The sequence below is a fragment of the Leuciscus leuciscus genome (assembly GCF_965113295.1).
Source record: "Leuciscus leuciscus genome assembly, chromosome: 10".
Taxonomy (NCBI): Eukaryota; Metazoa; Chordata; class Actinopteri; order Cypriniformes; family Leuciscidae; genus Leuciscus; species Leuciscus leuciscus.
In genome coordinates this window covers 11,987,168-12,109,110 of record NC_138734.1, presented here as the reverse complement: position 1 = coordinate 12,109,110, position 121,943 = coordinate 11,987,168, and the positions used below count along the sequence as shown (strand labels likewise).

General features: G+C 37.8%; 4 protein-coding genes across 5 annotated transcripts; 2 read left to right on the top strand and 2 right to left on the bottom strand.

Moving 5' to 3' along the window:
- The first annotated feature begins 13,924 nt into the window (after window positions 1-13,924).
- Window positions 13,925-21,175, top strand: lysmd2 (LysM, putative peptidoglycan-binding, domain containing 2). The gene is made up of 3 exons (XM_082182035.1): window positions 13,925-14,494; window positions 16,500-16,834; window positions 20,062-21,175. The coding sequence occupies exons 1-3, from the start codon at window positions 14,240-14,242 to the stop codon at window positions 20,108-20,110; spliced, it is 639 nt and encodes a 212-aa protein (XP_082038161.1). The 5' UTR covers window positions 13,925-14,239; the 3' UTR covers window positions 20,111-21,175.
- A 2,338-nt stretch (window positions 21,176-23,513) lies between these two features.
- Window positions 23,514-45,210, bottom strand: scg3 (secretogranin III). 2 transcript variants are annotated; one of them, XM_082183019.1, is made up of 12 exons: window positions 44,807-45,210; window positions 43,252-43,304; window positions 43,011-43,041; window positions 42,715-42,933; window positions 40,542-40,684; window positions 40,173-40,325; window positions 39,425-39,671; window positions 38,175-38,291; window positions 33,064-33,147; window positions 32,813-32,923; window positions 31,861-31,950; window positions 23,514-24,335 (listed from the first exon to the last, which is right to left on the bottom strand). In XM_082183019.1, exons 1-12 carry the CDS (start codon window positions 44,883-44,885, stop codon window positions 24,217-24,219), a joined length of 1,446 nt encoding a protein of 481 aa, XP_082039145.1. In that variant the 5' UTR covers window positions 44,886-45,210; the 3' UTR covers window positions 23,514-24,216. The 2 variants fall into 2 exon arrangements, with proteins under 2 accessions (XP_082039145.1, XP_082039146.1); XM_082183020.1 differs by having other exon boundaries at window positions 40,179-40,325; window positions 44,807-45,207.
- A 12,207-nt stretch (window positions 45,211-57,417) lies between these two features.
- Window positions 57,418-72,145, top strand: acadl (acyl-CoA dehydrogenase long chain). The gene is made up of 11 exons (XM_082183034.1): window positions 57,418-57,583; window positions 58,423-58,599; window positions 58,718-58,855; window positions 60,060-60,224; window positions 60,387-60,453; window positions 62,985-63,149; window positions 63,290-63,391; window positions 63,813-63,926; window positions 65,884-66,011; window positions 69,038-69,124; window positions 71,658-72,145. The coding sequence occupies exons 1-11, from the start codon at window positions 57,492-57,494 to the stop codon at window positions 71,749-71,751; spliced, it is 1,329 nt and encodes a 442-aa protein (XP_082039160.1). The 5' UTR covers window positions 57,418-57,491; the 3' UTR covers window positions 71,752-72,145.
- A 4,483-nt stretch (window positions 72,146-76,628) lies between these two features.
- On the bottom strand, window positions 76,629-119,821 carry tnfaip8l3 (tumor necrosis factor, alpha-induced protein 8-like 3). Its single transcript, XM_082183119.1, has 2 exons — window positions 119,517-119,821; window positions 76,629-78,454 (listed from the first exon to the last, which is right to left on the bottom strand). Exons 1-2 carry the CDS (start codon window positions 119,560-119,562, stop codon window positions 77,892-77,894), a joined length of 609 nt encoding a protein of 202 aa, XP_082039245.1. The 5' UTR covers window positions 119,563-119,821; the 3' UTR covers window positions 76,629-77,891.
- Window positions 119,822-121,943: the final 2,122 nt, after the last annotated feature.

Sequence of the window (121,943 nt, the reverse complement as noted above, 5' to 3'; positions counted from 1 at the left end):
TGTTTGGATGCATGCACAAGTGTGGGAAATTCTAAATTCTACTTCCACTCGTAATCTCATCTGTTGGCCTTGCCGATGTCAGGAGGTGTTATTGATGACTTTTGTATGTTGAGTGTACACTGCACAGGAACCAGTTCACAACTGCTGTCCAGAGATCCAGTCACCTCCCCGCCATTCTGGTTTACCCGAAGAGGATTTGCTGTGTGTTTGCTTACCACTGCTGTCCAGAGATCCAGTCACCTCCCCGCCATTCTGGTTTATCCGAAGAGGATTTGCTGTGTGTTCACTTACCACTGCAGACCAGAGATCCAGTCACCTCCCCACCATTCTGGTTTATCCGAAGAGGATTTGCTGTGTGTTTGCTTACCACTGCTGTCCAGAGATCCAGTCACCTCCCTGCCATTCTGGTTTACCCAAAGAGGATTTGCTGTGTGTTCGCTTACCACTGCTGTCCAGATATTCAGTCACCTCCCTGCTATTCTGGTTTATCCGAAGAGGATTTGCTGTGTGAATACTTACTACTGCCTACCTCGAAGAGGAGTTACTGTGTGACGATCTACTCCAATCCGTTTCGAGGAAGAGTCCTGGTGCAGAGAGTCCTTTGCTGCTGGCCTAGAGAGAAAAGAAGAAAGTACGTTAGTGACTCCCGGAGGCTTGGCTCTGAGATTTAATTGCTTTTAATGTTCAATAAAACAAACTTGTTTGTTTTTATCTTGTTGTCCTGACTCGTGGTGTCCTCTGGTGTAGCTCCTTGAGGTGGTACTTTTATTAAAGGTGGTCTGGTGCATACCCCTGTGACCTAACTTGGCGTAGTCGGCAGGATTCCACCTTGAGTTGAGCAGCCAGGGGCTCGCGATGGCGGACGAAGATCAGCCGATAGGCCGGCCTCCAGTTACACCTGTCTTTATGGGTGCTCCTTGGGCCCAGAAGTATGGGGACCCAGATTGAAGTTGTGAGCTGTTACTGACACTCTGATGTTCAGAGCTGGAGGAACCATCGAGCTGGTGAGCGAATGTGAAGTTGTGAGCTGTTACTGACCCTCTGTTATTCAGAGCTGGAGGAACTATTGAGCCGGTGAGCGAATGTGAAGCTATGAGCTGTTACTGACCCTCTGTTATTCAGAGCTGGAGGAACCATTGAGCAGGTGAGCGAATGTGAAGTTGTGAGCTGTTACTGACCCTCTGATGTTCAGAGCTGGAGGAACCATTGAGCCGGTGAGCGAATGTGAAGCTATGAGCTGTTACTGACCCTCTGATGTTCAGAGCTGGAGGAACCATGGAGCCAGTGAGCGAATGTGAAGTTATGAGCTGTTACTGACCCTCTGTTATTCAGAGCTGGAGGAACCATTGAGCCGGTTACTGACCCTCTGTTATTCAGAGCTGGATGAACCATTGAGCCGGTGAGCGACTGTGAACCTATGAGCTTTTACTGACCCTCTGTCATTTAGAGCTGGAGGAACCATTGAGCCGGTGAGCGAATGTGTAAGCTATGAGCTGTTACGGACCCCCTGAAAGATACGGCGAATGGTCCGAAGCTCACCGGTCCTAGGGACTAGAACCGAATGGTGGGGGGGGGATGTCACAGGGTGACTAATGAGAAATGAGCAGCAGGTGTTGAAGGGGAGGAGTTAGAGCAATGATTGAAAGCATGCTCCCCAAACTGGATTATAAAAGGACATTCTCTGGAGAGGAAAGAGGCAGAGAGCGGGAGGGAGGCGAAGAAGCAAGATGGAGCTCTAACTGAGTGTTGATGGGGAGAAGTGCTTTTGTCATAGAGGAGAATGTGAACTAGAAGAATGGTGTCTGTGGTATGCTTATTTCCCACACAGTTTGGAGATCTCAAAGTCAACTGTACGAAGGATCCCAGAGAAGATACGAGTGGAGGCTTAACTCACTGTGAGGTATTGTGGATTGCAATGTCTAGTGTGGAAATGAGCACGTGTGGAATGTTGAAGTGTTTGGATGCATGCACAAGTGTGGGAAATTCTAAATTCTACTTCCACTCGTAATCTCATCTGTTGGCCTTGCCGATGTCAGGAGGTGTTATTGATGACTTTTGTGTGTTGAGTGTACACTGCACAGGGACCAGTGATGCGCGGGTCAATGTATAAACAACCCGCACCCGACCGACGTTTTCAACTAACCCGCCCGCAACTCGGACCGCAAAAAAAAAAAGAAGAAAATATTGTACCCGACCCGCTTCCTGACCCGCATTTTTTTAAAGTAGTAAATGCATAGCAAGAAGTAGGCTACACATGACAAAGCCAGCACTTTGGTCATCATCTTTCATTATTTCGGCAAATGTCTCCCACATTTTGCTCTTTCTGTTTTTTGTATTTGCGGAGCTTCCACTCCCCAGTCTTCACCTTTTCTCTTGCCGCCTCCATCTCTACCTGCAGACTGAGCTCGTGCCTTCGCGCCAGTTATTCAGCCAATAAAGTGTAGGCCTATGTATTTCATAGAAAATTGCATGTGAGCGGAGTGTGGAGCGGGAGCGAGCGGGCGGATCTTGGACAGAGCGCAGAGCGGCATTTTTAAAAGGATGGAGCGTCGCCCTATTTCCCGCTCCAATTTCGCTCCGCGCACACCACGATTCTGAAGCATGCTCAGCCTGACTCAGTTGATGACTGCAAGATGGATTCTATTTTCAGTCAAAACTCGGCTCAATAATGGAGTTCAAAAAGTAGGCTACTTCAAAAAGGAAAATAAGAAGTCATACAGGTAGGCTACACTATAATATAAAACTAACTATAATGTGGTAGAAGAAAACGAATGTGGAGACATCGTTTCAGTCAGTAAAGATTCATTTTGGAATCTAAAAAGACACATCTCTCGAAAACATGCAGTGTGCTATCTGAACACGCTGGGAAGAAAGCAAAAGGTTAGCAAATTGAATGGCCTACGGTAACTTGTAACAAAGTGTAAATTAAATATAATGTAATATTCAAACAATTGATACAAGCCCATTTCAATTTTAATCCTGCGCGCTGCGCAAAAGTTCAGTTATAAGAATGTTGGCCTAATAGAATTTAGCCAACTTTTAAAACGTTTATGTATATTTTTTTATATTTTTGTTTATATAAATTTTATTTATATTATTAGGCCCATTTATTCGTTTTATTTTACAGCAGTTTATGTGTACAATGGATATAAGCCCATTTAAATTTTAATCGTGCGCGTTGCGCAAAAGTTAACTTATCAAAATTCTGGCCTAATAGTAAATTTATTTAAAAGAAATGTATGTAGGCTATATTTTTGTTTATATAATTGTTATTTATATTATTAGGCCCATTTATTCGTTAAATTTTACAGGACTTTGTGTAGGCTATATTCCTTATAGCCTATAGGCCTAATTTGAAATAAAACATTTCTATTTGAAAAATTTTGTTGTTGCTCATTAGTTGTTTAGGAGGTAAGGCTGTGGTCTAAGCTAACAGTGATATACATGTAGATTTTTTTTTCCTTTTTTGGAGCGAGCGAGGGGCGATTTTGGTGGAGCGCGGAGCAAACTGCGTTGAGCGCTGAGCGATAAGCGGAGCGGCCTGATGTTTGAGCGGGGGAGCGGAGGGGTGGACAGTTCCGTGAGCGATGAGCGGAGATTCTCACCGCTCCACTCCGCTCATATGCTCTCTAGTACTATATAAATTACAAAGGTTTAATTGGCATCTTTATTTCAAACGACCCGACCGACCGCGACCCGAATATCATTAAAAATATTTTTGGATGACTCGTAACCGCGGGTGATCATTTCGGATCAACCCGCGCATCACTGACAGGGACCAGTTCACAACTGCTGTCCAGAGATCCAGTCACCTCCCCGCCATTCTGGTTTACCCGAAGAAAATTTGCTGTGTGTTCGCTTACCACTGCTGTCCAGAGATCCAGTCACCTCCCCGCCATTCTGGTTTATCCGAAGAGGATTTGCTGTGTGTTCACTTACCACTGCTGTCCAGAGATCCAGTCCCCTCCCCGCCATTCTGGTTTATCCGAAGAGGATTTGCTGTATGTTAGCTTACCACTGCTGTCCAGAGATCCAGTAACCTCCCTGCTATTCTGGTTTATCCGAAGAGTAGCCTATTTGCTGTGTGAATACTTACTACTGCCTACCTCGAAGAGGAGTTACTGTGTGACGATCTACTCCAATCCGTTTCGAGGAAGAGTCCCGGTGAAGAGAGTCCTTTGCTGCTGGCCTAGAGAGAAAAGAAGAGAGTACGTTATAGTGACTCCCGGAGGCTTGGCTCTGAGTTTTAATTGCTTTTAATGTTCAATAAAACAAACTTGTTTGTTTTTATCTTGTTGTCCTGACTCGTGGTGTCCTCTGGTGTAGCTTTTGAGGTGGTACTTTTATTAAAGGTGGTCTGGTGCATACCCCTACCTGTGACATATACACTAGATGTCGCCTTGGGGTTCTAAGCATACGTCAAAACCACTGCCATCTTGGAACAGGGAACAGGGAACACGGGTCTTGTCATAGGAAGTAGCTAGGTAACGCTGCTATCTTTGCCTACATTGACGCTGATGCATTAAAGAGGAGGGGCTCCCCTGTTCCAAGATGGCGGCTCTATTGACGCATTCGTTCCAATGAATTGCCGTAGCCAAGGCGACATCTAGTGTATAAATCTATGATGTTTTGTCATCGCCTGCCTACATCTCTCATTTGTTGTCACGGACACTAATCACGTTCAGCTGTGCACTCATCAGTCACCATCATTAACACCTGTATGTTCAGTTCAGTTTCAGTTCATTGTCCGGTGTTGTCTATTCAGTGTGTGTTGCTATCCGTTTGCCTTCCTGTTCGATCTTTAGAGAATAAACCTTTTGAATTGAATCGTACACATCTTCCTCATCTGTCTGCCAGCAACCACCTGTGACAAAGTGTTTATATTCGGACTATTTTACACCGTTCGTGTCGTCATCACTGCGGAGTAACTGCGTGACTCGTCATAGACATAAACCGAGAGAAGTAGCTCCGGCTACAGGAGTAAGGGGAGGCTGCAGACCTGGAGCCGGTAGATCTACGCCCCAAGCAGTTTTACGCCCCTGGCAGTTTTACGCCCCTGCTGTTCCTGATGCGTCCAGTAGGGGGAGGCTGTACATTGACACGAATTGATTGAGTTATAATAAATAATCCGCTAAAGTTATTGTTGTTTAGCAATGATGCAACATTTATTATTTATAAACGAATAGCTTGATAGAGCTATAGGTAGATATCAATTCATTTATTTATATCAATGGATAGGTCTATCATTTATTTCGAGAGACAAAAAGTTCTGGACGGTCAGGTTGATGTTCTGTCTGGCTTAAATTTAAGTTATAGCTTACCACGTGTAAGTTTAGCTGCCCCTAGTCTTCTCTACTCACTTTCAAAATTAATTTTCTTTTGAATGTTCTTTTGTTGCCCGTCTTTATCTTGCCTCTTCTGGTAAGACTCCTTTACTCCTTTCTGGTTTGAGTTGTTTCTTATAAAATGAGATCTAACTATCTCATTTATATCTAAATATAAATTTTTCTTAAAATAGCGTACTGATCTGGATTAAAATGTAGGCTGTGTGCACTTAAAGTGGGATTTTTCTTTGCCAAGTAACTTGCATGATGCATCCCAGTGTGTTTGCTTTAGCTATGGAAATCTCTCTCTCTCTCTCTCTCTCTCTCTCTCTCTCTCTCTCTCTCTCTCTCGAAACTTTTATAAACTATAAACACCCATCTCTTTTTTAACTGCATTCCAAACCAATAGCTTGTCTAGTAAATAAATGACTTACAGAGACATACAAGGACATGTTTTTAATGTCATTTTTTTTATTTTCTCTGCACAGTCCATCATCAGTGGCCAAAAGAAATCAAAGTGTCTTGACACTTTTTCCAAAAGTGTTCCACCAACAAGTACCTGTGCCATTGTACTTTGAAGATCAGGAGCAAATTGATGCAATCCACACTCATCTGACATAAATTCTGGGCAACACACACACACACACTGTGACTAGATCAAATTCACCATGGATGTCCTTTTTATATTTTTTTAAAGTTTAGCTTTTTTTAATGAAATACACACATGAAATGCAAATTAAAAAGGCAGTTTGTGTTCTCGTAACACTTTCTTTTATGTGGTCTGTGACTCATGGAGTCAGTGATTCTGCAGGGTCTCCAATAAGTATTATAGTTTATCTCAGTTGCTTTGGTGCATTTCTCAGATCACACCTGAAATCACATCATCTTTCACTTGTGCACATCATAAAAGCAATTTCTCATTTTATACAAATTGCAAATGCTTTGGTACATTCATGCAATTCATAATGTACAACTGTCTGCTGTTTCCTACATTATCAACTCTTTATGTCTTGTTGATCAAAATATAGGCCTATTATACTATTTCTCTGTTGAATTGTCATACTCCTCAAAACATCTAGGCATTAGTTCCTTGCATAAGTCATTAAATGCAAAATGGCTGACTAGTTGTCATAAACTGTTAAGCATGTTTTCAATACATTTCTATTACACTTTATTTTGTAAATGTGTCCTGAATTGATGAATTGCGGAGGTGTATTTAGAATTTCACTAATGAAGGAAAAAATGAATTGATATAATGAATAATGATGTACAAAAGCAACTGTGATAAAAAATTAAGGATTCAGGAATTTTATACAAAATTTAACAGTGAGTCCTGCTGCTTTTGAATTTGACAAAATAAAATTCACCATGGATGTCCTTTTTACATTTGTTTGTTTAATTTTATTTAAATTTTTTATCAGTGAGCAGAAGCACTTTGACAGGAGGATAGAAAAACAGTTAAAGCAGAGTGGCAAGCCATAGGGGAGTCATCATAATTCATAAATGGTGTTGATAAATAATGTTTTTGTGAACAAAAATATTGTCTCTTTCTTATAAATGGCCCTTGGAATTTTAGAAAAGGGATAAATTGTGTTTGTCTTCATAAAATGCTATGAAGGACACTGTTTTGTAGCTGTATGATGACTAAGTGAATAGTACAGCAGATATTTAATCCAGGATCCATATGATTACACGGTGCTGTATGTCTAATGGGCTAAATATGTTTAATATCTAATTGTAACTTTATATAAATTCACAACAACATATTTCACTCAGTCTCCTGTATAAAAACATACAGTGAATATTCTATTATTATTAATTAGTATTATTATTATTACTATTTATTCAATATTAATGTATTCAATATTCAATTAACTATTCTATAGTAGGTCATATATCATTACTTGTCATCTGATCCAACCAGGGCCGGCCCGAGGCATAAGCGAACTAAGCGGCTGCTTGGGGCCCCCTCGCCACCAGGGGGCCCCCAATCGAATAATTTTTTTTTTTACATATTAATTAATTTAAACAAGTGACATAAACGAATGAAAGGATTAATAATTCAAGACAAGAAAATTCTGATTTCATGATCAATATACCTGCCTACAACTGCTGCTGTGTCTGCCAGTGTTTGAGTCATACGCATAACCTCGCGTGCATAGACAATTTGTGCGCAAAGTCACGGTAATGTTAAGCCATGTCACAAAAATTTGATTTGATCAATGATTTATCCTTTAAATGTAATGATATTCAGAACAGAACAAGAATAAAAAAATAACTATAAACAAGCCAAAACGAAATAATTTAAAGCGAGAGTGAAAGTAAGCGGCGTTGGGCTCACGTATCTCTCTCATTAGAATCAAAATGTTTCAACATTCGCGATGGATTTGGATGGTAAACTATTCTTTATCATAGGCTTTGTACTTCACTCACGTTCCAATATCGACGGAAAAAATCATCCTCTTCACGCGAGCAAAAATGTGCTTGGAAACATCACAGTGGAAGATTACAAAGCTGGAATATGTTGTGTGTGTGTGTGTGTGTGTGTGTGTGTGTGAGTCGCGGGCGCGATCGAACAGTGGAAACATAAAAACATACTCCGTCATGTTCATACAAGACATCATTCAAAATGCAAAGTGTTGCAAAACGTTGGAGGATATTTTGCAAATAATTTTTTTAATATGATTTGTGACAGTTTGTTTTCAGAAGTTTCCAAGAGTTAGTAAAAGAGTAAAGAAAAAGTTAAAACTTTTTTAAGTATCTATTTTTTATTAAGTATTTATTTTGTATTAATACATAACGTCATTGTATTAATTTATAATGTAACATTATAGCGTGACATTGTGTCAATAATCGTCAAGCACAGGTGACTCTGCGTGGTGGGAGGGGGCCCCCAAATCAAATTCTGCTTAGGGCCCCCAAAAGGCTCGGGCCGGCACTGGATCCAACTATGTGTGTTATTTTTTAATTCATGAAAACAAATAGTCTTCTGTATAGGCTGAGTGAAGCCCAACCTAATATCTAGAGATATTTTAATCCATAGTGCAGTGCAGATTTATACTAAAACGTTTAATATTTAAATTAACAAAAACCACAAATTCAGGCAAAATCTATGAACTGGACGGTTATTATTGTGTAAGTTTTGAGCATCGATTTAATGGTGTTATTTCGCAGCATATCCCCCTACTGGACGCATCAGGAACAGCAGGGGCGTAAAACTGCCAGGGGCGTAAAACTGCTAGGGGCGTAGATCTACCGGCTCCAGGTCTGCAGCCTCCCCATATAGGGCTACAGTGTTCTTCTGCAACATGCAGTTCTGTTTATTAACCGCTAGAGTGCCAAAAGTAGGCTACAGCTCTAAGCTTATAATAATTTAATTTTAAAGCACATGTTGCCACCAAAAAATCTGACTCTTTTACTTCGAGATCGTTCTGAGGTTAAATACAGATTTCTGGATGAAATGATTTTTAAATTTCCAGCTCTGAAACACATTATCACTCGTGAGTCAACTCTCAGTCAAGTTGTAGCCTAAAGCTTTCAGACAGACGTGGTGCTGCAAATTTAATCAAGAGAACCATTCAGAAGTATCAGAATAGCATCACTTTACAAATGGCCTTTAAATGGCAGGCATCATGCACATCAAAAACAGGCAAAGCAACAAATATTATTCAACATTTCCAGTTTTTACAGAAAATATTCAGATGAAACCTTTGTAATCGTTAACATTTTCATAAGTAGGCTAACTGTGATTTAATTACAAATTTTTTCTCAGTAACTGTAACGGATAAGTTACATTTATTTTGTAATTAAATTACGTAGCACTGTTACATAGGAAAATTACTCCCCAACATTGGTGATGAAGCAGTTAGTTTGCCCCTAAAATTCAAGTTATCAGGACAAAAATGCCCCTGTAAAAGATTTTGTCTCATATTTATTTCATATGATAGGCCTATAGTTAAGCAATTTCACATCACACGAGCAGAATATCGCATGAGTGCTGTTGTAGCTGAATACCACGAGTGCAAATGTGATATTGATTTTATAAAGCAGTTCAATATTGTTACAGCGGGGGAAATAAGTATTGAACACGTCATCGTTTTTCTCAGTAAATATATTTCCAAAGGTTCTATTGACATGAAATTTTCACCAGATGTTGGTAACAACCCAAGTAAGCCACACATACAAAGAAACAAACAAAAATGAGTTCAGAAATTAAGTTATGTGTAATAATGTGAAATGACACAGGGAAAAAGTATTGAACGCATGAAGAAAGGGAGGCGCAAAAAGGCATGGGAAGCCAAGACAACTGCTGAAAACTTACAGTAATTAAAAAGCAATCCAGCCCCCTGTTAGTGGAAATTAATAACAGCTGGTTCAGTCCCAAATGACGGCCTACAAAAAGGTCTCATTGCCAAGGTGTCACACAAGACACATCTCATGATGGGTAAAAGCAAAGAGCTGTCTCAAGACCTTTGCAACCTAATTGTTGCAAAACATAATGATGGCATGATTATTCTTTTCACTCCTCTATCAGAAATCTTGCGAGGAGCACTGGTCGAGGCAAATTTATGGTGAAATTATTGTCTTTCCACTTCCGTATTATGGCCCCAAAAGTGCTCACTGGACCATTCAGAAGCTTAGAATGGTGCCTATAACCAATGCCATCATTATGTTTTGCAACAATTAGGTTGCGAAGGTCTTGAGACAGCTCTTTGCTTTTACCCATCATGAGATGTGTCTTGTGTGACACCTTGGCAATGAGACCTTTTTGTAGGCCGTCATTTGGGACTGAACCAGCTGTTATTAATTTCCACTGACAGGGGGCTGGATTGCTTTTTAATTACTGTAAGTTTTCAGCAGTTGTCTTGGCTTTCCATGCCTTTTTGCGCCTCCCTTTCTTCATGCGTTCAACACTTTTTCCCTGTGTCATTTCACATTATTACACATAACTTAATTTCTGAACTCAGTTTTGTTTGTTTCTTTGTATGTATGGCTTACTTGGGTTGTTACCAACATCTGGTGAAAATTTCATGTCAATAGCACCTTTGGAAATATATTTACTGAGAAAAATGATGACGTGATCAATACTTATTTCCCCTGCTGTATATTTTAGACACAGTATTGTTTGTTTTTGCTCATTTTTGCCAACGAAAATATGGCCTATAAAGTCAGAGCAGAACTGATGTGCCGCTCACAGCAACACAAGCAACACACAGCAGCAGTGTTTCGATACTGAATGAATCCGTCACCGTGTCTTGAGCGAATCAATCGGGTGACCGTGAACCAATGATTCAATGACCAATTCATAAAGAGAGCCATTTAGGCTACTTCATTCCAGAATGAATCAGCTGTTTTAACGAACGAATCGAATGAATGACTCAAAGCCTGTGTCTGAAATCGCCCTCTATACCCTTAAATAGTGCACTATTTGAGCAGACAGACATTTGTAGTGGTGTCCAAAACCATTGACATTATCGAGTGCACTCGTTCAATCCCACAGTGCACCGCAATAACGAGTGTACAACCGAACCGATGTATGCTCAACGGCTAGTGGCAGCAACCTCATAGTAACACACTAAAATCTTCCGGAGCACCTTTGCAACCTTATAGCAACACACTAAAGACAAACTCTGCAATCAGAACACCATATCAACCAAGAACACCCTATCAACCTTATTGTGATATACAAAAAAACCCACCCCAGCCACCATCCAGACCACTATACCTCATAGCAACAAACAAAAAAAATAAAATAAAATAAAAACCAACCCTGAACACCATATCATTGATCCATCCAAAACAATCTAGCATCCACCCAGAGCACCCTATCAACCTCAACGCAACAAACCCAAGCATCTGCATTGCAATAGCATTGCAATATTTATTTGCCATTCAATGCAGAAGTCATTAAGAAGTCTTCCAGCATGATTAGAAGACGTGCTCCTGTAGAACATCTGTCTTTTCACCTGCACCAGGTGCATTGAATATCATGTGACGCCCTCAAGTCCTCTGTTAAAATATGCATGACCCCGTAACCCCTCTGCCACCATTCAGCTCTGTTCTATTAGAGAATATAAGTGCATGTGTGTATGAAGTTGTATACACTAATGACATTATGCAAACATTATTCAAGTGGTTCTAAATAAACAAAACATGACGCATTATTTCACTCCTTTCAGTAATGAGCTTTACTTAGGAATACTGAAGGACTTTTAGAGCTGCAGGTCTATTGTCTGCTGAGGGTGTAACACTTACAGCACCTGCTGTTCCTAATAAGGTCCGGAACCTCGGTTCTCACATTGACATTAAGTCATATAAATTATTATTATATGATTATTAAATCAGGCCGAACTACCAGAAACAAAAGCAAAATATATTACAGCAGTAAATGGATCTGGGATCTATCCATCCATCCATCCATCCATCCATCCATCCATCCATCCATCCATCCATTGTTAACCACTATTACAATTGAAAATAACTGCTTTACATTTTAATATATTTTAAATATTTTTTATGTATTTTTTTTTATGTGACAGCAAAGCTGAGCAGCCATTATTCCAGTGTTCAATGTCACATGACCCCTCAGAAATCTAAAATGCTGATGGTATTATAGATGTAACATTATCAGTTTAACATGAGGTACAGAGGTTCTATACTGTCAATTAAACTTTTTTCATGTACATACTTTTTTTCTCCCTCTCTTTAAAATAAATAAATAATCATGACGGGAAGGGTTATACCACTTGTACTTCTTTTGTAATCACAAAGATTGCACAAAACTGGCCAGTGTATTAGGCCTATTGTCAAATTTGTGAGAACTGACTAATACACACAAACATATCCTGAGTTATATTGTGAAAAATAACAATTGTTACAACAGCCTGAGTTCCCCTGTCTAAGTTTCAGTTCACAGGAACAATAGAAAATGGCTGGAAATCATAAAAACACAGAACTGTGTAAGAGAGCACTGCACTGTAAAATGTTTATTGTCAAATTAACTTACAATGATACAGTAGTTGCTGGATTTCATATATAACCATAAAAATAACTACAGTAGTATGAAGCATACTTTAAAATAAAGTACAGCATTATACTATTCTTTTAATTATTGCTTTTTTATTTGACTGTTATATATTCAATAACACAATTTATTGCTTCACATCAACAGCTTTATTCAGGTTTCATCTTTTACATTTCATAGCTGAACTTCAGGAGAATATACAGATTTTCCAGCATATGAACCATATTTCATCAATGAACAAAATACAATTATAGCCATACCAGTAAAATCACAGTAACACACTGTGCCAGTGGAAAATAAATGTTGGAAATACAAAAATAAAAGTTTGAAGAGTTAAAGTAGCCTACTTAATTAGTAGCAGTATACAACAATAATTTAAAACGTTTAAAACCACATGCTATAAAGAAGACCACTCTTCCCGCCTGTCTCACGATGGTCCAGCCGGTCTGCCAGAGCTGCTGCGGTCATTTTCTACTGTATTTAGATTTACAGTAGGCTAATATTTTCCCAGAATTTCCCAAAATCTACAGTAATGTACACAGCTTATATAGTATGAAACTGTTAAGAATACAGTAATAATGCTCTGAAAATGACAAAATCTGCAGTAAAAGCCTGTACTCTGATTCTACAGTATTGAGAGTACAGTAATATTACTGTGAAAACAACAGAAATCATTCAGTGTGTCAAAAGTAAAAAGATTTAGGCCATGGTCTTGCTCTGTCGATTGAATCTCTTTCCTCTCTGATTGTTTTCTTAGTGAACCTGTGCAACCACAATCCAGCAACATGTAGACACCTGCTTCCTCTTTCTCTCTTAAAACCAGGTCATGTGTGGTTTAAAAAAATCAAGAAACATCTCAGGGAGAGATATAACAGATTCAGGGAGCATAAGAAGAGTTTCTGTCATCAAGAGATAATGTTTTTTCTTGCAATAATCACATCCTCTGTATTTAAAAGCACACCAAGATATTGTATTATTAAATAGGCCTACTACAATTATACAAATCCATTAAGGTGTGTAATTTTAGAAGTAGGCTTTTCATTTGGGTTTTATTATAATATATATATGATAATCTACACAGACTAGTAAATTAATCGGGTTGGATTATATTTTGTGACCTTGCTGTCCATGTTTAAGTTTAGATATAGGCTATAGCCTAGAAGAAAGAAATTCATTCATTATTTCAGGCAATGCTGTCTGCATGTAGGCTACATCTACTTAAATCACTATCACGATAAGTTTAGTTCATCTTAACATCTGAAAGCATTTCAGTGTTGTGTCGTTTGTTTGGTGACATTAGAGTGTCACATTTCTCCAGTCTGTGCAAATGAACAGTCGCGTTTTCTAAGCAAATAACTTACAATTACATTCTAGAAAACAAAGCTTTCAAAACGGGGACAACGTGCTTTGAATGTGTAGCCCTGTTTTGAAGAAAGGTTATAGTTATAGTGAAATGTGTATTAAACAATAACCAAATAAAATATACCCCATTTCCTTTGTAAATGGATGTTTACAATTATAAACTCGTCGAATTAAAATAAAATAAAATTATATATTATTATTATTTTTAAGATGTAGAACAAGAGGTCCTCAGAGAGTCTGAACTGTAGCCTACACTGAACTCGACGCGACGCTTGAACAAATTGGTTGATTGGTCGACTGGCTGCTGACGTCACATTCTATTTGTAACCTTGAAAAACGCGACGCTCAGGCCTGCAGTAACGACAATGGCGACTGGAAAAATCACACACATCTACTGCTTCCTCTGAATATCACCGCTAAAAATGCGCTGCTCGAGGTGTGACGGTGGAAACATGAGTAGTAATATCTTGTGAGTTGGCTAATATTAGTCTTTGCGCGTCACGGCAGCTCTAACATTAAGGGATTGAAGATGGCGGAGTTTTCTCCGGTGCTGCCTCCGTTGCGGGATGATGGAGGAGGCGGACGGTACGGACAGCCGCTGTTCCCCAGATCCCTGTCCGGTTCGGAGTCGGACAGTGAATTGTCGCAGAGTTTGGCCCGCACAAAGACGCGCTCGTACGGCAGCACCGCGAGCGTCACGGCGCCGTTAGGAGAAACATACATAGAGCACCGGGTAACGGACGGGGACACACTGCAGGGTATAGCACTCAAATATGGTGTTACGGTGAGTCTCACATCAATAAAGTCACACACATTTGCAAGAAACCATTTCCTAGTCATCTCCATACATATTCAACGTTGTTGTGCATCCTTTTGGAGCATCATGTGCAACATGGAGTGTGTCCCAAAAACTAGTGTGCTGCCTATCTAGACAACATTTTTGGGACAGCAATTTTTGGGCCCATGCCGTGACATACATATTTCAAAACCTAGTTAGCTCCTTACTTAGGCAACGTTTTTGTACATCATAATAGCGTTTTTTATTTTGACCATCATAGACGCGATGGGGCACCTGAAAGTTTGAGCTCACCCAGCTAACAATAAAATCCAAGTAAATGAATGTGAGCGTCCACGTTCAAAACGTCCTGTTTTTAAAACGTTTATTTTTTTTTTTATTTTTTTTTCAGGTTAGGGTTATAATAACATTGTTGCGGTATTATTCCATCATGGGAACGTAACGTTACTTTTGAATGTTCTCTGAACCTTCTGCAACAAGTAGTAACATTTAAACAACATTAGATAAACGTCCAACTAAACTTTCCATGAACGATGTATAAATGTTTTTGTGCTTGTGTTTTCATACAAATTTAAAGACCAGATAACTTTAAAACAAATTTTCTACAGTATCCTTTGAAAAGCATTTGTTCATAACTTTGAGAGAACCTTTCCTCTTAGCTGGCATGCTGTTTTATAGACTGGCTGAATCTGAAATCGCCCCCTAAACCCTCATGCACTAGTCCCTTTGTTAGTTCACAGTTCACTTGAAGGAGTGAATGAAAACGAGTGAGTGAGTTTGGACAGCCGCTGAGTGTACATCGGCTGTACACTTATTGCGGTGCAATGTGGGATAGAATGAGTGCACTCCCTATGGTTTCGGACACCACTACAAATGCCTGTACCCCCAAATAATGCCCTATTTGAGGGTGTATGGGGGCGATTTCGGATTCAGACATGCCTTAAAACCTAGCAAACTCCCTTAAAGGGACAGTTCACCCAAAAATTAAAATTCTGTCATTTACTCACCCTCAAGTTGTTCCAAACCTGTATGAATTTCTTTCTTCTGCTGAACACAAAAGAAGATATTTTGAAGAATTTTGGTAACAAAACATTTGATGTACCCCATTGACTTCCATAGTATGGAAAAAAACAATGGGGCCCATCAACTGTTTGGTTACAGATATTCTTCAAAATATCTTCTTTTGTGTTCAGCAGAAGAAAGAAATTCATACAGGTTTGGAACAACTTGAGGGTGAGTATATGATGACAGAATTTTTTGTGAAAAGTAAACAGTGTTTTTGCTTTTAAAAAAAGGATGTTATCTACCTACAGCATTTAGGGCATCATAATTGTGAAGTTTGAGTATCATTAACTATGTCATATATTCAAAAAATGGTGTGATATTGCTGTGTGTTCAAAACTAATGAGCAGTCTAAGGGATTTTCTAATTTTAGGGAATTTTTAGTCATTTCAGAAAATAATTGGCTTGTTCTGCATGACGAGAATGTCCTATGATGCCAAAAAATGCTGTAAATCAAAATCCAGACAGCCTTTTTGAACAGTCTAGATTGGCTCAAAAACTATTAAGTTGTCTAAGTACATAGAACTTTATGTGATGTGCAAAACTCCTGCAAATGCTTATGATGCCCAGGTTAACTATACGTTTAAGTTATGATTGTGTACGATGGCCATGCAGACATAATGAAGCTCAAGATAATTGTGAGAAAATTAACTAGATCATAAACCACAAGTCCAGCCGTTACTGAGTGTGTTGAGAGAGATTTGGAGATGTGTAAACTGATTGAGTGAAAGCGGGAATTGTCAGGAGTCGCCTAAGGAAATCAAGCAAATCTCTAAGCAAATGTTTGCTCATGTAGTTTGATTTAAATACACAAGACACATGCTGGTAATGTGGAAGAAGCAAACACTAAATGGATAAGTTTGTTTATGACTGTTTCTTGAAAATAGAAGTTAATATGTGATATTTTCATGTTTGTTCTTGATTTCCACAGATGGAGCAAATTAAACGAGTCAATAAGCTGTTCAGCAATGACTGTATATTCCTGCGAAACACTCTCAATATTCCTGTGAAGTCCAAAAAACGCTCCCTCTTTAATGGACTGTCTCTGGAGTCACCTGACAGCGAGGGAAGCACACTGCAGGAGTCGCTGTGCTCGAGTCAGGACATGGATGTCCCGTCCCCCCCACCAGAACCGGCCGTCCCGGAGCCCAACACCCGACCCGTGCAGGCGGAAGAGCTGTCTGCTAAAGACTTCTTGCACCGACTGGACTTGCAGATCAAACAGTCCAAACAAGCCGCCCGCAAACTGAAAGAGGATGGTGAGAGGTAAAAGAACCTTTGACCTGCATGAGCGTCTCTCCGTCTTAATAAACCTACTGACCTCTTAATTAATGATGAACAGAAGCTCTGTTCCAAACCCTAGGAAGTTGCCTTGCTGTCTGTTGCCTATATAGGCAGTGGCCTTATGGTAGCATCCTAACTTAACACTCTCTATGGCCCTGTTTACTCCTGGAATTAAGATGTTTTTGTCGATCGGATCACAAGTAGGTGAGGGAGACGCATAGCCATTGACACCTGGTGTTTCTTTTATCCACTTTCAACCACTTCTGTCCTGATTTCTTTGAGGTGAGAGTCTATGGGCGGGTAAAAATGTTTTTTTAGGTCAGTAGGTGTCGGCCTTTTGTGGTTGTTCCAGTGCATTTGACCCCATGAGCGCCTACATTACGAAAGCAATCCGGTCAAATGTGTTTTCAACTACTGTACCTCCGGAAGTGGTTGTAAGTGGACCAGCTCAAAAAGTGTTAGACCCCGTTTACACCTGTATTTAGCGTCGTCTACTTGTGATCTGATCAAACAAAACACTTCTTAATACCAGTTTTTAACAGGGCCTGTGTGCCATTATGTCCATAAATTAATGTATTACTTGTTTGTCTTTGTAAGTATGCACTAGACAGTCATGTACACAGGACATGTTCTTCTTGTAAAAGCTAGATAGACTGATCATGTTAAACATTGATACTAAGCCATCACAGGAATAAATGACATTTTAAAATATGTTAAAATAGAAAAGCTGTTTTAAGTAATAATAATTTACAATATTACTGATTTTACTGTATTTTTGATCAAATAAATGCAGCATTGATGAGTCCTACCCTCCCCAAAACTTCAATGTAGCCATCAGAACTCTGAAGATTTCAATAGTTTGATGTTAGCATGTTGCTAAGCAAAACATACCATAATCTTATAATCATACGATGCAACATAGTCAAATTTACATAATGATATAAAGTATTGAATGAATTATATTTGTAGTCAACGTTACTCTCAACTTTGCCCAGCATCTTATTATTTTTTAAATTGCAATTCATTGTGGCATTACCTTATCTGTAAAGGTTACATGCAGAAATTGGCCAAAATAAGGAAGCATAATGTGTACATTTTGAAAGAAGCACACCTTTTGTTGCTGATCAGAGCACTCTTTTGGTCAGCAGCAGCAGCTGGCTGCTCACTGGAGCAGAGGATGACTGAACATTTGCTGACCTCTTGTAAGAAATAGAAATCTGTCCATCAGTTCCTTCAACGGTGCAGGTTTATTTGAGCTGAATCAGTCAGCCAGACTTGAGTCTGCATCTTTTAGTGGATAAGGCAGCAGTTGTTGTCTTCCCTCCATTTTAACCTGACATATTTCTTAGAGTGGAACTAGTCAAGTCAGTCCTGAAAGGACATATCACTGACGTATCTACAGGCGTGAGCTTGATCATGTTTATTCACTCAAGAAGTGCTGCAATTTGGCATGCTTTTTTTAAATTGCAGGTTGTAACCTGTTCGAGTGTTAAACTCTGATGATATCAGCGCTTAAACTGGAAGGATGAAAATGGTGAACTTCATGCCAAAATAATTCTCATAATTTATTCACCTTCATGTCATTGCAAATCTGAATGACTATATAGTTCTGTAGAACAGAAAAGGAGATGTTTTGATGTGAGCTTACAGCTTGATGACTATAGCCTGTCAAGGTCCAAAAATGATACAAAAGCACCATGCAAGTAGTCCATACGAGTCATGACCTGCACTCCAAGTCTTCTGAACCCATACAGTAGCTTTTCTAGAGGACTGTCTGAAATGTCAGGATTCCTCTTGAGTTTCCTTGGGCAGCTTGAACATTCTGGGCAGTCGAGTCAGTGTTCAGTGCTTCTCAATCTGCCATGAGACACACAGGCAGCGATTGTGTTTGTCGTCATTAATGTCAGAATACACGAGGGGTGGCAAATGATGACAGAATTTTGTTTATTGGGTGAACTATTCCTGTAATTAATCTCCTGAGTAATACATTCTCGGTCAATCATGTGATAACTGATGTATAAAAAACATTGAATTGAAAAGCGATTCATGTACACGTTCTCTCTGCCAGTGTAAGAGATATGAGTACAGTGGCAGAAAACTGCTCAATTAATCATGAAGCTCTGGAAAGGAAGTAACAAACCCTCAGTACACATGCGCTCAACCATGTCCTCTACATGTAACGATCAAACAGAAGTGACATTTTGATTGGATCAATGTTGCGACTGAGTCATGGAAATGATCAATGGCCAGCGCTGATCATCAGTCGCTTTCTCCACATATAGGAACAGTCAATCCAAAACCTCTAATCTGGAAATATTTATTGACTGGCAAACATGCTCGTTTCAATTAAAACAAATTTCCGCTGTTTAAACAGTCTGTTTGGGGAATACAGGACATCAAACAGGGCCAGATCAGAGTCTGATACAGTTGTTTCCACAGACGTCTCAATGAAATACTGGAGGAGGAAATGACTGAATCTTTGAGGGGGCCTTAAAGAGATAGTCCACCCTAAATTACATTTCTGCCGCTATTCACTCACCCTCATGTCGTTCCAAACCTGTATGACCTACTTTCTTTTACTGGAACATAGACAATATTTTGAAGCATGCTTGTAACTAAACAGTTTTGGTTCCCATTGACTTCAATTGTACGAGGGAAAAAAGACAATGGAAGTTGCTCATTCAATTGAAGTTGGGTGTCCATACAATCAGTGTTAGGTAAGTTACTCTGAAAAAGTAATTCATTAATAGCTACTATTTACATCACCAGCAGTGTAATTAGATTACATTACTACTTACTCTAAAAAGAATTGCATTACTTATTACAAATTACTTTCTAAATCCCATATCAACCTTGACCGTTGGAACAATTAAGGATAGACATAAAACTGCTCTTAATTATTTCAGATAATGTCCAATTATTCTTGAACTGACAAAAACTATTTAAAGGGAGAAAGTTACATTTAAAAACACACATTTTAACATTAGACATTACATTTTTTTTCTATGTATTTAATGCAATTATATCAGAATTAACTAATTAAATTGCAGAAAATTAAGTGTAATCCTTTACTTGACCTTTTCAAAGGAAAAGTGATTAAACTACAGTAATTAATTACTTAGTAACACATTACACCCAATACTGACTATATATTCTATTAGTGTAACAGCTGATTTTAAAAAATATTGTTTGCCTGTGTTTAATTTCAGAGAGGAAGATGACCCAACCAACTCAACATCATCATATCAGGAGATCTGATGGATTCTTCTTCATCTGTTTACCTGCAGTGCTGACAATGACCCATCATCATCATCTTCATCTTTCCATCCCTCTTTTGCCTACTTTTTTTTAACTCTACCTTTACCCAAACTGCAACACAGGACCACAGGTCCATCATTGCCTTCTTCAGCAGTATTATAGTGATTTTATTTCTGATTTTTATCATCACCTGTTCCATCTCGCATAACAGTAAAGATTCTACAGCCGAGTTTGTCTTCTTTAGGAAGAGCAATAGCCATCCATATGCAGATCACGAACTTATGATAACCACAGTCTATGCTCATATGAAACTGTATCTGCAGTCTATCCCATATATCGTATAACAGATAAAAGTATCCGGACTCTGTGTGGCTGCCTGCTGATTTTAATTTATTGTTTTGTTTACCTATAAAAGCTTTATGTGTGGGGTTGAAAGGGATAAATAATGCTGTTTTGGTGTGAATGTTGTGTTTATGTGTGTTGGGGTTTAATAAAAATGTTTTACTGTGCTGTTTGATTTGGGTTATGCAGAATAAATGCTTCTGTAAGCTGATCATAAGAGCTTCCTGTTTCATAGATCTGCAACAATGTGTTGGGGCTTTTATAGGACGCATCTCACCCTTCAGCATCGCCACATAAGCATCTATGAGTTATATTTGAGTAATTTTCAGGTCTGGACAAGTATGGATAAATATTTGCCCTATTCAGTTTTCTAAAATATAATATTAAGAATATCTAAAAAATAAATGTATACAAGCAGAGTGTTTTCATGGCAAAAGTTTAGTGATTGTCGAGCACAATTGAATTAATTCAAGGCGCACATTGTCATTACGTAAAGCTCTGTCTTTAGTCTCTTTTGAACAACTCTAATCGAATGGACGTGTGCCACTTAAAGAGCAAATTATTAACTAAATCATACTGTACTTTGCTATTTGTTAAACATTCAACATCAAACCATGATAACAGTTATTTATGCAGGTTATAAAGATTTTTAGTTGTCTTCTCATCATGTAAGTGCATGTTATCACTTTGAGAAAATCAAATAAAAAACCGGAGAAGAAAATATTTACAGTTGACCGTTCTATTAAATGCAATGCTGATAATAATGCTGTATGAACCATTTATGTTAAATATGGTCTGAAAAATCTACAGAGAGTTTTGGAGATTTGAGTGGTGAAGTATGTTATTTTGAAATGGAAAATGTGTAGGAACCCTGCCTCTAACAAACACGCAGGCAGTCGAGATTTTAACAGTCCCCTGAGAAGTAAATTCTTGGCAGTTTTTCTACTGAACAAAAGTTCAGTTAGTTGAAGTTAGTTGCAACATTTGTCTATTCACAGGCCTATTCAATTTTTGACAGAACATTTGATTGCACTTGTAATGCAACAAGGACGCTAAGTTAAAGCTACAATTGAATTACTATTTTTGATGCTCAGGGGTGCTGATCTCAAGGTGAATACATTAACAATGTCTGATGTATGGTTTCTCGGAAGTGTGAGCGATGGCAGTAAATGTTTGGTTCATGACAGGGGCCATTTGAGGGGAATGTGCTATTATGATGACACTACAATTGAGCAGTGGAATATAAATACAAATTTGTTATACATGTTCTTAAGTGGAGGGATGGAAAGTCCACTCATGTCAGCCCGCCAGATGCAAAGCTCACACTGTGGCCATGACAGGAATTTTTTGCTGATGTTCTTCATGTCTTTCTCCATGACCTGAAACAAAAACCTAAATTAGCGTTATTTGTTTGAATGCCCTACATTTAGAGCTAATTTGACTTGGCAACAGGTTTATGATGATATGACTATATCAAAACCAAAAACATAAAAATGGAAAAATCAGGCGACAGTGGCAAGGAACCCAATATTCATAGGACAGAATGAAGAAAAACACCTTGGGAGAAACCAGGTTCAGTCGAGGGGCCAGTTCTCCTCTGGTTGTGATTATGATTCACGCTACATCACAAGTCAGAATCCAGAGGTGGACAGTAACAACCCGACTGATGTTGGTTTCTGACGTCAACCCGATTTTCATTTTCAACCACAATACAACGTCTGTCCAACGTTGGAGATTAACGCCAACCTGATTTTCATTTTCAACGTTGGGGTTGGTCTTCTAAATGAAAATTTTGTCATTGTTTTGGAGCACACTAACTTATAGATAACAGTAAGGCTAACATATTCATACTAAAAGCAAAAACACTTTAAATAGGGCATTTGAGGGAACAGCCATTTGGGTGTCTGAAACCATTGTGCACTTTATTCAATCTCACATTCAATCCCACTACTGGAACTGTGTTCTAGAAATAAATGTGATATTGATATAAGGGTAGGTAGGCAGGCATAGATTCAGAGGCATACGGTACTGTAAGTATTACATACAACAATGCAACAATAATAAAACAATGCATTGACATTTACTTTTTACTTCTGATACTTAAGTACTTTTAAAAACGAGTACTTCTGTACTTTTACTTAAGTAAGGAAGTTGTGTACTTTGTCCACCTTGTGATCGGTAGCATTCAGATATTCATCCAGTTCCTTTTGCTTGAAGATCGAATTCAACATGCCGGTATGGAGATGAAGCTGGCCATATGGTCTTTGCTGAGGATCTGTGCCGATGGCTGTCAGTTAGGAACCTGGGGTGTGCTCTTTCATGCCAATCTTTCATTTGAAAGCCACATTTCTAGCATCTGTCAAGCCACATTTTTCCATCCCTCTGGTGCTCTTCGGTCATATTTGACTGGAAAATATTCTGTTTTGAATTTCTAAAAATCACATCTTCATCGGAATGGTACGAAACTTGGTGACTTTTACTTGTGACTTGTGAACATTCCAAATTGAACAACAACAAAATTGAGGGAATGATTCCAGCAGGCTAAGTGTTTGGCATTTGGAACTAGATGTTTGAAAGCAACATATTAAACACTGCTGGAAGAATCAATTTATGTATTTAGACATTTGACTGAGAACTCAGATATAGCCTTTATGTCAGTTAGTCCCAATCTCCAACAACACACACAGCAAGCTATTTATAATGGACTATACAGTATACACAGTGGCAGGGCCGTCCCATGTATGGGGTGGAGAGCCCAGTGTGAGGAAATGGAAACAGGGTTGCCACAAGTACGGGGCCTGGTGCGGTCGCACTGGTTGCACCGCCCTGAGGACGGCCCTGAACAGCGGACTATATGACCTCTGTTAACTGCACAAACAATATTATATGAACCATAAAACTAACATGTTGCCCTCTCCAGGACGCTGTGTTGATGCTGTCGATGCATCCTGATCAGCTAAAAGCAAAAGCAAAATCACCCATCAGAACTGTTATCTAATTTTTAGTCATTTGATTTATAGTCCAACAGGATCAAAACCTAAAGAAATGACAACCACATAAGTTACGTATTTAAAGAAAAGCAATGTTTAATAGAGTTTTGGAAAAAATCACAATATGTACATTTAAAAATACTCGATTTTTGTGAATCTATAGCATGTGGAATATACAGAGTCGAATAGTGGAGAAACAAAACCAAGAAAACCAAACTTAAGAGAGAGAAGGGAAATATACAGATATAAAGACCGCCCCCTATAGACTGGGAGAGAAAACATCAAAAGAGGAAAAGCAATGCACTGACAGCCAAAGCTGATTTTTTGGTTGATTGAGAAACAATAATACAGGTTGATTTCCTTCATCAAATCAGATCAAAAGAGGAAAGAATGCTATACACCATACATTTATGAATGTTATATGTTTATGATACTGTAAAAGTCTATTGCAAAAGAGGTGCAAAAGCTTCTATGCAAGTCATACAAAAAAGTCCACTAAATTTCATTCTTCTAGGTAGCCAATGCTGTTATTCTGTCCTAATGTGTAAAAACACTAACAACTCAAATGTGATTTGTGGCTTGTCTAGAACTAGATTGCGTCCTATTGCTGACTTCACTGAGAGAGGATATTGCCTTCAGGAGGAAATACTGTCTGAGCTGCAGACTAAATCTTATTTATTACGAGTTATAGCATTAGGATCTGTGTTAGTATGCCCGGTCGAAGTATTTAGTAGACTCGCTGTTACACCATTACATGTGAAGCTGGGCTGGCTCCTACAGGCTTCCGTAGATTCTCTTGATGACATCACCTTCCTCCTTCTCAAGAATGCCTTTATCGATGTATGTGTCCACCTGCTGGTCCATGAAGTCCCTCAGCTTAGAGAGGTCGTAATCTTAGAAACGCAAACAGAGAGAAGAACACAGAAACGCGTCAGTACAGACAAAATTATTTTCCTGTAAATAAGACAATGATTATTGTAGTGCTTTTTATGAGAAAATATTATTTTAGTCTTTCTACTTCAAAATGTAATGTATAAGTAAACTCAATTGGCCTCATTGAGCTCAAACATTCTAATTCGTTGGACTCAAAAAATCCTGGAATAATGTGGTGTGGTGCTTTAGTTATGTATACTCCAAAGAAAGTATTCATTTTATGAAAAAATTAAAATATGTATACATTTATTAAAGGTGCTCTAAGCAATGTCACACGTTACATTCAGCAAACATCTCCTCACTATCCGCTAGCTGCCTGTCCCCTGAACACACTGTAAAAAACGCAGTCTCTGTAGACAGACCAGGCTCCACAAACGGCAAGAAAAACAAACTGGCCCAGCCTGGACCACGAAACATAACAAACAGTGTTCCAGCCAATATCTGACAAGAATGATTTGGGGGTGGGGGGGTTAGTGCGTGTGCACATGAAGGGGGGTGTGTGGGGAGTGGAGGAGAGAGAAACATGAAGAGGGAAGTTGGCTAATGTTAGATTTATATTCTCTTGAATTTTGATATGGCCGACACACGACCAAAAAGACGACGTTCCGATGAACAAATAGCAAAGAATAGGGAAAAGGAGAAGGAACGGGGAGGGGACGGGATGAGGAGGAGGGTGGGTCGAGCTAGCCTCCGTTTTGTTTGACAATACTTTGAACGTCAACAAGAAGTGACGTCACCCAACATCGCTTAGAGCACCTTTAATACAAAGCACATAAACTAAATGATCAAATCCATTGTTTTGTTAAGATTTATACAAAATGTTTTATTAAGCTATAGTTTTTTTTACTCATTCAAAATTTTTAATCCATAATATGAATAATATGTAAGGATTATTCGATTCAATTTGATGGAATTTTTCCATCTTCCATCTTCCTTTTTTTTTCTTTTTTTTGTTTTTTTGTTACAGTAGTTTGTTAGTAATGTTTTAGTTAAGGCCGCATTTTTGGACTGAACTTCAGTTTTGTTAACATTTTAGATCTATTGAGGGTGGCAACATGTTTCAGAAGAGAATTATTATGGGTTATATCAATTTCTGAGTAGGTTGAAATAACGTAGTGTTCCATGCTGTTGCTGTAGGTATTTTGGAAGGCTAAGCCTTGAAAAAGACAAATACTTGAAATGTGTGATTGTATGTTTTCTGTAGAAATGTTGTTATTAACTCTGGATGTCAAAGGTCACAGTAATGCCTTGTTTTTGGCAGAGCATGTGTGTGCGAGTGTGTTTGAGTACATTGTGTGGGCTGAAAATGCTGGCTACCAGCAGAGCGTGTTTCTGCATGTTTGTGTGGGTGAGCTCTGGCAAAATTTGTAGACCAGTGGATTCTTCCTACACTGACCATTACAACTGAATAAGACTGGACAGAGTCCTCACAGAGCAGTGGAGTTTCCTCCAGACCTCACATGCTTCCTGACTACCGGTATGTCAGGGCCATCTCAGAAATTTTACACTTCGCAAATTCTTTTTTCTTTTTTCTCGACTCATCAATATTCATGAATTTTCATGCGATGAAAAACTATAAACTTGCAATTGCGAGTTATAAAGTCAATATTGCGAGATATTAAGTTGCAATTGTGTTATAAAGTCAGAATTGTGAGATATAAACTAAAATTAAAATGAAAAAGTTAGGGTTTTTTTTCTCAAAATTTGACTTCTCGCAATTATGAGTTTATGTCTCACAATTCTGACGTTTTTTCCTAGAAATTCAGACCTTTTTTATCTCACATATCTCCAGTTTATATCTTACGGAGCCCCGCACATGTTACTAATTAGTTCCCTTGACTTATAAATCGTGCGCACGATTTAGCCTATTTTTTTCTGCATGTAATGTGTGGGACTCAATGACATATCGCAATTCTGTATGGAATAAAGTATGGAAGCTTGTTTCCACAACGGAATAACATTTTTTTTAAAGATAATTGTGACTTTATAAGTGTAAATATTAAAAAAAAATCTGAAATGCGAGGAATAAGAGTCAGAAAAGACAAAAAATCGCAATTTTTTTAATTCCGTGGTGGAAACAAGCTTCCATACTTTATGGTCCGACAAATATGTGAATGGGCCATATTTGTTTTTCAAGCTGAGGACACTTTGTCACATCATCGCCCCCTTTTGTTACTTAATACTTTGTATTCATATTTCGTTCTTCAGTGCTCCGCTGGTGCCGACTCTGGTATGATAGTAGAAATGTTTTAATGTTGCATGAACATGGCTGGGTGATCTGCACTTGATCTATTTATTCATTTATTTTAAAAGAAATTAAAACTTATATTAAGCAAGAATGTATGATATTGATCAAAGGTGACAGTAAATACATTTACATTGTTACAAAAAAAATTATATTTCAAATAAATTATTTTCATTGAACTTTTCTATTCATCAAAGAATCCTGAAAAAAAGCATCACAGTTTCTAAAAAAATTTGAAGCGGCACAACTGTTATCAACATTGATAATAAGAAATGTTTTTTGACCAGCAAATTAGCATATTAGAATGATTTCTGAAGGATCATGTGACACTTAAGTAATTACACATTAAACTGAGTAATGGCTGCTGAAAATTCAGCTTTGCCATCAGAGTGTAATGGTCATGTTCTGTACTGTTTAGCAAGTGTTCTCTATCACTGTTTGTCTGAGTTCTCGTTCATTATTTGTTGCTATGGTTTCTGATTGAGTTTCGCACCTGTTTCTCGTTTCATTGATTACCTTCCCTCTGTATATAAGCCCTCAGTTTCTCTCAGTTCTATTTGGCGTCATCTAAGTTATCGCTGATGTTTAATGTAGAGTGGCTTTTTGATTTCTCTGTGTTTATTAAAGGGATACTCCACCGTTTTTTCATATTAAACTATGTTATTCCCTTAACTAAGACGAGTTGATACATACCTCTCTCATCTCAGTGCATGCACTTAATCGCTCTGGCGCGGGGTGACACTTTGATAGCAGTTAGCTTAGCCCAGTATATTCAATGGTATCTGACAGCAATGAATTTAGAAGTGACCAAACACATCAACGTTTTCCCTATTTAAAAACAGTTACACGAGTAGTTATACGATCAAGTATGGTGACACAAAATAAAACGTGGCGCTTTTCTAAGCGGGTTAAAAAGGATAACTATAATGTATGGCGGAATAGCACTTTCGGGAGTAATTCGACTCGGCTCAATAAAAAGTCACGCCTGATCCTCTTCCCACTATTGACAGAAGTGAGAGGAAGAGGATCAGGGCGTGACTTTTTACTGTGCCGAGTCGAATTACTCCCGAAAGTGCTATTCCGCCATACATTATAGTTATCATTATAGTTACATTATAGTAATCGTGCGTCAGAGCGATTAAGTGCACGCACTGAGATGAGAGAGGTATGTATCAACTTGTCTTAGTTAAGGGAATAACATAGTTTAATATGAAAAAACGGTGGAGTATCCCTTTAAAGTTTCTCATATCCCGCTCATTCTGCGTCTCACTCTTTTGTGGATTACACTATACAGTGCAGCGTGACACACAGGATGATACTTTTTAAAATATATTAAAAGAGAAAACAGTTCTTTTAAATTGCAATAATATTACGGTTTTACTGTATTTTTGATCAAATAAATACAGCCTTTTTGAGCATAAGAGACTTCTTACTGACCCCAAACATTTGGACAGTAGAGCAAAATAATCAGAACAAGCACCAAAAATGTATTTGTTCAACTAATAACTGAAAACGTTTTATGCGCTTTGGCCATTCATGCATCCATTTACACTACAACAGCGCCTGAAAATGCAAGCTTTTAAAATAGGGTTTCAAAGTGCACGTTTTTGAAAAAGAGACAACAAAAAACGTGAATTTGTGAAAACGGTGATGTCATGCGCATACGTATTACATGTTTAGTCTATTGGCGCTTAGTGTTTCTTTACAAAGTGACATCGCCAACTACTGGCCTGGCAGAATAATACAGTGTTTTGTCATCTGAACACGAAAAAAATCAGGAAACAAAAGTGAGGAAACAAAGGAAAAACTTTTCAGTTTTTAGTACATTGTTGTCATGTAAACATACCCTAATTAAGGATGATATTTTTACTTTAGTTGTAAAGTTTAATGTAAGATCTGTTTGTGTTCTGGGTTTAAAAGGGATTCATTAGACAACTTTACAACTCAAATAACTCAAAGAAAGTAGCAACCCACATCCTTTACAAGCAGAACATTCTTCCTCTATTTTTTTCCCTCTGTCTTTGTCACACATGCCTATCTTACAATCATTCTCCAGATTCCCATGCAATGCATGCCACTGTTAATTTAATTTCCCTTAGAATCAATGGACAAAGACTTGCACACACATTAGCAAAGCCTTTCAGACTGTCTGTTTGAGAGAGAGAGAGAGGGTAGTGAAGGTGTGCACCTGAAATCAGTGTGTATAGTGTTTGTATGAATATTGTCTGTAAAATGTGCATATTTGACAACTTTTGTACATTGCAGTGTCTTTTTTTACCCAGAATACAGTAGCACCAAAAGGATGCCATTGTATTACACTGGAATATATATATATATATATATATTATCTTGAATTAATCTAGTAGATGTTTTAGATGTTTAGATTTAGATGTTACCATTTAGGCTGCTATTTTTCAGTGACCAAACTAAGTCTCATCTCCAACAGAGAGAAAAAAAATGATGCAAAAGCTTTTCTCAGAACTAGCTCCACTTTTTCGAGCCTTTCTTTTTTAAAACATATTTTGTAAAATGTTTTTGCTAAATGTGCTTTTTCTATTCTATTTCTAGGTCTAAGTAAATCACACTTGGTTTAATATTTTGTTATTTAGAAAATTGACGTTCACTGTCATACATGTGTGACAAATGTCAAAATACAATATTTTGCGATGCTGCTTTAAACAAAAATTATATATATTTTTTTTGTTGTAAAAATCCATTCAAATGATTTTGAAACTGTTTTTCCTGTGTTTGGTCATTAATATCTATTATGCTATCCATTTCACCCCAAAATCAAATGAATGAAATAAAAATGAAATAGTGTGCTGAAAGAAAGTGAAGTCAATTTTAGGATTATTACATGTATTTGCATTAACATTAATTTCATAACAATTAAATAGGCCATATTAAGCTCTTTTACAAAGTCTTGATTTTGTGGTCTACTAGAATAGGTTCTCATTAATGCATTTAAATTAAGGTACATTTTTTATACATCATGGAATTATTGGTTTTATGTTCTTTAATTTATTCTGATCTAAATAAAAACATAAAAGAAATACAGCAATGTGAATGAGAGATCAAATTTAGCTTCGTTAGGCTTATGCAGAATAATATTCTTCTTTTTTTTTGTGTGTGTGTGATGAATATGACCTGGACATGATTCACCCGTATCGTAACAGGCTGCTTCTAATGAATCTATTTGGAAAATGAACAATAGAACAACAGTTCTCATCTCAAAACACACTCTCATTTTCTGAACAGATGATGCCTGAAGAACACAGATAGTCACTCAGTCTCATGCTGGCAGGTATAAAGAGAGGAATACACAGATCTTTTGTCCAAAAACACAGCAGACTTACAACGCCGTAACAGAGCCAAGCTCATCAAACCGACGCATATTCATGAGCGCTCTCACCCACGCTTATTTTAATTGCAAATTAAGGGGGAAAAAGAGTCTTTAATTTGACTGTTCTTCTCCATGTTTCTATGTAACCTTGGGTTAGGGGTCATAAAGCTCTAAGAAAATGTAATAATCAAACATAAAATAACATTGCATAATCTTTACGTATGAATTAAATATATATATATATATATATATATATATATATATATATATATATATATATATTAATCCTTGGTAAAGCTTCAAACGTTTTTTTCTTTCGTTCTTTCTTTAACATTAATGTCACAGAACAGAGGGCTATTTGCAGTCACTTTAAAACCATTTGCAATATAGGCGTATTGCATCCAACAGGCTATATGAACACACAATGGCTTTCTTTCTTAATTGTTTACATTCAGTTAAGACATAACCGACTGTGTTAACTATTATACTATTTTGCCTCAATTTTATGTGTATTTGTCTGTTCAAGCACACTAAAAAAATTATTCAGTGGCTTAGTAAATATCACAGAAATAATTAACTTTATTAACTTAATAAAATCTCTGAATATCATTTACTTGATGGTTTGAGTTGAACATACCAAAATAACTGACTAAAAATCCAACAGTTAATCTACAGTTATATTTAAGTTTTTTTCACTAAAAGCATTTAGTATTTGACTAACCAATTATTTATTTAAATTACACTTAATATATTTGTGAAATTTCTATCAAAATATTTGAGAATGGAGAATTAAACTGATCTGTTTCAAGAACCACAAATATTACTCAATTCAAATCAATATTATTAATATATGTAACACACTCTTAAGAAATTGAGTAAGTTTACTCAATTAAAACAATATAAACAGTATAAAATATCCTGTATTGATGTACTCATCGACAATAAAGGCCAATGTCATGGTTGTATGGGATATTTTACAAAGGTTTAGAGGAAATAAAAAAGTTTATATTACTCATAAATAACAACAGTTAATATTACTCATAAATATTGGTTTTTAAATGTTTTCCCCCAAATATTTCTGCTCAATTTTATTTGTTAATGTACCAAATGCAGTTACTCAGATCTACTTTTTTTTTTTTTACTTACATTTACTCAGTTCATACAGTGTATTTAATTGATTTCACTGCTTTAAAATTGTATCAATATTTTTAAGTGTAAAAATGTTTCACCAAAAAAATTGAGTGAATCATAGTAAATGTTTTTAGAATGAGTGCAAGACTCTGTATGCGCGCTATGGATGAAGCGCCATGTGCTTCACACCAGACAAGTCGCGTTCTTAAGTTCAAAACAGTGAATCTAATCACCATACAGACAAAAAGTTCACTTCAAGAATGAAAAAAAAAGGCTTCAATGTGTTTTGCACTATCTATAGTAGCCCATATCTCTTCATAAGCACAGACTTTATTAAACAGGTACACATAAATAAAAAAAATATAGAAAAATGTCTATACACACTCTTCCAGCCTAGGGTGAAGTCATCAAGTAGATACATTAACAACAATTTGAGACAAATTATGCCTATGTCATTTAAAGGAAAACTATGTGAGAGGCGCTCCGTGACACGGCAGGATTTTGAACAGCTCTGCGCTTGTTAGTTGCAAAACGTTTAAGAGTAAAGGGGGTCGCCCTTTATTCTTAATCGTCAGTGTTTTGCAAATAACATTAATATTCTCTTAATATTCAACGTTAATACATTAACAATGTGCAGCGCTACCGCACCTCAAAATAAATGCTTCTTTCAAGTGGAGGTGAAGCGGAAGTAGCTAATTCAATTTTAGGGTGGCACCCGCGGTGGCCAGATGAACATTTGATGTTCACATATTTGATGAACATTTACCTTCTTTGTTGCCTTCCTTGTTGTGCTTTTTCAGCCATTCAATGTTCTTCCTGATTGCATCCAGATAACTCTCAGACTTCCCAGGATGACCTGACAGACAGAAATGATTATTATACCCCTAAATCACCAGAAAAACTACCACAAAGAGATGATTCCTATCTTGCTCTGAGCCAGATTAGAGCTATTTGTTCAATTATCAGATGATTTTCTCATGTATGACATTATTTTATGACTAATCCTGTTTTCAAGGTTGGAATTTTGGCCAGTGACAGAAGAAAATGAAAACATTCTTCTTCTCCTTGTTCGTTTAACTCTTCAATAGTTTGCAAGAGAATACAGAGATGAATAAATGGTGGTTTTAGAATAGATGTATTTTTGCAATCATCAAGTACACATTTGTACACAGATCACTTTGGCGTTATGAGAGTTTCCATAGCAACAAATAATTTCCGTAAGTGCATAAATTCCGAACCCGTCATCTCATAATTGTGGTAATTCTGACATAAAAGCAGCAATAATGTATAATGGGTGTGCTCTAAATGGTTCTTGGGTAATAAACCATTGTGATTATCACAGCCTTTTAACAATAATGCACAGTACATTTCAAAGAATCAATAAAAGTTTCCCTTAACAGGGTCTCATAATTTCATTCATTAGTGTCAGTTCACTCCGAGTGTTACAGCGATGCTCTCAATCTGTTGGGCTGCTGCAGAGTCTCCCTATGGGACTGACTCTCTCTCTGTATCTCTATAACACACATACTGCAGTCTGGCTGTATGTTCCAGTTTCATTTTTAATGCAGGCTTATCAGTGTATCTGCCTCAGTGCTTCTGCTAGCATGCTAAACAGCTCAATTACACCAGCAGAACTTGAGAGGCTTTTAATATGACCCAAAACCATAAACATGCTGGTGAAAATGTGAATATGATACAGGATCCTTGCATATACTCACTGATCTCTGCAGCAGCCTGGATGTCTTTGGTTGAGTCTTTCAAGGACTCATACTCCTTCTGCATCTTGGCAGCTTCTGTTTTGGTGTTGTCATCATCATCTGCTGCTTTTCCTGGAACGAGGTGGGGAAACAGTAAAGTGATGCCAAAGTGTTCCTGAGCAGAATCTGCAGTGAATGACTTGCAGTTTGCAGTGTTGTGACCTGGGCTGGTTTGAGGTGTGGTGGTGGGTCGGATTTGGGCGATGATTTACCTGTAGGTGGCGTAATGCTGAGAGGAACCAGAGATTTGCCCAGCTTGTTCTTGGTCTGCAGGGCAATCATTGCATCCAGATTTTCTGTGGGAAAAACGGAATATTTATAAATACAGTGATGATTATTTAAGCAATTTGGAGACTGTGGGCCTTATCATACATCAGGTGCGACGCAAGTGTTTTTTTCTAGTTTCAGCCTGACACAGTTATCATTTTCATGTCCTGCGCCACGTTGTTTAAATAGCAAATGCATTTTTGCGCCCATCTGTTCGCCCATGGGCGTGCTGGTCTGAAAACGGTGTGTTCAGGCACATTGTTCGCGCCGTTGCTATTTTGAGGCAACTGAAACCTGGTCTAAAGTCAATGGCACAATATTTATTTTGTTTTTTAAAGAGTGTGTTAGTAATGTGCGCCTATAGGTGGGTCCACAACGCGCGTACACTTTGTCCTGAAGATGGTCTGCTTGTGTGCTTTAACCTCGCGCATGAGCAGATCTGTTTCCTCTTTGGAGAAGAATTCAGTTTTTCCGCTTGCAAATTCCATGTAAATAGCGCAACTGGCTTTTAAAGGGAATGGGAGATGAGACTCTGATTATTTTATTGCACATAAAGCCCAAAACACACCCATTACTCATTAAGAGAATAGGGACAATCCTTTTAGACCCTGCGCCGGGCGCACCGACCATTTTTCCCGTCGATAAACTAGCAAAAGTGGATTCGGATAAGGCCATTTAGACTTTACGCTTAGATCATTAAAATAGGGCCCTGTATATTTCTGGTAACACTCTACAATAAGGTCCCATTAGTTAACATTAACTAGTTCATGCATTAACTAACATTAACTAACAATGATCAATACATTTGCAACAGTATTAATTAATCTTTATTAATTATTTTTTTTAACAGATACAACTTGATTTCAGTAATGTATTAGTAAATGTTGAAATTAACATTAACTAAGATTTATAAATGCTTTAGAAGTATTTCTCATGTTTAGTTCATGTTAAGTAATGTATAACTAATGTTAACAAATTAAACCTTTTTGTAAAGAGTAACCAATTTTTCAAACTGTATAATATTAATGGTAACACTTTATTTTGATGTTCCACTTTCGACATTCTATTAACTATAAGTTACTTTATATCTTTTTTCATTAGAGTTTTCATAATTTGACATGTAGGGACCATTTACACGACACAGTTAACTAAAAACGGAAAACGTTTTATGCATTTTGGCCGTTCATTTTACACGGCAACAGCGTTTTGGGGGCCTGAAAACGCAAACTTTTGAAAACGGGATTCAAAGTACAAGTTTTTGAAAACTATACCATTATCGCCTCTGTGTAAACTACAAAAACGTGAATTTGTGAAAACGATGACGTCATGCGCATGCGTAAAGTGACATCACTTTACTACTGGCCTGGCATACATATATAAATACAAATACAAATACAGAGTTTTTTTATCTTTTTCATTGATCTGTGTGAATGGGGAAAAAAGCTAAAGTAATGTCTATTTGTTCTTTCTCAGAGGTAAAAGAGCGTATGTTTTTTAACTTATCAGAATTATATTTAACAACAGAGAGCTGCTTCCAACAGTCCAACATATGCAGATGTACCCTGCTCATTATGTGTTGTGTACACACTTTTGTGTCTTGGAGCTGTTTGCCATAGACAAACACACACGCAATTAGGGCACAATGATCATCTCATGTTTAAACCACAGCAGATCAATAACCAGCCGTATCCTGGCAACACACCCTGCCATTCCATTTGATCTTTACAGCGTGTGTCATCCTGTGGCGCAGGTTGCCAGAGTAACCCCATTATTACGCAATGGAGAATTCCAAATGGCTATCTGTGTTTTATCAGAACGACCGCGACCATCTCGTTAGAAAAACACACAGAATTAATTACACGGAATGAAAGAGAGAGAGAACAAAAGAGAGAAACAGGAAGCTGTTTGCTTGAACATATAAGGGCATGAGATGTTCTGCACATTGCTTATGTCTCCTCAAAACATTGATCAGTGATGATTAGTGACACAAAGTTAATGAAATGCAAATACAAATTCATTAAAATTACATTCTGTAATCCTGAATCCAGTTTAACCAGACACTAATCTGAATGATTTTTTTTTTTTTTACCTTTTGCTGTTGGAGTAAATAGAAAATGCAAAAATAATTATAAAAAAAAATAATGTGGTCTCTCATTTATCTTTATAGAACTTGACCTTGCTATATTTTTTTTCTGTTCGATTAGGACTTACTTACAAATCTCAGAAAATAATGTTGAAGGTAGCAGTATATTCTGTGATTTTCTGACTTTAGTCACAGATATGCATACAGACACATACTGACGTCAAACTATTAACATCAGCGTGTGAAATGTAATTCATCTGCAGTCATTATTGATGTGTGTGTCACATGACCCACAGGCAACACAACCGAATCAATCCATACATTAGCACAGAATCCAGTGCTAGTCAAACAAACGCATATGACTCATATTAATGACAGGGAACATTTTCCCATACAATTAGTTATTACAAATCTGCCATTAAAAACAGAATGTGCATTTGCTGTAGGTATACTTCAAATCTTGCAGATGATATAATTTTAAATAAATAAAAGGCCAATCAAGTGTACTTAAAGAGAGTTCACTTTTTATAACTACAGGGCTTAACCTCTGGTTATCGGCGTTCTAAACCTCACGTGGCTCATATTTGCTTTGGACGGTTAATGAAGCAATGCACGTTTCAGCGTTTGAGGGGACAAATTGTCCCCTTGGAATTATAAGGTTCTATCTGCGTTCTGAGCAGTTTTGAGATATTGAGCTTTAAAGTTTTTGCATTCTTTTCGACTGTGTAGAAAGAACCTTTTTATTTTCTAATTAAAAAGTTCCAAAATGTACACAACTTAAAAAACAACATCACATAATGTAAAGAAGTGGTCACAGAATAAGAATATGTGAATAACTACATTTTGACAAAAATGTCAGATAGAACCTTATAATTCCAAGGGGACGAAATGTTAAATGGTGATAGAATGCGTGACAATTAGGGTAAAGACGGGGTTTAAGTCCCTTCAGTATGAACTTGATAGTAGCGTCAGCAATATATAATACGTCGATGTGCAATGCAGGAGCTTTTATGTAAACAGGTTGCAAACTGCATTCGTCCAATCAATGACACTGACACTGCAAATATGCAAATAACAACGTTAACCCGCAGTTTATGAATACCCAGGATTAATTGTTAACCCCGGGTAAATTATAAACAATGTGAAAAGTGAAGCAAGATAAACCAGGATTCAGTTTACCTGGGGTTTAGAATGACCCTGGGTTAACTATAAAAAGCCCTTATGTTTCTCAACACACTTTTAGAAAGCACACGTTGTAATAATATCAACTTAAAAAGTTTTATTTTAAGGTGCATTTTAAATTTTAAGCGCATTATCTTTTAATAATCTTTTGTCATACTTTAAAGTAGTACACTTATTTTGATGTGCTGACTTACATACTAAAGCATGTAAAGTACTCGATTATATTATAAATGTGTTATTCAATATTACATTTTATAGTAATATATTTAAATGTGCTAAATTGCAACTTCATCATTACAAATGTGTAATTACAAATATAAATATAAATATAAATAATGTTTTAGTTTACCATAAATGCTTGTCAGAACATTCAGTAGTCTACTTTAACCATATTTCAAAGACAATAAAAGTATGAAATAACAAATGACTTAAGCGGGTACTAACTAACTGCATTCAGTATAAATTTAAACTATAATACATTTTTATTTAATTCCAATTTACAAGCAATTAAGTGTCCAAAACATTACATTCAGTTCATTCAGTATATTCTTTTAAAATGTTTTATTTACAGTACGTCATCAATACACTTTTTATAAGTATGCTAAAGTGTATTTACTTTTCACAAGGGTTGACATCATTTTCGAGTAGGAATCACTTTTAGCAATGCTTAAGATATTTGGTTAGTACCGGTAAGTATTACAATGAAGTGATCTAGTGCTAAACTCTACTTGTATACAGTCAATGTTTGTTGAGTGGTTATTGTGGTTGTCATCATGGAGGAAGCAAAAGAAGCAATATTCACGAGCTAAGCTTTCATCTTTTCATCACGTCATAAATGATCCACTTCGCCAAACACACTTCCGCCAAAACTGTCCCCACCATTTTTTTAAAGAAAGTGACATCCATGCTGTTGTATGATTGTAAACACAGCAATCACTGAAAGTGCATCTGCAAAAATCTGCTTCAACTATCTATTCTATACTTGATTTGATTGAGGATAAACTTTCCACATTACTGTAGAAGCGAGTCAAAATACAGCTGTTCTCTCCCTGTCTCTCTTTCAGGCTGGACAAAGCTTTATTTCAAGATGCAAATGCAGTCACATTAAGCTTATCTCAGGGATTCCTTACAGCCCACACACACATACATCATGCTCTAACTAGGCATGACTAACAAGTATTTACTGCTATCCTCACTGAAAGAGAAAAATACTGTGTAATATGCCACAATAACAGCCAGTCAGAACATATTTGTTGTTTAACACAGCTTGAGTGAAGCAGATAAAATATGCTATGGTTTCTATTGAAGAGACAGCTTATATGACTTTAGGACATGAGGGTACCTCACTTACAATAAATGAGAGAGAAATCGCAGCTCCCAGTATGGAGGCTTTGAAAAAGCCTTATTCTTGTGCACATACGCATTAGATCAACATGAAATGTTTTAGTCTGATTTGAACTTGTTATTGAAATATATAATAACATGAAGCTTTTTTCAGAGGGACTACCAAGATGGTCGCCAATTGGACTTCTTTATCGTATTTTTCAACGTGAAAGTAAGCTATTTCCTGTGAATGTGCGAGACTTCCGATTCATTAGCTGCTATTGGTAAATGACAAGAAGAATAACAAAGTGCAGTAAATGGTAAAACTATCTGCGCTACAAACCTGTGTGTTTATGATTACGATAGTAAATGAAAATAATATGATAACAAATACTAGTTTGCAATCTCAAGCTATACAATAATTGAAAATACATCATAAATAAGATGGAGAGAGTATTTTGGTCTTACCCAGATAAGACACTCCTTCTTCAGGTGTGATGGTTCCATATTTGACCATCATCTTCACAAAGTCAATCAAGGTCTTCATGATGGTGATCAGGGTTTCTCTCTCCTCTTTATCTTGCTCTGTAAAGTGAGAGGAGAAGGATGCGATAGATTAAGTGATGAAACTAGACTTTAATCTGGATTAATGTGGTGTTTGCTGAAGAAGGGGACAGCTGAGGCCACAGGGAATGTGTTTGGCCAGATGGTGATGTTTCTACAGACCCTTATAGCTGTTGAGTTGTGAGGTGTGTGTTTCAACATGGTCTGTGTCTTTTGTGTGTGTGCCGTGTTGTGCTATACTCTGGTGTGTTGTATTGATGAAGTTGCAATTTAGTACATTTAAAATTGAATAACACACTACAATTAAAATGATAATCAAATACTTTACATATTTTAGTATGTTAGTCAACATATCAGAATACGTAGGTGTACGTCTTTAAAGAATGACGAGAGATTATTAAAACATAATGATTTAAAATGTAACATTAAATTTGACATTTATTACAAAGTGCACTTTTTAAAAGTGTACTTAAGTGTGTTAAGAAATATAGTGATTCAATCATATTATATGATCTGCAACTAGCCTATATATATTTTTTTTTTAACTATATATATGTAAGATTTGAAGTACACCAAGTGCACATGATTCAACACAATTAAGCACACTTTTTTCACAAAGAGTGGTTTGTTTTGTACAGTAGCTTTCTGTGTGTGTTGTGTCATGCTATATTCTAAAATGTTGCGTGTTTTATTTTGGTTTGTTTTGTGTTTTTTTGTGTGTTTTGTTTGCGTATTGTGTTGTATTATTTGTTATGTATTTTATTTTGTCACAACGATATATATGTTCATACTGCCCAGCTCTCCTGCGGGGGCGACTGTGATGTCACCAAGTGCATCATGTTCCTGGATCAACATCTTTGTTGATCCTTGAACAACATTACAATCAAGCAATCAGATTTGAGGGACAAGTTTACAGTTTATGTCAAATTCAGGCTTAAAACCAGGCTTAGGTGCTTCTACAACAGTGTTATTCACCATCATTGATCATCAGGGATAAGTTATGGGTTGAGTTAGTTTCAGGGTTTTCGGACAGTAATGTTGTTCCTGGATCAACAAAATATGTCTTGGCAAAATCTCAGTGACCCTCTACTGTGGTGTGTTGACCTCCGTTTTATTATTTTATATTGTATGTTGTATTTTGTTGTGTTGTCTACCTGAGTCAAGGCTCTTTAGGAGTCTGTAGAAGTTGGGGAAGAACTGAAGGTCCTGCAGTCCGTCTTCAGGGTTCAGTTCATTTCTGTCATTCCCGTCGCTCACGGCGTCCCATGAATCATCTGCCCTCACTGTGTCATCTCTACTCTCCTCTTCCGGTTCTTCATCACCATTATCATCATCATTATCACCTTCATCCTCTTCCTCGTATCGCCGGCTGGGCCTGTCTTCCTCGTCCTTAAAATCGCCCTGTGGTGAAAATCAAGTTTTTAATGTTGTTTATATGCCTATGTGGTGTTTTAAAAATGGTTTAAGACAAACCATGTGCAAATTCACAAGTCAACACCATTGCTGAGTATTTTCTCCTTAAAACTGCAGTGAACTAAAGACAGGCTCAAAAATGTATTTCTGATGTCACAAACTACCTTGTAACCAATCACGTCAATGAGTGATCATCAACGAGTGGATCTCTGAGCTGGTGTGAGTGAGTGGAGGGGGGGGTAATTTGCATATTTATGGAACTGCATACCAAATGAGGCAAAGGGTGTAGTCACATTCAATGTTTCGCTTAAATATGTCATTTTGGTGATCAAAGATGAATTTTAAGGGATAAAATGATTGACTACAGGGGGACTTTAATGGAAGAATCCAAGCAAACAGCATTTATATATATATATATATATATATATATATATATATATATATAAATTCTCGATAAACACATAGTTGGTAGAAACACTAGTCACACACTTGTACCATATTGTTCTGTGTGTCTTTAGCTGCATTTACGGGGTAGTCCATACTGAGGTCTCCAATCATGTTCTCTTTGGCGTTTTTAGTGATCAGATCCTGCAGGGCTTCAGCAACTTCATACTCCAGCGTCTCTGCCTGACTGTCTGTGATCTGATGGACAAACAAAAGAACACAACATCTGCTAGAACAATCAATTCACAGAGGGATTATTGTATGACAATCTATTTTCCATGCAATTCAAGCTGGTTAAACTGAAATGTGTTCCCCCTAGAGCAATTAATACATAATATATGATGTCTATTGCATGGTTCATCAACATGGTAGTTATCAGAATCACTGCTCATGCCACAATTTCGAATTTCTTACTAGGCCCAGCTTGAGCAGTTTAGACACAATTCTGTCAAACACTCCTCTGTCATCCTCTTCGTAGATTTTGTTGGCGATTTTCTGGACGATGTCCTGAGCTGTTAGCGGAGTCCCGTCCAGCTGCCGAAAGCTTTCAGGATCATCTGAAACCGACCACATGAACATTTTTCACATCTCTCCATTTAAACAAAATGATCAAAACTGAATATGAAAAGCTGTTCACACTAATGAAAACTAAGGATTACTATGACAATAAAGTTTTAATAACAGTTCTAATCGTATGAAATTAGAGACCATAATTATGTCAACACAGAGGAACGATATTGTTAGAATCACTTTCAGAACAATTTTTTTTTCCAGTTTATGAAATTTATGCCTATCAGAATCCACCCGACTTGAAATAACTCAAGCATTTGAAGAATGAGACAACATAACAGCTCATGCTATAATAAATAGAATATTATCATTCTTGGTGTAGGAAATACCTCTAAGCAAACTTTTAGTCACAATGATTTCAACTTCATTTACATATAGTACTGATATTTTAACAATAAAACTTGGTTTGAAAATTACACTTTAAAGACCCCATGATAATGTTGGACAAAAAAAAAAAACACCCCCCACACACAACAAAAGGTGCATGGTCCATAGGTTTATTTTTCAGTGCGCTGTATTTGAAACTACATTTATTTCATCAAAAGCCTACAAGCTCAAAGCTCTTAAAAAGCAAGACTAAGTAGGAGGAGAATGTGTGAAACAGAGATCTGAATGTTGGAGCTGGAATCTGCCAGCAATTCTTGTCTGTCTGTTGTAATTCCTGTAACCCATTGAAATCACACAAAAACACCTCCCACTCTGTTATATCTGCCATTATCTACCACAGAGATCGACTTACACAGCCATATTCGCTTCCAGTAAACTCACCATCTGCCTGAAACGTGAAACTGATCAAAAGTCTGATGCTATAATTCTAAAAGAGAGTCAGCATAAAAGTCAGCATAAAGCACAGTTTGTCAAATCTTCTGCTGTGTGTAGCACCTACAACTCTGCAGACCCTTCCGAAGGATACCAATAATGGAAACGAGCAGCTGAAGTTTATTTTTAACGATATCCTCAATCATTTCAGTGTGATCTTAACAGTTTGAACAGTACAATTTAGTTTGGATTTTTTTTATGAATAACAAATCACAATGTTATAATCACAGTAAGTCGCAATATAATTGCGGCTTTGCAAAGAGATTGTTATTGAAGGATGAGTATAAAGTAAAAATCGATTTTGGTACAAGAAACTTTGAGTAACGTTATAGGGTAGGGGAAAATGTTAAAATGTATGACATGACCTCTTTGGGCTATTATGCTATTACTAGGTTAGAAGGCTTTTAATGTGTATGTGGTTTAGTCTGACTGCCCTGCTGTAGGAGACTGTGAGGTTTAATGCTATACAACATCCAGTACAGCAGCCTGTGAAAGGATAATCCCCTGCCTCTCTCTCTCTCTCTCTCTCTCTCTCTCTCTCTCTCTCTCTCTCTCTCTCACTCACTCACTACAAAATACCAACTGATTGACCTATGGTGTCTGCCACCTGTTCCTGTATTTAGGATCACATACAGTCACAGGGTTTATTAGGGTTGATTAGCATTTTCAAAGTGGGAGATAATTTGGCTTTCACAACAACAACAACAACAGCAACAAAAAAGTTAATAGATATTTAACTTTTTCTTGAGGTTGGCTATTTTACAATTTAGAATGCAAAAGTTCCTCTCACATAAAAGTTACGACTAGAAGACAAAAGGAATGCTCAAAATGGAATATTAACATAATAAACACTGCATACTGCCTATTGTTTTTGAAAAATGTTTGCCCACATATGATACTATATTATTATTACTATGTTATTCAACCCTATGTATAAATGTCTTGAATTTTGTTAATTTGATTAAATAATCAAAATGGGTATAAATAAAATTCTTGTGCATTCGTTACACTGGAAAGAGCAAGCACATTGCATTGTGGGATACATTGTTCCACACATAGTGTGCTCTTTGGCAAATATAGTAGATCATCCGTCTAACCCATGCATGTGTGTGCAATCAGCATATTGTGCACTGTAAACATACCACATATGCTTACTATGCTGAATAAACTTTGTTAGTATGGTAATTGTAGTTCTTACCTTGGTATTTGTAGTCATTTTTAGTAGAGTCATAGTCATCAGCTAGTCGTCGGTTCTTAGTAGAGTCGGCCTCATCAGAACCGTATCGCTCATCCTCAGAATCTGAGATGGGAGTCTCATTGTTTGACTCTTTGGACTTCTCGGCCAGAGACTTGAGGAAAGTGATGTCATCGTCCTCTGAGATTGAGTCTGCCTCAGCTGGTGGTGTTGGCTTGGGTTCTGCATGGATGAAAAGCAAGAGATTGTGAGCTATTGATCACTATGAAGCACTTTGTCCTCATAAGATTATATCTCACCTGTCTTCCTGATGCTGTCAGCTTCTGCAATCTGTTGAAAAAAATTAAAACAAAATATTGACTCATTGGCTCATTTTTATTTATTTTTATGTCTTTTTTATTTTGAACTTCAAGCATAAAATGTCTTCTATTGTCATGTTTTCTAGCAAACAGTAGTTTAGCCTGATGCTTAATGTAGGTACAAAGTATCTTCATCTGTGTCTCTCACATAACATGGTAATTAACAATAATGAAATCACACCTGCTGTTCTAATGGCTTCTCCTCAGTCAGCTCTCGGTTGTACATGCTCTTATCTGGATCAGGGAAGAAACACACGCATTCAAAAAAGGCAAAGATCAACGATCCCAGATCATTCTTTTCTCACCTTAAAGATATAAAACTGAAAACTGAAAATGCATTTTTGTGTTCCGCAGAAGAAAGAAAGTCATACAGGTTTGGAATGATATGAGAATGATTTTGGTAGCACTTTACTTATAGCCTTTATATATAAGGCATTCTAAAAGTATTTTAATCCATTAATTATGCCTTGTAATGCACCTTATAATGCATTATATGATCTCATCAATAATTGTAACCACAGTTATAATACGTTATACTTATCTGTAAAGGGTTACACCTTTAGAAAGTATAATGCATTAAAACACGGCAAACATCCAATTTCAAATGTAACAATCTGCGAATGCTATAATGCATTTGAACTTTGGTTACAATTTATTTATGATAAGATGTAATGCATTATAATGTACATTATGAATACCTTTATAATGCATTATACATAAAGTGTTAGCCTGATTGTTTCTTCATCTTTTCTTTTTTTTCTTGTTGGTGAACTATCCTTTCTAAACTGACCAGGAGGAACGATGAGAAGAGAAGATCTGCAGTATCAAGCTCAGATTACTGTTGATTGGTTATTATATTGTAACTACAATGTAAAGATATTTTAACAACATAATTTTAAAGAATCTGTGCACCTCTCACCTATGTGAATCGAGTATGATTTTGATGGAATCAAGACACTCTACATTATAGAAGATTGTTGACCCTAAAGTAAAGATATTATTAATTACGCTTTTTTATTTATTTATTTATTTTACTTTCTATGGTTGTTGAGATCTTTGATGCATTCAGTTGCAGTCCAAACTGTTCGAGAGAAGCTGCCACCAAATAATCGGATTACAGGACAAAAGATTAAAAGCCTTTGAAAACACCAGAGCCCAGAGCTTTATATACAATAAATGGTGAAAACATCAAAAACAAAATAAACAATCCAATTAATTCACCATCTTTCCACATTTATATGGAGTTAATAGGCTAGTCAACTAATATGAGTTTTTTACTGCTAATATCTAGAGTATAATTGTTAATAATAGTGTAATAGAGTATACACTATTTATACTCTATTATAAATGTATAATAGAGTATAAAGCCTATAATTGTTGGCTACCTGTATTTAAAATACAATTTAATACGAAATGTGACTATTGAAATTGAATGAATTTCTTTTACTCAAAATTCCCTTTGAAAACAGAGCATCTGCAAGTCCAGATAACTTAACTGGTCACGTGGATACTGTCCACTGGATACTATAAAATTGGCAAAATATTGACTGATTAACTGGCCGAGCCTATAAGCAACATTATTCTATATTTGGAGCATTTTATTAGGCTACACGTCATGTATGTTATGTTATGTTTCATTTAATCAGAGTAATCGTCTAAATCAAATATTCCCTATTTTATAATATATTGGACTGATGTATGTGACTATATGTTTTTTGGGAAATTCAGTAACTCACCGTCGGCAGGTGTGGGAAACGCGCTGATCTGCGATATCACAACAAGGACAACCACAAACCCTACGCGTGTTGACGCCATCCTGTAGCTGGTTTCCGAATTGTCGTATAGTTTTGATATGTTTTCTTCTGTGTTGTCCCTTGTTATGATGAACGGCACCGTTGGTTTGGTTTTGTGGCGCGCGCTGGTGTTGGCTGGATGCCGCGCGCTCTCAGCGCCTCTCCTCTATAAGCGTAAAGACTTGAGTTCTGCGGGAGCTGTTGAGTCCCTGCAGTGCTGAAACCAGGTCGCTGGCTATAATTAACAGCGGATAAGCTGATGGGAGCTCTTCGTGTATAACGGGCCCTGATTCCAGCAGCTCATGGATGGAGGAGGAGGAGGAGAACGGCACGGTCACATCCGCCCATGTGCGTCAGTCTGAGGCACCTGCGTCACGCGCATCTCGCAGTCATTCATGCTGCGGGGCAGTAAACGACCGATGAGCGCTATGAAGAGCAGATAAGAGATAACACAGCAGTCTGATGTCAAAAAAAGAGAGAGAGAGAGATTTATGACGATGCAGATTCAAATGCAAATTAGAGATTTGACCTGCTTTATTTAATCCACCATTATATCTCTGCTTTGAGATGTAGCCTAGCCTACACTGAAAAAAATGTTTAGTCAGTTCAGCTTAGAAAATGCACTTTGTGTAGTAACATCTACGATAACTGGTTTTGTAGAAATGAAATAAATGATTTAAGATTTCTGAGTATAACTAGATTCAACCAACCTGAAAAACAAGGTTTTGCTGAAGTTACTGTAGATATAACCTGATTTCTCCAATTACTTAATAGGTTTGATATAATCTGTAACACTTTACAATAAGGTTCATTAGTTAACATTATTTAATGTATTAACTAACATGAACTAACAATGATAAATACATTTGTTACTGTATTTGTTAATCTTTGTTAATGTTAGTTAATAAAAATACAGCTGTTCATTGTTTGTTCATGTTAGTTCACAGTGCATTAACTAATGTTAACAAGATTTTAATATTAGTAAATGTTGAAATTAACATGAACAAAGATTAACAAATGCTGTGTAAATCCAGTTAATTAACTAATGTAGTTAACTAATGAATCTTATTGTAAAGTGTTACCATATGTTTTGTTTCATATGGTGAAAGTCCTTTTCCACCTTGATATAAATAGGCTACACTCAAAACTAAGTCATATACCCTTAAACTAAATGAAGACATTTATACACACAGTTTAATTTAGTTTATTCAAATTAATTTAGTTTAATTGGGTCAACAGTGTTGTTCACCATAATGCACAATGTATATTATGAACCATTAAGTTAAGACAGGTGTTAATTCTGAGCAATGAACATTGAGTGCCAGCAGCCTGAGCACAAGCTCTACTCTTCAGCACAATGGTAACCACAAAATTCAAAAACAGAATCTCCTCTGAATGTCCAACATAACTGAATATTAAACATTAACATAAACTACCAACATCTTTTGCTAAATTTACTTGCATATCCCATGCTGGGAACTAAAGATCCACTGCCCAGGGCTGCGTTTCCCAAAATCATTGTGAGCTAAGTTGTTCGTAGAGCCTTTGCCACCAATGGTCTCTCCGATCAACTTAGCTCATGGTGCTTTTGGAAAACACACCCCTGGGCAGTGGATCTGTAGTTCCCAGCATGCTTTGCAAGGGACTGCATTAGGAGAGTAAATTTAGGGATTAAGTGTTATTTTATGTGTTTTACAGAAATTACAGTATTATTGGCAGCTACTTGCCAGTAACTTACTGTAGATTTAAATTGATGTCATTTACTGGCAACAGTTTGTTCAAAGTTAAATGAACATTAAACATTAACAAGTCTTTATCTTTACAGAATAAAACTAAAATAACAGCCTCATGCAAAGCATTCTGGGAACCAAAATCTGAAGGAAAATAACAGAACAAGGTTGATGAAGATTTCTGGTTCCCAGAATGCTTTGCATTAGGTTGTTATTTTATAGTTTTATTCTGTAAAGACAAAGACTTGTTAATGTTTAATGTTCATTTAACTTTGAGCAAACTGTTGCCAGTAAATAACATTGATTTAAATCTACAGTAAGTTACTGGCAAACAGCTGCAAAACTACAGCAAATTTTTTACAGTGCAGTAAAGGGAAAGATGTTGGTAGTTTATGTTAATGTTTAATGTTCAGTTATGTTGAACATTTAGGAGTTTCTGTTATTGAATGTTGTGGTTACCATTGTGGTGAAGAGTAAAGTGCTGTCAATTGCGATGTTCACTTTGATGCACTTTGAACTTATTGTATAAAATAAAGCCTATAATCACAATTTCTCATTGAAGCAAAATTTGCCAATCAGGAGGAGGTGCGCATGTGTCTGATGTGTCAATTTATGCTATATAAAACTGATTGAAGTAGGTTACAACAAGAAAATTAGAATTTGTAGGTAGAATCAGGTAGAAATACCTCCTTAAAGAAGCAACTGCACATGTTCACTTTTTACATTGTAAGCTATAATATATATAAATGAAACATTTGTAGGCAGACTTTCTACTTCACTGAATATCTCATATATTTTGAATGTTGATTTCTGTATTGATGCAAGCTTTAAAGTTACAGTTCAGAAAGAAAGATACACTTCATTGAACACACTGACCTTTCATGACACTAAATGCCAAATGATCTAAGATGTCACCATGGGAACCGGCTAAAAATAGCCTATGTTAGGCTTTTCAGCAAACATTAAATAATTAAGAAACACAAAATCATTCATGAAATACCAAGATTGTACAAAAATATTAAACTTAATAAGTTTAATAAGTTTGGAGTTTTAGAAAGAATTTGTAATTATTAATCTTTATAAAATAACAGGATTTAAATACATTATTATATAAAAAAAACAAAAACAAAAAAAAAACGTAACAGTATCCCCTAACCTCACATTTATGAGGGGAAAAGAAGCTTTGTCCTGAGAACACAGTTCATTAAACTCAGTTGTTTACCCAAAGCTACTGTATTATAAAAATGGGAGATTAGAATTTAAGTTGAAAGGACATAATTCACTTAAATGATTCTAAATTAAGATGGTAAACATATTATACCAATGCTAAACAAATCAAGCATTTGTTTGATTAGATCTTTGATTGAAAACCTTTTTGAAATATAGGCCTTGTGACAATTTCCCATTACAATGATATTGTTATAGGATTGAAATCATGCAAAGAGAAAAGATTAAACAAGTAGTTTCATTTTCCATTTCACTCAACTCATATTTCTTTTAAACAGATGACACGTATTATGCTTACAAACATTGGGTCTATATAATCATCAAACATATGATGCTCTGTTAAGCATTCTATATGATAATCTTTGTTACAGAAAGTGTTATTTGACATCAGTTACTGTAGATTAGTGAGGTTGTGAGATGCTCAAGGCAGCAGGAGTGTGTTAAACAGCTCATGATTCCCTCTGCAGGACACATGTGTGAGCTGCCTGTGTCAACACATACAGACTGTCAGGTGACATGTGACCTCAAACAGCTTCATCAAATGCACACTTAACCCTTTATGTGTCATGCTGAGAGCAATGAACATCCTATAATTAATAAATCATTGTCATTTTGTCAGATTCATGTGAGATTCATTATTGTTCCCAAATTATGTAAAACATCCTTGAACATAAATTGAAATATATTTTTTTACTTCATTATTTCATTTTTATTTCTTTGTTTTTTAGTAGATATTGTCACAAACTGTGTTTAATTTTAGCCTACTCTCCTGGACTTTTACTTTGTTATAGTTAGTTTCCTGTTTCCTTTGTTCTTAGTTTCCCCGCCAGTCATCAGTTCTCATTCAGTCGATCAACTCGGTACAACACATGAATATGAGATATCGTGCTCTTGCGCCATCTGCTGAAGACACCTTTATTCAGGCCTGAAAGGCCAATGACACATGATGACGTGGGAGGGGTCACCTGCCCACAGCATATAGCTGCAGTCGTATGCGTCATTCCCTTTGTTCTTCAGCTCTTCACCATGCTGCTAGAATGCCATCACGGCCTACTTGTTGTCCGAAAAAGATACTCACGGGCGCTGCCCAGTGTGTTTGGGGATTGTCCACACCAAGCTGGCTCTCTCTAACCCCGGAGCATACATTGCCGACAGCTTCGTTGCTCGACACTCGAGCAGTGTGTAGCGTTTGTTGAGCGGGTGCTCGATTGTGCAGTGGACAGGCACGGTACACTTCTGTCTTCAGGTGCTGTTCCGGATGTGGCTCTAGCCATTTTGAGGAAGCCTCAGGGATTTGGGGCGATCGTATGGAAGCCGAGGAGGTTGTGGGTGATTTCAACAATGTTCCTCTGATTTTGAGTGTTGGGAGAAATATTCGCTTGAGGCAGGTGAGGAATTCTCCAACGACAATTTTCAGGTGGGGCAGATCACGGCTTCCCCCTCACCCTCCGAGGCGACAGGTGGAAGTGAGATGATGGAGGATCCCTTCATTGAGCTATATCGGAGAGCGGCAGCAAAGTTGTCGGAGGAGTGGCCTGCCCCTTCCCCGATTCAGAAAAGCTTGTGCTTCAGCGGGTTCTATTTGTCTCCTCTATTTGGCTTGCACAGCTAGAGCTTTGAGCAATATGTCCTTGCTGTAGACTTATCAGGCCATTTGTTTGGGCAAGCTGAGCGAGGCCGTGTTGGGGGAAGATCGTGTGACGAGCTCATGGGGAAAGTACGATCCATGGCTAATTACATACTGTGTGCAACACATTGCGCGTTGGTATCTTTAGGTATCTTTACCTTCATGCAATGACAAGTACAGTGTTGGCTCAGCGCCATCTATGGTTGACTTTGGCAAACTTGCCTGAACGAGATTGGAACCGCACCGATCTCCCTGAATCTCTGAGGGGTTCAGTGCTGGCTGGCTGGCTGCAGCAACAGCACCGAGACCCAGCGCTGGGAGGCTGGGCGAGCGCACACACAGCCTATACAGCAGGCAGGGTCGGGAAAGAAGGGCCTTCCCCCGGTGAAGGGAACATTTTTCTCCGCATGAAAGAAGGGGCATTCAAATTCCTAGCTCGCAGATTAGGGAGGAACATCTGTCCAGAGCCAGCCGCTTTCTTCGGTGATGCCGGGGATCCTCACTGTCAGCCTCAAGCGGTGGCACGCATGCGCACCAACACTGTGGGTTCTTCGCACAATTCAGTGCGGCTATCGTCTGCAGTTCCTTTCGTGCCCTGTTTCGGCGGGGTAATTATGACATCAGTATCGGAAGACGTTTCCTCAGTTTTAAGAGAAGAAATTTGTTTTCTTCTCAGCAAAGGGGCAGGTGGTTCCACAAGGGAAGATGGAGGAAGGGTTTTACAGCCGTTACTTCCTACTCCCAAAGAAGCGGGGGCTTGTGCCCAATTCTGGATTTACGGCAGTTTAACAAGAAACTCCGATGTTAGAAGTGTGTGTTTGAGCTCTGGTTCCCTGGGGATCTCGGGTCTGTTGACAGAGGGAATTCCCCTAGCCAGAGTTACGTCATGTATAGTGGTGACGACAGATGCGTCACTACATGGACTCTGTGCTAGGGTAGATCTGTAAGGAGAGAATGGTGGACAGCACTGAAAGAGCATCATATAATGCGTCTGAACGCGATATGTACAACAAAAATCATGTCAGGGGTATAAAGTGCACTCTCATTCGAGCTGTCCGCTCTGTCAAACCTCATGATTGACTCGGGGGAAGACAGGAGACGCAGTTGGTTCGTCTGACCAACTTTTTGTGTGTTTACCCAACCCAGTTCGTGGAAAACCGCTGTCTAAACAGCGTCTTTCGCATTGGATCGTGGAGGTGATATCAATTGCATACAAAAGTAGAGAGCTAGTTCTGCCGGCAGGGGTACGGGCGCATTCCACAAGAGGCATGGCAACGTCATGGCCGTTGTTTAGAGGGGTGTCTATGGAGGACATTTTTTTTTCGGTTTTACCGACTAGATGTCACAGTTTTGACAGTGGCTCACTCCGTGCTTACAGCAGGGGCTTTAAGCCAGGGGCCGTTGCTCCCTTGAAAAGGAAAAGGGGTATGTGGTGGTGCTGGTCCCTTACGTCTAGTTCAGTGACTTGCGGGGCGTGAATATATGTCCCATAGTCGTGTGTTGTACCGAGTTGACCGACTGAATGGGAAAGTTGTGTTATGCATATAACTACTGTATCCAGAAGGAGGGAAACAAGGTACAACACCTCTGGGCCACATGCAGTCGGAGGCTCGGAGCTGGACTGAACAAAGGGAATGACGCATACGACTGCAGCTATATGCTGTGGGCAGATGACCCCACCCATGTCGTCATGCGTCAATTAGTGAGGGGAAGTTCAGATCATTTTACTGACTCTCTCGTTCGATCTCGTTCATCAAAATGAACGAACTTTTATTCGAGTCATTTTGTTAATTTAAGTGGCTTTAAATGTTATTCTTTTAACAGCCAAATTCCCCGAAAACATCCACCTGCGCAATCTCGATAATATTTTGAATTAAGAAATCATTATTATGCAGTCAAAGATAATTTACAGGGAACAAACAATTTAATTTACCTTCTGAGTCTTTGGTTCATTAGGAAGTATACAAGGATATACCTCCTTATATACCCACGAGGTGGGGCGGAGTTACGCTATGCAAATTCCGCAGACCCAAGGCATTTCATTGCCATTGGCTCGTTTTCGAATTCTTGAAGGTGATAGGCTTTCTAAGCGAAACCCCATTCGTCGTCACGACGTAACTCGTAGTGACCACGAAAGGGAATGTTTGTTACCATATCTTGGGCCCCATTGACTACCATAGAATTTTCCTACTATTCCTACATCAACTGTTTGGTTACCCCTATTCTTCAAAAAAAAATATTTTGTGTTCAGCAAAAGAAAGAAATTCATACAGGTTTGGAACAACTTGATGGTGTGTAAATGATGACAGAATTTGCATTTTTTGGGTGAACTATCCCTTTAAATAGTGGTGGGCAGATCGAGGCTTCGTGAAGCAATGAAACAGTTGAACCAAATGGGCCATATTGTTTCGAGGGTTCGAATGAATCCGACACCCGTCTCAATGGTGACACCTAGTGGCCACTTGCAGGTGTTGATCTAATACAACCTTGACTAGCCATTAAAAAAATGTGTTGTTTTTTTATTATTGTATTTTTCTAATATGTGAAGCTTGTAACCTGTTGGCTCCTCACTGTGCATACTGTTATTTTGGTCCTGCAAAATGAATATTAATAAAAGAAATCAAGCCACAATGTCTCACTTTTTTAGAGATTTTTATTTAAAAATATTAATTTCTCTGCTGTGGAAGGACTTAGCCTAGTTCTTTTTTTACAGATAATTTCTCCAGCCTTTGAAAAAATCCTCTCACAAGGGACTCTTGTTGCTGACGTGCAAATATATATTTTTAGCTAGGACATACAAATGAGGAAAGATTACTGCTCTCTTTTTCCAGTAAGTTAGTGGATCATGAGTTCTGGGCAAATACGCAAATTTCAAATTCTCCTCAAATGGCGCATCTTGGATGATGTATTGTTGCAGTAGGCTAGCAGCCGATCACAATACACACATCTCACTTTATTTGGGGTTTCTAAACGGAAATGCTCCCACACCACAGATGTATGGCATCTCTTCTGGGGAGCCTCCATTTTATCTATCTATCCAAATCTATCTATCTATGTATATCTATCTATATGAATCTAGATATGTACCTAGATATGTATCTAGATATAATCTATGTATCTGTATCTATCTATCTATCTATCTATCTATCTATCTATCTATCTATCTATCTATCTATCTATCTATAATCTATCTATGTATATAATCTATCTATTAATCTAGCTGTCTATATATATTTATATCTATGTATCTATTAATTTGTCACTATATGTATACTCTGTCTGTGTCTAGCCTATCAGTCAATGTGTTGTGTAAATTTAAATGTAAGCCTAAATAGCCTATAACTAATCAAATCGCACTATGTCACTATATCACCAAAAATCCGCTATCTCAAAATCAAACTCCTCTCACAAAAACCCACGAGGTCATATGCGATGATTTCACTTTTATACAGATGCGCGATTGTGTGGTCTGTTCCCGACCCTGTCAGTCAAACGCTGATTCGGCGGACCACACCTGATGAAACACTTAGTGAAACATTTCGAGGCTTCGTTTGGCCATAGTCACGTGACATTTTGAATCTCGCTTCGGATCAGATCATAATACTGTACAGATTATTATCATCATGTATCAGGCAATAGCAAAGCTAGTACTTAGACCCTTACCTGCATGTGTTATGTGTGTCAGCCATTAGGAGACAGTTTAAAAAGGACGTGCAGTTAGGTGGTAGCCTATGCACTATTTTAAAGTAAACAATAAACTAGTTGAGACCAGGCTAACAGGGCATCCCATGTGGAGACATGACATGTGCTACCCCTAAACCCACGGCGAAATATCTCTGTGGAAACCCGCCTTTTCCGTCGTTTGTCTAGCTCTTTGTAATCGTCTAATCTAGCTGAAAAGAATGATATATTGTTTATGGGTTTTAGTTGAGTTTTCAGGGGCCCTGGAGCATTAAGACTACTGCAACATTTTTGACTTTGCTTGAGCTCCATCCCCGCGAAATTGCAGGTCACTTGCCCAGCTAGAGTGCACCCTCTCTGGGTTGGGTCACTGCTCTTAAGGCCCTGGAGGTTTTTTTTTTTTTTTTTTAAGAGCTTGGTTTAGGAGTAATTAAAATTGATTATGCACAGTTTATCCACATATCATAAGCTTTACAGGCACTTGCAATATGTTCCTTTTTATCCAGTTTTTTTTTCCAGTTTAAAAATATGAATGAAATTTATATTTTTTTTTATCCAGTTTTTATCAGAATATGAGTGCCTTTTTTGTTTTAATTTTAATTAACATTAATAACTGAAAACAGCTAGGTGATACAAACAGGCCATGCATAGAGAGACATAGGCCTATACATGCAATATTTATTATTTGTGCTGACATCATTGCATGTATTTACCTTTGCTTGTTAATAAAAATGCAATTTACCTTAACCTATAATCATTTCATTTTTTTTTTTATTAGTATTAGTTCTTTGTTTAAGTGCGTTGGGTGATCTGATGTGGAGTGTTGCTCTTGTTGGTGTATATTAAGCCAACGTGCAAACTATCGCAAATCAAAGTGAAAGTTAAAAGTAAAGAAACGAAATGATCTTACCAGGGCTGTTACTGCTCTCTCTTATTGCTGTCTTTGATTTTGAAATTTTAGCTGATGATCAATAAAATGCAGCTCACATCTGTTGCTTTCGGTGACGTGCACTCCATTAAATCTGCATATAGCGCGGGAATTGAAGATCGGATTTAAATCCGTTTCGCAAAAACACATTTATGTGACCAGGTGTAAATGGAATCGTTTTGATAAATCAGATAGCTATCCGATCTGAGAAAACGCATGAAGTGGCCAGGTGTAAACAGCCCCTATGTCATCACACTGGGAACATGCCATTTACCTATAGATAGTGTTTCAGATTTCACAGAATGAAAACATCCTGTAAAAAAATCCATATCTTAACCATTTTTTACCTTCTTTTAAAAAAAATGTCTCTCATATTTAGGTTAATATAATATTAATTTGGCTTTTTACAACATAATTCCAACATAAAACTATATTAGCTATAATGTGAAAGTAGAATTTTCACTTAAAAAACTAAAACGTCAGTGTTTCATTTAGTTGACTTACTATAAATAAAGAAAACTACAAAAAGACCTTAATGGTTGTAGTGCTATGTCCAGTGTTACTTTTAAAAGTTATGCATTACAATATTGTGTTACTCCCTAAAAAAGTAACTAATTGCGTTACTTAGTTACTTTTATCGAAAGTAATGCGTTAAGTTACTTTTGTACTACTTTTTTCTCACCTGAGCCTACTTGTTTTTAAATAACAACAAAACAAGTGCAGAACACGAAATCCAGGAGGAGGAGTTGGATCCAGATCCAACTCCTCCCACCTTACATATACCTAAACCATTTTTTACAGTCTATGACCTAAACCTACCCATCTCCACCCCCTGATCCATAAACCCACCCCTAAACCTACCAATCTCCACCCCTTATATCTGGATCCAACTCCGCCCCCTGGATCTCATGTACTGCAGTGAGGTGCTACTGTCTATTTTTGGAAAATGTAAAGGCCAAAAGTGAAATGAATAAGCCTCATGCTGAAGGAAATGCAAATTCTGTACCGTAGAGGGCGCAGCTCAAACAAACCTGACAGCTGTGCTGACATTCTGGATTACAGAAGAATAAGACACAGGAGAAGAAAGACTCTTAATTCAGCAAAGAAAGAGACACAAATGTGATGTTTGTCTAAAGTCATTTTAGCTGGTTGAATTGGATTGTCAAAGCTTATCAGCAAATACATTGGTAATAAAGTGAGATTAAATACATAAAGTACATTTGTATTATTTAACACATTTAATGGTTACACTTTTTTGATGGTCCCTTTTACACATTCTGTTGACTATAATATTTTCTATTAAGACACTCTACTAATACTCTAATGAGAGTGAGTTGACACATAGGTGCAACGTCACATAGTCAACAAAATGTTCAAAGAGGACCATCAAAATAAAGTGTTACCTATTTCATTATTGTAGGTTTGCGTAATATTCTAATAGTCTAGAACTACTATAACTCATGTTAATACGTTACCCTCAACACTGGTTATGTCTTTACTAAAATACATGCAATGCTATGCATGTTATGCATCGCATTTTCTGTTATGAACTAAGACAGCAGGAAAAATTGATTAAAACCACTGATCTATATAATGACATTATAGATATACATCTATATAATGACAATGTCATATAGATCAGTGATTAAAACCCACAATAGTTTCTGCAGTCAGTAAAGCTTGCTGTGACTCTGGTGTCAAGCGAAAATACTATTTTACCTAAGGGTTTCTTTTAATTGTTTTTTTCTGGGAAGGGTTATTTACTGTAAGAAAAAATTAACAAACAGTTTGAAACCATGATTTTTTTTTTGATTAGATCAATATAAAAATGCACTTTAAATTAATGGTACAGTAGTTTCAAGTCTGTCAGTGTAGTCTCAATGTCTTTCTACCGTATAGGATACTTTTTTATTTCACCTCTGTGAAACAGTGTGTAGGTATTACACCAGGTTTGTGGGTACTGTGTCTAATTCACAAGAGAGGTTCTGTTTTCACCCACCATAATCATGTCAATATCTTATTTTCACACACTAAAGCAGATTTTCACAGTTTTCAGAGCAGTAATGTTTCGTTTATGTGTCTTTAAGATGCTTTCAGTTGTCATTGGCACATTTATAATATTTATTTACTGATCAAGGCATGACCTCAGATTGATTTCACTTTGTATGTCTTGATATGGCACTGTGCCTATTTGTGAAAGTGGGACAGAGTTCAGTCGACTCTTCTCTGTGAGTCGGAAAACAACAGGCTCTTTGTTCTGATTCTTCATTAGCGCTGCTCCACATGTTCTGCACTACATCAGTCCCTCAGCCTGTGACACTCAGTATCCGCATCATTAGGACGATGAGGCTTTTCTTGTTGAAGTAATGCAGGTTCTAATTATTATCATTACATTCAAGCTGAGCAATGATGCAGCGTTGATAAAACAAAACAAAGTCTTTTCTTTCTTCATTCAGTATTTTAGGATAAAAGATGACACAAAGATTCACAAAGAGGACTGTGTCTACACAATTATTTTTATAAATAAATATATTATATAAATAATTGTAAGAAAAGATTGCATATATATGTGTTTAAATAAAGATTTTTGTTTGTGTTTATTTTTAGTGTCCTGTAGAGGTCACTGATGTCTTCTCTCTAGAAGGGTGGACAGAGATTTGAGAGAAATTGATTATGTTCGTCGTTCTACAAGACACATCATACTGAATTAAAAAGAAATGCTTTCATTTGCAAGTCATTTTTACATCCGTACCTATCAAACCTGCAAGTGTTAGTGAGCAAGCTTCAAGTTGATGGAAAAAGGGGAAAATGTACCTTAAATGTCAGATTTGTATTGGCAAATATCTTGGTGTCAGTTATTCCAATGACAAAACATTCATTCATACATCTGTAAAAATACTGTACTTATACCATGCAACTTGTTATAACTGCCTTAATGAGATCATTGGTTCTGCTACATGAATACATGAAGTTAGCTAACTGCATTTTTTATTTTTTATTTTTATTATCTTAGAACTGTACATTTCTGACATACTGACATTTTGGACATAGTCACCTCTCATAACAAATTACTCTAAAATGTAATGTAGACACATGCATTTTCTGTAAGGCTGCTTTAAAACGATGCATTGTGAAAAGTGCTATACAAATAAATGTGAATTTAATTTAATTTAATTTTACTTTTTAGAATATTTAAATTTAACACGTGTTTTTCCATTATCCATCGTGAATTACAGTCATGCCATTAGTGCAGCTTCAAATGTAATAATGTTACCAACACAATTAATGTAATGAGACTCTTATTTTGACATGTTGTCTTAATGTATTCTTTTAGACGGAAGTGTTTTTCAGTATCTAGAGTAAAGTTCACGGACAGTATTCGACCTGTCAAAAAAATTTATCTACAGCGTTTTAGTCGATCACCTGCACTTCAGTATGTTTGCACTTAAGACACTACGCAGTTTTTCTCCTGCGACTAAAAATGTTTATCTGCAAGGTAAACAGGCTTTTGCCGTGACTATGTCTAGGTGAGTCATTTTCTTTATTGTTTTCATCAACAGTTTCTCCCATATATATTTTTACTTCTAAACAAAACCGTAATAATTAATTATTATTAAAATAGGTAATAATAGGTAAAAATAGGTGTTGTAACTATAACTTTATTGTAAAAAAAAAAAAAAATTAAGCTTAAATCAGTAAAGTACCTCTAAAACAATACATTTATTGTCTTGTAAAATATAGTATAATCTTTATTTTATATGGTAAGTCAACATAGTTGACCAAATAACAGGTTTTAACTCTAGCAATTTTATATATTTTTCTCCCCTATTAAAATTACTAATCTTCTACAGTTCAGAAAATAATCTTTACCGATCAATTTTCCCCTAAATTATGTATTTGCAGTAGCAGATACTTTTCAATATTACTTGTGGCACCATTTTCATCAGACATGTTGAATTTATGTTATCATAAAGTGGATAGCTTTCAATAAAATGATGGAAAGGGGTCAAAAGTAAACCACCTCATGGTGGTTTGGTTGTAACGTCACATCCTGAGTTGTTAGAAATAGCTTTTTTCAAACAAAACGGGTTAATCAGAGTGTTAATACGTGCATTTTCAAATGGCACTGGTGTTTCCTATGTGTTTTTCACAGTGAAATTAGAATGCAAATAAATAGAAAGTTTTGAGCAATATTACACTCACAAAAAAGTACCAAAAGTAGTATTATCATGCTTTTCTGTATATGGACTGTTGTTTTTGTTAAAGTACCTTGGAGTGCCACATAAATGCAATGGTGTGCGAATATATTTCTAATATTAAAAGAACTATAGCCAAGTCTATTTTAAGGTGTTCATTTGATTCCCAGAATGCAGCATGCGGAGCTCCAGCATGGGGAAACAGCAGCACCTTTTCGACCTGAAACATCCATGGCCAAGACCCTGATGGACATCGGCACCAGACGGATCTTCTCTGAGGAACACGACCTGTTCCGTCAGAATGTGCGGCGCTTCTTTCAAGAGGAAGTTGTTCCATATCACACTCAGTAAGTCACCAGTTTGTCTTTCTCGAACCATCTCATCCTGATTGTGAGATGTAATAGATACAGGATGTAAATGTGGTACAGTCTTAAATGTATGCGCATGTGCTTGCTTATACTGTAGGTGGGAGAAGGCTGGTGAGGTCAGCAGAGAGGTTTGGGAAAAGGCTGGAGAACACGGATTGCTGGGAATATATACACCTGAGGAGCATGGAGGAATCGGAGGAGACCTCCTGTCGGCTAATATCGTGTGGGAGGAGCAGTGAGTAACCCTGCCCTCACCTGTCTGTCACAGTAACTCCTCCCCTACCTGTCTGACCCTACAGTAGATTGGGAAAAATTCTTCATTTTAAAATGTGTAAACAGTCGTTATATGGACCCTAATAATCTGTTTGTAATCAGACTAGTAGCCCAGTCCGAATAAAACAAGTCACATTTAACCACGTCAATCGGAATGAACTGGCCAAATCCGATTTGAATTTCATTAGGGTTGTAAGGTGTATGTTTAAACCTTTTCAATAGGACATGTAAACACTTGATTGGATTGAAAACCAAAACTGGAAAGTTCTGCACATGTGCAATGACATAGAAATGGTATAATGATGTATGATGCACAGAACGAGCTCCCATGCTGGAGCTCCGCATGCTGCATTCTGGGAATCCAATGAACACCTTAAAATAGACTTGGCTATAGTTCTTTACATTTTTGAATATAGTGTCATAAATGTCTTTCTAAAATTCTCCTTCCTTCCACTTATCATCTGTGAAGTGCTGCAGGACAACGTTCTCTCATCCACAGATGCCTTGTTTTGGGCACGGGAAGGGACATTTTTACTGCTTGATAATAAATATAAAATAATTACCACAGTCATCAATACAAATTTAAATTTTGCCACCACAAAACAAAACAAACGCCACAAAATGTCCTACATATTATATTCCGGAAACTTAAAATAGTAATGAAAGGAAATGTAATAGTTAGGGATATGGACATATGGGAATAGGAATATTGAATAATAGATGCTGACATAAATGAAAGTTAATTTATTAAATATCATTCTTCTAAATCTATATTAAAATATTTGTACAGGTGACATTTCCAAGCATTGATTATTGTTATGAATATCATATAATGTTTCTTGAAATGCATGTAATCTGCAGGATATATTTTTGGGTAAAAAAATAGGCCTACACTTAAATAAATTATATGATTTATACTTACAGCAGTCATATGTTATGTTTTTTATGATTCCATTGTAATTCTACTTTCTTTAAAGTAAAACTTGAATTGCAATTCTGTGTCCTTCGTGCTGCCTCAATTCAAATTCAGGACTGGAATTTTTTAAATGCAATTCGCTTCTGAATGGTGCACCACCTTGATTGCATTGAGTTCAGTTTACCCCTTGACTTAGTGTGTCTGTGTGTGTTGTAATGTAGCAGGTGTTCTGGCTCTGTTTGTGTTGTAGAATGTACTGTAACTGCAGTGGTCCTGGGTTCTCTCTCCACTCTGAGATTGTAATGCCTTATATCAGTCACTATGGCTCTAAGGCTCAGATCGAGCGCTATATTCCACAGATGACTGCTGGGAAATGCATCGGGGCCATCGCTATGACAGAACCTGGAGCCGGCAGGTGGGATTCAGTGCAGGCATGACATTAAAGAATAAATGGCACTTTAGTTCCTCGGATGGGTGAACAAATGAACTTGACTTTTAAAGATACAAAGTCATATTGTGATATATTCTTTAGTTCACTGAGTCGTCCCGGTTCACGTCTTCTATTTTCTCTATGAAGTGACCTTCAAGGAGTGAAGACGTTTGCAAAAAAAGATGGAACCGACTGGATTCTTAATGGAAGCAAGGTATGAACAATGGCAAGTGATGCAAAGATTTGATCAATCAATCAATCAATCAATCAATCAATCAATCAATCAATCAATCAATCAATCAATCAATCAAGCAATCAAGCAATCTTAATTTATATAGCACCTTTCAAACTAATCCAATGCAAGTGATTGACAAGTGTAATCAAATGATTGACACAAAATACAAGCAATTAAAATAATACAACAATAGTTTATAATAAAATATTTAAATGTTAGAATAGAATAAAAAAAAATAATGATCAACAATCAAATGTTTATAAAGCAAACTAGAATCGAAATACAGTACCTGTCAAAAGTTTGGAAACATTCATTTTTTTAAGTTTTAAAAAAGAAGAATCTTATGCTCGCCAAGGCTGCATTTATTTGAACAAAAATACAGTAAAAACAGTAATATTAGATAGATTTTGAGAACTGTTGTGCTGCTTAACATTTTTGTGGAAATGGTGATACTTTTTCAGGATTCTTTGATCAATAGAAAGTTCAATGAACATATTAAATTTATTTATGACAATTTTTTACGCATTTTTTACATATAAATACCCCCCCCCCCCCCCCCCCCCCCCCCGATCTAGCCAGTCCCTCCAGCCGCTATGAAGGCGGGGTTCTACAGCGCCTACTTCACTGTACCCAAGAAAAGCGGTGGGTAATGGCCAATCTTGGACCTGTGAGTTCTGAACCGGCCCTTCATAGGTTACGGTTCTGAATGTCTCGATTCTCCCTCGACACAGGCCGTTCCTTCGCTTTGCGTTCGAGCATATCAGTACAAAGTCCTCTTGTGACTTTGTTCTCTCGTGAGTTCCCTTGGGGCTGTCCCTGTCTCCTTGAGTCTTCACAAAAGTCGCGGAGGGGGCCCGTGTTCCCCTGGGAGAACGCGGCGTTCGCATCCTAAATTATCTCGACGACTGGTTTATACTGGCCCAGTCATGTGAGCAGTTGTGCGAACACAGGCACATGGTGCAACCTCAGCCAGTTGGGACTTCGTGTCAACTGGAGAAAGGGCAAATTCTCCCCTGTGCAGAGGATCTCTTTTCTCGGTATGGAGCTGGACTCACAGAGGAACATGTTTGGTCAATGTTGATCTGCTTGAATTGATTCAAAGGCAGGACAGCGGCCCTGACGTTATTTCAGAGGTTCCTAGGGCATATGGCAGCCGCAGTAACACTGTTCGGTTTGCTTCATATGAGGCATGCTATTGTATCCATGGATTCCTCTACCACTGGCTGGGGAGCCACGTACAACGGGCATGCAGTCTCAGGGATTTGGACGGGTCCCTAACCGCATTTGCACATCAACTGCCTCAAGTTGCTAGCAGTACGTCTTGCACTGGGCCGCCTAAAAGGGCCGCTACAGGGCAAACGCGTATTGGTCATTGGACATTAACCGGCAAGGTGGTATACGCTCCCGTCGCATGTCGCAACTCGCCCGCCATCTCCTCCTATAGAGTCAGAAGCATCTGAGGTCGCCATTCACATTCCGGCCGTGATCAATCGTGCAGCCTACAAGCTCTCACGACAGCCTGTGCTTCCGGTAGAGTGGAGACTCCATCCCAGGCTGGTCCAGCTGATCTGGAGACGTTTCGGAGTTTGCCTCTCCAGAAACGTCTCATTGCCAGCTGTTTTACTCCCTGACCGAGGGGACACTAGGCACGGATGCACTGGCACACAGCTTCGCAGGTATGCGTTCCCCCCAGTGAGCCTTCTCGCAAAGACACTGTGCAAAGTCAGGGAGGACGAGGAGCAGGTCTTGTTAGTGGCACCCTATTTGCCAAATCGGGTTCCCAGAACTCTCACTCCTCGCGGCAGCCCCTCCGTGGCGCATTCCTCTGAGGAGGACCTGTTTTCCTGCGCGGCCGGGTCTCCAGCTCGGCTCCTCAGCGAAAACCTGAATATTCGATGCACCTGCTGCTCATTTATATGCAAATCTCGCATGTGCATTGGCTCGTTTAGTTACACTCGAAGTAGATTGGTCTCTCTTGCGAGATTCCAAATTCGTTGGTTCACTTCCGATTCAACGTCTCCGTTCCTTCTTCAGGGAACGGGGGTTATATAAGTAACCGAGACGTTCTTCCACAACTAAGAACTGCACAACATTTGAAACTTAGATGACATCTAAATCTACTAATAGTAAACTGTAGTAAACCTACTACATGTGCCAGTGGGTGGCCAAAAGGGGTGATGACGAAATGGGCATTGATCTGTCTATGCAGGCTGATGTTCTGTCTTGGGCTGATGTTTTCATCTCTGTTACATAAGAAAGAAGAGGAATTACAAAACAAGTTGTTTTGGCAGTTTGATTTCAATAAAAACTGTTCATAGACTACGCAAAAGTTTTGAGTTCTCTTGTATTTAAATTTTTAGGTGAACTACTGCTTTTGTATATTTTATTAAGTATTATGTTAAGTTGAGAGAGTGCAGAGTGACTCTTTTGCAGATTAGTTGGTAGGCTGTTATGAATATTCTTGAATTTTCCATCAGGTTTTGTCTTCTATTTCTGTCACTTTTTTTCAGGTGTTCATCACAAATGGCTGGATGAGTGATGTAGTGATTGTAGTTGCCGTGACTAACCGTGAAGCGAAGACAGCAGCTCATGGAATCAGTCTGTTCCTGGTTGATGGTGGCACTAAGGGCTTCCAAAAGGGCCGCAAGCTGGAGAAGCTCGGGCTCAAAGCTCAGGTGCCTCCTGAATCCTTTTTATATAAATAAGAACTGTTTTAAATGCATATGATTTGCTATCTTGTTTAAGAGTGAATAGAATTTATTGAAACATTATAGAGGTCTGGTTATAAATATATTGGGTGTTTGTTTCTGTGCAGGATACAGCCGAGCTGTTTTTTGAGGATGTGCGTTTGCCCGCTGAAGCTTTGTTGGGTCAGGTCAATAAAGGATTTTACTATCTGATGAATGAGCTGCCACAGGTATAACAGTGAGAGCACAAATCTTCTACTTTCTAGCTCTGAAGGAAACTGACTGCCTTCAGAAGTTTAAATTATATTTTTGTTTCTTCCGACCTCTGTATAATGCATAATACTGTAAGTCGTGTTTATAAGCTCTGTGTGCTTTTGTAGAAGAATTTAAATAGTATTGAGTATTATTTGCATTATTAGAGTTGATCTCCCTCTTCTTTTAACTTCAGCGCCCAACCAATTCCCCCTCACATATTGCATCCGTCTGTGATGATCTTTTTGTACATGGATTGCATTGTCAGTAGAATATATCAAAATATGAAAGGAATAAGATACTGCAAATTCGAACAGTTCTACAAATAGGCTGACACACCATTATGTAATAGGAATAGGGAGAGATTTCAGTAATTTTTTCCTTCTGTCATTTTTGCAGGAACGCCTTCTGATAGCAGCCATGGGCCTTGCCAGCTGTGAATTCATGTTTGAAGAGACAAGGAACTATGTAATGCAGCGGAAGGCATTTGGCAAGACCATCGCTGACCTGCAGGTAAATATTAAAAGGGTCTTCTTCCTCTTCTTTTTTTTTTTTTAATTACTGTATTTGAGGGAAGGGGAGCAGACAAGAAATGTCCATGTTATTAGTATTTAAACAATCATTATAATACTGTTTTATCTGTTAGAAACAAAGAGGCTTTTCTATTATGGCGCTTTTCCATTACCAGTACCAGCTCGACTCGACTCGACTAGTACCTGGTCGTCATAGCGACGCCGCAGGAAACTGCCGTGACTTAATCTTTTACGCGAGACGCGCGAGACACACCCGCTAACCACACACACAGGGACAATGGAGGAAATCGAGTGTATGCTGTTTTTGGATGTTTTTGTTTTTGTTTTTGCTGTTTTTTATTCAGGATACTCCGTCTGGCGCGTGCAATGATGACGCAGTGAATAGTGACGATTCTCTCTGACCAATCAGCAGTCTACCGTGTTTTCACGTCACATTTTAGTATCGCCTCAGCTCGCTTAGAACCTCGCCGGAGGTGGTACGAAAAAAAGTACCTGGAAGCAGGTACAGGTACAACTTTTACACAGTGGAAAAACCAAACAGAGGCGAGTCGAGTCAAGTCGAGGCGAGCCGAGGCGAGCTGGTACTGTGTAGTGGAAAAGCGCCATTAGTTGAGCATGAAGAGTATTTGTTTCGAAGTCTTTCTATTACACACTTTGCCCAATTTTGTGTTAGCTTTTCATCAAATACTGAAAATCTTTCTGTCAAGTATAAATAAGTAATATAAATAATAGATTTTATATATATATCTATATATATATATATATATATATATATATATATATATATGTGTGTGTGTATGTCAGAGCAGAAACCAAATCTGATGCTCTCTGTATGTTTTTACGTCGTCTCAGGCACTTAATGTAAATGGCGTGAAAGATCGAAAGATCTGAAAAAAACCCCCCATCAATTTACCTGGCCATAGAACCTTCCCTTTGAAGAAATCAGGACAGAAGTGTTTGAAAGTGGACAAAAGAGATGGATTAAAACACCAGATGTAAACGGGAATGTGTCTCCCTCGTCTACTTGTAATCCGATCAACCAAAACGCATCTTAATACCAGGTGGAAACAGGGCCTATTTACGTACTTCACATGTGAACTGAGATACAGCACTCTCGAGTCTAATATAGTTTTGACCCGTTCCATTCTTTTATATTAGCCTCATTGACAGATTCAAAAACAATCTGCTATGAAATATGCTGCATAAGCTATTAAGATTACACTGAAATGACCAGGGAAGAAACTTCAGGTGGATCTGCAGAGTTGCAGGTGCTACACATTACCAGCAAGAGCAAAAATCTGGTGAACTTTAACACACATTACTCTTATCATTAGTTATTCTGGTGATTAGTGTCTGCCCTACTTCCAGTTTATTATCTCATCTTCTTTGGGCAGACCGAGATTAAAAACACTAAAACACTTTATAGGCCTTATTGACATGTAAATGTGTATGGTTATAGGGTTTGATGACAGAAATCCAGCCATTTCAGTATGAGAGACTTTTTAGTTTAGTTAGTTTCAATTAATGATTTGTTAGACTCTAGGAATTGTTTGTATGGTACGATGTGACTATTTTCATAGTATTATCAGCTCTCTTATCTCAATAAAGGAAAATTTGATTCTTCATGGTATGACCCCTTTAAAAAACCCTTTCAGTTGTATTGAGTTTCTGTGCCAGATCCTCGTAATTAGTTTCCTCATTTGTTTACTCTGCTTTTAACCTCACGTAAGGTCACAGCCACACTCTCACTTTGTAACTGTATCCCTCCATCCTGCCGGCAGTTTTAGACAGATGGTCAGAGAAATTAAATAAGCTCCATTATGTTGTTCATTTGTGCATATGGATGAGTAGAATCAGTGAGGTCTAAATCAGGTTTGCACTAATAACAGCTCATCATCATCATCAAAACTATATGTGATTGTCTATCTGTCTTTCAGGTGGTGCAGCACAAACTGGCTGAGTTGAAGACGGACATCTGTGTTGGTCGAGCTTTCGTTGACAGTTGCCTTCAGCTCCACAGTGAGAAGAAGCTGGACTCTGGCACAGCATCCATGGCCAAATACTGGTGAGTCTCTTGTTGAGTAAACCTACTGAACACTTGTGTTTGGCACTTTTGAAACACTGCTTAACGAAGCTTCGTAAACTTTTGTACTCCCCAAGTAATGTTATTGCAGCAAATGAGGCTTTGTCACGTCATACTGTTTCATAATATTTCAAATGTTTTGCATTAGGGCGAAAGGGCGAAATTTGACAACGGCTTCAAGTTACTGATATGAAATCGCAGCATTGACCTTTAGAAAGCTGCCTGATTTGAAAGTGACTTCTGTGTCACAAAATAAACACAACAAAAACACAGCAGTGAGAAAACAGCAGTTAAGAAAGCATCTGATCTTAGCAATGTTGATATGTTTGCACCAGCTCTGCAATTTAACACACAGTGTCTCTTTCAATTGGAATTACAACTTTAATTTCTGCTATTAAGCAGCTCTCCAGTGTGTTTCATATTTTCATTCGCATCTGACCGCAACGGCCTGAACAGAAGTAAGCTAAGAAGTAGAGGTCGACCGATAGTGGATTTTACCGATAACGATAGCTAGGTTGGGCCATACTTGCTGATAACCGATTAATCAACCGATAGTTTTTCAAATTGATACTGGATAAAAACAAATATAACACTCCAAGTAAAACAGTGCTGAACTTTATTATAAAAATAATAAAACTGTATTGAACCATGAAAACATGCTAAATGAAATAAATATATAATATGAATAAATTTATTCATTTATTTATTTATGAAGTCAATAAAAGACATTCATTCAAACTGAAACAAAAAGTAATACTCTAAATAACAAATAAAACCAGTTACATTCAAAATGTAACTGTTAAACTGTTATTTTTCAAGCCAACTTAATGAATAAAAAAGAAAAAAAAATTTGATTGGTATAATATTTGAGCAATACAATTGCACCTTGATCATTCATGTTAGTTTGACACTTTTGCTTCTATTTTATAAACACTTGATGATTATCTAATCAAAATAACAAAACATGTATTAAAGTGATGACGAAAAAATAACCGAATTCGAATGCTTTTCTGATTTGTTTATATGTTTCTGTCGGCTGTATGAACATATCAGTTTGCTATCTTACGTCTCTAGCTTTAAATATGCAACTTCTCTGCATATTAAATGCATAAAAGTGACCAGCTGGATATAAACTAATGCAAATAGAGGTAACAATTGTGACATTAAACATTCGGGTCGGACTTACGTTTATTTTTGTCAGTGTTTTAACCGCTTTCGGTAGGCTACTACTAATGTTCGCGTCCTCTCAGCCTCGAAGGCAAACAAACATACTGGTGTGCTGTTCTTTCTCTACTAATGCAGCATTTAGTCAACAAATTAATCACTTTATAATGATATGACAAAATGTACAGTATACATAGGCTACCTTTTAGCTGTCGGTGCTTTAAACACGCATCTGATGTCAGCGCTCTCCACGCAGCGTGTGCTCTCAGTGCAGCACGCAGCATCACGTGTCGAAATAAACAACACAGGCATCAGCGATAGTTTTTATTACACCTCTAGAGGCCGCTCTTGTACTGCATGATGCCAGCAGACCCTTCTCAGCTCTCTCTTACTGTGTAATGAATGACAGCGCACGCTTCTCAGCGGCTCCAGCAACGGACGCAACCAGGAAAAACTATCGGTATGTATTTTTGCCGATAACGATAGTTCCACCAATCAACTATCGGTGCCGATTAATCGGCAAAACCGATGAATCGGTCGACCTCTACTAAGAAGGCGGTGCCTCTCAACCACACCCATTTATCCCGGAAATGATACTTTCATGAAAACATTTGCAATCGTTTTTTGAACGGTGCCAGTATGCATGTGGTGTTTCAAGCACTTTGAAACAGTGAATCATTTTGTAAAGAAATTGGGAGTTTCAAAAATGTTCACTTCTCCCATCACTACTGAACACTATAGTACTGTCAAAAGCTGATGTGTCATGATGGGCTGCACAATATTAGGGGAAAAAATGACATTGCAATAGTTTGTTTATCTACAATATATATTGCGATTATGAAAACAATTTCAACAGATGACTTGAATTGCTCTATTTGGAAAGAATGAATCATTCTTGAATGTGATTACGAGGATACTCGCTGAGACGGCTATTTTGACAATTTTGCGTGTGTCTTTTCAAGCACAAAAACACAGGAAAAAGAACTGAATTTGGTGTGTGCGCACAGTAAAGAGTGTGTGAGTTCTCTTTCGTGTGTTCTTACACTAAACTCGCTTGAATGTTAACTAACTGGACTTAAAAATGTGAAAATGATAAACTTCCACTATCGCTTTTTCTTAAAGGGGTCTATTATGCTTAGTATGTAATGTTGCTATTTGAGCATAAAACAGATCTGCAAGGTTACAAAGCTCACCCACCTCAAAGCTACAAATGACAAAAAAACATGCCACTCTTGTTCGCTAACATTTTCGGGATCTGAATCGGGCTCGAATTGGTTTGAAATAGATGCCATCCTTAATATTTACACTAGAGAAGAACTTGCGGTTATGAAAGAGCGGGACATTTCCCAAACACGTGCTAAGTGGTGCCAATGACAACACACTGGGCCAGCTAACCAATCACATTTCGTATTTCGGAAGAAGGGGCTTCATCGAAAACGACGTGTTTGAGACAAACTGGGGAGAGAGAGGCTGTAATAATGTAAAATATGTGAAAAATAATGCATTTTTTTTAACAATCAAGCATGAAAACAAATTCTAGTACAGCCCAAAAACAAAATCAGGACTTCATAAAAAGGCATAATAGGCACATTACATTGCAATTAATATGCAAATCACATGTATTCTGAACCGTGGGACCTGGTCCGTATTGATAACTGATCAACTACAATCCCTACTTACACTGTATTTGACATTGCAGATCCACGATAGTCACATTGCAGGATGTGCAATCGCGATACCGATGCTGAAACGATATATCGTGCAGCCCTAATTTGGGTTTGTTTCATGTTAAGATTGGTTTCATGTTAAATACTAATTGTGAATGTGTCTTTTTCCCTCCTCAGGGCGTCAGATTTGCAGAATAGAGTTGCCACTCAATGCCTGCAGCTTCACGGAGGATGGGGCTACATGTGGGAGTATCCAATAGCCAAGTGAGTAACAGTCACTGAGTAACATCAGCAGCGTCTACTTTGCCCTTGTAACCAGAATGCAATGTTTGTTCGATGACAGTGATTGCAAACAGTGGTTCAAAGGATAGTTTACCCACAAATGAAAATTCTGTCACCATGCATCCTCTTGTCGTTCCTAACCCAAATTAATTCCTTCTATTAAACACAAAAGAAAAAAATTGCAGCGACCCGAGTTTATACAGATTTTAGTATTTTCCAACCTGAAGGATGAATAATGTAAATTGCATTAATCCAAGGCAGAAAAAATGCTGCATTTTCAAATACATTACATGTGATGAACATTTCGTGTACATGATAAAAACAAGAGAAGTTATTGTAATTTAACTGTTCTGCAGTACAATAATATTATTGTAATTGTAATATATTTATTGATTTGTTTAATTTTATAATTGAAATCATAAAATAAAATGTAGTTGTAGTCATATTAAATGGGGAAAAATAGGTTTTCCTTTCATTCCTTTTTTTTTCCTTTTTTGTCTGATCATATGCCTAAAACTGCTCTTGTCCATTCATGGGGACTGGTGCTGTCAGTGACAAAAAAGAATAATAAAAGTGGTTTATTCTTATATATAACATGTGCACTATATTCTTACTCTTCAGCGGTCATTTGATAACTTTGTGTAAAAAAAATGTAAGTAGTTATTCACAAAAAAAAATAAAAATAAATTAGCAGCTTGATTGCAGAGCCCCTAAAGGGGACATGGTGATGGGAAAAATACGAGATGGGAGGAAAAAAAAATATGAGATGGTTTTGCATTCTCTAGCGAAAGTTTGCATTACCCCCGAGATTCTGTGGGGAACGCAAACATTGTGCGAACGAACGCAAAGTTTCTTGGGCTACGCAAAACATTTGCGAGAGAACACAAAAGCATCGACTTCTTATTTTTCCTACCATCCTATATTTGTCCCATCACCATGTCTTTTCAGGGGCTCCGTAGCTTGACAGCCCAAGTAGGGCTCACTACATTCTGCGGTCCCCGCCCCAACCCCGCCCACATACAGGTGTGATGTCAGAAGCCACGCCCGTGTCCAAATACGCCACCTTGTGACTCCCCATCCCCGTTCCACCCCGGAAACCCCATTTGTTGTATGTAGGTTTCCGATTGAAAGGGTTTTTAGGCGTACGGGTAGGTTTGCGGTCTGTCATAAAAAAGAGAAATATAAGAAGTAAATGAAAAAGAACTGGATGTGAGGGTTACATCTTCTCAATGATTCTTCCTGTTTCAAAGTTTATGAGGAAGCGTGATTTATTAAAATTTTTATTTGTTTATCCCCCAAACCAGAAATCCCGCCCTGCTGCTGATTTAAATGGTTAAGGTTACAGTGACGGGTAGGTTTAGGGATCAGTGTTTGGTGTAGGCAGTCAGTAATGTGATTTTGGGGGGGAAATCAAGCTAATGAGAAGGTGACGTATTTGGATAAGGGCGTGGCTTCTGATGTCACACTTGGATGTGGGCCGAGACGCTTCTCTGACAGCTTGAAATAGCATGTTCAGTTGATTTTCTAATATCCAGCAGAGGGCGTGTTTCTCTCAGCTCTGCACTGTCACACCATCTCACACTCTTTAAATGGGTTCATTTGAACTGTCAAAAAATGCTTTTGTGCATTGTGAAAACACTTTTAAATAGCCTTTCCATGGAAGCTACAGTTTGACTATGTAGTTATCAAGAGTGACTAATCAGAAATCAGACTAGTGTATATTTGTATATTTTGCTGGCAGCAGTTGTACCCTGTGTAGGTGTGAAATGCCTCTTTCAGAACCTCCCGGGATATTCATATATATATTTAAAAACCTGCTAGTGTTTAATAAAGGCGCAATTTTGAATATTCAATATAAATAGTTTTTAGATATTTAAATTGCATATCTCTCCCTAAGATGAAATGAAAAAAATCGGATCATTAAGAGTTTTTGCTTTTACTTTCATGACAATTAGGCACATTTTCTTCTTTTTGTTAGTGTACATTTCTGGTGTTTGTTAGTTTAAAGTAAGATAAATTATATATTATTTATATTGTGAAGTATTTGTAGAAATTTGCAGTATTCCTTATGTTGATTTACATTTTAGAAAGCATTGTATTATAGCTTTTTATTGTAATACATGTGTATTCAGGGTTATTGGGACACTTTTTGCTATTGAGATGACTATGAAAAAAGTGTCCCAATCAACCTGTATTCACCATACATGAGAATCATAATTAATAATTGCAAAATAAAAAAATGTCTTGATGAATTAGGGTAATTAGAATTTCCCCATTATAATAATGAAAGTTTTAGGGCGGAATGTGCTTGCCATGAAAATGTCACTATGTGAAATATCTTAATGGTCTTAAAAATAAGCTTCAATTAAAATAATGTATTTATGTTTTCCTTTGTTCTTGAGGTGAAATATGACCTGGAAATTCTTGAGATTCACCCAGCCAGACTTTGTCTTTTGACCCATACATAAAAGGCAGCAGAAAAGTTTTAATGACTGTCTCATGTTCTCTCTTTCAGGGCTTTTGCAGACTCCAGAGTTCAGCCCATCTATGGAGGAACCAACGAGATCATGAAAGAACTCATCTCACGCAACATTGTTAGCAAAAAATAAATATAGGAAAAATGAACAAGGTGAGAGTTTGATTTGGTGCCTCTAATGTCTCCTATGTCTGTAGTAGGAGCTTCATGGATTGTTGATTATAAAAAAAGATCTCAGATGAGTGATTTAACACATAGTGTTATGTAAATGTTAATGTCATGTGACAGACTGTTGATATCAAATGGTGTCCCCAGAGAGAATGTCTCTTCTGTTTGTGACTTTATGCTGTATGTATAGATCATTTAAGAAACATTTGCCTTCAGGTGAACAATTTGCACCACTTAAGAACAGTAAAACTGTTTTTTAGTTGTAAAGTTCAGATATTTTGAAGAGATTTGATTGTTCGATATGTGAATAACATCTCTTTTGTACTACTTAATCTTTATAAAGACATTTCTAAAGATGACTCTTCTGTTCTTTTATCCCACAATGTGATTCTCTTTTTTTTTTTTCAAAGACACCTTCAGGAAACTAAAAACAGTGAATTTTAATCATGCACTGTTATGATTCGTGTAAACAAAGAGAGTCAGTGTAAGTGTGTGTGTTTTATGAGTCTCTGGCTGGCTGGCTTGTTCAAAGTGAGTCATGGAGCAGAGGTGGGTGGTCTGTGAGAGTTAGTTGGTGGGTGTTATAAAGAGATTTAAAACCAGAGTGTTCAACTCTTTCTCCATCCCGCCCTCTTTCTGTCATGGGTATAATTATAGATCAGTTTTCCTTTTATTCAAAGATATTCAAATATAGAGACATGCTATGGAATTTCAGAGCAACTATAGATTAGACAGAGGAGAGAAAATCGACTTTCAAAAGCAAGTTTGACTGCCGGTCAGACGATCAAAGTCATGATTCTCTAACAAATCGTTCTATTGAAGCGATCATTTTTAATGATTCGATTGAACTCCTTGGTAAAGCATTTGTACCCTATTTTCTGTGAATGTGCAAGACTTCCGATTCATTAGCTGCTATCGGTAAATGACTAAGAATAACAAAGTGCAGTAAACAGTAAAACTATTTGCTCTACAAACTAGTGTGATTATGATTGTATGATAATAAATGATAATAATATGATATCAAATAGGCCTACCAGTCTGCAATATCAAGCAGCATTGACAAAATCCAGATTGACAAAATCAAGTCCCGCCTTAGGCTATATTTTTTCTTGTTTAAAAGCCTCGGCTATATATGGAAGCTTGTTGTCCGCAACGGAATGAACAATACAAAAGGTAAATGTGTCTTTTAATCTCACAATTCTGACTTTTTTCACAATTACGAGTTTACATCCCGCAATTCTGAGAATTGCAAGTAAAAAAAAACCCACAATTGCAAGATATAAATTTGCAATTGCGAGAAAAAAGTCAGAATTGCAGACTCAAAATTCAGACTTTTATTAGAGAAAGAAGTCATCTCACAATTTTGACATTTTCTCGCAATTGTGAGTTTGTATCTCGCAATTTGAAACTTTATAACTCGTAATTGCAAGTTTATATGTCACAATTACCTACCAGTTACTTAAAAATTACTAATTAGTAATTACCAGCTACTTAAAAATTCCTTTACATTTTTTTTATTCAGTAGCAGAAACAAGCTTCTATAGCCATACTGTAGGCCTACGTCACTATGTAGGGAAGAAAAAAACTATTGCAACTTCCGTTTCATGACGAGTTGGATAAGGGAGATCTATCTTATTAGAAGAACATTTTTTAAAAATAAAAATTTAAAGGTCGGTACTCAAACTATAACCAAAGCGACATTTAAGACAATCTTTTCTTCAAGCATGCTGTAAAATCTTCTTAGCAAAATTAAAGTGACATACTAACACAAACTAACATATTTGTGCAAGAAAATATAAAACACTAGCTAAAACACCCACAATTTTTATGGCCACAATTAAGAAAACATTGTGATGATATCAAGCAATTATTTATTTCACAAATGTACAGATTTAAGACACTTAATCTTGCAGCGAAAACATCTTTGAGTGACGAATCAAACCATCAGTTTAATCGATTTGAACTGTTCGAGTGCTATTTAAAAAAAGCACTTCGCCTCTCCTGAAGGCAGCAAAACCCCTGCTTTGATCAGCGCTCTGTCATTCTTCTTACTTAGGTTCCCCAGTTAGTGCACACTGTGTGTTTTTTTTTTTTTTTTGAGTGTGTGTGTTGATTTGTAGCCTGTTGTTGCCTAACAGCCTGTCATGTCTTTATTTTCTTTAATAACCCAATTATTTAATCTCTGAGCAACCCGACTCATGCTGTCTGCTGCTGCAGCTAAATTTGGACTCTCAGTCGCACATTCTCGATCTGTGAAGCCACTGGAAGATCATGAGCTGTTCAAAAAATTAGTGTCATTCCTCATTAGCAAGCCCAGACAGAATCTGCTTATGTATCTCACTTTTTCTGTGATGTTTTGGGGCAAAATATGCCTCTGAAAAAAAGGGTTTTTTTCTTCTTCCCTACAATAAAAGTCAATGGGGTTCAAAACAACACTGTACCCCACTGACTTTCATTATATGAACATAAAACAGCATTTTTTGTTTGTGTGTGTTTCACCAAAGAAAGAAAGTCAGACAGGTATTGAAGGACATGTGAGTGAAATGATGGACAGAATTTTCATTTTTGGGTGAACTATCCCTTTAAGCAATTAGTTTAAGAATCCTCAAGAAACTAGTTGCTGGAAAAACATCTGCTTTAATACAGAATACAGAGTTTCGGAAGTAAAAACATAAATTTTTCTATAAGGAAATGTTTCACCGATAACTAATAAACCAATAAAGACAGATATACTGTTCCAGGGTTGCTAATCGATGATATCCATTTGCATTATTTCAACTTATTTTTACAGTTGAATTTGTGGTGAAAAACCTTATTGGTTCTTGCACGTAAAGCCACGTCATAATATCTGACATGTCCATTAATGAATGTTTATATGTAAATAAATGCCTAAATTCAATCTGTTCATCATATAAAGCAATCTTGTCTCTTCAGAACATTTTGGACTAAGCCGCTCAATTCATATGGATTATAGTTTTACGATCTCTTTGTGAACTTTTTGAAGCGCCAAAGTGTCAGTTACTTAGCTGTCAATAGAGAGACAGAAATCCCTCAGATTTCACTAAAAAGATCTTCATTTGTGTTCGAAGATGAACGAAAGTTTTAAGGGTTTGTTTGGAATGGCATATGGCTGAGTAATGAATGACAGAATTTTTATTTTTGGGTGAACTATCCCTTTAATATATCTGTCTCCTTTTAAATGGCTGTTAATGGAGAAATAACCTTTTTGTCCCACATAATTGTGTAATGGGAATGAAATGGACCATGCCGACCCCTTGGCTCACAGAGCTATGAGAGGGAATTTGAGTGCTAGTTACTTTTAAAAGTGAATGAATAGCAAGTAATACAGAACATTTTCACCAGGCGTTTGTCGTTAAATCTTCTTTGTCTTGCATTAATTTCTGTCTTAATGCTTTTCAGACCTGGTCTTTCAAATATGTAGAAATGCCAGTCTGTTCTCTTTATGTGTTCAGAAAAGAGGAATTACAACTTTATGTTAACAGAAAAGGACGTTTTAAACCTCGGACATACACAGTGTGCTCTTCTCTAATTTTAAAGGATCTGCTCCATATTTTCAAGAACTTCTTTGTGTTGCATGAAATGTGTCTTTAGTTGTGGTAGAATAGAGTTGTTTTAACTGCCTACTCCCATTAGACACATTATCCAATGCTGCATTCAAGTCCTGTCAGAATGATCATTTTTACAAGGTGAGTGAACATGAAGTCATAATTATCAGTGAGAAACAGGGCTTACATTTTACATTTTACATTTATTCATTTAGCTGACGCTTTTATACAAAGCGACTTACAATTGCTATATATGTCAGAGGTCGCACGCCTCTGGAGCAACTAGGGGTTAAGTGTCTTGCTCAGGGACACATTGGTGTCTCACAGTGGATTCGAACCCGGGTCTCTCACACCAAAGGCATGTGTCTTATCCATTGCGCTACCACCACCCCCTAGGGCTTGTCATTTAGAGAATTATGGTGGAAGCATATTGTTATTGATCATAATGTTATACTTACTGTATGAATGTTGATGATACAATTTCGTTTACACATTTTGTAAAAAGCTCAAAATGTAAAAAGGTCAAAATGTATTTAGAAGTATTTATATATATCGTCTGTGGAAGGCATTGGGCCATAAAATGTTCGTCCAATTATTGGATTCGTTATACGTTATACTATACGGTTCGTGACTCGAATTCATTGGTTTTAATGGCAACACTATCAACGCCGAAAATGATTCTGCACCAGTCAGGTGGTACAAGCAAGAGCTCTTTAAGTTGTTCATTATTATTGTAATGTTTTGTGCTTTGAGACATGAGGTAGTTTAATGCCATCTCTCATCTCGTGACGCTTTTGAAAACGTGAAGCTTTGTGTGCGTTCATGTGTTTTGAAGGAGGTGTGGCTTTGGAGACGCTCTGAAGGGAGGGTGAGATCTCATGCTTTCAAAGCTATTACCTTTAAAGACAACTGAGATCCCACAGTGTGACATGATTTACAGCGGAGATAATGTTTATACAGACTGACAAGCAACAGTCATAAAATACTATTATAAATCGTGTGCACTTGTCTTAACTGAACAAATTTCTTGAGTAGAATAATGCTGAGCTCCATTCAACTCGTCCATTCCAAATTCCTACTTGGAGAATTACAATAAACCAGTTTCTAAATGGCAGCAGAATGCTTTATGGTTGGGGGAAAGATATTGAAGTAGAAATATCCCATATCTGACTTTGTATGGAATGCAGCATAGACATTCTAACTGGCTAAATAATATGATCTAATTAAACACAGAGCAATCACGGTAGTTGAAAAGACAAAAGGACACTACAGGGAGTTCATATGGATCGTTTAATGACTGCTAATAGTGCTACACTCTGGGGTTATTGAACAGGCTTATGGAATAGTCACATTTCTCTCCTGCATGTATACACATATTAACATGCTCTGAAACATCAGGATCTGGAAAAACCAAGCACAGGATCATGGGAGCTGCTGTGACACAGAGTCATTACAAAGGCAAAAGAGAAAAGACCATAACCCCAAAGTTTATTTACAATCTTTCTGCTGCACTTCAGTTATTTATTGAACACTCTGTTCAACAAAGGTCTGTGCCATATTTTTTTATTAAACTCTCAATGCTTTTGCTATCTTAAAGGAATAGTTCATCCAAAAATATATAAATTCCATCATCATTTTCTTGCCCTATCTTGTTTCAGCCTGTATTACTTAGAGGTGATGTTATCCGTACAAGAAAGTGAATAGCGTTGGACTTCAAAATGAAGAAATTATATATTAAAGTTATTCATATCCACATTCAAATACGCTGTGAGAACAAACTGAGTCAGGTTTGCCATCAATTATACCAAATGACATTGTTTTGTGCATCTTTCATAACTGATTGTTTCACCCAATTTTGGTATAATGAAAAAAGTTGTCAGAAGGGGAAATTATCAGTGAATATGGACAAATTTCAGTGGATTATTTTTATGGTACATTTATTGTTACTTTTTGTTCCCGTTGATTTCATTTTACGGAAAAGGAGACCTTGAAAGATTATGCTAAACATCTCCTTTGTGTTCCGCAGTAAAGCCATACCGGTTTGGAACATCAAGAGGATGAGTAAATGACGACAGACTGTTCATTTCGGGGTGAACTATATCCCTTTAACTTTCGAGTAGATTAACTGGACATCTTAACTGGTTCTTGTAGACATACTGAAGAGAGCTAGGGTTGCATTGATAGGCCATTCTTAAAGCATAGGTAGGTCAAATTTCATACAGTGCATATAAAGGAGCTCGTAATTTAAAACATTCCTGCAATTTCACACAAAGGGCAGGTTTTAGGGACACCGATTCATTCAGGTTTTCCACTTAAACAGATTTTCCCCCAAACAATCATTCGGAACATTGACAAAACAGACCAGGATTTGACTTTAATCTGCGTCTGGGTGACCATCCCTACAGGTTGGGTTACAATCCCATCATCAAGTTATCATGACAGCCTATATTTCAAACAAAAAACACAAGTTGTGTAAAATCACTCAGTTCGAATCCCAGCGGCCTGATGGAGTCTCATCTGACGGACTGTGAACTGGAGGTTAAAGTGTGCCTTCATCTAGGAGTTTGTTTATCCCGTCGCAGATCTTCCTCAGGTTAAATCTGTATTCTTCAGATGGGCCGTACAGCTCGGTCAGGAAATCCACGTCTGCGAAATGGTTGAAAACGTGGTCGATTCGCCCGTGGGAGCGCATGGTCAAGTGGTGCTCCACCAGCTCGTGAAGAAGGTCCCTACATTCCATCAGCAGCTCGGAAAGAATGCCGCGGTCGAACGTGTACTCCACCTCGTAAAAGCTCACCACCGTCATGGCTGCCTGGTTCATCTTCTTTTTGAAGCGCTCAACGGTCTCCATCTCATCATGACTGAACTGGTGGTTCCGGTAGAGAATGCCAATTTTCAGCGCGATCTTGATGACATCTTTGATGATCTTGTGGGCTTCCTTTTTGCTCTTGGTGTATTCACGACTGGCCTTGTAGAGTTCGTCCAGAATCTCGCTGCTGGTGTCGTCCGTGAGGAGGTTTGCCACGGCCATGGTGGCCATTTTACTCAAGATCTTCTTTTGGGCCTGAAGGGCCAAACTCTTGGAGTTGAAGCTCTCTTGCCCTATAAAAAGAAAAACAGACAAAGAAAAAAAAGCAAAGTTAGCCACTCAAACATTTTTTTCTCTTTCCCATGTAATTCATTTTGAATGTCAAAAATGTTCTAGAGAACATTTTTTTTCCGTAAATGGGCTGCAGTGTTTTGAGCACCCAGGTCAAGGACAGCCTATACAGACATCTATATAAAAAATAATACTGTGCTGAAAGGCATAAAACATGAAACATTCATCTGTCTTTCAACATATTTTGCTCAAAAAGAAGAGTGAATGTTTTTCTGAACCCTGATTTTTTATGTAACCTCCATTCAGTTGACGTCAAATGAAATGTTCTAGCATTGTTCTGATACATTCCTTCGCTGTTGAATTCTATATCTCATTCCATTTTCACTCTTTTAATTTCAAATTTGAATGAAATGATGAAAGAAAGAAAAAGTTTTTTAACACGTTGATATCTTATATTTATTTGTGCTGATTTACTACAGCAAAGGACAGTATTAGGATGCACCAGTTTCTTATAAATCTTGTTCATATAAATATATCATGTAAATATTTGGACACTTACAGTAATCCACACTTAAAGTCAACAGGAAATGGCGTGCTGTGTTCACAACCCATTCTACTCCAATAATGTTTTGCATTTCCAAGTAAGACAGGTTGTTCAACAAGAAAAATATATCTATCTATCAAGAACTGACTGGATTGTGAAAAATGGGAAGGAAGAAAAAGTGGAATAAATAAGAGTGCTTGCTCAGTGACAACAAAAAGGAAAACCATTTATGAAGTTGAGTAAGTTAAGTTTTGATGAAATATAACAAAGACAAACATTTTATTTGTTTGTGCATTTATAAAAGCTAATTAGTAGAGGCATGGCATCATTGGCTGATGTCACTGATTTTATGTAACACAATGACATTAATGCAATATTTAAGAGGGACTTTATTGAGCCACTGTAGGTGTGTCACTAAACCAGATTGTTTGCAAATGGATGGCAGCAAAGCTGTTGATTTACTAATGATTTATACGGTGTCTAATGGACTGTGATAATATTAGAACAAGCTTCCAGGTCAGACTGTACTGTTTGACACGAGTTCCTCTGGGTGTGTGAGAGCTCTCAGCATGTTCATTCTGCTGAGGTTTGCTGTCTGTCTGATCTGCTGTTGTAGAGGTTGAAACTGTACGTTCAATAACTCAATAATAAGATTTAGGCCAAAAATAGGAGAATGGAAAAAAAAGGACTGAGGGTTAATGGTCCTGGCAATGAATCTCAAGCGGGATTCTGTGATCGGAGAAAAAGACTGATGATATAGTTTAGGCAAATTTCACCTCTGAATCTTTATATTTAATGAAATACATTTCTGTCATGACAACTCTTGGAGTGTTTGGCATGGGAATGGGTATGACAATGTTGACATATTTGGTCTTGTTGGAATAGATCTGCTACGCTGTTCCTGCTGTTATTGCTGCTGCAGAGCAAGTACGGGACTTGCTACTGCCAATACAATACATACACGACACACTGCTGTGAGCAAGTAAGGCATGCTGCTGCTTTACAATATAGCAATACATGAATTACCCATTGCAGATCTATACAGGTGGAGCTGGGGAAGATGGAGGGTTTCTGAAAGCGTGCAGAACTTCAAAGGCAAATGCTAACCAAGTATTTGAAGGCTGAGCATGCAAGCTCATTGGCTACTGATACAGCAGGAACCAATCAGCTGAGCCCTATAGAGAATGATGTGATTGCAAGCAGTTTGAGTTAAGGACCTAGCCTGCGCGATCTAGAGTTTCATAACCAAACTTTGTATGTCACAGCACATTGGTGGTAAACTGACTGAAACACTAAATAAGTCAGTGTTTCATACAGATCTTTGTCACCCTTCACCATGTGTTAATGCATACATTTTGTAACACCAAATGGCCATTTCCAGTTGTTTCTTTTCCATCTGCGTCCTTCCCCGCTCGCTCATAAGCAGCGTAATGGCTTCATTCATTACCATAACCATATGTGTGCGTCACACTCTGCGCTCCCATATAAGTGATGGAGAGTGTGACAAAATAATGCCTGCTACAGACTGTGTGACTTCAGCAATCCTATAAGATCTTTATAATTCTCACTGTACAACATGTATGTAGACTGTACAATGATGACACCTATTGAATCGTAGGCTATGACACAAGTATAGAAGAATAAAATGTTATCAGCAAGCGCTAGTGGTAAACAAATACAGCAAGATAAATTGCATTTTGGCAATTGTGGTTTTTATGTGCGCTGAAAAAAGAGGAGGAAGCGAAAGAAGAGAAGATGGACTAGGGAAAAGAGGCCAACTTGGCATGCTAATTTTGCAAATGGAGCTTGAGGTAAGCACCCAGACAGCAACATAGTGTTGGCCCTGATCCGGCCCACATCTGGTACGCATTGAATCCTCATGTACCAGATGTGGGCCGACACTATTTTGCTGTCTCGGTAGTTTTAAGTTTTAGCGCCATGTCGCGTTGATCAATATGCCATTTCATGTTGCGTTTTTATTGGCTAGTCAGTAGACGTAGGTCGTAGAAGCAAACACACTGTGAGATGATCATGCTACATTTCTGACACTGTCGCAGGCTACTGTATCTTTGGTTGCAAGGCTGTGACAACGGCCGTCTTTGAACCTCTCTAACTGTACGACGTAGGACCACCGTTTATGAGCCACGAACACAGAAATCGCCACGATTGGTCATCTTTCGCCTGGGACAGCCCAATAACGTACACTGTGTACCGGCCATAAGAGGGGAGGGTCTAGACCAGGGGTGCTCCTGGAGGTACACTGTCCTGCATAGTTTAGCTACATAAATCCAATAAAACAAACCTTAAGCAGCTAATTAAGGTTTACAAGGCAAACGTTCCAGGCAGGTGTGTTGACGCAAGGTTTGAGCTAAACTGTGTTGGACAGTGGCCCTCCAGGAGCATGTTTGGACTCCCCTGGTCTATACAAAATCTGAACATGCATGTTAAGACCAGATGAAAACGGTACTGCGTCTCAGCTGACCACTTCACTGATCAGATCACTGAAAATGCCTGGTGTAAACACGGCCTTAGAAGGTAGCTGCAGATTTAGGCAGTAGACGACAAGGCAGCTCGCTAGGTTTTGGAACAGAGCTAAGGTGACCGTATAAGGCCATCGTTTATCTCAGAGTGTGTGGGTTTATCTTGGGCTGAGCTGGTGAGATGGCACAGGGAGGAGGGTATTGTTTTGTCGTGTTTATCTGTAGGAGGCGTGAGCAATATCTGAGAGCAAATTTTATTTAGATACCTCCCAGTTCAAATTACACACTACAGACGTGATTAACATTACAGAACCAAATACAGAGAAGCTGTTCTGTCCTGAACTCCTCTGCCGAGAACCCGTCACTCTCGTTTACTTCCTCACACAAATCACTGTTATATGTCAGTGGGGTGGTCTGGAAAATATGTCATTTGAGAATGCCACGGAATGGCACGTGAATGCCACACAAATGCCCGACCAAAAATAAAATGGTCATGCCTTTTTATAAAAAGAAAGCCAGAGTAAAGTTCACTTCTATGCACGCATGCACGTCTTGCTGCCAGGTGAGATGACCAAGGCATGACCTTTAGCAAGTGTCTCTGACAGGAATAATGATGTTCACTCTGAATGACAAACTGGTTCATACAATTGTTGCTCCTGTAGCTCAGCTGGTGGTGCTTGACACTAGCGGCACAGAGGTCCCTTGTGACCACACTTTTGCACTTTTAAAAAGAGTGCTTGAAATTATGGGAAAAAATACTTTAAAATAATATGCTTGTGTGGAAACTGAATGTAATGTTTTTAAACACTGAACTGCATGTAAATTGCAATTAAATGAAAATGTATTATAGATTCTATTTATATTAAATGCAACTAGTTCAACTTAAGGGCACTTTTTGACTCACTTAAGTAGGACTTAATAAGTACATCTTTATATGTAATTTCATATTTACTTCTATTGTCTTTGAAATACGGTTGTACTGTTGAATGTACTGGCAAGATTTATGGTAAACTAAAATATACTTTAATGTTTAATACCTTATTGTTATAAGATTTGAAGTAGACTTTTTCACAAGGGGTCATGGGTTTGATTCTCTCATGTACTGGTAAAATGTACATTAGTTGCTCTGTAAGTGGCTTTCAATATGTCTGCCATAGAATGACAGTATAAAAAAAAACCAGACTATAATAAGCAGAATGGGGATCGTTTTGGCAATGGTGTCGTCTGTTCGTGGAAAACTCAAAAGAAAAACTTTTCAGTTTTAAGCATATCGTTGTCATGTAAACGTACCCTAAGACCGTATCACGACACAATTTTTCATAGTAATTTGAGTTCCACACTGTGCGACCCGAATCACAGCTGATCATCAGAGCATGTTTGATGTCTCATGAGTTCACCCTTACATATAATTTGGATATAGAAAAAGTATGCATATTTGGCGTTCTGTCTGGGATCCCAAAGCTCGGAATTTGGCCCGAACCCAGAGTACTCCATTCCTGGTTGGGAAATGTTTAAGAGTGAGGAGTTGGGGTGGAGGAGGAATGCTGGAAAACTGTCTTGGGATAGAGGTAGGTTGGCTATATATATATATATACCTCCTCTCTTGCTACGGTTGATTATCTGAACATGCTCCTCCCGAATTAAATAAAACATAATTTAATGTACAATTGAATGGAGCAGGATTTTGGACAAATTACTTTTTTTTTGGAGGCAAGGCTACCAGACGCAACAGATATAGAAAGCACACCAAATGTTGTGTTGCTTGTCAGGTTTGCTTCAATTTACATGGAAGAGATTGCTTAAATCACTTAGCTTAATCAAATGTTATTTCAGCAGCCATTTTATGCTAATGAGTTTGACTGTGACTCATTATGTGAGTTTTTAATTTATTTAAATGATTCATTAAAAGAACCAGCTCATGTAAATCATTTGTTCGTAATTCAAACTACACTTGCACTTTTTTGTGCATTCGGCCTGCACAATAAAAGAAAGATGTTTCCGCTTTGTATATTTTCCACAATTATTTAGTGGTGCCAGAATTTTCCAATATCGACCCTCCTCGAATTTTCAGATTAACCAACATGGGGTTTTCAAACGCCAATTCTGAAACTACTAAGAATTGGCTCTGACACTACTGGCAGTTGGTTTTGCAGTGCACAGGCGTTTGACTGTGTCTGCATCTGTGTCAGGGCTGTCGTTTGTTGTTGATGTGAATCGAGGCTTTGTTTAGCATCACTCTCTGTGATGATGTAAAGTCAGTGAGTGACAGACACGACCTGAGGCATCAACACACACCAGACCAACCTGACACTGACCAGCTACACAGGCTTTTCTGCTCTTTTTGGCATTGGTCCATGCTGTGGTCAGGGGACGTAGAGTCTCATAAACCCGGCTGTCTGAGAGAGCAAGTGGAGTTTACTAATAATGAATTACATTTGCAATATGCAAATCAGTTAAACGCATAAACAAATCCAAAGAAAAGTGTGCTGTAGACTGTCAGCGCGTGCAGTTCCCCATCTCGCACGCCTGTCCTGAATGAATGCTAAATTGGGGAGGATGCCGCAGACTATCAAGATATGGCATGTGATGCTCTTCTCCATTATATAATGAATAACTGCTCATGAATTATTGATCACTAAGAAATGTGCACAAACATTCCTTTTTAAAAATGTTCAGTTTACCATTGCTTTACATTGGCTGTGCAAAATTAATTGCACCATGAATTATCGCCGACTTGAATTCATGAAATAATGTGATTTGTTTAAAAAAAGCAAACATGAAGCTGCACCTACTAACCCTTATGTTTACATGCACTAATTTTCGTCAATCCGAATGAATCCAATTCGATTCAATATTCTGGAAGTTATGCGTACATGAACCCTAAACTTCACAACCAAATGTACTTTTCCCCCATTACAATTAGCAACAACTATTATAGGATATAATATAATATTATATTAATATTATATTATAACTGGGAGTTTGGCTGGGAGTTTTTGCATTAGAACAACCATTCTGCTAATCCAAATTGTATGCTAATTGTCAGTTATCGTATATAAACATATATGCATCACGACACTGTGCACAAGGTATTTTCGAATCCGACTGAGCGTTTACATGGTTAGGTCTACACCACTCCTTCCAATCCGATTGAAATTTAATTAGGATTGACTTCAGTTTAGGTGTTTACATGAATGCTTTTCAATCTGATTGAGTGTGGGGTGATATAATAATAATCAAATAAAATAATCTATTTGATTATTAGGGTGAATGTAAACACACACAAAATGAGATTGTATGGTTTGTAAAAAATTAAACATAAAATAGGTCCACATTTTCATGAGATGGTTTGGAATAAAATGCAAATATAACAGCCTTATTTACAAAAAAATTCACTCATTTGAATATGCTTGATGCAGAGCTATACCAGCGCATTGGGCCAGGTTAAACTGGACTGTGGGTGGGTGGTGAAAAAGAACATGCCGAAATACGAAAAATGTAGTGAATTTAAAAAAAGAAACACACAAGATATGGGGATGTGTAGAACTTATTGAATGAAAATTCTAAAGGTGATAAAGTAGTTTTTTTGTAGACTATTGGCTGGTGGATCAGTTTGAAAACAGTCTGCACTGGGTTTTCCAGGAGGTAAAGATATTGTCTCTTAACAAGTAGCCTGTGTATTTTGCTGTCATAATAGTGTGCTGGTGTCCTGCTAACCTTATCTTGTGTTTGGAACAGAAGAGCACAACTAAAGATGGAGAATGATGAATGCTCTTGATGCTTGCATGACCTCTACATACAAAACAAGCTAAACCCACACAAGTATATGACTGTTTGTTTTTGAAAAATAAAAATAAAATAATCAGTCAGAATTCAAGATCAATTAAAACTCTTTCTGACTCTCTGTCCCTTTCTTATTTTCATCTGACCGTCTGTGTCTGCTTGCAATGTGCAAGCTGTTGTTGTGTTGTGGAGAGACCAGATGCAACACTAAATGCTGGATGACATTAGTGAAGTCACTGATTCTGTGCTTGGTTTGAGTTGATTTTGTTTTGTATTTTATTTAGTTATTAAACTATAGCCATTGCTTTAGCATTTCAAACCTAGAAAACTTCTTTTGGTGAAACATTCTGTTTGAAAAGTGCATAGGGAGAGCCAATGGACCCTTTGTGTTCATGTGTTTGCATATTCACCTGTTTCAATCAACCATCTGTAGGAAAATGAGGTGGGATGATTTTAAATACACGACACACCTTTCTTTGCACGATAGACAGGTTTATGTTTCACAAAGTGATTTATCTCTGTAATACTTTTTAAATATACAGTACTTGAGCCAAATGGCTAAACAAACTGCTAGACAAAAAGAAATATAATCATATTTTTATTTTCACCTCATGATTTTCCGCTCTGTGCATTGTCAAATACTTTCATGAAGGGTTTCCCAGTCCCAGAGGAAGATTTCATTTCTCATAGAATGTTACTGCAAAGGTCAGGAAACTTACTTCATTTGAGTTAGGTTTCATTGAAGAATCAACTCTTTGATTGCAGACTTTGATTTGGTATTTTGGTAGTTACTTATTGAACCAGACTTGCGTGTAGTGTTTAGGCCTTAAAGACTCTGCTTAATAATATGGTATCAGATAGTAATACAATCAATGGCACATTGATTTATACCATGGTATATCATATAGTATATACATTGTACTTCAAATAAATCCCTTTCTAAAAATGAGTGTACATAGTTGTGTTGAATGTGCACTTGTAGTGCTATTAAAAGTATATTTTTAAAACATTGTACTTGCAGCTTGTAAAATATAAGGGCACTTAAGTGTGATTAGAGTACACTTTCATGACTGTTTCTTAATACTCTTAAGTACACTTTTAAAAAGTGTGCTTCATAATAATGTTACATTACATGCTTTTAAGTACACTCATTTTACTGTGTTGACTAACATACTAAAGCACATGTAAAGCACAATATAATTTCAACATACAAGTTTAACATAAATGCTTGACAGTACATTCAGCAGTACACTATTTCAAAGACAATAAATTACATATAAAGATGTATTTAAGTGGTACTTAAGTCAAAATTATGCATTTATTTAGATTTCCTTTACATTTAAACTATAATACATTTTCAGTTTCCAAAAACATTACATTCAGTTTGCACGTATTCTTTTAAATTGCATTATTTCCATAATAAGTTCTCTTTTTAAAAGTGTACTTCTTTTTCACAAGAGATACCATGGTAAAACCATACCTGTCCAAAAACATTGTTGTACTATACCATGTAGAAACCCTAATACTACAGTATATTAGTTTTTGTGTCATATTTGCAGCGGGTGCGAGTTCTGGCTGATATTCTGGATAATAATGACTGCAATGTGTCTCAGTGTGGGAGCAATGCGCCTGGGGCATTCCACTATCCCTAATCCTCCTGTCATACCAGTCATTTATGATGGAGTCACAGAGAGAGAACTGCTAATGACTACTGTGGTGTCACAACATCACACTTAAATTCACCTGACAAGCTCGCAGCTCCAGATTCGAGAAGTGGTACAAGCACCCGCGGGGGTAACGAGTGTGTGTGTTTGTGATTAACACAAGCTTGTCACAGTGTGTGTGCGCCACAAATAGACATTATTAGAGGTTATTTTTGGTCCTCCAGTGGTGTGTGAGTGTGTGGGTGTATTTGTGTCTCCTCAGGGCTTGCTTTAGAATCACTGTAAATTTAATCAGCATTGTCAGCGTGACCAGATTATATGATAAACGAAACAGGCAAACAAACAAACAAATAAATAAATAAATAAAATAACCCCATCATATTGTAAATGAAATTCAGTTAACCTCACTGGTATTATTAGAAAACAAACATTAATGAGAAAGTGTGTGAAAGTATGTGTGTGTACAGTTTTAGTTAGTTATATATGCGAGGGCCTATATGTTCTCACAAATTTAGTAAAAAATTGAAAATGTTCTGAAATGTTCCACATTACTTGAAAGACTTGCCAAATCAAGTTTTGCCTTAAAGCGATAGTTCAACCAAAAATTTAAATTCTGTCATAATTTACTCGCCCTCGTGTAATTTCTGTTCCGTCATTAATGAATAACTACACAGTAACAAATGAGTAATACAATATTAACATTCTAGTAACTACTATTAACTAACAAGAAACTCAGATTAACAAATTAGTATGTAGTAGCGCTCAGTTGAATGAGATAGTTCACTATTTGCTAATCAGTAATTACTATTTTTTTCATAACTCCCAGAGGACTAATACGAACTACTTTATACAGGTTCATAATTAATGTGAATAATGCACAATGTTTAATTAATTCTTCTAAGATTTAAGTAAAGATCATAATTTCAAACTTCGTGTATGGCTTTCTTTCTTCTGTGGAAATTAAGAAGATATTTTGAGAAAAGTCAGATTTCTTGTCTCTCCATACAATGGAAACCAATCATCACCAAAACAAATTGGTTACAAAATAAGGTTTGGTTTGGAATGAAATGAGTGTGAAAAAATCATGACAAAAGTTTCCTTTTTGGGTGAACTAACAGGTTTGTGAGAGAGGGTTATTATTAGGGGAAGGGTTAAGTTTAGGATTTACCAAATATCAACATTTTAAAAAAAGAGAGAAATCTATGCAGTGAGATGCCAAAGCTTACATTTTCTAAACCAAAAGCACAACCCCACCAAAGAAGGAAAAAAAAGAACAAACTCAAGCATACAAATAGACAGCACACATGTCAAATCTAACAAGATAATTATGTGGAAAACAACACAACAAAAAAAAGAAAACATCACAAAATTGTGTTATGTGTATATTAACTGTTTCATGGAGTTTCAAACACTGTACAGTGTAAGTATTTTACAGAATCATTTGTGATGCTTTTTTTTAATGCTTTTTGCTTTATTTCTAGATTCAATCATAGGCTCGTTCTTACATAGTAAAGCATGTTAGCACAAGCGCACTCTTCAAAAATGGTGCTTGACAAATTAAAAGACGTAAATGACATTTGTATGTATTCTAAATAAAAGACACAGGTTGTACTGAATGTCAGCTTGCTTATTTTACTCAAGATAAGGATTTATTAAGTGCACATGTCATGCAAACTAGAAACTATGCTTCTAACCACATGTCGAGAGCTGTCATTCCAACTTCACAACTTTGCGATGCTGTTTGCAAATTTTCTTTAGAACGATGGTTTCGGGAAACACAGACTCATTGAACTATGCTGATAAGATAACGACGGAACTTGCGAACATAGTTGGCTAACGAGGCTTTTGGGAAACGCACCCGTTTGACTTTTGTGGACCATACAGTAAGAGGACATGTTTTGGAAAATGTCCAGGCTGCTTTTTTCTACAGCGAAAGTGAATGGGGATGGAGGTTGTCAAGATTGTATACTAGTTTAAATATATGAAGAGTTCAGATGCAAAAGCCTCTAAGTGCCATCTGAAATTTTCTTCTAGAATTATCATTTTTATCAAGCTCGTATATATAAGTTCAGTAATTTCACTTAAATGGCAATTAATAGGTAATTTTCATAGCCATTTAAGTGAAATTACTGAATTTAAATATACAAGCTTAATAAAAATTATCCTTCTAGAAGAAAATTTCAGATGGCACTTAGAGGCTTTTGCATCTGAACTCTTCATATACTTAAGTGTAAACTAAATGTAATGTTTTCGGACACTTAATTGCATGTTAAATAGGCTACAATTAAATAACATTTATATTAAATGCAGTTAGTTGTATTGATCCACTTAAGTCGGACTTAAGTATATTTACATGTCATTTCATAATAACCTCTACTGTCTTTAAAATATGTGAATGTACTGACAAGAATTTATGGTAAACAATTGTTTTAATGTAATTTCTTTTGAAACTAGTATGTGATGTATTTAGAAATATTTATGTTATTATTATTAGTAATGAATTTGTAATGAAGTAACAGTTAAAATTATAATCAAGTACTTTACATGTGCTTTAGTATGTTAGTCAACACATCAAAACAAGTGTACTGCTTTAAAGCACAACAAAGATTATTAAAACATAAGAATTTAAAAATGTACTTTAAAGTAAAAGTGTTTTTTTTTTTATTACAAAGTGAGGTAACACTTTTTTGTTCCATCATTAAGGAATAACCCAGGAGCAAATGAGTAACGCAATATTAACATTCTAGTAACTTCTATTAACTAACAAGAAACTCAGATAAAAAAAATTGTATGTAGTGGTGTTCAGTTGAATGAGGTATTCACTAATCAGTTACTACTTCATACCTCCCAGAGGACTAATAAAAACTATACAGGTTCAAAATTAATGTGAATAATGCACAATGTTTAATTAATTCTAAAGTAAAGATTGTGGTAACCCACTAGTAATTACTCAAGTATTACCAAATCCTTCAGAAGGAATTACCAATAATTTGTAACAGTATTCTAAAGTGAAAAGCATGATAACTCTTTTTATTTTGAAACCATAGCCGTAGTAATATACTGGTAACGAGCAGTGTTGTAAGTTGAGCTACCGCTTATCTCCAAGGTTTTCAAAAGCTGATACTATCAGAGTTAGAACTAGATAGTTGTCGTTTCCTTTGTAACCTTAAATGAAAGAAGAACACTTCAAAACAATTGATGATGACACTTATCCATGTAACGAATCCGAGTAAGGTTTAATTTGGATGGTAATGGATTGAATCTAAGGAAAAGGAACATATTTTGTACAATTGTACATTTGCTAAGTGGGGCAGACTTTTGGGACAGATTGTGGGACAGACTGATTGATAAGAAAAAAAGAAATGCCTACTTTGATGATCACATTGTTAAATTTGGTGTCTTTAAATATTTACTTCAATCCTTAAAGCAATTTAAGGAATTAAATAAAACATCCTTCCAGCCTTACGCCACCCCCTGGTTGTGACCTGGTCTGTTCTGATGGCTCATAGATCATGTCCTCAAGTTTTAAGCCTCCATCAAATCGACAGTGAGCTACAGCATCTGTGCCATGAGCATGAGTCAGGGAATTAGTTCAAGTGGCTCAGTCCATTCGAGCCGCATAAACATTGGCGTCGCAGTCATTCAATCCCCCTGTGATGAAAACTTTGCTGAGCTCCCCCCACCACCGTGGCCTGAGCCTGACGTTGACCTGAGGACACAGGTAGGTGCCCTTGAACTGTCCGATTTGGGTGCAACTACTTACCAACCTGTCATGCCAGGGACTAGAAAGTATTTGTTTTCCCGGCTACTCAATCAAGCCCTCCTCAGCCATATGCTCCTGATGCTTGCAGACTTCCTTCCCCTCCTATCCCTAAAGAGTTTCAAGAGTTTCTAACACCTGCAGACATGCCCTTACCTACGCCCTCCCTAAGTTCATTCGGCCTGAACCGGGTGAGTTTGCTCAACTCAGGATAGCTTTGGTGAACAACATTTTTCAAATACCAGATCTTCGTGGATCACCATAAGCTTGAGGAGGCTAGAATGATAGCGGATGCTTATTTGAACTCACCTACCCCATTCAAAGATAAAATGGCCTTAAGCCTTAAGGATGATTGCTATTGTCCTTGAGAGTTTTGACTTCAAGTGAGGTGATATCTCCACCTTCCAGAGGTTTGCTCTTCATGTGCAGTCACTAGTGGGCCTACTGAAGACCCTGGAACGTGATGGTGAACTAGAACTGAGTTGAGGGTCCCATGTTACGCGCTTCTGTGTTACAAGCTTCCTCCTGAACAGTGAGCTGAGTTTTACCGTCATATGTACCTCCAACCTGACATGACCCCTAGTCTAGCTGACTTATAGAACTGTCTCCTTTACGAAACCTAGTGCCACAGCTATGTTCTCAAGCCAATGCCTTTGGGCTTGCACACTCAGTCAGACTCTGGGAAGAGAACTGTGACCATCCTGCATGGGGTTGGAGAATCCCTGGTTGAGACTCCCTTCCCTCGGAAAGATCCTGTTTCACAAACCAAGCTTGCTAAAGTGAAACAGTATTGCCCTTTCTGATAAGACTGAGCATTACTTGAGCGAGTGTGCATTATTCACCAATCATACCTCAGACCAGGTCAGGACATGGGTTCATAGTAACAACCATTGTTGGATTTGCGCCAGGGCACACCATGCTGCTCAATGTGACCTAAAGAAGCCTTGCATCCTGGAAGGATTCAGCTAACATGGAGAAGAGCCTAACGAATTCTTCTCCGGATAGGTTCATTCTGGATAAACCCTCAGTCGGATGACAAGTTATGTTAAAAGTGTTTCCTGTGAATCTGCATTATGAAGATCACACCTTCACTCTTCTTGTTGATAGCTCTGAGAGGACAATTATGCTCTCCACTGTGGTTTGAGCATCCTGGGTGTACCTGAAGACCTTCTATTGTGGATGGTGAGAGATGATATTTAGGTGCTTGATGGTTCCTCCATATCTCTCCCCTCTGTAAACCCCAGACCAGTTATAAGATTGACAATGACTTTATTGCTGATCGTCTTAACCTATTGCATCAGTCTTACCCTGTAGAACAGTTACAATGGAAGTACAGACATCTGCAAGGACTTCCTATTTGATCGCTTAAGTCCAGCCTTTACTTCTCATCGGTTCTGATCAGCCCCATCTTATAACTCCTACAGAGCCTGTTCGATGGGGTGGCCTGTGCACCAGCTGCAGTTCATACACACCTTGGATGGACGCAGGGCCGCATACCTTCCATGGAGTGGTCTCCTATCACACAACTAAATCTACTAAACTGTTAAATCGTTCTTGTACACAGTTTTGGGTTCACAGTCAGTTCCCAAGGAAGACTTAATTAAATTCTTGCTGGAAGTAGAGGCAATTCTGAACTCAAAACCATTGGGGTATGTGTCATCAGACTTGGCAGATGCTGGCCCTGTGAAGCCAAATAGTCTCCTCATGGGGCAGCCCGATGAGTCTCTGCCTCAAGTCGTTTACCCAGAATCTGAGATGTTGGGTCTCCACAACTGGAGACATTCCCAGGTCCTTGGGGAACGATTCTGGTCCAGGTCCATAAGGGATTATTTTCCTAGCCTCCAAACTCAGCAGAAATGGCAAGCCTGCATGTCCTCCTGAGTTGAAGGAGAAAACATTTGTTTTGATCGTAGACCCTCAACTACCTTGGAACTTATGGCCTGTGAGACAAGTCATCAAGACCCGCCTTAGCCCGGATGGTCATATCAGTTCAGCTGATGTGGAGATAAAGGGCCAAGTTGATACTTGACCGATAGCACCTTTCATGGAAGCAAAGATGCTCTTTGCCAGTTTGAGGACACGCAATACGAACAAGCGCAATTGACAATGAAAGCAGAGGAGACTTACGAGTTGATGAGTGATGTAATATGCTCTCGTTCATAGAGATTTTTAGATGAATACCGAGGCTTTTTAGGTTGGGTAGAAATCTGCAATCTCTGACCCAGTTTGTTTGCTGGCTGCAATACGCTGTATTTCCTGCCAACTGGCATCCCGGGGTGTCGAAATACTATTGGGTGAACTGGCAGTGGGCGAGATCACACAGACCAAAACAAAAACAGACATTCCAACACGGAACGCACATTTCAAAGTAAAATAACTGGCTATAGAAGTGTTTTTCAGAGAAACGAGTATGTGAACTCAGGATGTTTCCTAAATATCTGCAAAATGCTTTAGTAGAGTGAAAAAGTTACATACATCACCTTTAATGATGTGATGTTAATCTGTATTCTGTTATAATACAGAACGTGTAATTAGCATTATGTTTTGTTAAATACTGCTCATTTATGCCACCATTATATCCATATTTGGGCACCGTATGTTATTAATGGCAACTTATCGCTTATGCCATGTATTTTCTGAGAGATACCTTGTTTCTGTATATTAGTGTAACGGGGTTCAGACAGATGTTATGGGAAGAAGGAGGCGGGAACCGGCGGACATTCAAACATATTTAATAAATAAATACACAAATACAAAAATGAAAGTAAAAGCCAGCAGCCCCTCACGGACGACTGCTGGCAACACAAACAGAAACAAAACATGAACTAAAAATCAGGCCTGTCCTCTCTCGCTCTTCACTGTCGTCGCTCCTCCTTTATGCTTCCGCTCCTCCGTGAGAGATGCGAGACCGGTGCGTCGCGCAGGTGTCACTCATTTGCAATCACGCCACCGGCCTCGTGCCGTTCTCCCACGGCCCTCGACCTCGTCCTGCTCGCCACATACCCCCATCGCCCCTCGCAGGCCGGGGGGTACCACCGAGGCTGCGCCTACTCCCCCCCCCCTCCCCGGGAGGACCGATCACGGCGGCTGCGGTACCTGGGGGTATGGACAGACGAGGCGAGAGTACAGGAGACGGAAGCATGAGGAGCGACAGAGACGAGAGAGGGGAGAGAGAAAAAAAAAAAAAAAAAAAAAATCTTTGATCCGGTTCCCGGACACACTGCCACTCGGCCCTCAACCAGCTGAGAGACTCACTCGCGGTGCCATGCGATGGTACTGGACATCCGTTGGGGGACGGCTCGACGCTCCTCCGCCTCCTGGCGGACGGCGATGGCTCCTCCTGTCGAGGGCAGCCGGCAGCGAGCCTCCCGTCCCCTGCTCCGCCCCCATCATGGCCGACGGCAACAGGCTCCGGCCCACGGCGAACGGGAGCGACTCCTCCGCTCCCTCGCGGATGGCAGCCATCCCTCCTCGACCCAGGAGGACGGCAGCGAGCTCTCCGTCCCACCTGATCTTCTTTCGATCCAGCACCATCGCCTCGGGCAGCAATCGGCGGCCGACGCTCCCTCGTGCTGCCCGACCTCCTCAGCACCGCGATTCCTCCCAGCAGCGAGGGCTCTCCGACAGCGTGTCCCTCCTTCTTCCCGGGTTTCGGCACCAATGTAACGGGGTTCAGACAGATGTTATGGGAAGAAGGAGGCGGGAACCGGCGGACATTCAAACATATTTAATAAATAAATACACAAATACAAAAATGAAAGTAAAAGCCAGCAGCCCCTCACGGACGACTGCTGGCAACACAAACAGAAACAAAACATGAACTAAAAATCAGGCCTGTCCTCTCTCGCTCTTCACTGTCGTCGCTCCTCCTTTATGCTTCCGCTCCTCCGTGAGAGATGCGAGACCGGTGCGTCGCGCAGGTGTCACTCATTTGCAATCACGCCACCGGCCTCGTGCCGTTCTCCCACGGCCCTCGACCTCGTCCTGCTCGCCACAATTAGTCAAGTCAAGTCACCTTCATTTATATAGCGCTTTTAACAATATAGATTGTTTCAAAACAGTGATACACAAAACAGTGCCTGGTGGCTCGAGAACGCAAACCATGAAATAGGTTCCAAGGTGCAAGCCTTGAAAAATTTATAATACAGAATTTTTTATTGCTTCCGTGTAGCCACGTGAACCGGAATTATCCCGACAACGTTTTATCTGTACAGAGGTAAAGGGAAGGGAAGGAGGCCTTCACAGGGGAGACTAGTTCAGACTTCAGGACTGCGTTGTCATTGTGTCCAGACGCAGGTCCTTCATCAGATCTGGATACAGCCTGGATCCGGCGGACTGCGGTTAACCTCGGGATAAACAGAGAGACTAATATTAGCGTAGACGCCATCCTTCTTATGATGTGACGAGTACATCAGGATTTATGGGAAGTGTTCCCGGTTCCGGCTGACCTAATCTATGCAGCCTAACATTGAATTATAGAAGTCTATAATGAGTTATTTGTATGCTAGATCAAAGAGATGTGTTTTTAGTCTAGATTTGAACTGACAGGAAGACTGTTCAAAAGTTTTGGTGCTAAATAGGAGAAGGATCTACCGACAGCAGTCAATTTTGATATTCTAGTTATTATCAACTGGCCGGAATTTTGAGATCGCTATAGACGTGACGGACTATAATGCATTAAGAGCTCATTCAAGTACTGCGGAGCTAAATCATTTAGTGCTTTGTAAGTTATCAGCAATATTTAAATATTACACTATGTTTATGTATAGAAACCTCACTGATGTGAATAGGGGATAATTATGTTGTATTATGTAACAGAGAATGCTTATTATTTTTTATATATTTAGTTTATTCATTATCTTTATTGTAATACATTTTTCTTCAGACTATTTACATCTTTGAATATACATCTGTGGCCCATCCCTCTACCTCCAGCTGTCCATTACCTGTCCATTACCAAATGTCCAATACCATTACCGGTCGCCTAATTTCTTGTGCTCTGACAAGCTCCCAGGGTGGTTTACTCGCCCATTACCTAATTAGAACCTAACAGTCCAAAAGCCTCTCCAACAGGAATATTTTAGTGTTCCACAGAAGAAAGTTAATGTATTTACTATAGGATTAGGAACTACATGTATTTACTATAGGGTTAGGGTAGGATTAGGATTTGGTTGAGGGTTAGTCGCATGTAATTATGCATAATTTACTGTTATTACTATGGTAAGTACATGTAACATATGTAACAAGGACACTGTAAAATAAAGTGTTACCGTAAGTTTTACTGCTTCCTGTTCCATAACACAAAAAGTCACAGTCAGAGTCACTGAACTGTTCTACTATGAGCAGAGAATAACTTCACCAGGATCTGACAGCAGGTGTGTCGTTGCGTTCAGTTGTGGTCGGCTCTGATCATAGGGAGGACAGTACATGTTCTGATTGGACGCAGCAGTTGGAAAGAACTTGTCACATATTATCACTATATAGTGTGGGACTTTTTTAAATTCCCCTTTTTCACTTTTATGTGTTTACAGATCAGTGAAAAATAAGTGAATTGTTTTGTCAGCTCAAAGCAACAAGCAGAGACAACACACCATCAGCACAGTCTCCTGCTTGCTTGTGTGGGTTCTGTATGTGTGTTTAATCGGATCCATCATTTAATGTCATGCATCACGCATCCTGATAGTTCTCGTTCATAAAAATACATCAATCTCTAACCATATCAAAAGGTCAGTACCAAAGTTCAAAGTGTAACAATCAATTACTGAATGTGCCTGATGTTTATTGCCCATACTAAACGAGCAATTGACAAGGAGAAAAAATTGATTTAGTTTACCAAGGTTGGAAAATGAGTCCTTATAAGGTATTAAAGAGAAGGATATTATTAGCTGCGTTTCCTAAATCAAGCATTCCTAATATTGCTCATATGCAGGGGGACCTTAAGTATTAGGTCAAGCATGATGCTTCAAGTTGTGCAACTTGTTGAGGAATAATCAACTTTTATTTTTTTAGGTGATCAGATTTATTTTGATTGTTGTTATGACTAGATGGATGATATCGGATAAAAAAATCCCTTAGAAATACTAAAGGAAGGATACGAGTCATATCTAGAGCTCAGAATATTTTAGAGCAGTGGTTCTTAAACGTTTCATGCCAAGTACCACCTCTGATAGGTTGATTAAATCCAGAGATGTCATAGTTTGATTAAGTTGGAACTTGGAGCTTGGAACATTTCTGTACAGTTTCATTAACAATAATAAAAAAAGAAAAAAAGTAGTGCAGCGTTTCTGATTGAGAAGCAATATCTTGCCTTTTGTAGATCAGCTTAGTTTTTTTATGCTTTCTTTTTAAGTACAGAAATAAAAAAAATGTATGGACACTCTGATCATTTCTGCAACAGCTGGAGGACATTGGTCAGTGTTTAACCAATTTACATCTCACAACTATTAGCCTTTGCAAAGCAGTATTATAATTTTACGTAGATTCGAAAAAATATTTAAATTGTGTGTGTTGTGTGTGTAAGGTGTGTGTGTGTGTGAGAGAGTCTCCTAGTGCAAGAGCTTAGAATACTGTTTTAATAATCTCTTGTCATGCTTTAAAGAATACACTCATTTTGATGCGTTGACTATAGCAGACTAAAGCATGTAAAGTACATGATTATGAATGTGCATGTACTGTGTCATTTGATAATATATACTGACTTAAATATATTATTTCCATAATAAGTCATCTATTAAAAAGCATCACTGCCAGTAAGTGTTTGATTTTCACACGCTGTCTTGTTGTATAAGATATGCAGAACAGCATATCCTTCCTTTCTGTTTGTGTGTGTGTGTGTGTGTGTGTGTGTGTGTGTGTGTGTGTGTGTGTGTGTGTGTGTGTGTCAGTGAATGTGTGAAGCTGTCAGCTGGGATTTTTTTCAAACACTGAAGAATTAATTAAAAAGGTGTTGAAAACACATGACTCTAGACAACACAGACCCTTGCTCTCCTCTGACACCCCGTCCGCACTCGCTTCTCTGTATCTCTCTCTGTATCTCTCTCTGTATCTCTCTCTGTATCTCTCTCTCTCTCTCTCTCTCTCTCTCTCTCTCTCTCTCTCTCTCTCTCTCTCTCTCTCTCTCTCTCTCTCTCTCTCTCTCTCTCTCTCTCTCTCTCTCTCTCTCTCTCTCTCGGCTATACCAGGATAAATATGTTATTTTACATAAACAAATAATGGTGAGAGTGTGCGTGTTGATTTGTTAGGACATGACTGTATTACAAATATGAATAAGAATGTACTGTAGCTCCCTTTCTAGGAGTCAGAAATGACGACATGTGTCAAGACCCTTGGGGTCACTGCTTGACATTCTGAGGATACATTTATTTATTATTATTAACAAGTGTGTGAGAGAGTGTGTTTTTTACCATTATTTCTATGAAAGGCATCTGTGACATGTTGGTTAAACAATAATTTTGACTTTCTGCACTAGGTATGAACAGTATATTTGCAGTAATTATAATGGAAACAGGGGGGGCTAATTTAGCAACAATTCAATAATCAAGCAGTTAAAGGGTTAGTTAATAAATAAAGAAAATTCTGTCATTAATTACTCACCCTCATGCCGTTCCAAACCCATAAGGCTTTGTATTTCAATAACATATTTCAAATCAACATTAAAGTCTGACACGAATAGATGCTGTTTTTATCCTCAAATATCGCTTAAAAAACATTATATTTCAGGTCAGTCCATTCAATGGGCAGGTGTAAAGCAAAGGCTGAGCTCAAGTTTCAAGACACCAATTACTTTATGGCTGTTTCTATGGTATATGGAGCTTCCAACAGCAGCTGCAGTGATGCTGTCATCAAAAAGCAAGTAGCCTACCGTAAAGATTAAGTGAAGACTTTAAATGGATATTTGTCATCATACACTGAATATTTTTTTTTTATTACCAGTTAAACTAAGAGAATTTGCTATTGTTCCAAAGGGTGTGATGTTAGTTTTAAGAAGTTCTAGTTCAGCGAAAAACAACATTGATGATTTTTGTGGAAATATTTATATCGATAATGTTGATTTTTCGAAACACCAACGTAGCAATAAGGGCAATGTTGTTTGTTCTGTCTCTTTCCCTGCAGCAAGATTTTTTTTGGTCTTCTTTATTTGGTATTATCTATTGGAACAAAGCATGGATAGTTCAAAACAAGTTTTGTATCAGTAAGAAAACTAGAGTGTATGATAGAAATACGTGTATTTTATATTCTTTTTATTTTCAGAATGACTGTGTTTAAAGTAAATGACAATATATTATACAATTATTTATTTCATTAGGAGTATACCAAATACATAAAAAGATGTGGGCTCTTTATAAACACAATTTTCCTCATTTTATAAATTATATGAAACTATACATACAGTAAACCTTTTGGAGCAAACAAAAAAAAAAAAGCGCTGAAAACATGTAATGTTGTAAAAGCAAACATTTTATTAATAAATTAATAAATTCTGCCAGCTAATGTTAAAAATGTGACTGTGAAACTTATTGTTTTTGTGGCATAAAAAAAAAAAAAAAAAAGAAAGATGACTTTACATAATTGGCTTTTATTTAGAAGGTGGGACTTTACTAGATCCACCATACTGTAATAAAAGCAGAAGCTTCATAAAAATATATTTTCTATGTTCTTTCTGACGTGGAATTGTTTTTCTAGGAGGAGGAACTTGTTATGCTTGGAAAACAGAGTAGGCAGTGCTTTACGGTAAGTTACATCACATCCTTTCCTGGTATCTTCACACAGATACTGTATTAAAAAAGTAGTTCAGTTTTACTTTTCTAGCTGGCCAAGAGCCGTGGCGACTAGCGGATTATAAAATAGAGGAGGCACAATAATTGTAGTGGTCTGCGGACCCTCTAGAGACTCTCCAGATTTTTTGGACACTTTTAGACATGAAATGTAAAAAAGAAAATGACACATATACAGCAAGAAAATATAAATACAATTCCACTCACCTAGACTGTCAGTTGAAGAAAAAAAATCCATCCTTCTAACCTTTTAATTTAAATGTCTGTGTTAAAAGAACATGTTCAGCCATTTAGTGAAGATGATTGATGTAGTCTATATCCAAATTTGGCGTGAGGTCTTCCTTCATTTTTAATTTATAGCTGCTGCACAAATGGTATCTTGGTAAATTTGTTGGCGATCAAATCTTCAATATCTCTACTCTCCATAATTAAGGTAGTTGCTAGCGGAAGCAGTTTAAACTAATATCACATAATTGATGTCTTTGCAATGATTGGTTGATACCAAGGGAGGCTAGTCTAGTTTTTTCTCAACACTCTAACTGCTAAAAGTGAAATACTTGGCTAATCTTACCAACGGAGGGAAAAGTTTCTGGCTATGAATTTGCCTCCCCCCTCCCTTTCTCTTTCCCCTTCAGACTTGTCTTAGCACAGATTCCCTTCACGACACTTGCGTTGGAGGAGCAGCGGTGGTTTTGACTTCAGTGATATTTTATGGTGTTACAATGGTGAAATTACAAAAACGAAAAATCACATTCTAGGACATGGAATGAAAAACTGGGAATTTTATTAACATTAATTCATCCTTCTCCCATTTTTCACCTCAGAATAAGTAGTAGGCTGTGCCTCCATTAGCTCCCCTGACGAGTCGCAACTGTCACGAGTTACAAAGAGCCAGCTGAAGTTTATTCACAGTACTGCCTGCCTGCTAGACTTCCATTGTAAGTGTAAACATTTCTTATTCATGTACACACTTGAAGTTATGGTAAAACTTTATTTGGAGGGTCCCTTTTGAACATTCTGTTGACTATAAGTAACTTTGCTACTACATGTCAACTAACTACCATCAGAATATTAGTATCAGTAAACTGTCTGCTTAATATCTGCTAACTCTTTATTGTGATGGTCCTCCAACAGACATTCTACTGACTATAAGTAACTTTGCACCTACATCAACTAGGTTCTAACCCTATCAGTCTACTAATACTCTACTAACACTCTAATGAGAGTTTGTAGACATGTAGGTGCAATGTTACTTATAGTCAACAGAATGTGTTAAAGGGACCATCAAAATAAAGTGAAACCGAAGTTATTATCTGTAATTGACAGCGGGTCAACATTTCTTTAAAGGAGTGGTATAATGCCCTTTTTACAAGATGTAAAATAAGTCTCTGATGTCCCCAGAGTGTGTATGTGAAGTTCTAGCTCAAAATACCCCACAGATATTTTTATATAGCATGTTAAAGTTGTAACTTTTTGAGGGTGAGCAAACCGTTTTGTGTCTATTCCTTTAAATGCAAATGAGCTGCTGCTCCCAGCACAGGGGGTGGAGCTTCAACAGCTTGCACTCACACAGACATGCACTGAAAATGTCAAACACTTTTAGCCTTTTATGTTCAAATCGGATTCAGACAATGATAGAGAGACTCAAGAAGAAGGACAACATGTAGAATGCAACAGGACATTTCTGAATGGTTAGTTGATGAATTTATGTAGCTGATGTGTAGTTGTCTTCTAGTCATTGATTAGCATATTCTGTCTTGATAATCTATAAATGACAGGGTTTATGTAAATTCTAGGGTTGGTGATGTCACTAACCCAGGAGGAATGTCGTGTAATCCCTACCAGCCATTTGTTGTAGTCCTTAAAAAGCAATTTCTTTAAAATAAAATATCTCCCTTTGCTTTGAACTTTGAGCGTCGTAACTTTGTAGATGTCGTTTATGCTCAAACAGCAACATTACACAGTAACTAAAGTTAAAAAAGTGAAATCATAATCAACCACCCCTTTAAATTCTAATCTGAGTATATGTTTCTCCACATGTTGGGTGCACAGCAGCATCTCTTTATAAGCCTCATACACTAATAATTTAATAAGCACTAATAGAGACATGTTCAGAACACATAAAAGCTCTCTGCACTTCTGAGAAAAGATTTGTACTGAGGGAATTCTTGTTTCTGAGGAAGAGAAGACACACACATATTTACTTTCCTATCTCAAACCTAATGTTGCCATAGGCTACTTCTCTCCTTCCCACTCGTTTTGCGCTCTTTGTCTCTCTCCTTCTTCTGTCTTCCTCTGAGGAGAACACTATGATTTTTGAAAGCTTCTCCAGTGAGGTCCCTGAGGGACAGACTCAACATGAAAACAGCTTCTTCTGCTCTCATATCTCTCCTACTCTGAACCAGCCATCACGACATGTACGGTAAACGCTTTAAACAGAGACAGCGAGCGATGATCTGACTTTGGCAGCTGGAAATATTTGGCAGCTGTGTAGAATTTGAGAGTTATAATTTGGAAGTCAGATTGCATTTGCAAGGAAATACAGTAGCAGTCCTTGCAGGGAGGAAAATAATACTGTTCAAGTTCAATTCAGTTTGGAAATCACACTGTTCAGAAGTTTGGGGTCAGTTACAATTATTTTATTTTTTTTTGTGTGTGAAGAAATGAATACTTTTATTCAGCAAGGATGCATTAAATTGGTCAAAAGTGACAGTAAAGACTTTAACAAACATTTCTGTTTCAAATAAATGCTGTTCTCATGAACTTCTATTTATCAAAAATCCTGAACAAAATGCTCCACAGTATCCACAAAAATAAAACAACACAGCTCTTTTCAACTGTGATAAAAAAAAATATATATATTCTCGATCACCTAATAAGCATTTTATGGCCCGGATTGGCTGTCAATGTTTCTTTATCATTCATTAGCTGGACAAAAATCGTTCTTAAATTGATCCCAACGATTGTTATTGTTCCTCTGTGCCGTTATCGTTATAGTTGTGGACTCTGCTATTCTTTTATATTTAGAACAACTTTCAGAACTATATATTTATCATTATCGTCCTTGTTGTGTCTTTAGAAGGATATCTGAAAGAACATGTGACATTGAATACTGGAGTAATGGCTGATGAAAATTCAGCTTTGCCATCACAGGAATAAATTACATTCTAAAATATATTAAATTGAAAGCAGTTTATTTGAATTGTAATAATATTTAACAATATTACTGTTTTTACTGTATTTCTGAGAAAATGAATGCAGCCTTGGTGAGCAGAAGAGACTTCTTTCATAACCATTTAAAAATCTTACCGATCTCAAACTTTTGAACAGTTACGTGTTCATCTCATTCCAAACCTGTGCCAGAATGAATTCCTTGTATGAATTCCTTTCTTCCATGTAACAAAAAATAATATATTATGAAGAATTTTTGAAATGTTATATGAATGAAAGAACTGACTTGACTTTTTGTATTCTTTTTTTTTATTTTTTATTTTTATATCTTCTTTTGTGTTTTGCAGAACGAAATGAGTTAATATTTAGTTTGAATCATCCCTTTAAGGCTGAATGAACAACAAAAGTTTGAAGTTTGAGTGTAAACGTTAAGCAGTCTAATAAGTTTAAAAAGCAAGGCATACGAACAAACCCAAAGCAGAATGTTCGAGGAGTATCAATGCATTGCGGTCTTGCAAGCACTGTAATAAAGTTTGTGGTGTGATTAGTTGTGTGTGGTGGCGGCAAAGCCGTGGGCCTCCTCGTCTGGGATCGGCACCAACTCTGCAGTGACGTTTACTCCTGTGAGGAGCTGTCAACATTTAAAAGACGCACAGCAGAGATGGTTCACTGTGAGTGAATGCTTGGCACAACTTTGGGAGCCTTCACTCTTTCCGTACTGGAAAAAGACAGAGGAAACGCGGATGGAACAAAAATGGGCAAAATGTGAAAAGAAAAGAGACAGAGAGGGAAAGTGTGAGCAATGATGGAGAGTAAAACTCATTGGAAAGACTGATCTAGTGTGCTTGGTTTTTTCAGTTTGATGGTCACGGCTTCTTACACACTACTGAAGAAAAAAACTGAAATCACAACAGAAAAGTGCATAGATTAGAAGAGGGAAAGTCAGACAGGAAAGTAAAAAAAAAACATTAAGATCTCTTTTGTTCTCAGCTGATTGTTTTCAATACTGTTAACATCATTTTTGCAACCCAAGTCGTCTCAACACCGTCATACTCGTTAATCATGAGGAAGGAGTGAAACTAGTGGAGTTAAGTGTCTGAAAACATTACATTCAGTGTGTATATTTGTTTGTAATAGGTACTCTTTGTAAAAGTATGTTACAGGGTACTGCTTTTTCACAAGGGCAACCACTAAGCAATAAAAGATTGCTCTAGATAATATGTAACTAGATTGTTTTCCTTATGTGAAATCTCTAACAGAGATTGGCCTTCTTGGAGAAGCCAATCTCAGAAATCACTGCATCGAGGTCAGTGAAAAAAATGACTCCAAAATGGCTGATCCAAGAAGCTGAGGAAACTTCGTTGGTTAGGAAATAAGGCATTCAGTTGTGAAATAGTTGAGTCTCTTGTTTACTTCTCAAGTCAGTCACATAAAGTTTCATTTTGGTTAGGCCTTAAGGACAAGTTCTCTTTTTCCATTTGCACTGTTAATTAATGACTGTTTTGTGTACAAATGCATCAGACGTTGTTTTTTGTTGTTTGTTTTTTTAAGAAACATCCTGATCCCAACATTCCGTTCCATTCCACTGCGCTCCGCCAAGCTGTTTTTGACCCTGAAGAACATGTTCAATGTGAACTTTCCAATGGCTGCCTATGTAGTAGCCAGTGAGGTGACTCACTAGGATTTGGAAGAGAGCCAGTATCACCACACATGTCTATGTGATCTGATGTGATATCAGTCCAGTCAGACTCATACTGACCTTTGTCTAAAAGTGCAGAAGGTAAATGGGTTATTCTCGGTGTGTGTGTCTCTAATGTGTGATTTAACATAAAGGTCAGTTGTCAACTGTTAGATTTTGCCCTGTGGAGATTTTTTAAAATCAATTTATTGCTTGATAATATGATTGACTGACTAAATGTAGGTCATGTGATAACACTGGTACATTAAAGGGTTTGACGTCAGGCTTGTTAAATGCGTTTTGTTTGAGAGAGATGGTTATCCTTTGCCCTCTTAGGGTGTTTATTTGGTTCAAGGTATTTAATTGTACACAGACTGTTGCCTTGCATTATTCTTTTATGAGATTTGTTTTGGTTAAGTATTGACTGAGAGTTGTGCTATGTTTTATGAAGTGTTCTCCAGACCCCCTCAGCCTCAGACGTCACGCCCACGGACCGCTGGCTGAACATCTGATGCATATGGCACACTTAACTGGAAATACTTCAGGATTTTCTAAGTCGTCATCTGACTGGTTGAATTCTACAGGATGTCCTGGTGACGTGTGTGTCGCGTTCTTTAGCGGTCCGCCTGGAAACAAAGATGCCACGAGGCCAAACCCCCTCATGGAAAAGAACGCTGTTGTGTTTACAACTGTGACAATGAGCACTTATCAGGATCTACTAAACACTGGATTTTTAAAAGTTATGTGAAGAATGTAAAGTTCGCGGCATAAACTCCTAGAGTTTTGCACACCGGCATGCTATTTTACTCTGACGTTACATCTTCATGCCCCTGAACATGACATGAACAAAACTAACTGTGATTGGTTGCTTTACATGTTAATCAGACGGCCTCTGGCAAGTCCTTGGCCAATGAAAGCTGCTATGGAGTCCAGACCTTCTGCCATCAGTCTGAAAGTCTGACTACGTGAGACTACCCTATAGAGGGCTGCAGGACTTAGTCATAAAACCTGGAAATGAGTAAGCATTTCTGCACTTCCAGTTTCACTGTCCTAAAGTCAACAGGTTTTATGAATGGGTTTTTGATTAACTGCCTGAAATAAGGTCTGTGGCTAACACAAGCTCAATACATTTTCAGTTAATTCTATGACATAAGAATCTACAACTTGTGATATTCATAAGGTTTTATGTGTCTCAGGTTTTTGGTGACATTAAACGTCATCACTCTTAACAGGAAAACTCATCTACTCACTTGTGTTTATAATCAGGCTCATGCAAACTCTTCTAAGTCAAACTTTCCAACAGGATTTTAAATAAAGATTAAAGGAGTTGTCTGAAGCTTTGCGGTGGTAACGTTAAGGCCACGTAACTTGTGTAGTCATTTTATAGCTTACGTTTAACTTTTTTTACTTCTGCTGATTGCATAGAGGCTTCAAAATTCATAGAAGTTGCGCTAATTTGTGAAGATTATCATGATGAACAAAGTGTGAAAGAATCATAAACTTTTGTTGGTCACAGAGCTTATTTTCTGCAATTATCCAAAAATCACTTTTTGATGAGGAAACCAGGGTGAAGCTATCACTCATTATCATTCGTCATCACTCTAGTCTATTGACTTTCCAATCTAAATAATGATTTACAGCAAACTTGTGGACAAATATATTGTGTTTTTCAGACAAAAAAATAAATACATTCTTTGTAAATGACACAACTGTGTTGTGTAAATGGACTCTGAAAGTGCTCTTATACAATGATGACTAAAATACTAGAGAAAGCTTTGACCGAGTATTTGACAGATAGGAATGAGTATTATGTGTTCTGAGGGTGTGAGAAGAGCTGTCAATTTGACCCCAATTATTTTAAATGGGTTTATATGCATCATTTTATTCCAACAACTATTTCAAAACAGAAGCTCAATTTAATATTGACAGTATTCTGTTCTGAAGACAGCCCTGGCTTGAAGAAAAAACTAGCTTACCTTTAAATTAACTAGTGTGTGATTTTGGTCAGTTTGCCTCCATCTAGAAGTAATAAACACTGAATATTTCAGAGAAATAACTCTTGATAGAAAACCAATATATTGCTGCCAAACTAGTTCGAAAACCAAAAAATCTGCGTATTTTGCAAAACACTTCTATTAAAGGGATAGTTCACCCAAAAATGAACATTCTGTCATTAATTACTCTCCCTCACGCCGTTCCAAACCCGTAAGACTTTCAACTAAAATTCTTTGAAATTACATAAATTTTTAGTAGTGACTGCATAACAATGACTCCTCACTGTTTAAATATAAATTTTAATGTGTGTTACAGTGTATTATACTACAATAATTCATCAAAGGATGGCACCATACGCCTCCACAGATGTCTGGACTGAGCCCAGAATATCAACTGACCCTATAAAGTCCCACTGTGGTGTGCTCAATGTCATATTTGATATCACAATGAGTTTCTAAAATTACATTTACTGTTCCTAACTTTAATATCTTGCATATACTTGTCTGTTGACTGACAAAGAGGAGCCAATCAGACGATTCACATGATATCAGATCTAATTATGGCTCTGAATAAACTCAACTCCACACATAATGAGAGATTTAAAGAGTTAAATGTTCATCTGCTGTTTGTGATATCACTGTGAGCAGATGCTCTATGATTATTTAGACGTTGGTGAGTCTAAAAAAGACAACAAAGGGAAGAAAACCATGAGTAGAAAGATGACTGGCCAACCAATGTCAAATATAAGTGTCCTCCTCCAGAAGTGAAGCCAGAACAGCCCGGGGTGATTATGTGGATTTAAGGAAGTCTTTGAGGGCAGAGTTACGCTCCCTCTTGTCTGGCACGCACGTGCGTTTTCCAGACTCGGCAGAAACCACAGGAGGTTTGCACCCGGCTGCTGATTTTTAAATGGAAGCTAACAGTTTTTACGTCCCTTCCAGCAGATCTTGAAATGTCAGACGAACCCAAATAACTCGCTTAATATAGTGCAAAAGATGCTTAGATAAGTAAAGCAAGTCTGTCATAATCGGATCTGCCCACACTTCCCTATTAAGATGTATCAACCATTTAGGGTCAACAAAGTGTTAAACTTAAAGGGACATTTTCTTTCATTTATTTCTTCTTTGGAACACAGCAGAAGATGTTTTTAAAAATGTTTGAACAGTTTTTGTCCATAAATGGAAGTCAATAGTGCCCAATACAACAAACACTGGGACATTTTTCAAAATATATTATTTTGTGCTTCACAGAAGAAAGAAAGTCATACAGATTTGGAGATGTGAAAAAGTGCATTTAATTGTATTGAATGTGCACTTGTAGTGAACTTTAAATCTTAAAAATATATTTTTTTATAAATGGTAGGCCTTCTTGCAGATAATATAATATTAATGAAATAAAATGACACTTATGTGTAGGCTATATTCTGTACCCTGTATGCTACGAACATGAATGATACCTCAAAATGCAGCTTGTTGGTGTGCTATTACTTATGTAAGTAATCGTAATCTGTATAAAAACAATATACTGTAGGTCAATGGAAAGTATCCACCATGATCGACAACCAAATGTGTACTGTATGTTTGCACACATTCCACAGGCTCAAATCCAAGCAAATCTCTGGACGCACAAGCAATACCAATGTTTACTGTCTGCATCTCTGAACAAACCCCTAACCTCAGGTATTAAACTTTGGCTTGTTACTCATTCAGCACATTTAGGCCGGGTTTCACAGACAGGGCTTAGACTAAGCCAGGATTTGGCCTTAGTTAAAAAAAAAAAACATTACTGGTGTTCATCTTGAGACAAAACAATTCCACTGACATATTTTAAGATATGTCACTGCAAGTTGCTTTCAGTTAAAACCGCTCAAACATGCATTTTAGTTTGGGACCACTGATCTATATAGAATGACATAGATCAGTGTCTGGGACTAGGCTTAAGCCTTGTCTGTGAAACCGGGGGTTTATGCTACAGACATGATGAATGATACTTCAATTGGTGCAGCTTGTTGAGGAGAGTGTTACTATATTACTTTTTTAACCAATCCTAGGAATTATGAAATGGACGACAAAAGCTCATAGAATTATAATTCTTCTACAGAAAAAAAGAAAGTTATACAGGTTTGGAACGACATGAGTGTGAGTAGATGATGACAGAATAAAAATTTTTGGGTTAAGTATTCTAGAGCCCCTTTCACACAGCGCGATGATCCCGACAAATTGACGGGAAATTGCCAGAACGCCTTCTGTGTGCACGCAAACACGACCCGGGATTGATGCCGGCATCAATGCCGTGTAGGCAGGGGACCTAACATTGCCGTGTTCAGTCCCGGAACGCGCGCTGTGTGAACAAAAGCCGTAATAATGCCGTGTCGTAGTGATGACGCTGTAGACGGGATTGTTCGCCAGCTAGTGAAACGGTATGTAATGCGCAAGTTTATGATCAAATCAGAGAAAAAAATGCACAAGCGTGGTTTCTCGAGACTAGATTCCGGAAAATACACGGATAAAGTGATCCGGGATTTGACCCGGGTTCGTTGGATTTTGGTTCATTCACACTGCCAGTGATTTTCCGGAATCAGAGAGTGCATTCACACACAACCCGTAAAAATCCCGTGAAGACACGTGACATCGATGTGACTTGTAATGCCTGAGCAGCGTCTTAAGTTTGCTTATGAGCTGCGATTTCTCTCTCGACTATGTGTGAAAGGGGCTTAGGTGAGCTCTTATGACCTGCAACTAAGTAACCGCCTAACAACTACCCAGAACACAGTAACAACCCAGAAAAGTGTGCTAAAAACACTTAGGCATCACTCTAGCAACAGCATAGCAACATCCTGGCAACCATCCATGCATGACACCCTAACATCATGGCAGCAACTTTTGCAGGATTTAAGTGACATTCATGTTTTCTTTTTCATGTTTTCATTCATTTGTTAAATTTAAATCAAGTTGAAACTGCAGATAAGCCCTAAGCCAAAACCTAAAAACCTTTAGCATTTCAAAAAAGAAAAGAAAAAAAAGACTAAACATTATTCAGTCTCTCGTAACACTTTATTTTTCTCTTCCTTTTGAAGATGTCAAAAAAGGAGGTTTTTACCAGAGTTGGCTTCTGGGGGCTATTTTGGACATAAAGAAGAATAGCTGGGTCAGAAGGAAACAAAACAAACGTCTAGGTACAGACGACCCATGCCACTAAAGCTGCCCCCCCTGACCACAGTCTCAGTGGGGGACTTCCTGTCCAGAAAAGCTCTCAGCCTGAGTCAGTCCTGCCAGATTCCCCATAACCCTGATGTGTTTGTGTGAGAGTTACTGGCTCACTCTTGGCTCACACACTCTCACATCTCTCCAAAATGGATACTTTATAATTATAGAAGCCATTTATTTTTAAGAGTTATGCATATTCATTTTGAAAATGGAGCCGTGGAGAACAATTCTGTCAATCACATCAAGACAGAGAGTTTGTCTGCAATATTTTGGATACATAAAACATCAATCTCAGGAGTTAAAGGGCAGACCTACTCCAATATACCATAATAGACCTACAACACATATAAATGAAAGAAAGAGGATATGATCCCAAAGGACTAGAATACTGCCCACTGTGCTATACTGTGTACTGTAACAGAAGGCATTATGCAGCAATTTGCAATAGTACATGTTAGCGTCAGATGTAATATATAGCAGAGACATGCCACTCATATAAAAATGAATAAGATAAATTGGAACACACAATATGGCAGCTCTATCCGAGGGATACTCCACCCAAAAATGAAAATTCTCTCATTATTTACCTATGCCATTCCAGATGTACACTCACCTAAAGGATTATTAGGAACACCTGTTCAATTTCTCATTAATGCAAATATCTAATCAACCAATCACATGGCAGTTGCTTCAATGCATTTAGGAGTGTGGTCCTGGTCAAGACAATCTCCTGAACTCCAAACTGAATGTCAGAATGGGAAAGAAAGGTGATTTAAGCAATTTTGAGCGTCGCATGGTTGTTGGTGCCAGACGGGCCGGTCAGAGTATTTCACAATCTGCTCAGTTACTGGGATTTTCACGCACAACCATTTCTAGGGTTTACAAAGAATGGTGTGAAAAGGGAAAAACATCCAGTATGCGGCAGTCCTGTGGGCGAAAATGCCTTGTTGATGCTAGAGGTCAGAGGAGAATGGGCCGACTGATTCAAGCTGATAGAAGAGCAACTTTGACTGAAATAACCACTCGTTACAACCGAGGTATGCAGCAAAGCATTTGTGAAGCCACAACACGCACAACCTTGAGCTGGGCTACAACAGCAGAAGACCCCACCGGGTACCACTCATCTCCACTACAAATAGGAAAAAGAGGCTACAATTTGCACGAGCTCACCAAAATTGGACAGTTGAAGACTGGAAAAATGTTGCCTGGTCTGATGAGTCTCGATTTCTGTTGAGACATTCAGATGGTAGAGTCAGAATTTGGCGTAAACAGAATGAGAACATGGATCCATCATGCCTTGTTACCACTGTGCAGGCTGGTGGTGGTGGTGTAATGGTGTGGGGGATGTTTTCTTGGCACACTTTAGGCCCCTTAGTGCCAATTGGGCATCGTTTAAATGCCACGGCCTACCTGAGCATTGTTTCTGACCATGTCCATCCCTTTATGAGCACCATGTACCCATCCTCTGATGGCTACTTCCAGCAGGATAATACACCATGTCACAAAGCTCGAATCATTTCAAATTGGTTTCTTGAACATGACAATGAGTTCACTGTACTAAAATGGCCCCCACAGTCACCAGATCTCAACCCAATAGAGCATCTTTGGGATGTGGTGGAACGGGAGCTTCGTGCCCTGGATGTGCATCCCACAAATCTCCATCAACTGCAAGATGCTATCCTATCAATATGGGCCAACATTTCTAAAGAATGCTTTCAGCACCTTGTTGAATCAATGCCACGTAGAATTAAGGCAGTTCTGACGGCGAAAGGGGGTCAAACACAGTATTAGTATGGTGTTCCTAATAATTCTTTAGGTGAGTGTATATGAAGGTTTTTTTTTGTTTTGTTTTTTGTTTGATTTGGGACAGCTTCTGGACGCAGAGGAAGCAGAAATGAAAACATTAAAAAAAATGGTTCGATGTTAATAAATTGTCATTAAATATGACAATACAACTACATTTATTTTATTTAGAAAAAAATTATAAATACAAGTGTCCAGATCAGAATTGAAATGACTGAACTAGAAATGGTAAGTGAAACTTAATTCTTAGGTGTCATTATTGACCACAAGCTCAGTTGAAAATCCCACATAACCTACATAAAGTCAAAAATTTTCAAAATTCTGGATATCCTGTCCAAAATAAAACACATTCTTTATTCAAAGGCTCTAAACATACTGTGCCAGTCTCTAATAGTGCCATACATGCCATGAGTAGAGATCTGGGGAAATACATACAAAACAACAATAAAACCAATTGTTATTCTGCAAAAACGCGCAATACGAATTATAAATAAAACAGATTATTATCACTCAACAAACAAGCTATTCATAAACTCTAACCTATTAAAATGTAATGACTTAGAAGAGTAGAATTTAAAATAGCCAGAATAGCCTAGTTATTAAAATGATAAAGAATACATTTCCAGACTGTGTCCAAAACCTGTTTCAGATGAAATCTACTCCTTATGAGCTCAGAGGAACAATCATGTTCAGTAAACCACAGATCAGAACCAATGTCAAACAGAGATGTCTGTCTGTTCAGGGGGTTAAACTGTGGAATAGTCTTGATGATCAACTGAAAAGATGTAAATCCATAGGTAGCTTTAAGAAATATACTGTATATATATAGTCATTCTTCATGTACGCAAGATGACTTTGGTGTTTTGGTGTTGTGTGTAAAATAAATGAAATGTAAAAAGGATTGGCGCAATAAGCATAAGCTTCAGCCGACACCTTTTCGGTCAAGCAACTTTTTTTCTTTTAAAAATATTGTTTACACCGTAATTTAATTTTCGTTTCTATGTTTGCTTGTAAATTGTTTTTCTTTTTTTCCTTTCTTTTGAAGTTGTCCGAAATAAACTAAACTAACTAACTAACTAACTAAATGTAAGTGTGTTGTGAAACTCACGCACGACGTGACTGTGCTTCTGGGTCACTATTCATCTGAAGAAAGAAAGTCATATACATCTGGAACGCCATACCTTGTGCTCAATGTTTTCAGGACCAACTTGATGCAGGATTTAAGCGAATTAAAGGATTTATGAATGAATTAAAAACTCATTTCTGTATCCAATACAGAATATATAAGGCTGTCACGTCACGTGAAATGAAAGAGACTCAGGAGGTGAACTGATCATTTCATTCAATCTAAAAAGCCTATGCAACTATCACATGACAAAGAAGGAACAACTCGGACCAGAAGACTAGGAAGCTGAACTAATCAATTCTGATCTGTAAAAAAAAAAAAAATTTGTACGTACAATCAACTTGGATGTTTAAGTAATGTCAACTTAAATTACATTAAACTGACTCAAAGTTAGACTTAGCCTACATTAAACTCAAATAAATTTTATGAGTTAAAGCAATGTAAAAACATGTCATAACTTATTGATCATATCATTTTTTTTTTATAATTAGTTCCAAACGAAAGGTTGTCGCGCAAATGCTAATGCGTGGCCAACACAAAATGAACGAATCGCTCAGACAATTCCTTATTCCAGAGTCATACAAAAGAATCGTTCAAAATGAACGAATTGTTCATGATCGACCCATCATTAAAATGTTGGTCATTCATGTATATGGAAAATTCACATTTTGTCCTCAGTACACATTCTGCATACTACAGAAATATTATATAAATAGTATGGTTACATGGTGTTCGCTATTGAGACCACAATCAAACTTTGTTATAAGACGGTGCTATCCATCTTTGTAACTTTCTATCATACATTCTAAGAAACATAAGCATTAAAAATGTAACCATGATAACATAACTACAGTATGATGATATTTGCATATGCGCTTGCATAGATCATGTCAAATGATCTAAAGCTTAAACACGCCTTTTGCGGCCTTTTGATCAAAACTATTTCCCTCTGGAAATGCTAATGTCATTATTATTATTGCCATTATCTGAATACTCTGGCCACACTGTAAACACAGAGGCTAATAAAACCCTGACAGACACCATGCAGTTCAATTAACAGAGCTTTACTATAGCATTCCTCTCTTTAATGGGAAAGAGCAGTGGAAATGGCTGTGGTACGCCTCAGGGAGAGTTTATAGTCACTCATACTTTTGTCTGTTTTCACTGATGTGATTCTTGTTAAATGTGGATGAAAAATATTCCCCTAATTCAGCACAATTTCTCTCTTTCTCTCTCTCTCTCTCTCTCTCTCTCTCTGCCCCCACCCCTTTTCTGTCTTTGAGCTAAAATTATGACTTTTCCCCCCTTGTGGAATTAAATATAGAGTGCCAGAAAGCTCAGAAGAGTGTTTAAATGGTTATTTTTCTCATTTACACACACATTCTTCATACAGAAGGAGGAAAAACTCTCTTTCATTCTCTCTCTCACTCTCTCGGTTTCCTTTTATCTTTTTGGTGGGGCTGATTTTCCTCTGGCAGGACACAGAAAAAAAAGAGAGAGAGAGAGAGAGAGATGCCTGCCTTTATTCTGGTCCACACGTGGCTTCACTGTCTCTCTGTGCAGTGTGTTAGTTGTGCTGGTTGGTCTTGTGGTCAGATATCAGTGCAAAGAGATCAAAATGAAGCTTGTTACTGTTTCATGGATTAAGGTGATAAATCTAACACAGCTGGATCTCAAGAGGATAAACCCTGGATTTAACTCAGTTAAAGTGAAGCGTATAATTACACTTATACACTTATATGTGGTGGCATCGCTGTAAAAAGCCCCTTTTGGAACCTTTATTTTTAAGAGTGTATCCTATATTTCCAGCTAAGCCATTTAAAGGTGATTTTCAGCAAATGACGTTGCAGCTTTACACAGAATCTTAGTGCTAACATGTGAATGGTTGAAATGCGTTATGCAGTCATTACATGTGTAAATGACAAATGTGGTACATTTACCACGAAAGGCAATTTTACCTCAATTTAAGAAGAACAACTGCTTTTGTTCAGAGATAAAGGCCAAAGCCTGCTGACACAACAAACACACACCCACGCTTACCCATCACATTTCTTGAGAATCTAATGGACACGTCCCAGGAAGCAGATCAAAGCCTTTGATTACTAAAACACACAACCTGACCCAATGCAAAACATTTCAGCAGTATCCACCCAAAAACTGCCGGGTTTTGGAAAAACAGACATTCCAAACAGTGTTTGCAGTTTCAAATTCCCTACTGACTTATATTGACACACACAGACCAAGTCAACGCAAACAATCTGAGAAAATCTGTTCCTCTATACCTGATGCCCAGAGTCAGACTTTAGTCAGCCATCTTTAGTCAACCCTTTTGAAAAAGAAATACACACATACTGTATATATATATATAAAATAGTTTTTATTATTATTATTATTTTTTACAATTTTATTAGAATGCTGTAATTTCATAATTACTATTATTGTCTAGTTGAAGTATGGATAAAGTGTAATGTCAAATGTACTGATAAGCATTTATGGAAAACTAAATATTTTAATGAGATTTCTATTGAAACGTGTATGTCATGTAAGGTAAAAACTATTTGTAAGGATGAAGTTTCAATTTAGTCTATTTAAAATATATTAACTTTAAACAATAATATTGCATAACACACATTTAACCTACAGTTTAAATTATAATCAAGTACTCGTGCAACAAGTTGGTTTGCAAATACCATGTAAATACTTTTGCTATATTAAGTTTTATCTCAGCTGATCTAAAGAAGTACAACCCAGCCATAGGAAATAAAATCATGAAAGAGATCTCTTTGATGCACATATAAGCAGTGTGTAAGTGAAGCAGCAGCATAACTGCAATAGCAGGCTCGCATTGTGCTTTTAGACAACAACTTCAACTCAACGAATCTGAGCTCTCCTTTAAAAGCCTTGAAATATCCTCTGAGCTGTAGATGTTGAGTTGCAGAGTCACATGTGGCTTTGCCTTGTAGTGTTTCTAATCAGCTCTACAGTTACTCATCATGAGGAGAACATGTGTATGTAGGGTGGAACGGAAACGGCTGGCTGCAATTGCACTGCTCAGTCTGATCCTTATCCCTTGATGAATCTAAGGCAAACTAATCTACAGCAGAGTATGGCTACTGTATCTGGCATACTTTACTGGGACTGCACAAACTCTCCAGCATTTCCCCACCACTGTAGTCCACCCAGACAGCACCATAGTGTCGGCCCAGATACGGGCCACATCTGGTTCATGTGGATTCAACATGTACCAGATGTAGGCCGGATCTGGGTCAACACTATTTTGCTGTCTGGGCAGGCACGTTTAGGCAAATTTACACTGCACTGACAGACACCGACCAACAGCAACACACACTTCGTTGGGTTTTGACAGATCAGTGTGTTACCTTAGGGGTTGCACGACTACTGATTTCTGCTAGTCGATTCCTTATCAAAACAATACTCGAGTTACTCGACTACTCGTGGTTCATGCTACTTTAAATGAAAAGACATGAAATAGCTAGATCTTATCAATAAACATTTATTAATTCATAGCCTAATGCAACAATTACATAAGTAAACTCTCAAAACATTATAATTATGACATTTCATTTTTAAATTTTCATGTAACAGTCTAAAGCCAAATAAATAGCCGTTCTTGCCTTTCATTTCAGACGTCTGCTTCTAGGGGCCGTTCACATATCGCGTCTTTTTCGCGCTCAAGGTCGTTATTTCAAATGTAGGAGCGCGGCGAGCGCGCTCATATGGAAACAACGTGGTGCGCTAGTTTTTCCAGGCGGGTTTTTCCTTCTCATCTCCAGAAATATATCTAGTAGTAAAGCTAATGCAAGGGCTAGAAATCAATTAATCCTTTGCTGATACTTCTTCATCGTCATCATGGAGAGCGCAGTTCACGGTTGCATAGCACCGACAGACGCCATGGGAGCGCGAGCGCTTGTAGGAGACAGCGGCCGCGCTTTCCACACGTTTTTAAACGCAATATGTGAACGGCCTCTTGCAGAGTTGGCCAATTACAATATTTTTGTCATCCTTGATGAAATACTTCCACACATCTGACGTGTGGCGTCTGTTGGTGACGTTCGCCATTTTTAATTCATTTATGGTTAATGGACGCTCGAGTAGTCGATTGTTTCCGACAGCGTCGACTAGTGGTTGAAGTAGTCGATCTATCGACTACTCGACTAGTCTATGCAAGCCCATCACCGTCTGTTGGCATTGGTTGGTGCTTGCTTTTACCGATTGAACAGCGACGTACTGTAATCTGGTGATTGATGGTCAGTGTCTGTTGGTGCAATGTGAATTGGTCTTTTAATTAAATTAATTTAAGTTTCTAAACATACATTCCGGAAGAGTAGACATTCCCATCTAATCTTCTAATTAACCACCAGAGCATTCAAGCAGCCACTTACATTACTCTGGTGTCAGTTGTTCCGGCAACCCGCCACCTCCCCAACACCACATCTATACTTTAGGTGTCTTGCCTGTAATCATCTAGTAGTCCCATAGGAGGTATATTAGAGCTTGAGTTGACCCTCCTCCATCGCAGCCAGCGAGATAAACTTGTTTAACCATCCATCTATTCTTCGCTGTCCTATGTAGGATTGCAGGGATGCAAGAGCCTATCGCAGCATCTTGGGCCTTAGGCAGGGAAACACCTTGGATGAATGGCCAGTCCATCACAAGGATACAAACGTGTTTAACCTTTACAGTTAAATGATTAAATGGGAGTCGGGACTCATGAAACTGCAATTTAAAGGAGAACTCCGGTGAATTTTTAAGTTAATCTTGATCGTTTTACCTTTGTGAGTACTGTCTATAGAAAAAAAAACGAACCGGATCGGTGCTTGCAACGCGGAGCTGTTACAGTTAATGCCCAGAGCTCCCATTCAGCTAAAACGGCAGTTTTGGGGGCATAAACCTAAAGAGTGTCTTTGTGCCTCTTAACAGACACAAAATGCAATTAAAATGTCTGTCCAACATGAACAGGGCCCTTACATGACAACAAGATACGTTTAGCAACTTAGCCATTGTTTAAACTCACCTAAATAGTGTTTTAGACGGCTAGCTGTAGTCTCGCGCTGAAGTCCCGTGGGAACTCAGTTGTAGCCGTAAAAAGTGTGCGTGATTTTTTTTTTTCCCAAACCACTTCAGCGGAAATCCCGCCCTGCAGCTGATTCTAAGGTTTTCATCGGTCATGTCAATCGTCACTGTAACCTAAACCAATTAAATCAGCTGCAGGGCGGGATTTCCGCTGAAGTGGTTTGGGGGAAAAAATTGCGCACATAGTGCAGGTGGGAGGAGCGTCGTGTTCCGGCTACTACTGAGTTCCCACGGGACTTCAGCGCGAGACTACAGCTAGCCGTCTAAAACACTATTTAGGTGAGTTTAAACAATGGCTAAGTTGCTAAACGCATCTTGTTGTCATGTAAGGGCCCTGTTCATGTTGGACAGACATTTTAATTGCATTTTGTGTCTGTTAAGAGGCACAAAGACACTCTTTAGGTTTATGCCCCCAAAACTGCCGTTTTAGCTGAATGGGAGCTCTGGACATTAGCTGTAACAGCTCTGCGTTGCAAGCACCGATCCGGTTCGTTTTTTTTCTATAGACAGTACTCACAAAGGTAAAACGATCAAGATTAACTTAAAAATTCACCGGAGTTCTCCTTTAAAATGGCAAAAGTGCACTCAACTACACTCTACATCCAGTTATAACAATCTTCTCCATTATATGACAAATTAACATGATATGACAAACCTGCTGTAGGTTTCAGGTCCAGGTAGGCATAAGAAATAAACCTGCATGTCCTTGTTCCCCAAAGTTGTGTAGACCATCTAATCAGACTGAAACCATCCGATCATTTCTGCCAGAATATACATTTTTTTTGCCAATGGTTTTGGGTGATCCATGGCCATGCCGTCTGAGGCAAACTGGTAACTTATTCAGCCAAGATAATGAAAAATAAATAAACAGCAGAAGTTGATCAGCCAATGGATGAGCAGAAACATGAAAGAGAATCTCCCTCTCCAGTCCACAACTCTCTGAGTGAGACCTTCAGCCAAACCTCACAGTACCCGAGGACCTCAAGCTGTCCACGAATGTAATGACTTACACATAAAACAGACATTACCACATTTACGCGTCATCAGCAATGTGACAATTTGGTCATAATTTATTTACTTAAATAGTGGTCAGGTTCTTCAGTTAAATTCTTTCCACTCAGGAAGTTTGTGGGATTATTTGTGAGAACTTGTTGCTGAATACAAAGAAACTGCTAAATTTTGTATTTAACTAACAATACTTGCGTGTCATTCAGAAGTTCTTAGTTATGAATATATTTGAAGTATCTACCTGATTATCTAACCATACGTTGGCTTAGAGTAAGTGAATAGAGTTATAAAATGAATGTTCTGTTCAGATAATTTGCTCTAGGAAGATTTTGATAAAAATAAAAAAAATTGTTCAAATGAGATCTCTGACTTTTGATCTTAGCCTTTGGTATCTTGGCAAGTCTGAGCACAGTTTGTTGAAATCTCATCTGGAACTCTAGAAGAGACACATTATAAGTTATTTTTCTCAGGAAAAAAAGCAGGATAATCTGTCTAGAATAAACAACTGAAATATTAAAGAGACCTCCTTTTCCTTGTGTCTTTGCATTTGATTCTTTCACAACTCTTTCAGTGAGATTATGCTTATTCTTTATCACAATCACGAGGTTGTTTTAGGTTAGTCTGCCAGCTTGTATCATAATAAGTAGAGTCTGTGAACCTTGCCAGCCATAAACCAAAGTGCTGCTGTTCATTTTTCCAGCACCCTTGCATTCAGCCATCTCAAATTTCCCAGATTAACTTTTCCTCCGAAGGCAAAAACACAGGTAAAAAAGCTCTGAAGAGACTAAACATGAGCACTTGGCGGAGGAATGCCCTGTCAAAGGCTGTCACGCCGGGCAAGGAAGATGAGTACTATGATGAATGTTAAATGTGTTAATGAGAAAAGTAGCAGCACGTGCCTGTGCTCGCCTGCGCTGCCAGAAGCTGCAAACCAAGTTTGAGAAACAGAAGAAGAGAAAGAAAGGACCTATCCCTTACCTGGAGAGATCTCTCCTTCACTCTGATCCCCAGAATCTGAGTCCATCTCTCCACAAAGAACCTCTCCTCTCCTCTTTTCACTCCACTTCCTCTGTTTCTGTCTGTCTCTGTCCTGTCCCTCCTCACTGAAAACTGTTTTCTTGAGCTCAAATGCACCAGCCCTCCGTGTTCAGAATTTAACTGACTCAATGAGTGCGCGCTGTTTGCCGAGCGCCTTTTTTGTGCAGTCAGACTGCCTTCTTTCACTGATACTCTCTTGCTTCCACTTTCTCCTCTCGTTTGCTTCCTTCTCCACCCTCTCTCTCTCTCTCTCTCTCTCTCTCTCTCTCTCTCTCTCTCTCTCTCTCTCTCTCTCTCTCTCTCTCTCTCTCTCTCTCTCTCTCTCTCTCTCCCTCCTCCCCCTTCTCCCCTCGGCTCGACATTGTGATGCCTACAAAAACATCAAGAGGAGGAAAACTCTGTCTCTCTCTGAGTTGATCTCTTGCCTGTGAGGAATGTTTTGTATGTTGGGGAGGTTTTTTCATTCAGGCATTTTAGTGTGTTATTTAAGGGGCAAGTTTAGTTTTTTTATGTTAGAAAATGCTTTTTGGATGGACAAGTGAATGGCAAATGACAGCAGTGCTGAAGGTGCTGCTTTAGAGTGTCTTTGCCACACCATCCAGCTCAAAAATTAATAGAGTAACAGAGGGAATAGGTGCCATCAACAGGTCAGAGTTTTGGCTGGCTAGTGTGGTTCAGTTAGCCCCTGCTGGTAGATGACGTAACTACACCATTATGGGGCAAAAAGCATCTTTCTTCTTTGATGGTCATTTGAAGTAGCTTTTTATTGTGATGAAAGAATTCCTTTTTCATTGTATAAAGTAGAGGCTGTATAGTTTTCTGAATTTTCCCCTTGTCTCCTGCCTTTGACATACAGCTCTGTATCATCGCTGGGTACGGGTTTGGAACTGTGTGCGTTCTCATTGTGCCATCAGTCAGATTGAGCCATGATTTAATTTTCCGGCACCTTTAGATTGATTAGTCATAAATATAAAGCTTCAATTCAGATTGATTTCTGTCCCTCCAAAAGTAATAACTACATATTATTTTATAGATATATCTAAAGACTTCGTGCCACATTCATATAATGTCCCATGCAGAGCAGCTATGCAAGTACAGGTCATATCTTCTTGAATGGAAAGATGAATATCATTTGTCGGAATTAAGTTTCTATAACATTTAAAATCCTGTTGTCCCGTACTTGTGACGAGCTGAAAGCAGGTAAGCTTCCCAAACATATGTTGTTGGGCTAAAAAACACAGGGGGGACCGAACACAATCACCTCACTTTTGTCTTTTTGTCTCAATTTTGCTAGCCAATTTTTTTACTTGTATAAAGCACAGACACACACACACACACACACACACACCTATATATATATATATATATATATATAAATCTGGGTATCATCAGCGTAAAAATGGAAAGACACTTGCTTAAATGGAATCCAACAGTAGCATGTACAAGGAAAAGTGAGTTGGCCCCAGAATCGAGCCCTGAGGGAGACCACAGATGAGATGAGTAACAAAGGAGAAGTGATTACCAAACCTGACCAAACACTTTCTGTCTGATAAATTACAATTGAAACCACTCAAGGACCATTCCTTTTAACCCCACCCATGACTCTAATACATATATCAATGTAGAGTGGTCAACAGTATCAAACACGGCAGATAAATCTAAAATAACTGGATCATATAAAATATTATTTGACACTCTTAAAAGAGTAGATTCTGTGCTATGCGCAAAACCAGATTGAAAGATTTCAGAAAAACAGATACAGTTAAGACTGGAGCTGCACAAAAAAAATAAAAAAATAATTTACAATAGAGTACTTATTACTGAAAATAGTATAGTACAGTAATAGTATACTGAATGGCATGTTTTCTGGCACTTGATTGTATGTTGGTAACAATTAAATAAAAATGCATTATAGTTTACAAACAAATCTAAAAATCTTTGAAATACTGTATGATTAAAGTGTACTACTGAATGTACTGACAAATATTTATGGTAAACTAAAATATACTTTAAAGTCATGTATTGGAAGTTAAATATATTTGTAATTAGGGCTACTTTCTGAGAAAACAAAGAAAATTAACATTTGAACTCTCTTGCTATATTACCGTCCCCATTCGAGACATGATCACACTTGAGTTGATCACCTCACAATTTACATATCATTCCCTTCGCCCATCTCTACCTGAATTCACCCAGAAATCTATTTGGTTTAATGTGAACAATTATCATACAGTATTATGTTTGGGATCATTTGAAATGCGACTGGTGCAAAGGTTTAATTCCCACAGAAGTAAACCAAAAAGGTAATAAGGTGTGGAGAGTTTAGAGATATCTTGTTAACTGCTATGGGTGTGATCAACTTCTGTC

What these genes read in the sequence shown, in the direction of transcription:
- tnfaip8l3 (XM_082183119.1), bottom strand. Translation starts at nt 119,562, where the DNA reads ATGGACTCAGATTCTGGGGATCAGAGTGAAGGAGAGATCTCTCCAG. An exon ending in TGAAGGAGAGATCTCTCCAG is followed by an intron (nt 78,455 to 119,516) that starts GTAAGGGATAGG and finishes TTCTTTTTATAG; the next exon opens with GGCAAGAGAGCTTCAACTCC.
- acadl (XM_082183034.1), top strand. Translation starts at nt 57,492, where the DNA reads ATGTTTGCACTTAAGACACTACGCAGTTTTTCTCCTGCGACTAAAAAT. An exon ending in TTTGCCGTGACTATGTCTAG is followed by an intron (nt 57,584 to 58,422) that starts GTGAGTCATTTT and finishes TTTGATTCCCAG; the next exon opens with AATGCAGCATGCGGAGCTCC. An exon ending in ACAGAACCTGGAGCCGGCAG is followed by an intron (nt 60,225 to 60,386) that starts GTGGGATTCAGT and finishes TTCTCTATGAAG; the next exon opens with TGACCTTCAAGGAGTGAAGA.
- lysmd2 (XM_082182035.1), top strand. Translation starts at nt 14,240, where the DNA reads ATGGCGGAGTTTTCTCCGGTGCTGCCTCCGTTGCGGGATGATGGAGGA. An exon ending in CACTCAAATATGGTGTTACG is followed by an intron (nt 14,495 to 16,499) that starts GTGAGTCTCACA and finishes TGATTTCCACAG; the next exon opens with ATGGAGCAAATTAAACGAGT. An exon ending in CTGAAAGAGGATGGTGAGAG is followed by an intron (nt 16,835 to 20,061) that starts GTAAAAGAACCT and finishes GTTTAATTTCAG; the next exon opens with AGAGGAAGATGACCCAACCA.
- scg3 (XM_082183019.1), bottom strand. Translation starts at nt 44,885, where the DNA reads ATGGCGTCAACACGCGTAGGGTTTGTGGTTGTCCTTGTTGTGATATCG. An exon ending in CACAGAACAATATGGTACAA is followed by an intron (nt 39,672 to 40,172) that starts GTGTGTGACTAG and finishes TTTTCACCACAG; the next exon opens with GGCGATTTTAAGGACGAGGA. An exon ending in CCAGGCTGCTGCAGAGATCA is followed by an intron (nt 31,951 to 32,812) that starts GTGAGTATATGC and finishes TCTGTCTGTCAG; the next exon opens with GTCATCCTGGGAAGTCTGAG.